General features: G+C 44.1%; 1 protein-coding gene and 2 long non-coding RNA genes across 9 annotated transcripts; 2 read left to right on the top strand and 1 right to left on the bottom strand.

Annotated features, from left to right (window-relative positions):
- The first annotated feature begins 23,182 nt into the window (after positions 1 to 23,182).
- LOC147346955 (uncharacterized) lies at positions 23,183 to 25,405 on the top strand. Its single transcript, XR_015152049.1, has 3 exons — positions 23,183 to 23,310; positions 23,789 to 23,864; positions 25,142 to 25,405. It is a non-coding gene; the product is annotated as an uncharacterized LOC147346955 (long non-coding RNA).
- On the bottom strand, positions 25,063 to 70,304 carry LOC147346954 (uncharacterized). 6 transcript variants are annotated; one of them, XR_015152044.1, is made up of 5 exons: positions 69,636 to 70,304; positions 67,992 to 68,031; positions 64,529 to 64,583; positions 26,608 to 26,776; positions 25,063 to 25,435 (listed from the first exon to the last, which is right to left on the bottom strand). It is a non-coding gene; the product is annotated as an uncharacterized LOC147346954 (long non-coding RNA). The 6 variants fall into 6 exon arrangements; XR_015152048.1 differs by lacking the exon at positions 64,529 to 64,583 and adding an exon at positions 49,337 to 49,529 and having other exon boundaries at positions 69,636 to 70,227; XR_015152047.1 differs by lacking the exon at positions 64,529 to 64,583 and having other exon boundaries at positions 69,636 to 70,227.
- Positions 70,305 to 70,422: 118 nt separating this feature from the next.
- MCM3 (minichromosome maintenance complex component 3) lies at positions 70,423 to 87,861 on the top strand. Of its 2 annotated transcripts, XM_086369055.1 has the most exons (17): positions 70,423 to 70,588; positions 71,607 to 71,719; positions 72,114 to 72,322; positions 73,079 to 73,209; positions 76,303 to 76,541; positions 77,228 to 77,336; positions 78,026 to 78,179; positions 78,524 to 78,655; positions 79,266 to 79,474; positions 81,652 to 81,826; positions 82,156 to 82,282; positions 83,160 to 83,310; positions 83,931 to 84,071; positions 84,951 to 85,054; positions 85,464 to 85,549; positions 85,931 to 86,000; positions 87,123 to 87,861. In XM_086369055.1, the coding sequence occupies exons 1-17, from the start codon at positions 70,511 to 70,513 to the stop codon at positions 87,319 to 87,321; spliced, it is 2,427 nt and encodes an 808-aa protein (XP_086225181.1). In that variant the 5' UTR covers positions 70,423 to 70,510; the 3' UTR covers positions 87,322 to 87,861. The 2 variants fall into 2 exon arrangements, with proteins under 2 accessions (XP_086225181.1, XP_086225182.1); XM_086369056.1 differs by lacking the exon at positions 71,607 to 71,719.
- The last annotated feature ends 13,452 nt before the right edge of the window (positions 87,862 to 101,313 follow it).

The raw sequence follows: 101,313 nt of genomic DNA, 5'->3' as shown, positions 1-101,313 counted from the left end.
AGTCATTATCATTATCTGGACAAAAAAAATAGAGACTCATCAGATCCTGGGAAGATGACCTGCACTAGTGTTACTTTAAGAGATTCCTTTAATTCACTTCATGACTCTGTTGAGACAGGCAGGTCCGACTCCTGTCTGTTGAAACCTGGCACTTTTCCATTATATACCCTATGAAACCACCTAGATGTAGAATCTAAAAAAAATACAAAGTATTTGCAAAACAGAAACAGACTCACAGGCATAGAAAACAGACTTGTTCTGGATAGGTGTATGGGATTAAGGGATTCAAACTACTATGTGTAAAAATAGATAAGTAATAAAGATATGCTGTATAGCACAGGAAATTATAGCCATTATCTTATAATAACTTATAATGGAATAAATTCTGCAAAGATACTTAATCACTATGCTGTATGCCTGAAACAAATGTAATATTGTAAATCAACTGTACTTCAATTTAAAGAATTGAGATCAAACTAAAAAGATATAATAAAACTTGCTTTCCTAAATATACATAACATTAAATTTAAAACATTTTAATTGTGGTAAAATATGCATAATATCCCTGGAGGAGGGACTGGAAACCCACTCCAGTATTCTTGCCTGGAGAATTCCAAAGGCAGAGGAACCTAGAGGGCTACAGTCCATAGGGTTGCAGAGTCAGACAGGACTGAATCAGTGTAACACCTCATGCATAATATAAAATTGACCACCTTAATCATTTTCTAAAATGTACAGTTCATTACTGTTAAATACTTTCATATCTTTCATGCTTTTTAAAACTACTTGGGGGACTTCTCTGGTGGTCCAGTGGTTAAGAATCCACCTTGCAATGCGGGGGCCATGGGTTCAATACTTGGTTGGGGAAATAAGAATCCGTATGCCATGGAGCAACTAAGCCCACCAGCCACAGCTACTGAAGGCCCTGTACTCTGGAGTCTGCATACTCTGGAGGCCGAGCACCACAACTGGAGTCCATGCACTACAAGGAAAATCCCACACAGCCAGATAAATAAAATACATAAATACTGAAAAGCTACTTGTATCTCATACTGGCTCCTTTCATTTCCTACTCTGAAATGCTGTCTCACTTCGGTTTGGGCAGTTACAAGTGACACTTTTGTAACTCTGGAAAAAAGAATGACCTTCTTATTTTTGAATCATTGTAAGAGGCTCTTGGATCTTTCATAAAAGGGTTGACATAAAATTCATATTTTAAGCCAAGAAAAACTTTAAGCATAAAACTTTTTCTCTGCCCTTTGGCCTCCTCCCTCCCCTCTACCATTCTTTGTGCAATGGCATTCTGCATTAGCCAGACTGCCCAGTGGCAGAAATACCTGCTCAAACATAAACATCAATTGTTCTTTGGATGCCAACCACATAAGTCCTCAGAAGATAACATTCCTTTATCAGTCCTTCAGGGGTCACCATGATCTACCACTCACCTCGTACCTGCAGACATCTTTGGTGAACTTTGAGTATGATAACAACATATCATTTCCCTTAAAGATAGTGATGGATGCAAAACAGACTGGTTAGCGATCTGGGGAGATACCGGGCCACGCCTACTGGAAGCTCTTCACTTAAATACTTATCTATGACCTTATCAATACTACTAACTATATTACTTGTATTCTGCCTATTGGGGAGCCTGGCAGGCTACAGTCCATGTGGTCACAAAAAGTTGGACACGACTGAGCGACTTAGCACAGCACACTGTACAAGATGATTGTTTCTTGCATTACTAGATGTGTAATGATGATTAGCTGACGTGAAACAACTGATCACAGATACAGTTTTATAAGATCAATGATTATAATAATGTAACTCTAGATGTAGGGAGGGGCTTCCCATGGGGCACTTATTGTAAAGAACAGGAGACATAAGAGATGTGTGTTCCATCCCTGGGTTAGGAGGATCCCCTGAAGAAGGGCATGGCAACCCACTCCAGTATTCTTGCCTAGAGAATCCCATGGAGAGAGGAGCCTAGTGGGTTATAGTCCATAAGGTCACACAGAGTTGGACACGAGTGAAGTGACTTCACTCTTTGTGACCCCGTAGACTCTGTAGCCCACCAGGCTCCTCTGTCCATGAGATTCTCCATGCAAGAATACTGGAGTGTGTTGCCATTCCCTTCTCCAGGGGATCTTTTTGACCTAGGGACTGAACTCATGTTTCTTATGTCTACTGCATTGTTAGATGGGTTCTTTACCACTAGTGCCACCCAGCAAGGCCCAATCTCTCTTCTAGATAAATATTAATAGTTCCTGACTGAAGAGTTACCAATGGCAAACTGAAAAAAATGATAAAGTGACCACGCCAGAAAACTTCATATTATTAATAAAATGATATGAATTGCTAAATCCCAGCAATATTTGATGTGTACACATGTTTATTTTAACATTTGTTCTGAAATGAGACTTGAATGTATGTAATTGGATTGTATATAATTGGATCATGATAATTGAATGGCAAATTAACCTGTGGATATTAAAATATGAAGACTTTTCTCACTCTTCAGCAGAAATTTGTAACTAAGGGGACTTCCCTGGTGGTCCAGTTGCTAAGACTCTGTGCTTCCAATGCAGGGGGCTCAGGTTCGATCCCTGGTCAGGGAACTAGGTCCCACATGCCTCAACTAAAGATTCCTGCATGCCACAACTAAGACCCGGTGCAGCCAAATAAATAAATATTTAAAAAAGAAAGAAAGAAAGTTGTATCTAAGAAGGCTCAGAGTAAATGGCCCAGATGGTTCTCCTCTTCAAAGGTCCTGAAAATTGTGTTTCTTCCATTCACTTTGCTCCTAATTCTTAATCATTTTATCCTGGGATGGGAGGCCGGGAGGGGGATGGGAAAGTCAGAACAATTGAACTTCAAAGACTGATGTCAGAAATTTTGAAAAGTAAATGTTTTCCAGTCTATCCAACTCTGATTCAATCCAGACTGGGTTTTAAAGGAAGATTTTGGAGGGAAGTTTCTCAGAATTTATGGCTAGAAAAGGAAAGTCATGTGAACTTACCCAGGATGGAAAACTGATGTTGAACCTTTGGACTTTGCTACTCCCTCGTTGGTGTGTTGCTAAGGAAGGTATTAATACACACCCTCTCATAGCTCATTTCAGTCAATCATCTATCATCTAAATTAGGCTGATGAGCAAAGCCATGCAGTATCCTCTGTTGAACAGCTGAGACTCAGAGTCCCGTGCCATGGCAGAGTGTTCAGTCCATAACATTTTAGCCGATTTCTGTCTAGAGGACTTATCCTGGCTCTCAGTTCCTTCAAATAGGATGAAAGGTGAAAAGGGCAATCTTGGACAAGCAGGATAACAATTGCATTATTCATACTTGATTCTGGCTTGGTTTCAGAGTTTTAATGATTTAATAGAGAAAAAAAAAGTCAATACATCAATTGACCAGTTTAATTCAGCTGGTGTTTACTGAATCTCTTTTTACAGCTTAGCGGGAAGCTAGAGGGAAGAAGGGGCCTGTCCAGATGAGACTGGTATGGGGCAGATAATTTGGAATCTTCTCCATATTTATGCCTCTTTGAAAGAGCTCAGGGACCTGGGTGTTGGGCCAGGTTTAAAGCTTTCAGTTCGGTTGAGGGTGACTTTTGGTCTAATGAGACATAGCATCTTTTTATTTTTTTGAGACATAGCATCTTGAGCTGACTTCTTATTTTGTTACCTCATTTTGTAATTCCCTATCTACTTCCTTAGCACCTCCACTGGACTGTAAGTTTCTAGAGAACAAGGTTTATGGACATGCTGCTGCTGCTGCTGCTGCTAAGTTGCTTCAGTCGTGTCTGACTCTGTGTGACCCCATAGACGGCAGCCCACCAGGCTCCCCCATCCCTGGGATTCTCCAGGCAAGAACACTGGAGTGGGTTGCCATTTCCTTCTCCAATTATGGACATGCTATTAATTGCCAAACTCATGTTACCTAACAAATAGTACAGGCTCAAAAAATACTGCTGAATAAATGAGCTAACATGCATGCTATGTCGCTTCAGTCATGTCTGACTCTGGACTCCATGAACTGTAACCCACCAGACTTCTCTGTCCATGGGATTCTCCAGGCAAGAATACTGGAATGGGTTGCATTTCCCGACCCAGGAATGGAATCCATGTCTCTTATGTCTCCTGCATTGGCAGGTGGGTTCTTTACCACTAGAGTCACCTGGGAAGCCATATAACATGGAAGGAAGGAAGTAAAGTCGCTCAGCTGTGTCCGACTCTTTGTGACCCCATGGACTGTAGCCTACCAGGCTCCTCCCATGGGATTTTCCAGGCAAGAGTACTGGAGTGGGTTTCCATTTCCTTCTCCAGAGGATCTTCCCCAACCAGGGATCAAACCCGGGTCTCCCACATTGTAGGCAGATGCTTTACCATCTGAGCATATCTGGAATTCAGTCCATGATCATTTACTCCAGAACCCTTAGAGGATGCTAAATGTAGAAATGAACTAGAAGGGCAAGCACCCCAGGCCTGAAAAAAATGTTCCTATCTAGGAGAGAGGAAGAAAGAAGGACAAAGGATGAACGGAGTTAATTCTGAATCCTTGGTAGGATGTGCTACAGAAAAGAGAGCTCTTTTTTTTAAGTGTTGAATGGAACTGAAGTAAAGTGAGATGTAGGCATGTAGCCTTTGGAAGGAACATCCAGAAGAATTCCAATTAAAGCAAAAATCTCCTCCTTCATCGGCCTCCCGACTAAGTTGAATTTCTCTCATTACCCTTCCCACCAGCCTGGAATCCTTCAGCTCTGAGGACAACAGGGAGGAACCCGAAAGCCACTCAGGTGCAGGACCCAACTTCATCAGGCCTGTCTCTCCTGACAGTGTTTACTCCTGAGAGACTACAAGAATTATGGAGTCTTGCTAATGCCAACCAAAATTTCTAGCAGGAAGTTTACAAGGCAAGTAGTCCATGGGTAAGATATAATGATTGAGGGAGGCCTGACCAAATTAACTAGGGTCCATGCATGAGACAGGAGACCCAGGTTCGACTCCTGGGTCCGGAAGATCCCATGGAGAAGGAACTGGTAACCCAGTATTCTCTCCTGGAAAATCCCTTGGACAGAGGAGCCTGGCGGGCTACACATCATGGGGTCACAGACAGTTGGACACAACTGAGCGACTAAACAGCAACAAAAACCCTCATAATGATTTTTCTGAATGGTGATTTTGCCAGAAAATTTAATTTTCCTTTTCACAGTTCTCAATATTTTTCAAAAATAGCCTTAATAAAATAAATACACAAATGAATGGCTGTTGCCCATTATTCTGGACCTAAGTATAATTCTCATGGGCTATAATTTATAGTAGATTATTACAGGGTGGAAATATAATAAAGTTAATTATAGCAATTGTAGGGTGCTTTGTGGGCACTGTGCTTCTGAACAACAAACAAGAATCCTTATTCTCTTTTTAAAATAGACGTTACAAGAGGTAACCTGCTCAAGGCAGTCATAAACCGTGTTAGCATCACTCCCTCATCAGTGGAACCACAGGAACAGGCAGCAGGGAGGTCAGTCTCTTCGAGCTCAGATTCCAGGAACCTGAGGTTCTTGCGGGGAACACGAGTGCAATGGGCAATGTGTCCCTTCTCTTCACAGCCACTAACGGGCAGGACTGTCTCTCCTGACCAGCTCCTTTGGATCCCTTCCTCCTGCACTCCCGTTTAATAGTGCATTCAACAGCTCTTGTCCCACCATTAAATCAGGGCTGGAGGACAATGGTGCCAACTGATTCAGTTTTACTGAGATGGAATCCAGTAAACTTTGCAGCGAGATGAGGCTTGGTTGTTTTAAGTCTTTCTCTCCCACCATTCTCCTTCTCTTCTCTTTAGACAAATCCAATTAGCCCAACCCTTCTACGTTTCCGAGAAGGGGCCAGCAAATTGTTTAGGTGAGAAGGGAAGCACCTTATCAGGATGCCCTAAGGATACTGAATAAGATTTAGTCTGGGTCAAAGGGATGCATGGCAATTTTTCAATATGCAGCATTCTATTCTTAATTCCTTCAGCTATTCAGAAATGATTTATTGAAAATGACCTGGGCGCTAAGCACTTTGGTAAGACCTGAAGATAAAGAGATGAGCATGACACAGCCGTCACCTCCATCTATCGGTGAGGACACGCTTAAACCACTAATTGCCCTCCAGCATTACAAAGGCTGTAGGAGAGGCGCCCTGAATATTATAGAAAAAGCAGAAGACAGACACCTAGCCCCCAGTCACCTAATTTTTTGTGTTAAGAGGGTCAGTAAAAGCTCCAAGGTGAGCCATGAAGTATGAGGTTGAATAAACTGATAAGACGGGAGAGAAGCATTCCAGCCTTAGGGTACAGCAGGTGGGAGAGCACAGAGGCTCAACAGCCCGACTGTGGAGGGAATGGCAATGGCTAGTGTGTAGGCACACATGGGTGCAACCCCTGCTCACACTCCTCAGTGGAAGGATTCGATGGTACCGTGATCATTCGTGTGCTGGTACCAAAACACCCAAGTAGTTTTTTATTGTTTGTAGCTATCAGCAAGGGGTTCCAAGTGACGCTAGTGGTAAAGAACCCACTTGCCAATAAGAGACATGGCTTTGATCCCTGGGTTGGGAAGACCTCCTGGAGAACATGGCAACCCACTCCAGTATTCTTGCCTGGAGGATCCCATGGACAGAGAAGCTTGGTGGGTTATCGTCCGTAGGGTCGCAAAGGGTTGGACATGACTGAACTGACTTAGCATGCACGCACAGCTATCAGCACATATGGGATATAAAAGAAAGTAAAAGCAGTTCTTTGTTTTGGGCATGTTCCAACTTGTATAAAACCCTCACAGGAAGAGATGTTGGGGGGCAGCTCTTCTTACCCAACCAGTTCCTCTAACTCACATCACAAGACTCCATGTCAGCATGCCCAGAGGCAACATGGTCCACACCCAGAGGAAGCAGGGGCGGGGAGCCATCTCTCCTCTCTGGTACTTTCTGTCTCTTTTCTGCCTCATTTCTTTGGTCCATTTAAGCTCTTTTGTTCCCTCCTCTCTCTGCTTTGCCCAGGGTCCCTCTTCTTCTTGCACAGAAGCTTAGGGAGGCTGTCAGTCCCTCAGTTCCATCCGCTTCTGCTGCTGGACTGAATGAGGGCTTCAGTCAAGTGGGTGGCAGACAGAGGCCATGAATGGGTCAAATTCTGAAAGATCTTCAGAACTTTAATGTGGCCTTAGTTCAGCTACCTGGCAACAAAGCACTGGTGAATTTTTAAATGAAGTCTGTCAATGAGTCTGCCTTGGGAAGCATGCTCAACTTGGTGTTGAGTAGACTATGGAGATGGGGAGAAACTGGAGAAAGAAAACCCATCCTCTGAGCACATGGGAGAAGCCATGGTGGTGAGATTGAAGAGGTAAGCAGGGGTCACTTTATGAAGGACATGTTATGTCCTGGCAAGGAATTTGAACTACACAATGATTCTCCATCCGAGTTAGGAAGAGGACCAACTCCCATCATCAGTCACTGCAGCCCTTCTTCTGGTGGGAGCATATTATAGCCTTCAGGTTTGTTGAACACTATAGGAGACAAAATAGTATAAACAAGGAAATTGCACGAGGAGGTGTTTTGTTTTTGAATGGTCTTTCTAGCAGCAGGGTGGGAGAAGGATTTGAGACTAGCAAGGCTGGTGGCATGAGAAATTGGGACAAGGAGACCAGTTAGGAAGCAACCGAGGTCATGTAGACAGGCTTGAAGGAAGACAAGAGTACTTTGAATGAGGAGCAAACACTGGCTTTGAGAGGTATTTAGGAGGCAAAATCAATAGCATTTGGTGCATAATAACAGGTGGGAGTTGGCTCCCTCTATCCCCCAGGCCACTGTTCTCATCTCACTGTGTCTGAATGATTGATCTATCTTCCATGGTCCTCCACAAGGGCTGGAACCATATGTGTCTCGTTCCCAGCAGCATGTCCAGCACAAGCCTGTGCCTGATATGTGACAGGTCCTTAAAGATGATTTGCTGAATGGATGAACAAATGATTGAATGATATAAAGAATGACTCACACATGGATGCCTTACATGACTGAATGGTCAGTGAACCCATCACCTGAAGGAGGAAATACAAGAAGGAGAAAGTTAGGGTCCAACATTGCAATTTTATTTTCATTACGTTGGGTTTGAGGTACCTATGGGGAATCTCCAGGAAGGTTTCAGCTGCAGGGGAGTCCTAGGCTGGTGTAACAGATTAGGGAACTGTCAGTGAATAAACGAAATATTCACACCGAAGTATAGAAGGAAAGAAGAGAAAGATACTTTTTCTAAACAGAAGGCTGATTTTTTTTTAATGTGTTTTTGCTATAGTTTTTGTTTTGTTGAGATATAATTCACCCATTTGAAGTGAATTTGAAGTATAGTTATGCTTTTTTGTATACTCACAAGGTTGTGCAATAGTCACAACTAACTCCAGAACATTTTTCTCATCCTCAAAAGAAATCCTGTACGTTTTAGGAGTTCCTCCCCATTCCCTCTTCCCTCTAGCCCCAGGCAACCACCAATTCTCTTTCGGTTTCTATGGGTTTTCCTACTGTGGTTATTTCATATAAGTGGAATCATACAATATGTGACTTTGTGTCTGGCTTTTTTCACTCAGCATAATGTTTTCAAGGTTCATCCAACATATTGTGGCGTGTGTCAGTACCTCATTCCAGAGGCTGGTGTTTAAGCTTGAGCAAAGTTTCTTGCAGTCCCATCCTTGACTTAGAAAAAGCTCTTGGACCTTTTGAATACATCCTTCAACGTCCACTGATTGGTCCCTTCATTAATCCACAGAATTTAGAAATTCTTTACATTGAGAGGAGATATAGAAAGTATTCTCAGCCACACCCTGTCAGTGTCCCTGACTCTCCCGTCCATAGGGAGCTCTTCTACCCCTGACTCACAGCACACGCTATAATCAGTGCCTGGTTCTGTAAATTCTTCCTGTCTCACTCAAATCAGAGTGAAAGCTCCTGGAGGCAGAGGGCAGGGAGTGTTCTGTGCTGTATTTTCCTTTTATTGGTTGCAGCATTTAGCACACAGTTGTGCTGATAAAAAGCAAAATGGCACTTAACTAATCCCTCTAATTGCTAAAAAAAAAAAGTTTCCAGGAACACTCTGCTTTTAACATGGGCTTTGGCTATTTTTTCATAGACTCTGGACAGACCACTCTTAGATTAAAAGCCCAATTCATGGTTATTTTCCATCTGCTGGGAACTGGTCCTCTTCTTTCCCCATTCCAGACTAGACTGGTCCAGCTGCACTGGTTGTTTAGGGCTGGTGTCCATTCTCAGTGACTGAAGCCCATCTCACACCAGTTGTTAAGTATTCTCAACACCGTTCCTGCACTACCACCCGCATTGACAGTAAGAGGCCCCCAGCAGCTACTTTTTTTTTTTTTCCAATATGACAAAACCATCCCGGTCACAGGTAGATGGTCAGGAAAAGGAATCTGACCCAAGCTTTGCCAGTTAGACTCCTTTCAAGAGGAATTTGGATCTGGTTCCTCTTGAGTCTGTGTGATATTTAGAACAACAACAAAAGGTAAATTTAGGAGCATATAGACTGGAAAACCAGAAAAAGACAGTCTGAACAGATGAAAGATAAAACAAACTAGTGAGGGAGTCCTGCAGAGAAGAGCCCACAAGAGAAGGATCTAGAGTCTTGTGGCCATACAAGCCCCTGGTTCTAATTCATTCTTGCAGGCTGTTTGCATCTTTGCCCTTGGGTTCCCTTAAATGCCTGTGTATCTTTATGTGTTGATTTAATTTACTGAGGTACTATTATTCTTGTTTGAGGGTGGGGAAACCAGAAAGGAGAAGCACTTGTGTTTTATTATTTATTCTCTCCCCCCACCCCCTCTATCCCACCAACTCCCACCCTTTCAGGCAGGCCTGTGATCAGCTGGCGTGTACCTTTGCGCCTCTAGCAGCTGTTAGATATTTTTAATATCATCTTTGCTTTTCAAACCCACATTCCTGCACCTACACACACCCTATCCTTCAGTTCCTGCAAGCACAATGGGATGGAGGATTCGAACCAGGTTTCTGTTTGAATCAAAGAAAATTTACTAAGGTTCCCTCTGTTACACACTGGTATTTTGATAACTCTCTCTCTTTAGCTTTTGCTAGCTCATGCGAATTTCTGTTCAGTTCGGTTCAGTCGCTCAGTTGGGTCCGACTCTTCGTGACCCCGTGGACAGCAGCACGCCAGGCTTCCCTGTCCATCACCAACTCCCGGAACTTACTCAAACTCATGTCCATGGAGTCGGTGATGCCATCCAGCCATCTCATCCTCTGTCGTCCCCTTCTCTTGTCTTCACTTTTGTAAGATCTCCGAGAAATAACAGTCATGAATTTCTGTTATTGGTCACAAAAAGACTTCTAAATTGAAAATGATTTTAATACAGACATCAGGAATAAAATTGGAAGAGACTAGGAATCACTCCATGATTTGACGGTTAAGAATACTCAGGTCCAGAAAGCTAAAGAAACGTGAGTGATATCACACAAGTGTGTCTGAGTAGAGGCGGTGGCCTCATTTTCCCTTCAGTTGTCTTTTGTTTTAGCATTCTCTCTCCTTCTCGATCTCACACCTGTGGTTTCAGGCAAATATGAAAGACACATTATTTAATGATGAAAGAAATATTAATTAATGCTTATACTACTTACCCTAATAAATATCACTCATAGAGAGATATAACTGCATTTTAGGGGGTGCACAGCCACTTTGAATCTACCTGTCGAATTGCTAGGAAATTTGACATTCCTGGTGGCTCAGACGGTAAAGCGTCTGTCTACAATGCGGGAGACCCGGTTCAATCCCTGGGTTGGGAAGATCGCCTGGAGAAGGAAATGGTAATCCACTCCAGGACTATTGCCTGGAAAATCCCATGGACAGAGGAGCCTGGTAGGCTACACCCCATGGGGTCGCAAAGAGTTGGACATGACTGAGCGACTTTTCTTCTCTCTTGAGTCTTGCTGACAAGCAAGAATTGACGCACACTGTGGAAAGGTGGTTTAATACTATAACGATCAAATCAAGGCAACATTGAACTGGTTCTAAGAGGTTTTCCTTGCCGACTGCCAAGCCCTCTCAGCCTCCGTGCCTGGTAACTCCATGCCCAGCAACTGTCTTTTCATATGATTTCCACTTCCACATTCTGCAGCCTCTGTCTTAGTCTAAGCTCATCAGAGGAAAGTGAGGAAACCTAGAATATCTCGCGTCATCTATCACTGGCTGTGACACAGTTCTTTGATTGGTTAAGACCCAGCCAGGCTGCAGACAGCATATGAAATACCAGACACAGTATAATGTTTGAGATCTAGCCAGGTGCTCCGAGCATGCCAAGGTGAAACACAATTACAGCCTGTAGACACTTCCCACGTCTGCCAGGAGTACCTCTCACCTAAGGGCATATCTAAAATAGCAAGCTGGATGGACTCAGGAGGTTTAGTTGACCCCCTCAAGGTAAAGATCCTGTATTTTGACCGCACTTGGGTTACAACATTTAGTGCAACTGTAAGTACATCATTTACATCTTCGGTTTCAGTTTGTTTATTCAAATGACACCATTAACTTGCTTCTGAGTCCCTGTTCTTCAGAATCTCATAGCCTTGTCTACACTATGTATTTTGTTAAATACTTTTTCATTTGTCACCAAAAGAATTCTATTTAGCTTAGGCTATAAATTGTCCACCCTAGGCTATAAATTTCTTAAAAGCAAATACTATCAAATTTTTGTACACTGTCAAAAAATAAAAGCATTTAAAAGTCAAGTATCTTGAGTAGACTATTTCCTGCTATTTTTTTTTTTTTGCCATGTGGCACAGCTTATAGGATCTTAGTTCCCCAATCAGGGATCAAACCCTGGCCCTAGGCAATGAAAATGCTGAGTCCCAATTACTGAACCACCAGGGAATTCCCTAGCACTACTTCTTAATGATACCTCAATTCAATTTAGCAACAATATATCAACTCCCTTCTGTATTGGTGATGATTTCTACTACCATCTTTTCCTTCAGAAGCTCAGCCTCCCTCAAATGGCAGTGCTGACCATCACATTCCTTCCCTTTTCCTGGCCTGTGGGTCAGGAATGGATCCAGACTGGCCAATCAGAGTTTCCTAACCCCTTGGCAGCAGGGATGAATCTATAATCCAAAATGGACCAATGGGTGTTGTCTCTGGGACTAGCAAGAATCACTAATAAAGAGACACACTTTTTTTCTGCATCATCTGCTTATCAAGGACCATGTAAACCGAATGCTGTCATTGGGATAATCACCACCATTTTGAAAGACTTTGCCTGAGAGTGATGCAACTTAAAGAAAATCTGCTGGACTTAGCTCTGGAAAAACTTCTATTAGTACAGGACAAAGTCAGGATCCCTTTTATTTTCCTCTCTTCTGACCTGAATGCATGTGTTATGGTTGGAGCTGAAGCAGCCACCTTGAGGGAAAGACAGAGAGCATCATAACGACATCAGTCTTCTCATCTTCAAGCCACCCAAACAGTATCTAGCAACTACCTTACTGTAATCAGGGGTTGGAAAACTACAGCTCTCATGCCAACTTTGTGTTCCTATGCCTTCGAGGCACCAAGAACTGTGTGAAGACCAAGCCAGGGCATCCTTCTAGGCCCTTGCTCCCCCATCTGCCCTCCTCATGACATGGAACATCTCGAATCCCCTATACCTACAAAGACTGTAGCTCAAGGCGGTGAAGCAATCTCATTTCTCACTTTTGTGACAAAAGGAACATTTTTACTACAACCAGCACTTTTCAAAAGAATGAATGGAATATAAAAGAAAAGATAATGTATTATACACAGTAATGGTAAGTATTATTTTGTAAAACTTATCTTTAGTTATATGCATGTATATACATATATTATATATAGCATTAGAATGTAATAAATACACATATATATTGACTTAGATTATATATACTATATAATTATAAATTATATTATACATATAATGCATATTTTATAATATATAATGAATATACTATATATCAGTGTATATATACAAACATATTAGTATATATAATATAACACATGGTTATACATTATATGATATATCTTTATATATCATATAATGTATAACCATGTGTTATGTATAATATGTGCATTTTAAACATTTTGAGTGTATATATAAACATACATATAACTAAAACAAATGTTTTACAAAACAGTTTTTACCCTTACTATGTGTAATACACTATATTCTCTTCTTTTTATATATTCTACACTTTATGTAGAGCTGGTAGTATTATATATTATAATATTTCTTACTATGGGTGATGATAAAAAGTGAAGGGTTTAAGAAACTGTAATGGTGAAAAGCTGGCTGGGGGCTAGACTGTGCATGTCAGTCTGAGGAATCCTGGCTTAAAGCTGCCTTCTATGTGGCACCCTGGGGACTTTTCAGGAAGGAGATGGTGTAACCAGATACATGGAAACAAGAGTTTGAGGGGGAGACAGACCCCTTGGTGGGCAGTGAATTCCGAAGGTACCAGAAGGCAGAAAAGAGAGTGTAGAAGTTGAGGTTCTTTCTGTGAAGGTGACAGAAATTCAACTCAGAGAAGCTGAGTCTGTTTATTGCTGGCACAGCTAAGAAGAACATGAGGGCATCTCAGAGAATTAAATGTTATAAGCTGCAGGAAAGCGGAGCTTTGGTGACTCCTTGTGTGGGGACTCCTTGCTGTTAAGCCTCTCCTTCTCTCTCTGAGCTTGACCTCGTTCTTCCCTGCACAGAGGCCCTCGGAATGTGGTGGTGAAGACAGCTCCCAAGCAGGCTGGATTCATTTCCCTCTCCAGCTTAGCAAGCCTACAGGACTTTGTCCAGAATCAGGTCATCAATCCGAGTAAATGACTCTGAGATGCTCTGCTTTGGTTGCCTGCCCATTCCTTGTACTGAACCTATTACATGATTTTAGTTAGAAAGCTTTGGGCTGGGAGCTGTAGAATATCCATTTTTAGGTGGCTTAACTATTGAGGATAATATAATATTTTACTTACATGAAATTCTGAGGTAGGTTACCTTTGATTAAGTGATTATGATTAGTGAGTCTATGATGTCAGGGTCCCAGGTGAGCTTCTCTGCTGTTCTTTGAGTTTCTAAGAATCATCTCCTCATATAACAAGCTCCAGGGCAGGAAGAAGCAAGTCCTTGACTTGAATCTATATTTAGGATGAAGAGAGCTTCCAGAAGTGCCCTCTTCAGTTTCATCAGTTAGGATTGTGTCATTGATGCACGTTCAGTTAATCATTGCTGAGGCAAATGGAATAAACAAGACCGGCTTAGACCAATCGACCCTCAAAGGGTTGGAGAGGGACCTCAAAACCTAAAACACAGTCAGTGTTCTGACAGAAAGAATATAGGGGGAAATGGCTGATAAGCAACCAATGTATCTGCCATACTACAGAGAATGGGATACTGTATTAGTTTTCTAGGGCTGCACAAAAATTTACCTCCAGGACTTTCATGGTGGTCCAGTGGTTAAGACTCCACCTGCCAGGGCAGGGGACGTGGGTTCAGTCTCTGGTCTGGGAGGATTCCACATGCCTAGGGGCAACCAAGCCCAGGCACTGCAACTGCCTACAGCCTGTCCTCTACAACAGTAGAAGTCACCTCAACGAGAAGCCTGCGTACCGCAACTAAAGAGTAGCCCCTGCTTGCTGCACTAGAGAAAGCCTAAGTGCAGCAATGAAGACTCATTGCAGCCCTAAATAAATAAATAAGATAAAAAATTTACCACCAACGTAGTGGCTTAAAATAAGACACATGTCTTATCTTGCAGTTTCTATAGGTCAAGAGTTTGGGCAAAACATCATCACTGGGTTCTTTGGAAATGTTTAGTCGAGGGGTCAGACAGCACTAGGTTCTCATCTACAGGTTAAACTTGTGCAAGGTCTGCTTTTAAGCTCACTTAGGGTGAATGAGTGGCAAAATTTACTTCTTGCTATTGTGGGACTAAGGTCCCTGCTTTCTAGCTGGCCACTGGCTGGAGGCTGCCCTCAGCTCCTAAAGGCCACCCACAGTTCCCTGTGAAGTGGGCTTCCCCAAGATGCCACTTAGTCATCAAGCCAGCCACAAGAATCTCTAGAGCAAGTCTTACAGCAAGGCAAGTCTTACATAACATAATGAATACACAGGAGTGACAGCCCATAAATTTTGTCATAGTCTATTGGCTAGAAACAAGTCACAGGTTCCACCCACACTCAAAGAGAGGGGGCCACCCAGGGGCATGAGCACAAAGAAGTGGGGACCATGAGAGGTTACCTTAGCATCTGTTTACCATAGACATGATGAGTAGCCAGACCTGGGTCATATGCCCACTCAGTTACCAGAAGAAGGGGGATGGGAAAGCTTTCTGGGCTCTTTCAGTTCACATGAATATGAAAGAGATTCTGAAAATGGAATTGCTGAGATTTGGCAACCATTGAGTATGGCACAATGTTGCAGGAAATGGAAGAGAGACAAGTGACTCAGGACTTGAGAGCCAGTGACTGGAAAGAGGATGGTGCTATGACTGAATCTGGGGACTCAGAACAAGAGAGAAGGAAGATAAAGAGATTCACCTGGAGTTCCCATAGGATGTCCACATGGAATTGTGTATCTGAAGCTCAGGACAGATGTCTGAGACTCAGATTTCAATATCATATACCTAGAAGACAAGGACATGTACATATATGGGAATGGATGGGTCACAAACCAGGTTGGTGACAAGGTTCACACACTTCTGTGCTAAAAGCCTTTCATATTTCCATTCACACTCCTTATGCTTGCAAAGTCTTTTGTGGTTTAGTTTGTTTCTCTCTCTACACTTTTGATAGACTCTCTCCCTAGAACTCTACTGTACTCACTGCTGCTGCTGCTGCTAAGTCACTCAGTTGTGTCTGACTCTTCGCGACCTCGTGGACTGCAGCCTACCAGGCTCCTCTGCCCATGGGATTTTCCAGGCAAGGGTACTGGAGTGGGTTGCCATTGCCTTCTCCAACTGTACTCTCTACAAGTCTCCAAAATACTCGGTGCTATTTTCTTTGAGCCTTTGCTTACTATTTTCCATTACAAGAAACATTCTTCACCCCTCCCCACCATCACTGCCTGGCTATGTATCCTTTGAGTCTCCATGTAGATTATACCCCCCTGAAAAGCCTTCCACAATTCCCTGAGACAATTTACATGTTCCTTCTTTGTGCTTCCATAGCATGCTACACAACTCTGTTCTGGGGTACTAATGGCCTATTCTGTCATTTTCTATTTACTTGTCTCTTACTAGCTTACAGGCTTCTGGAAGGTAGAGATAGGTAGACAAGCTCACAATTGTCTCCAGTAATTAGCACGATCCTTAGCACAAAGAAAATGCTTGATTAAGTATTTGTGGAATGAATGGGGAATGAATGTTAACAGATTTCCTTCTCAGTTAAAATCCCTTTGCTTATATAAGTATCAGAAAACTCAGTACAAAAAGGGATTAATGTATAAGCAGAAGGGGACTTGATGACTCATGTAAGTGAGAAAGTCCAGAAGTTATGTTGCTTTGGGTGTGATTTGCTACAGAGGCCCAAATGATGCCACCAGGATACAGGTTTTCTTTCCCCATCCTTTGGCTCTGTTTCTCTGGCTATGGGGCTTCCCAGGTGGTGCTACTGGTAAAGAGGATCAGGCTGCCAATGCAGGAGATACAAGAGATGTGGGTTTGATACCTAGGTTGGGAAGATCCCCTGGAGGAGGAAATGGCAACCCACTCCAATATTCTTGCCTGGAGAATCCCTTGGACTGAGGAGCCTGGTGGGCTACAGTCCATAGGGTTGCAAAGAGTTGGATATGACTGAAGTGACTTAGTACATATGCTTCTGGTTTTAGCTCCATTGATTGGCTAGGTCTCCTGCTTGGAGCAGGATGACTGCATTTGCATCTGGTCTTAAATCTTCACACTTTCAAGCTCAGTGAGAAAAAAAGGCCCCACTCCCAGAAGCCGCAGTTGATCTCATGCATCCTCAGTGATGCTGTGGAGTCTCTAGCCCATTCTTGAACCAATCACTGTTTGCCCAAGAAGATGCTAGACTCTGATTGACCAGGCTTGGGTCAATGACCATGCCTAGATCTGCTCCATTAAAACCACTCAGACAAGGGTAGGGGATATACGAGCTTGCAGAGGGAGGAGGTTGGGAAGGGAGAGTCTCTCTGATCTTGTCCTGGAGTTTTGGTGAGGGGACCCTCCCCCAAAACTAATTTCCATTAAGTAATGCCTGCAATTCAGGAGGAGAGGAAGGTTAAAGATCCTGCAAAGAAATTTTAAGTAAGAAAGATAGGAAGAAAACTAAAAAGATTGTATAGGGTCATCAAAGGAAAATAGTCTAATATTTGTTTAGCATCTACCATGTGACAGAAACCTTTCATACAATATCTCATTTAATCCTCACAATAACCCAGATACATAGACGTTTCAAATTCCCAGTCAACAGAGTCTCAGGATAAACTGATCCCACAAGAAGCTTAGGATAAGTGAATACTAAGGTGGGGATTGGACATTCGGAAATAGGAAGTCCCAGCTGATGTTTCTGATGGTTATTTCTAAAGAGCTGGAAAGACCACAGGGAATGAGTAATGAATAGGTGGCTTTTCCCCAAGGGAGTTTCATGGTGAAAAGAAGGATAAAGGTGGCACCCGTATATTCCTGTTTAAATGTGTCTCCCTGACCACAAAATGGGCTCCTTGAAAGGCAAGGACCTTATCTGTTTCCTTTGCCTCCAGCCCAGGAGAGGTCCTTGCCACAGTGTCCATCACCATGTATTGGTTAAGTTAATGAGTAAATGAATGATCAAAGGGAAAAAAACTGTATCCCAGGAGGAAAGGAAGACAGGGAAAGAAATATCGATGTAGGTTAGTTTGAAACATGTTTCTGTGGCAAGTATAATGAGGTTGAGAAGGAAAGAGAAAGTTGATGAATGACGTAAAACTCCCTGTGAAGCTCAAACCCCAAGTAGAATAAGGCTCAGATAAAGATTTCCATTTTCTTCCCTCAAGGCAAGAAGGAGGGCTATGATTTTCAGAAAGTCTGGAGTTGGAGAAGAGGAAAACCAAATTCATTTGTATCTACTGCCCTCAGTGAAATAGTAAAGATGCCTACTTCTCTGGGCTTCCCAGGTGGCACCAGTGGTGAAGAACCCACCTGCCAATGCAGGAGACGTAAGAGATGGGAGTTCGATCCCTGAGTCGGGAAGATCCCCCGGAGGAGGAGTGGTAAAAGAATCTGCCTGCCAATGCCGGAGATGCAGCAGATGAGGGTTCGATCCCTGGGTCAGGAAGATTCCCCTAGAGTGAGATCTTGGAAATGGATCCAAGGATCCAAGGAAATGGCAACCCACTCCAGTATTCTTGCCTGGAGAATCCCATGGACAGAGGAGCCTGGAGTCCACCAGGCACCAGTCCATAGGGTCGCAAAGACTTGGACAGGACTGAAGTGACTTTGCACTCAAGCAGCTTACTTCTCTAACTCTGTTCAAGGTACTTTAAAGCAGCCCTAATATGTTAATTCATGTCTCACCCCCACAGTGCCAGGCATAGACTAGATGCTAAAACAAATGTATCAGGACCCTGAGACTTCCCTGGTGGTCCAGTGGTTAAGAATCCACCTTGTAATGCAGGTGACACAGGTTGGATCCCTGGTCAGGGAACTAAGACTCCACATTCTGTGGAGTAACTAAGCCCCCATGCCACAACTAGAGAGTCTGTGCGCCACGACAAAAAGATTCCACGTGACGTGATGGAGATCCTGAGTGCTGCAACTAAGACCGGCGTGTGTGAGTGTATGTGTATATGTGTGTGCACGTGCATGCGTGTCCTCAGTTGTGTCTGACTCTTTGCAGCCCCGTGGACTGTAGCTCACCAGGCTCCTCTGTTCATGCAATTCTCCAGGCAAGAATCCTGGAGTGGGTTGCCATTTCCCTGGATCCTTGGATCCATTTCCAAGGTCTCACTCTAGGGGAATCTTCCTGACTCAGGGATCGAACCCTCATCTGCTGCATCTCCGGCATTGGCAGGCAGATTCTTTTACCACTACTGCCACCTGAGAAGCCCCAACTAAGATCTCATGCGGTCAAATAAATAAAATTATTTTTAAAACAATAAAACAAATGTATCAATTTAGTGAGTTGAGTAGAATAAAATCAAATTTTCTTTTACAAAAATTTGAGCAGAGCCTGCAGAAAGCACAGCCACAATACAATGCTGATTTGCTGGCTTGTAGGGACTTTGTAGATGGAAAAGAGGGAGGCAGGCAGTACAATGTGTACATGTTATCTGCTCTCCAGAATGTCTTTGCTGGGCAAATAGCTCCTTATCATTTTTTTTTAAATACAAGCTTACACTCCGTTTCTTCAGAACACCTGGGCTTTGGCCATGATTATGAGGTTTAGCACTTGTAATCACAGGTCTGTCTTGGGAAATTATAGGATGTGAAGTCTCAGAGGTTGGCACTCAGGAGGGATTTACTAAGCCTCTTCTGGAACAATCCCAGGACGGTCCCTCTTAACAGACCAACTCAGCCATCATTGTCACCTATTCAGCAGGTGGCAGAACTGGTCACGTTGCCTCTGCTCACATGGCCGTCCCCTAAAGACCCCCAACACCAGCCTAGTGAGTAAAGCCTAGGGCTGTCAGGTGCCTCCAGCTGCAGGGGGGCAGCTTCACCTTGAACTTTAAATGTTTAACACAGCTTTAAATGTTTTACTCCACAGAATGAGGTGACTGGGAAGATGGATGATTGCTGATTAGAGGAATGATGAATGAAGAAATAAAATAATCCACAGTGAAAAACTCACTCCCCTGGCTGTGGTTAGTCTCTAATAGGTACAAGGATAATGTAAATGGATGGAGTGGGGGTGGGATATGGGGTGGAGTCCCTTTGGCCATGTGTGGGCACCTTTGTGGATGTGTTCTCGGGAGGAGGAACAAGGAAAGGAGACTGGAGAAAGTGAAGTTTACCCTTTGTGGTTGTGGATGGTCAAGAGCAGGCTGGGCTGGGCAGGGAAGCAGGAAGGCTTTTGCCCATCTCCAGGGATTTCTGCTCTCCCTGCTTGTACAAGCAGGTGCTTTATTTCCACGTAAGCTATTTTGGATTCTTGCTTTGCAGAGTTGGTATGTCCCTTCTGCAGAGGCCAGAAAACAGCAGGGAAGGGAGGGAAGTCTGGCACTGAAACCAGTCAGAATGAAGTTCTTGATGAATGAATCTTTTACCTAATTTCAAGCAAATATATCTGCTCCCTTTACCTTTCCTTACCCAGCTCTACCAGGCAGGATTCCTATCTGTACTAACAGATATACGTTTATCAACTGCCCCATTATGGTGGAAGGTCTATTATCACAACAGGGGCCATTCCTCGGAAAAACTGTACAATGACTGAAGTCCATCTCAGCTCCTCCATCTCCCAGCCCTCCCCTCCCCACCGACTCCATAGCACAGTCTATAACAGTTGTCCAGGACCTCATCAATTTCTGTTTGAAGAGGTGACCTTTCTCATGGTCTAGGTTCATTCTAATAATAGACCTTATACTTCACCTTCCTGTACATTATCTCATTTGGCAGCAGCCCTGTGAGGAAGGCAGTCATGGTCATTATTTCCCAAAAGGTATTTCTGACAACTTATGAAATGAACTCTCATTTACTCTCTACTTCTTGCTTGCCTGACCCTGTGCCAAATGCCTTACATACTTTGATTAATCATCATGTCCACTCTCAGAGGTTGACAATATTATCCCTGTTTTACAGAGGAGAAAGCCAGGTGTAAGCAACTTGCCAAAGGCCATGGAGCCAACTACTGGCAAAACCAAGATTCAGGCCTGGGTCTGGTCAAGTCTGAGTACTGTGTTTTTATCTCCTATGCCTTTCTGCCTATGAAGCAGGCAGGCTAGATATTAGTACAGGGGCTTCCCTGGTAGCTCAGCTGGTAAAGAATCCACCTGCAATGTGGGAGACCTGGGTTCGATCCTTGGGTTGGAAAGATCCCCTGAAGAAGGGAACAGCTACCCACTCCAGTATTCTGTCTTGGAGCATTCCATGGACTGTATAGTCCATGGGGTCACAAAGAGTTGGACACAGCTGAGTGACTTTCACCTTTAAGGCATATTTTCCTCTTTCAAAAATGGAACTTCTGAGACCTGTTTTACAGAACCCAGTAGAGCTGGAGCTAGAACCCTTTCAAATAAGTGACACCAGAAGACCTATCAGATTGTGCACAAGAAAGACCCCCACCTACGGACAAGTTCCCTTCCAAGAGCGCTTTCCTAAGTCCGATTCGTTCACAAGTCCACCAGTTAGTCTAGGTAACCAACTAAGACAATCAGCCACAGTACTGTACTGTAATAGGTTTAACTACTTTTCACACAATACATAAAAAAATAACAAAAAAAAATAAAGAAAACACTTCAAATCTTACAGTACCTTGAAAAGTACAGTAGTCCAGTACAACAGCTGGCACACACGGGTTGGCATTGAGTGAGCGGGAAAGAAGAGTTACTGATTGGAGGAGGAAGAGGAGGTGGGAGATGGTAGAGCTGAAGGATGATCAGCAATAGGAGAGGGAGGGCAAGTGGCAATTTCATTCACACATGACCTCGAAGAAAAGCACCTTCACATCTTTGAAAGTTCACAGTTTGAAGGTTCATACGTAGGGGACTCACTGTAGTAATACTTGACTATAACACCTCCCTCTTACTTCATAAGTTGAGTCCAAATAAAATGGAAGAATTTCCAAAATCTCGGAAGCTGGCTGCCTCCCCTGCTATGTTCCACAGAAACTGCTCCTCTCAAGATCACCTGTGACCACCTGGCTGTGTTATTTCTACTTTACATTTGTAGCTGTCTTGACCTCTGTGCAGCATCTAACTGCTGACCACTTATCAAAACTCCCCCCTCCCTTGATTCGGGGGCAGCAGTCTATCCTGGTTTTAGTGCTCTCTCTCTGGACTTTTGTTCTAAGTCTCTTTCAAAGGCTCAGGTTTCTGTGACCATCTCTGTGACGGTTTGTTAATAGTTGCAAAGGGCAGAACCCACCCTGGCTAGTTTAAGTGGAAAGGGATCATTACAAGGTATTCATCAGCTTATAGAATCCATGCGTGACTAAAGACCCGAAGCTGAATTACCTGGAACATAGATGCCCTTAGGCATCTATGCCGAGTTGCCACAGGAACCGCTGCTCCCACCGCCATAAGGAAGTGCCTGCGGAACCAGGAGACTGCTCGGACGGCCGCCCACCTGAGACCTAGGGCTGTACCCTCAGCACCAGCCAAAGGGATGCCTCCACCCTGCCTGCGCCCCACTCATTCCGCTCGGAAGCTGGCGTCTCATGTGAGGGTGTCTAATTGGCAGAAACCTAAATCACATCCTTGGAAACCCTAGCTGCCAGGAGTCTGGGGAATGACGTCTTTATCTTTCCAACTTTGCTGTACAGGAAGGCACGCTAAAAGGAGATCCAAATAGACATTGAGTCACATAGTCCCTTACATTTCGGGGTTCTTCAGACTTCTGTTCTCATCCTTTTCTTTTCTGGTGCTGAGACTTGTCAGCTCATGGCGTCAACCACCATCTGGGTTATCTTTAACCCTGAACTCCAGGCCTGAATGTCTAGCTGGCTACCAGACAGCTCTGCTTCCTCTGAAGTCAGCAGCCTCCTTCTGTGTTTTTCACATCAACAAGTGGCACCACCACCTATCCAGTAATCCAAGCCAGAAACTGGGGCCTTCCCTCTGTCTCTCATCTGCCTTGAGCAAACAGTTTTGGGGGGTAGGTAGTTGGTCTGTGAAATGGTTCTTGGGGGTAGGCAGTTGGTCTGTGTTTTCTAGTCTTTCTTCAGTTAGGTGGGGCCATGTGACTGCATCCTGGTCAATGTGGTCTGAACACAGGTGGTGTGAACAAAGTCCAGGTGAAACCCATGGACACCTTTCACACCATATCTGCCAACTGAATGGAGAGACCTTTAGAAACCTGGAGGAGGGCAGAGTCATACATTTAAGCAGACTGGGTCCCTGAATGACTTGGTGGAACTCTGCAACTCCCAGAATTGATCTGTGTAGGGGGATCAATTGAACTGATGAGGGGGACATGGAGTCATGAAAGCATGCAGTTCAGATCTCTTGCTGTGGGGAACAAGATGTACTACAGCCCAGCCCTGCCCCACTGGATCTAGCACACTGTTTGAGCCAAGGCTGTGCTTCCCACGGGCTCCTCTCTGCCAAAGGCTGAGGCTGGGGGGTACAAACTCAGACCCACTCCTGCATGACCTGGGATTCCTCCAGCAGGTGACTTTGACTCATGGATCCTCCACCGGCCTGGCTGAACCTTTCTTGGGACTGCACTGAAGTTCAGAATGCTTCCTACCCATCCTCCTTCCCTCTCCTTTGTGGGTGTCAGAGCTGTGCTGCAGTCTGAAAGCTCTCCTTGCCTCCTCTATTGTTGTTTTTCAGTTACGCAGTCGTATCCAACTCTTTGTGGCCCCATGGACTATAGCACACCAGGCTTCCCTGTCCTTCACTATCTCCCAGAATTTCAATCTCATGCCCACTGAGTTGGTGATGCCATCCAACCATCTCATCCTCTGTCTTCCCCTTCTCTTCCTGCTCTCCATCTTTCCCAGCATCAGGGTCTTTTCCAATGAATTGGCTCTTTATAACAGGTGGCCAAAGGATTGGAGCTTCAGCTTCAGCATCAGCCTTTCCAATGAATATTCAGGGTTGATTTCCTTTAGGATTGACTAGTTTGATCATTTATCCTTCACAGGAATTCTCCCCAATAAATCTTCTGCATGTCTAATTTTATCCTGGCATCTGTTCTCAGAAGATCCAACCTAACACAGGTGAGAAATAAAAACTTTATTATATGATAGGGATTGGGAGGGCAGGTTATGTGACGGTAAGTTAGCTTACTCTAATGTAATCATCGAGGTTTGAATATTTTTAAAAGGTATTCGCTTTCCTCTTTGCAACTGCCTTAGTTTAGGCCTCCTGAGCCAACTGTTCCTATTAGTGAGTAAGTCTTCTCTACCTAGTCTTGGTAACCAACCCGGAGTCCACATTCAAATCACCTTCACAGTGATCTTTTTCCTATTAACCACCACTTTCTTGTTTGTTCGCTTATTTGTTTTCTCTTTTTTGCTCTGCTTTGTTTGTTGTTTTATAATTAATTTATTGTTTACCTTATATTTTTACTTACATCTTTTTAGTTTTTTGTTTGTGTTTTTGTTTAACCACTGCTTTTAAAACACCTATACAATGCTCTGATACATGTTCTTCCAATTATCACAACAATCTTGCAAGGAAATTATTATTAGTTCTAATTTATATAAAGGGAACAAAGATTTAGAGAGGTTAAGTGTCTTGTCTGATAGTATATCTCTGGTAACTAACAGAACTGGGACTTGAACCCAAATCTATCTGTTACCAAAATTTGTCTTTTTCTTACCACCCAAGCAGGGCTTGGATTTAAATTTTTTTTTCCTGTTGTAATATACATTCACAGGCATTACCTATTTCCTTGAGTTAACCTCAATTCTGATGCAAATTTGCTGGAAAGTAAAAGCAAATAAGAAGTGAAGTGAAGTGAAGTAGCTCAATCCTGTCTGACTCTTTGTGACCCCATGGAGTGTAGCCTACTACGCTCCTCCATCCATGGGATTTTCCAGGCAAGAGTACTGGCATGGGTTACCATTTCCTTGGCTAATCTGGGAAGGGGCATTATATTCATTAAAGCATATTATAAATTATGTAAGTAAATAAAATATCCATTTAAGGATATTGATGCTCTAGGCATGTTTTCTTCATTAACGTTTTCTCTCCATTTTAAACACATAATCACTGAAAAAACTAAAAAGTGGGAAAACTATAAAATGATAAACAATCACAATTTTGAATCTTAATTGGTATTAGAGGTTACATTGGGTGCTAAACTGAAACACTGATAAGCTGGGGTGTGAGAAGTGCATGCTATGCCCAAGGCTCTGATGATAACTCCATTCAAAAGAACATTTAAAAGCAAGCAGCTCAGAATGCTAAGTGTAAAGGTACAATCAAGTATCTATTTTAATGTATTAAAAGCAAGACATTTATGATTTCAACTCATCATCACTATTTTCAGGGTTTAAAAGCATTTGATAGAGAAGTGATCTCCATGCACGGACACGAGTACCGCCAAGACTCCGCTAAGCCACATGCAAAGCTGATGACATCATGCCCTGGTAAATAGCTTTCAGAGGTGCCACATCTCACTGGGCTTAAGGAGTAAATTCCTGAGACCAGCACTGCAGGCCCTCTGTGAACCTCGCTTCACTTCTTGAGACAGTCTCTGTAGCCACGCTCCACTCGGACTCAAACAAGCTCTCCGGAGCACAGTGCTTCCTCCTGCCTCTGGGTTTTGCAAATGCTGTCCCTCCTGGAAGAAATAAATGTCTTAACTCTAAGAAATTCCCAAGATACAGTTCATGTGCCTCCTTGTCCAAAAAGCTCTTTTGGAAACCACTCTCAGATCAGATCAGATCAGATCAGTCGGTCAGTCGTGTCTGACTCTTTGCGACCCCATGAATCGCAGCACGCCAGGCCTCCCTGTCCATCACCAACTCCCGGAGTTCACTCAGACTCACGTCCATTGAGTCAGTGATGCCATCCAGCCATCTCATCCTCTGTCGTCCCCTTCTCCTCCTGCCCCCAATCCCTCCCAGCATTAGGGTCTTTTCCAATGAGTCAACTCTTCGCATGAGGTGGCCAAAGTACTGGAGTTTCAGCTTTAGCATCAGTCCTTCCAAAGAAATCCCAGGGCTGATCTCTTTCAGAATGGACTTGTTGGATCTCCTTGCAGTCCAAGGGACTCTCAAGAGTCTTCTCCAACACCACAGTTCAAAAGCATCAATTCTTTGGCGCTCAGCCTTCTTCACTCTCAGCCGTACCCAATTCCCAGACTGTATTTGGTGCCCTCCCCACTGACCCCTCCCCACACCCCTTCCTCTCCTGCTCCTCCATGATCCTTGTCACAGCACCCAGTTGTAATTGTCTCTTTTAAATATTGATTCTACCCATTAACTGCTTTTATTCTTGAAACTGGATGTTGATTTTACGTAAAGGTATTATTCCAAAATAGAAAGTGCTTAGCAAACAAATGTTTGTTAAACGAATGAGTGACTAACAGAGGAAGGAAGAAAGGAATAAAAAAGTTGATTTCTCTGGTGCACAGTTCATATATGCTTTAGGTAACTTGTAAGGACTTCATTTGAAATATCCAAAAACAACAGATCTTGTATCTTGTGGTAGGCATCTAAGGTATTTTAGTTTAGTTATAATTTGCGGACTTCAGAATTTTAGGAACGGAGAGTTCGGCTAAGAAGTAATTAAGAGGTTATTAACTGGGTTTATTCGGCAGTCCTGAACTCACCGAAATGTGAAAAACGGTGTTTGTATGTATATACATGAGGCAATAATTCACATTTTCAGGCAAGACAAGAAAAACTTTAAACATAAAATTTTCTCTGTTCTTTAGTCTCTTCCCTCCCCTCTCCTATACATCATGCATCTACATTCTGCATTAATCAGAGTTCCCAATGACAGAAATACCTCTTCAGACATAAACATCAGTTGCTCTTCTTTGAACACCAGCCCACATAATTCCTCAGAAGATAACATTCCTTTGTTCATTCTTAAGGGGTCACCATGATCCATCACTCAGCGTGTATCTGCTCCGACATCTTTAGTAAAGTTTACTTATGACAACAACATATCATTTCTGTTAAAGATAACGACAGAGATAAAACAGACTGGTCAGCAACCTGGGGAGAATCTGGCCCACAGTTAATGGAAGCTCTTCACTTTAAATACTTTGTTAAATACTTGTTTATAACCTTGTTAATGGTACCAGCTATCTTACTTGTATTCTGCCTATTGTACAAAATTGTTTCTTGCATGACCAAATGTGTGACTGAGCCCCCAGTAAAATGAATGATGATTAGGTGACTTGACATGATTGGCCAAATATACAGTCTATAAGATCAATGACTATAATAGTGTAACTAACTCTAGATTTGGGAAGAAACAACAAGAGGGAACCATTTCCTGGACCATAACAGAATGTAAGGCAGGGCATCTAGAGACTTCTGGCTACTGTTCACAGGTCCCAGTCCAGTAAATGCCACATTAAGTGGCCTATCAAAGGAGTCCTTGCCTGACCTGGCAGTGAGCACCCCTAGTGCCATGGGACAAAATGGTCACAAAATGCCTCCCAAACATTGGTTGAAATTAAGCCAAAAGGGAAGGGACTGTAAAAACAAAATATGTTGCCCACTATCATTTCTACAAGGATCAAGTCATTAGCCACTGCAGTCACTGACCTATATAATACACCCCAAAAGGAATTCATTCAAAGGGTAAAGATCAAGAAGAGGCATTTTGTGCTGCAGGAAAACAGACAGAACCAACCCTCAGGTTGTTAGATATTTTCACGAAAAAATTTTGTGAATCCAGTTTCTTGCATCTTCCCAGACTTAGAGGAGCACTAAAACCATTAAGATACCTATTCCTCAAAAATAGCAGTAACTCTACCAAGGTGTATGCCTGATTGCACGTACTCTCTTTTCCAAAATTATGTAACTGGCCTCCACCTTAACCTCTTTGGATCCATTCTCAGAGCTAAGAGACTTGTCTCCTGGTTGTAATCCTCAAATTGGCTCTAATAAAAATTTTCATTTCTTTTTTAGGTTGACTATTCATGAGTTTTTTCATCAACATTATCTGTTTATATATCACTTTTCCCATTATCTGCTTTGATTCTTGAAGTTGGAGATTAATTTTATATAAATGTTTTACTCCAAAATAGTAAGTACTCAGCAAACAAATGTTTGTTAAATGAATGAATAAGAAACAGAGGAAGGAAGGAATGAATTAAAATGTTGGCTTCTCTGGTACATAATTTATATATACTTTATGAAATTTACAAAGATGTTTCATTTGCCAATCCACAAAAGAAAATAGAGTTTGTACCTTGTCGAGGGCATCTAGGTGTAGTTAGCTAAAATTTGGCAGTTGCAATTTTATGAATTGAGAACTTGACAAAGAAAGTAATTAAGTGGTTATTAATTGGGACTTAGGCTTCCCTGGTAGCTCAGTTGCTGAAGAATCCACCTGTAATGCAGAGGACCCAGGTTCGATCCCTGGGTTGGGAAGATCCCTTGGAGAAGGGAATGGCAACCCACTCCAGTATTCTCGCCTGGGAAATCCCATGGACAGAGGAGTCTGCCAGGCTACAGTCCATGGGATCGCAAGAGTTGGACACCACTGAAGTGACTGAGCACTAGCACAATTTGGGCTTATTCAGGTGTCCATGAACTCAGTGAAATTATATGAAAAACTGTGTTTGTGTGTATATGCACAGTATGCACTTCATATTCGTGTGTTCTAATCAGGCAGGTTGACAAGCATTCTTTGAAAGGACGAGTGGAACAGCCAAGTCTATACCAGACAAAACATGGTGGAAACACTTTGATGGACAGTGAAACTAAGAAAGGGATAGGAAGTCCTAAGAATAATGAAACGACTGCTCTAAAGAAGTTGTCGATTCATATATTTTAATTATTTTTGGGTTATTCTCTTATGGTGAAGTGTGTCATGTCAAATACAGAGTTAAAAAACACAACACATTTGCTGATTCAAGGGTTACAGGGTCTCAATTTACAGCTCCCCTCCCTGGTTAATGAGTTTGCTTGCCTTTTGCATGCTGTTGAGAGTAATGAGGACGGGAGAAGGGAAAAGTACAGAGAAAGGCTTAATTGATTTGCATACATAGAACTGATTTGCATATATACTTGTGAAAGAAAGCACTAAGTCCACAGGTAGAGGAAAGGTCTCTGGAGTTTGCCTGCAGTAGAAAAGAGAGATCTGTTAACAATGCCTTGGATGAACGAAACGTAGGATGAGCTGATGAAATAAAAACTCACATTTTAAGGCAAGACAAGAAAATTTTGAACAGAAACTTTTTCTCTGCCCTTTGGCCTCCTCCCTCCTGCCTACTGTCCATTGTGCATCTGCATTAGCCAGACTACCCAGTGGCAGTAATACCAGCTCAAACATAAATATCAATTGTTCTTCTAACACCAGCCATAACTCCTCACAAGATAACATTCTTTTGTCTGTCCTTAAGGGATCACCATGATTCACTGCTCGCCTCATACCTGCAGAGATCTTTAGTGAACTTATAACAACATACCATTTCCCTTAAAGATGGTGATGGATGCAAAACAGACTGGTTAGACAACCCTGGGAGATACTGGGCCACACCTACTGGAAGCTCGTCACTTAAATATTTACTTATGACTTTATTAATAACATAGCTACTAGTTATATTACTATTATTCTGCCTATTGTACAAGATTATTGTTTCCTGCATTAACAGATGTGTGACTGAGCCTCCAATAAAATTAATGATGATTGGTGTGGTGTTAGTCACTCAGTCATGTCCAACTCTTTGCAATTCCACGGACTGTAGCCTGCCACGCTCCTCTGTCCATGGGATTCTTCAGGCAAGAATACTGGAATGGACTGCCATTCCCTTCTCCAGAGGATCCTTCTGACCCAGGAATCGAACCCGGATCTCTTGCATTGCAGGTAGATTCTTTACCATTTGAGCTACAGGGAAGACCCAATGATTCAGATCAGATCAGATCAGATCAGTCGCTCAGTCATGTCCGACTCTTTGTGACCCCATGAATCGCAGCACGCCAGGCCTCCCTGTCCATCACCAACTCCCGGAGTTCACTCAGACTCACGTCCATCGAGTCAGTGATGCCATCCAGCCATCTCATCCTCTGTCGTCCCCTTCTCCTCCTGCCCCCAATCCCTCCCAGCATCAGAGTCTTTTCCAATGAGTCAACTCTTCGCGTGAGGTGCCCTAAGTACTGGAGTTTCAGCTTTAGCATCATTTCTTCCAAAGAAATCCCAGGGCTGATCTCCTTCAGAATGGACTGGTTGGATCTCCTTGCAGTCCAAGGGACTCTCAAGAGTCTTCTCCAACACCACACTTCAAAAGCATCAATTGAAAGACTGACCAAATATATAGTTCTATGAGATCAATGATTGTCATAGTGTAATTCTAGGAATGGGAAGAGATGACATGAGGGAACCACTTCCTAGAACCATAATGGAATGTAAGGCAGGTGATCCAGAGGTTTTGGCTACTGTTAGCAGGGCCTAGTCAGTAATAGCACATTGAGTGGTCCATCAACCAAATCCTCACCTGACCACCTGGAAGTGAGCATCCCTAATGAGTAGACAAAATGGTCATGAAATGCCTCCCAAACACTGAAATTAAGAGGTACACCCCAAAAGGGATTCAAGATGAGGTATTTTGTGCTACAGGAAAACTGAGAACCGGCTCTCAGGTTGTTAGGTATTTTCAGGGAAAAAATTTTATGAATCCAGTTTCCTGTTCTTCCCTGACTTAGAGAAGCACTAAAACCATTAACTAAGATACTTATTCCTCAAATGGGCTTCCCTGTTGGCTCAGACAGAAAAGAATATGCCTGCGATGCAGGAGACCCAGGTTTGATCTCTGGGTGAGGAAGATCCCCTGGAGAAGGGAATGGCAACCCACGCCAGTTGCCTGGGAAATCCCATGGACAGAGGATCCTGTCGGGCTACAGTCCATGCGGTCGCAAAAAGTCAGACGTGACTGAGCGACTGTCACTATCATTCCTTGAAAACGGCAGTAACTCTACCAAGGTATATGCTTGATTGCACACACCCCCTTCTCCAAAATCACACCTAGACTGGCCTCCCCTTACCTCTTTGGAATGGTTCTCAGAATTCTCTGACAGACTGTCTCCTAGTTGTAATCCTCAAATTGGCTCAAATAAATGTTTCCCTTTCTTAGGTTGATTATGAATTAATTTTTTTTTTTTGGTGGAGAGAGCTGTTGAAATAGGACTTTTAGGAACTATAATTTTTTAAGGAAGTGTGGTAACACGTCCTTGCATGTTTTCACCAGACTTCAGGAAAGACATAAATCAGTTTTCAAAGTCTAGGGCATCAGATTTGTGTTTCTTTTTTAGTGTGGGTGCCACTTCTGCTTCTGCAAGCAGAACTTCTCAGGCCTCCATGTTTTTGTTCGGGTCACACGGGTTTGCCTGCTTGTCTGGCTATGGAGCAGACTGGCATCCACACCCAACACACCCGTTTTGGGTCTGGGTTGGGTAGGTTGGGGACAGGTGAGTCATGCCAGGCTAACTAACCCCCTATCGAAGTTTCACTGACCAAGCCACTCCTGAGTTTCTATTTATTTTGTGGGAGGTCTGGACCATTCTTCAGGTGGGGGAAACTTCCTCAGGACAAACCATGGAGTCTCTGGACAAAAGGATGTCATCATTTTTCTCTTGAGTATTTTTTTTTAATGACTTTTGATTTTTTCTTTAAAAACTAAAAGACAATTATAGCAACTTCAAAAATGTGGCGGTGGACATTGTGGTGTTATGCCTCCTCCTCCAGCTGCTTGGAGAGGGAGGGTGGGTAACTGGCAGATCCCACTGAAGTCCCCCTCCCTCTGATCACCCTCTGCTGAAGTAAGCAGCTTCATCCAAATAGATGTCGTCTTCCGAGGGACAGCCCATATCCAAAGCCTGGCCAATGTCTTGGATTTGAGGACAGCTCTGTCAGGACCCACACGGAATCTGCACAGGCCTCTACAGTGACAGCCTCACAGTCAGACTTTCTTCTCTGTTCAATCCTGCCTCTTCACACCCCTACAGATGTTGCTCCAAGGGCATCCTCCAATAAGCCTCCAGCATGCTGATCTCCACTGCAGAGTCTGCCTCCCAGGGAAACTTGGCTTGTGGTGATAAGAGTGGGTGCAAGAAAGCAGATGCTAAAGCTGGGTCACCCACCAGCTGGCTAGAAATAAGGAGCCCATGGTGGGTGGCTGGCGGAGCGTGGATAAAGCCAGGCATGCAGCAGTATTAGGAGTGGTGATGTTTTCTGGGAGGGCATGCCTTTGGAAGGGCATGCTTTGGCTGAGGTGATGGAACCAGTGTTTGAGAAGCAGGAGCAAGTTAATAATTATAAGGGTAATGGTATCAAACGGCTGTTCCTGGGGGCAATGGAAGTTCAGGAGAAAGACAAGCAAAGGCTGAGGGTAATGAATGAGTAATTAAAGGCTAAACAGAAAAATCAGAGGGCCTCCTTGGCAGAGTACAGTGGAACGGGTGCATATCCCATAGCTGGAGGGTAGATGAAGCTGAAACTCAGGTTCAAGATTTAAGCATAAAAGTAATAGGCTCCAGAAAAAGTTGAATTCCCCTTGGCAAGTCTGCTACACCTAAATTCAAGCTACAACTGGGACAGCCTGAGGCCTGGAAACAAGGGATGTGGATCTTTGCAGTGCAATGAAAGTCCTCATTCTGGAGGTCTCTGCCTTGCAGGACAACATGTGTCCCCAACAGGTTCGGCCACTTTTGCCTTACTGACACTAGACCCATCATAACCCATTATAGCCAATAACATAACCCAGTAAGTCAAAACAAGAACCATCAGGGATACAGTTGGGTCTGCTAAGGAGAAAAGAGTCTGTTCCTTGAAGGAGCTGTGGATCCTGGCTGATTTGTACCAGCAGATCAACGGGAGGTCAATGGGAAGCAGAATATAAAGTTGTTATTTAATATGGGAACATTCTTTCTTTCTTTTTTACCCTTGGATGCCCTGCACAGTCGGTGGGAACTTAGTTCCCCAACTAGGGATTGAACCTGGCCCTCGGCAGTGAAAGTACAGAGTCCTAACCACTGGGCCATCAGGGAACTCCCCAGCCGATAGGACTGTTAGAACCCCCCAGAACATACCACTCAGATGTTTCCTTGGCACTTAGAAAAGTGATGCCCACAATCAATGAGCAATAAATGCTGGACTTCTTTTTTAGGCAGTGGAAAAAGGAACCAAATGTCTCATAGAAGGGGGTATGCTGCTGCTAAGTCGCTTCAGTCGTGTTCGACTCTGTGCGACCCCATAGATGGCGGCCCACCAGGCTCCCCAATCCCTGGGATTCTCCAGGCAAGAACACTGGAGTGGGTTGCCTTTTCCTTCTCCAATGCATGAAAGTGAAAAGTGAAAGTGAAGTCGCTCAGTCGTGTCCGACTCTTAGTGACCCCATGGACTGCAGCCTACCAGGCTCCTCCATCCATGGGATTTTCCAGGCAAGAGTACTGGAGTGCCATTTCCTTCTCCAGAAGTGGGTATACTTGAGTGGATTTATTAGATGAGGCGGGAAATTGAACCAGGTTTACCATGTGAGGGCCAAAAGGACATTTACCAAAGTAGCAAGGCAGGATATGGTAAGAAGGATATAAAATTCACTGAGAAACGCACTGGGGACTCTCCTTTATGGTCCAAAGCTCATGGTGAGAGATGTCATTATAGAACTGAGCTCCTTGATGGGAATGATAATAGTCTGAAATATAAGAGGTCATGAGAGTGCCTTAACCATGAGAAATAAAGTACATTCAGCTGTTGCAGTGAGGCAAAGCTGGAGAGGCAGCAAGAAGGGCCTGACCTACAGAAAGCTGTTGTTGTTCAGGCCCTCAGTCACGTCTGACTCTTGGCTACCTCCATGGACTGCAGCACACCAGGCTTCTTGGTCTTTCACCTTCTCCCAGAGTTTGCCCAAACTCATGTCCATTGAGTCAGTGATGTTATCCAACCATCTCATCCTCTGTTATCCCCTTCTCCTCCTGCCTTCAGACTTTCCAGCATCAGGGTCTTTTCCAGTGAGGCCATCAGGTGGCCAAAGTATGGAGCTTCAGCTTCAGCATCAGTCCTTCCAATGGATACTCAGGGTTGATTTCCTTTAGGATTGACTTGTTTGATCTTCTTGCTGTCCAACGAACTCTCAAGAGTCTTCTCCATCATCACAGTTCAGAAGCATCAATTCTTCGGCATTCAGCCTTCTTTATGGTCCAACTCTCATATCCACACATGGCTACTGGAAAAACCATAGCTTTGACTATATGGACCTTTGCCCACACAGAAAGCTGTGGAGACGGTTAATAGAACAGATCATTCTTATGGGCACGATAAATGGGTAACAACAAAAGCATTCTGTTCAATCTATCCAACCAAAATAATCAAGGATGAATGATCAAGAGGCTAAGGGCAGCTTCCCCAGTACAAACTCATGATCCCTCCCTCATGCAGTTTCTGTATCTGAGTCAGTTTTCACTCCCAGAACTCTTAACTAAACCACAGAAGATATCTCACATTAAGGAGACAAAATGACTCAGTCAGTTGATATCAGCCAGCCTCTTTGTTGTGCCTCAGCTGTTGGCACAACAAAGAAGCCACAGTTGGAGGGATGGAAGGCAGGTATGGGCTCAACAAGCCCAGCTCCCACTCAGCAAGCCTGCTCTAGCTGCAGCTGCTACCAAAGACCAGCACTATGTCCCTGGTACAGCACCACCTCTTGAAGAAGACCCAGATTAGCTTCACTAAACTCCTACTCTGGAAGGGGCAACAATTCATCTTGGTTGGAATCAATAAATAGTCCATGGGGTGGATTTGGAGGTTGGGGTTAGCAGGTATAAGCTATTATATATAGAATGGATAAACAACAACATCCTACTGTGTAGCACAGGGAACTGTATTCAATATCCTGTGATAAACCATAATTGAAAATAATATAAAAAAGAATATATATATATATATGTATAACTGAATCACTTTGCTGTACAGTAGAAATTAATACATTATAAATCAACTATACTTCAGTGTAAATAGAAAAAAAATTTTTAATGCATACATTCCAGCTCTGAGTTTGTCTTTCCTATTTATAGGATCTGCTGCCCTGAAACAAATAGACTGCTAGGTATTTCTCTAGCAAAGATGTGTTGATTCAGATCAGCAGAGAATTGTAGTTTGGGGTCTGTTTGGCAAGCCACATGCAAGTCCCAAAACAGCAAGGGAAGTAGACCCCTTCTATAGAGGGGGAAAGGAAGTCAGGAGGACTGTAATTTTTTTTCTTTAAAGAAGAGTCTGAGGCTTTTCATTGGCTGAGTCCTTACTGGGGAAAAGGCCTCTGTGTTCTTCCTGTTGCTGCTACTGCTAAGTCACTTCAGTCGTGTCCGACTCTGTGCGACCCCATAGACGGCAGCCCACCAGGCTCCCCCGTCCCTGGGATTCTCCAGGCAAGAACACTGGAGTGGGTTGCCATTTCCTTCTCCAATGCATGAAAGTGAAAAGTGAAAGTGAAGTCGCTCAGTTGTGTCTGACTCTTAGCAACTCCATGGAATGCAGCCTACTGGGCTCCTCCATCCATGGGATTTTCCAGGCAAGAGTACTGGAGTGGGATGCCATTGCCTTCTCCCTTCTTCCTGTTGGGCTCTGCTATTGTAGCAGGGCATGAGAGCTCCCCCTTCTGGTCTCCCAACTCCACTGAGGTTCTTTAATAATTTGGGGGGCTTCCCTGGTGGCTCAGTTGGTAAAGAATCTGCCTGCAATGCAGGAGATCTGGGTTCGATCTCTGGGTTAGGAAGATCCCCTGGAGAAGTCATGGCAACCCACTCCAGTATTCTTGCTTGGAGAATCCCCATGGACAGAGGAGCCTGGTGTGCTGCAGTACATGGGGTCGCAAAGAGTCGGACATGACTGAGTGACTAAGCATACACACAATAATTTTTTACAGGCCTCAGCACCATTTTTCAAGGGCTTACAAAGTGTTTGATCTACTAAAAGGAGATCCTGCAAAAGATCACATTTGAGTAAGGGACATACTTTGTAGCAAACAAAGTGTGGTAGTGGGTATCTGACCCTGGGGTCATAGCCCTATTCTGAACTGCACCACACAGAACAATGTAATAGTTGTCATAGAACTGAGAGGCTGGCTGGGAGGCGTAGGTACCTTGGAGTATATTCCCTAAATCCACCATCATTCTATGGTGTGGTGTCCCTGACAGAATACATGTGTCTAAGAACCAAGGCCCTGCCTTCCCACACACCCAGAGTCACTGGGAGAATTCTTTTCTCCTGTTCCTGAAACTCTGGGCTCTGAGGGCTTACAGATCTTGGCTCCCAGGAAGAGGATGTTCCACCAGGGTGCACAGCAGGAATCCTATTCAAGTTTTGTCGAATGCCCAGTCCCTTCAGCTTCCTCATACCAAGAAATGAGCAAACTTGGAAAGAAGTCACCTGCTCAAACAGGTAAAGAATCATCCTGAGGTAGGCCTGTTTTCCGTAACTGCGGAAAAACCCAAATGAACTTTTTGGCCAACCCAATACATTGGCGGGGGCGGGGATGGGAGATTGTATTTGACCGCAGATAATCTACTTGGTACTCCCTTGCAGCAGCCTTAGCCTGAGAAGGGCAAAGTGACCAGGAGCTCAAACTCCTAAGGCCTAAGAGTCCTGGTCATCCTGCTTAGGAAAGCCACCTAGACCAGCAAAAGTGCTCGCTAAGGGGGCGGGGACACCAACGTGGACAGTATTGATAGAAGATGGAGACAAATGACTTCTGAGTGGGTCTCAAGACCAGCTGCAGCAGTGGAGACTCTAGTTTTTCCCATTAACCTTTCTCTTAGACGTTTCCCTTGAGGAAAGATGCCCACCAACTTGAAAAGAGCTGCCTCCCCCAAAGCCACTGCAACTTCCAGGAAAGTTCCTCCTGGAATTCCACTCCGCCTCAGTCCAACTCCCCCTCAGGTGCTGATCCCAAGAGATCAAGAGGTAAAAAAACCTCTTACATTCAAATTTCCCTCTCTCTCTCTTTCATATATATATATATATATATATATATATATTTGTTATTGTTTGTTATCTTTGAGTATATGTACTTTTGTGTTTCTTATTTTTTAACTAAACATTATGTCATAAAGCACTCTTTTCACATACTATTACAGATTATTCCTAATTACAATTTTAATGTCAGTATAACATTCCCTTCATTTGCTGTAGCATAATTTTTTTTTTTTTTGGCCACGTCACAGGGCCTGTGGGATCTTACTGCCCTGTCCAGGGATCAAACTTGTACCCTCTGCAGGGGAAGTGCAGAATTTTTTTTTTTTTTTGCTATTAAAAGCTTTATTGTTTCCATTTGGTCCAAGGCTTGGGAGAAGGCTCCAGGGTGTTAAAAATTTGCCTAGTGGCTGCAGAGAGGGGCTTCAGGCAGAAGCCCTGACATTAGTGGGGCTCCTCAAAGCCCACTGGGCTCCAGAGGCTCCGAGTTGTGCTTGAGGGTGAGCCTTTTGAAGAGATATTCACCCAGCCCAGCCTGGGGACTAGCCAGCTTTCAAGGTTGATCAGGTGGTCCCCCATCTTCTTGATGAATTTTACCTCCTCATCTAGGAAATGCTTCTCCAGGAAGTCACAGAAGTGGGGGGTCTCCTCAGGCAGAACCCAGGCCGTGTAGATCCAAAAGGGCCTGGTACAGGTTTCTCTCCAGGAGAAGGGCGGCTTCCATAGCATCCTGGGTTTTACTCCACTCATCTTGAGATGGTTTCTGCATGTTCAGGAAGAGGGCCCTGCTGCCATGCTGGTTTTGCATTTTCAAGAGGCGATCATGCTCCCCCTTGGCCAATTCGAGGAAAAAGTGGCCCCTACCCTCCAGAGCCACATCGTTGAGGTTGAAAGAGAAGCCCAGAGATGGGTAGGTGTAGGAGGCCAGCAGATGCATAGAGATGGTGGCCTGCATCTCAGTGAAATAATTCTGACAAATCTGGGAGCCCATGGTTGATTGGTAATAAGAAGTTTAGCTTAAAAAAAAATGGTGTTGGCTGGACCCGGTGATCACAGACAGCTGAGTGGCTGATTCTGAAAGTTGCTACCGGGAAAAAGGTTGGAGGGTGGTTGGAAGCTGGAGCAAGGGGTGACCCTGGATCTGTTTGCTGGGACCTTGGACTGAATGCACTGTTGAAAGTGTGGAGTCTTAACCACTGGACTTCCAGGGAAGTCTCTGTAGCATAATTTTTTAAAGCCATCTTGTATTGCTAGGCACTTAGATTTATTTATATTATATAGTACATCTTCCATAAAATCAGTATCTTCCTTCAGATGGTTATCTTCTTCAATTGATTTAAATCCTATGTACTCAAGTGATCCAGTGGGAGGGTGTGAACCATATCTTGGGGGCCTGTGGTATCTGTTAGCAAACTGCTTTCTCCAAAATGATAGCAATCTAGCTTGCTGCATCAAGGAGGATTTCAGCATAATCCTCCCATCATTCAAATTGATCAGTATAGACTTTGTTGGTAGTATCATAAATGTAAAACAGTGCCTCATTATCATATTACTTTGTTCTTGGTATCTTTTTGGAAAATCATAACTGAGGTTAAATTTATTGTTATTTGAATTTCCTCTTGTGTATTAATGTTCCTGGGATTATTGACATTTTTCTAAATTGGAAGGCACACTCTCACCTCTGTCACCAAATTAGTGAATGGGTTTCTGATGAGTAAAATTCAAGTAGAAGCAAAGTCCTAATCTATTGCAAAGTGCACTGGACTTGGAGTCAGTGGATGCTGCTTTGAGTTCTGAGTCAGTTACGACTTGTGTTATGTTGAGAATGTTTTAGACCACCAATAAAATGGAGAGACCCCAAAGTAGGCCAGGCCCTATTTTGATTCTCCCCCACCCCCAGCTTTTTTTGCAAAGAAGGTTGGAAATGACAGAAAACAAAAATAGGAAATATTCAGAAGTATTTCAGTTCCTTGTTTTGCTCTACAAAATGCTATATCATGCAATATTCAGGGGACTTGCCTGGTGGTTCAGTGGTTAAGATTCCATGCTCCCAATGCAGGGGGCGTGGGTTCAGTGCTTGGTCAGGGAACTAAGATCCTACATGCCCCACAGGGCAGGCAAAAAAAAAAAAAGTAACACCCAGAAGTATCCACCTTATTCTGCCCTCCACCTGAAGGTAGAATCCTCCATTGTCTACATTGTTCAGGGCACTGGGACTGGCCAACACAGTAATATCAATTTAAGCAGATGGTGTTTGGTGATAGAGGGGTTGGTGGGCATCTGAAGTGGAAATTTTGTTGGCAAAACAGAGAACCAGGCCAAGATGAGAAGGAGCTGTCACCTAAAAACGTTATTTTATGTTTCATGGTCTCAAAAATTTAAGACAAATAGGGCTGTTTGACAAATTGACATTAATGCCAGTTGACATTAACAGACATTTTGCAAATGATAGTTATTTTAGTCTATTTAGGATTAAATTATTAATTTTTCTTTAATTTTTCAACAAACATTATTGAAGCACTAAGCTAAGTGCTAGAAATATAAAAAGGAATAAAACAGTTCCAGCCCTCAAGGAAGATCATAACTTAACAATGGAGACCACCACTTAAAAGATTATAACTACAGGTAATTCCCTGGCAGTCCAGTGGTTAGGACTCAGCACTTTCACTGCAGCAGTCCTGGGTCCAATCCCTGGTCAGGGAACTAAGATCCCACAAGCTGAGCAATGTGGCCAAAAAGAGTAACTACTACAATAGGGCTTCCCACGTGACACAGTGGTAAAGAATCCACCTGCCAAGAGACACAGGTTCGATTTCTGGGTGGGAAAGATCCCCTGGAGTAGGAAATGGCAATCCACTCCAGTACTCTTGCTGAAAAATTCCACAGATAGAGGAGCCTGGCAGTCTACAGTCCATGGGTTGCAAAGAGCTGGACATGACTGAGTGACTGAGCACACACACACTACAAGACAGTGTAATAACCACAGCCATCAAAATATACTTGATGACTTTCTTCTCTTGTTTTGAGTTATATATTTTAGAGTTCTAGTGTTCTAAAATATCTTGTACTTTTAAATATTAATCAAAGAAATTTGAGGCTGAAAACTCAGAAAAGAGGCCAAGATACCATGATCTGAAAGGGTGGGAGATAAATAGAGGCCCCTAAGATAGTGGTCATTTGGTTTTAATAATTTCATTCCAGTTGATCCTTGAACAGTGTGGGTACCTTACTCTCCTGCAGTCAAAAATCTGCATATAATTTATAGCTGATTCTCTACATTCATGGATTCAATCAACGTCGGATTGTGTAGGCCTGTAGCATTTACTAATGAGAAAAAAAATCCATGTATATATGGATGCACACATGGGTTCAAACTCATGTTGTTCAAAGGCCAACTGTGTTCTGTGATGTTCCAGTAAGAACACAGAGACTTCCCAGCGAGCAATGCTAATAGTTACACTCCAAGGGCATTGCCATGGGACTAACAGGTAAGAGAGAGAGGTGTGAAAAGAATTGGAGGGCATTGAGAGACTGCAGTCCTTGTTAGTAAAAATGCTAAGAAGGAAAGAAAAGCCGGGATCCCACAAGAAAGGAGCAAAGCAAGGCATGGTGGCTCCATCACAGACTGGATTCTAATTCCAGGCTCTCTCTTTCTCTATTTATGTGTTTGTCCTTGAAGAAGTTGCACAGCCTTTCAGATCTTCAGGTTCCTCATTTGTAAAACAGAGATGTAGCAGAGCCCTCTGCACAGAATTCTCATGAGGATAAAAGGATAGAAAGCATCTAAGTGCTTGGCCCAATCCCAGGCACATAGTGTCTGCTCAATAAGAGCTGGGAGTTTGTGTTACCATTGTTTTTCTCTCTTATCTTACAAGTAGCAAGATGGTGCAACAGGGAACGTTGGTGGGGCGTTTCCTCTTTCACTGCAGCAAATAACAGTGAAACCACACTTTCAGGTTGTATTGATAGTCCTCGAAGATGGCCTGAGAAAATGTCAAGTTAGACCCCAAGGGTGTCCCAGACAAAGGTGTCCAAAGACCATCTATTATTATTTCTCACCCTATCTCTCTAACCTGCAGCCAGCAGAAGTGAAGGCATCTTGGTGACTTACAGCAACCATCTGTAGAGCGGACAAAGGTGCTTTCTGTTCTGGTGGGAGGAAGAAATAATGAGCTGTTTTGTATTGCAACCCTCAAAGTCAGAATGTCAGGACTGGCTGCTTGCCCTGAGTCTGAATGACCGCCAATAACCCATTTTAATGGATTTAATCCATTAAATTTAACCCCTCTCAAATTTTTAAAAGTGGCTTCAAAATGATTGTGAGAGTTTGGGGGGCAACTTTGAGCCTTAAATATGCACAAATAAATTAGGTGGCTATTTAACATCGGGCTTGTTAGTCTGTATTTGCAATACAACTGATAGGATATATGCATTATTTACAGTGCCCTGTAGATTCAATTTTGTAAGATTTATGAGATGGTACATGTGTTTGTACTTGAGTTAAATTAGAAATAGTGGTTGTCATCTATCATGTAAACTTAATTTAAACCTCAAGGCCATGCTTTCCCATTTTTATAGCCAAGGGTGTCTTTATCCTTCAAGATCATGCTTGGGTCACCAAATTGCATCCTGGCTTAACCAGTACATTTTCACTAGGTATCCACATGAATCTAAACATCATCATGGATGTCTGTTCCACAATGTGGTTTTTATACTCCAGAAAATTCTATGACCTTCCCAATATTAAAAAGAAAAAAAAAATCCTGTTTGTGCTTAACTTAGTCAGAATTGACTTCTGTTGCTTACTGCAGAGAATCCTGACTGGTACATACTTTTCATTGATCATTTTTCATGTAAAATGTGAGGAGTGTTAATTAAACATTACTAACCCTAAATAGAGTATTAAAGTGTTAAGTAGTGAAAGTGTTAGTAGTCGCTCAGTCATGTGTGACTTTTTGGGACCCCCATGGATTGTAGCCCACCAGGCTCTTCTTCTGTCCATGAAATTCTCCAGGCAAGAATACTAGAGTGGATTGCCATTTCCTTCTCCACGGGGGGTCTTCCCAACCCAGAGATCGAACCCGGGTCTCCCGCATTGCAGGCAGATTCTTTACCATCTGAACCATGAGGGAGGCCCCAAAATATTAAGTAGGTAGTCCAATTATCTTTCTTGCAAATAATTACCACAAAAATTACTGCACATTTAAAAATGAAATTAGGCCACTTTTCATCGTTCTTCTATTTTCTTTCAAAGAAATCTATTGTCATAACCCAACTTCAGTGGACAATGGGAAGGGCAGGAGGCTGGGAGCTGAGAGATGGACAGGCTGAAATGCAAGCCCTTGAATGAGGTCAGGTTTGGAAAAGGAAGGTAAGAATGCAGCAAGTGTCTGAGTTTGTTTGGACAGTGTCAGAACAAAATACACAGACTGAGACTTAACAGACTGAGACTTAATCAACAGACATTTATTTCTCACATTCTAAAGACGAGGAACTCCAAGATCAAGGTGTTAGCAAAGGTAGGCTTCATTCTGAGGCAGGCCTCCTTTCTTGACTTTTGACTTGTAGGTGACCACCATCTTGCTGAGTGCTCACAGAACCTTGTGTGCATGGGATGGGGGCAAGGATGAGGGAGGTGGGGAGGGCTCTTTTGTGTCTTTCCTTTTTCTTTTTCTTATAATGATTTTTAAAAAATATTTATTTTATTTATTTGGCTGAATTGAGTCTTGGTTGTGGCATTTCTGATCTTTTTTTGTGGCATCCAGAATCTTTAGTTGCAGTATGCGGGATCTAATTCCCTGACCCAGGCTCCCTGCATTGGGAGTTTGGAATCTTAGCCGCTGGACCACCAGGGAAGTCTTCTTATAAGGGCACTAATCCTACTGTGAGGGCCCCACTCTCATGACTTCATCTAATCCTAAATACTTCCTGAAGGCCCATCCTCAAATACTATCATATTGGAGGTTAAAGCTTCAACATACAAATTTTGGGACGGCATCATTCAGTCCATAGCAAAAGTTATACAGAAAAGGGGGACGAGACTTGAAAAAAATAAACACATTTTTTAAAGTAGTGAAATAGTGTAGAAAAGAGCAAGGACTTCAGATTCAGACAGAATTGGGCTGAATCCCATTTACTAACTGTGTGACCTTGGACAAGTTACTTAACGTCTCTAAGCCTCATTTTTCACAGCTGTAAAATGAAGATAAGTGGGCATTCATTACAGAATTGTAGTAAGAATTAATGAGCTAGAGGTTTAAAGTACCTGGACCAAAGAAGAGGGCTTTTCCAAGTTTTGACAGAGCATAGCAGGTACAGGTATGTTGCTCAGGTACAGAAGTTGTGATGGTAATGGGTGATGGAGTTTAATGCTGAAATCTGCTGTTTCATGAACACTGGTCTCATTAAGTGGGAGGGAGGACTGGACAAGTTCTCCAGGACCTTCCAGTTCTGAAGTCCCATGCATTCACATGTATTCACACATTGATGAGGAAGCAGATATATTCATCTCATCTGTTTTGTTGTTACTATCAATTTGTGCTCAGCACTCTTACAAATACCATCTCATTTATTTTTCACTATTATCTTACCACCTAACAATAATGGTAGCTACTACTGGTCCTATTGGTTCTATTTTGCAGATGGGCAAACTGAAGCTCAGAGAATTGGATCAATTAGCCCAAGATCATATTTCTAGAAAATCATGGGATGTGGATTTGCATTCAGGACCTCCTGGCTTCCGCCTCAGAACACCTTACCTGCTCTAACTTTCATGATGTTGGATACACATCATACAAATATCAGTAGGAAGATACCAAAGCACAAACTGTGTGTGATACTATTAGAGAAGGCATACTTGCCTTTAAATGAGCTATGTCTCCAAGCCTGGACCTACTCCAGCTGGGATACCAATAGAATTTGTATATGAGAAGGTCATTGGCAGGCTTCCAGGGACTATGGAGCCAGGGATGGGTGCCAGAGGACTGTCGATGGGCACACACTGTTCCAATTTGGGAAAGGGGGAAGAAAGTTGATTCTTCCAATGGTAGGAGCCAGTCCTGGGCAAAGTTCTTGAAGGTCATTTCGTGAACATCAAAAAGGGGAAGGAAATCATTAGTAGGTGCTAGCATGTTTTCCCTGAGAAGACATTATTCCAGATGACTCTCAGTGGGGTTTTTTTTTAAGTAGGGTAAAAGACTTGTATGTTTTTTATTTAGACAATGTCTTTTGCTTATTATAATGAGCATTTATGGATTCAAAGCAAGTTGGAATTTTTTTCAAATTAATAAAGAATTTAAAATTTCCTTGTTTTCAGGAAAAAATATAATTTTTTGGTTGTTTACTTAAAATAATTGAGATAATTGTAGATTTACATGCCATTGTAAGAAATAAAACAGAGAGCTCTTCTGTACACTATCCAGTTTATCCCAGTGGTTATAGTTTACAAAACTACAGTACTATTTTACAATCAAATGATACAACCTGCTGATCTTATTCTGATTTCCCCAGTTTTACTTGTACTCATCTGTATGTGTGTATTAAATTCTATACAATTTCATCACCTTATGCAATATTGCTCATCTACCATCGCAGTCTACCAGACCATTACCTGCCTCCCGAGAAATCTGTATGCAGGTCAAGAAGCAATAGTCAGAACTGGACAGGGAACAACAGACTAGTTTCAAATCAGGAAAGGAGTATGTCAAGGCTGTATATTGTCACCCTGCTGTTTTAACTTATATACCAAGGACATCATGCGAAATGTGAGGCTGGATGAAGCACAAGCTGCAATCAAGACTGCCGGGAGAAATATCAATAATATGCAGATGACACCACCCTTATGGTGGTGTCAAAGAGGAACTAAAGAAAGCAAAGAAGAACTAAAGAGCCTCTTGATGAAAATGAAAGAGGAGAGGGAAAGAGTTGGCTTAAAACTCAACATTAAGAAAACTAAGGTCATGGCATCCGGTCCCATCAATTCATGGCAAATAGATAGGGAAACAATGGAAACAGTGAGAGACTTTATTTTCCTGGGCTCCAAAATCACTGCAGATGGTGACTGCGGCCATGAAATTAAAAGACTCTTGCTCCTTGGAAGAAAAGCTATGCCCAACCTAGAAAGCATATTAAAAAGCAGAGACATTACTTTGCAAACAAAGGTCTGTCTAGTCAAAGCTATGGTTTTTCCAGTAGTCATGTATGGATGTGAGAGTTGGACCATAAAGCAAGCTGAGCACTGAATAATTGATGCTTTTGAACTATGGTGTTGGAGAAGACTCTTGAGAGTCCCCTGGACTGCAAGGAGATCAAACCAGTCAATCCTAAAGGAAATCAGTCCTGAATAGTCATTGGAAGGACTGATGTTGAAGTTGAAGCTCCAATACTTTGGCCACCTGATGCAAAGAACTGACTCATTGGAAAAGACCCTGATGCTAGGAAAGATTGAAGGCAGGAGGAAAAGGGGACGATAGAGGATGAGATGGCTTGATGGCATCACTGACTGGATGGACACAAGTTTGAGCAAGTTCTGGGAGTTGGTGATGGATAGGGAAGCCTGGTGTGCTGTAGTATATGGGGTCACAAAGAGCTGGACACGACTGAGTGACTGAACTGAACTGAACCATACACAAGGAGCAGTGAGGTTAGGTTCCTGATTTGGAATCAGTCTGTTGTTACATGTCCAGTTCTGACTGCTTCTTGACCTGCATACAGATTTCTCCGGAGGCAGGTAAAATGGTCTGGTATTCCCATCTCTTGAAGAATTTTCCACAGTTCGTTGTGATCCACACAGTCAAAGGCTTTAGCATAGTCAATGAAGCAGATGTTTTCCTGGAATTCTCTTGCTTTTTCTATGATCCAATGGATCTTGGCAATTTGATATCTGCTTCCTCTGCCTTTTCTAAATCTAGCTTGAACATCTGGAAGTTCTCAGTTCACATACTGAGAAGCCTAGCTTGGACAGTTTTGAGCATGAGCATTACTTTGCTAGCATGTGAGATGAGTAAAATTGTGCAGTAGTTTGAACATTCTTTGGCATTGCCTTTCTTTGGGATTAGAATAAAAACTGACCTTTTCCAGTCTTGTGGCCACTGCAAAGTTTTCCAAATTTGCTGGCATATTGAGTGCAGCACTTTCACAGCATTGTCTTTTAGGATTTGAAATAGCTCAGCTGGAATTCTATCACTTCCACTAGCTTGGTTCGTAGTGATGCTTCCTAAAGTCCATTTGACTTTGTCTGGCTCTAGGTGAGTGATCACACCATCATGGTTATCTGGGTCATGAAGATCTTTTTTGCATAGTTCTTCTGTATATTCTTGCCACCTCTTCTTAGTATCTTTTACTTCTGTTAGGTCCATACCATCCCTGTCCTTTATTGTGCCCATTTTTGCATGAAATGTTACCTTGGCATCTCTAATTTTCTTGAAGAAATCTCTAGTCTTTTCCATTCTACTCTCTTCCTCTATTTCTTTGCATTGATCACTTAGGAACACTTTCTTATCCTTGCTATTCTTTGGAACTCTGAATTTACCTGGGTATATCTTTCCTTTTCTCCTTTGCTTTTCACCTCTCTTCTTTTCATAGATATTTGTAAGGCTCCTCAGACAACCATTTTGCCCTTTTGCATTGCTTTTTCTTGGGGATGGTTTTGATCATGGCCTTCTGTACAATGTTACAGACTTCCATCCACAGTTCTTCAGGCACTCTGTCTATCAGATCTAATCCCTTAAAACTATTTGTCACTTCCACTGTATCATCATAAGGGATTTGATTTAGGTCATACCTGAATGGTCTAGTGGTTTTTCCCACTTTCTTCAATTTAAGTCTGAATTTTGTAATAAAGAGATCATGATCTGAGCCACAGTCAGCTCTCAGTGTAGTTTTTGCTGACTGTAGAGAGCTTCTCCGTCTTTGGCTGTAAAGAATATAATCAATCTGATTTGGGTATTGACCATCTATGATGTCTATGCGTAGCGTAGTCATCTCTCACATTGTTGGAAGAGGGTGTTTGCTATGACCAGTGCATTCTCTTGGGCACCTACCGACCTAGGGAGTTCATCTTTTGTGTATGGTAAATATTCAATAAAGAGAACTGTTATTATTTTCAACAAACAATTAAGTCATGGGACTAGAAGAGGGAAAGAATGAAGCACAGGATACCAATGTTAATAATAACCATATCCTATCATAGGTCTTCTAATAGTCTTTCATCAACTCCTTTTTATTTATGTTGATGAAGTAAAATTTGTTTGTCATCTATGACCATATTCATTTCCTTTTCTCTTCAGTTTCCTTTGGTTTTATATCAACTGATGGCTTCAACTTGACTTCCTAAAATATTTTCTCAAGACTTGGGAGAGGCAGGGCAAGGCTCCAAAGAGTCCCTGGGAGGTATGAGAGTAGGCTAAGTACAGAAGATGAGGGTCAGCCTTCTAGGGAGGAGTGCTCCCAGGGGGCAGAGAGCTAGGGCAGGGGCCCACACTCAAATTCCCACAGGGACTGGACAGGAAGCAACATGTGCATCTGGCGTGGTAAAGACAGCAATGTAATGTATCTAATAACTGTCTTCTGCTAAAATGTGAGGAAATAAAGGTCCAGGGTTGATGGAAAGAATGAATCTTTTTCCCCCAAAAACTGGAAATCCAGATTTTATAACAAGTCTCCTAATATTTTAGTATTAGCAATTAACTTTTTAAAATTAAAAGAACCTAAGACCACAGACAGGTCTGACACAGGAGGGAAGGGGGCAGGGCACAACACAGCCATTGAGGATATGACATAAACTGGTTAGAACCAAATAGACTGTTTAGGCCCAAGATGGCAGCAAGATTTGACTTTTAGTAGACTTTGAGCTTCAGTATACACTCATTGTAATTATCAGCATATGCTAACTGACATGCCCACAGGTGCCACGACAGTTCTGAGGCTGACCATAAAAGGTCCCAACTGGGTGGTGGCTCAATTTCTAGAAACCTCCACCTCTTTACCCCAAGATAGTTGGAATAATCCTCCCACTCTTTAGCCTGTGAAATTATCCAGCTCATAAAAACTAACTACCTCATATTTTGGGGACCATTCTCACTTTCTGAGACAGACCTCATTCTGCCTATGGACTGTGTATCTATGCTTTCACTTTTCTATGGCTCCGCTCTTGAATTCCTTCCTACCCAAAGCTAAAGACCCTCACTTGCTAGCCTATTCCATAACTCTCCTGAGACTTGGGACATGACCATCCTCTAGAGCCCCATTTTCCTGCAACCTCTTTACAAAGGCTATTAAAAATCTACTTCTTACCTATCACTTTGCTGAATTGCTTCTGGCCCAGACAAAAAGAACCTGAGCTTCACTAAGTCCTAAGACAGACTGTGTGGTTTCAGTTAGAAGACTGTGGGTTTGAGTTCCATCTGAAGTGTGCAGTTTCAGGTTGAGCCCACTAGACCAAGAGCCTGGCCTCAGAATGCTCAGTGTTTCAGATGCAAACAGCCCCCCAGTCGCCTACACTGTACTCTGGAAGCTACACATCTGGTTGTAGCTGCAACAGAACTAGAAGCACGCTGACAAAGCCTGAGCAATTTCACTGTCAAGGGTGGAACTTAAGTGTAAATTTCTCTAGGTTCCTTAGCAGCCAACGTCTTGCACCAAGAATTATCACTTCTGTATTTTGTTTTGTAGTTGCTCAGGAAAACCTTTACTGCAAACAGAGGAAGTGGGAAGCCAGAACATGTAGGTTTTGTTTTGTTTGGGGCTCTGTTTGTTCTTTCACTGGAGTACTTTTTTCTTTCTTCTTTCCCTTTTCTCTTTTTCATTCTAGCTTTCCCTTGGTGAGCGCCAAGTTCCCAAACTGCAGAATCCAACTCAGACGGTCCTGGACGGGGACACCCTCGCCCTGGGTCTGTCTCTGAGGACCTACTTTCCTTTGCTTTCAGCCAAGAATCTGACTGGAATAAGCCCAATAAACTCCCTCACTTCAAGAGTGAATAGCAGCCAGATCAGCGGCCCAGGGATTCCTTCTCCCCACTCCGCCCCGAGGTCTGAGAAGGTACTCAAGGTCACCCGTTCCTTCATGAGGAAGGTTTTGCAGTTCTTTAACTCTTTAACATCACAGTCGGCTTCCCGTCCCTGGAACTGCAGGCCCTCAGTGGGTGGCAGAGAGACCCCCGGGTGGCTGGGGAGGGAGAGAGGACCCCTCCTACTGACGCAGGGTAAATGCGGCAAAAGAAGACGACGGGCGACTTCAGATAAATGGCGGAAGGGGATTCCTCTGACCCTTTTTGAAACTTTCCCATAAACTGGAATTTTTTTTTAAAAAGGTACTTTAAAAAAGTGACTAAGTTCTGTCTGGAGGAAGCTAGGAGGAGGAAAGGAAGAACGTAAAGAGGGAGAGCAGCGAGTCTAAGAGGAAGTCGGAGACAACGTTGGGGGCAGGAGAAGCGAGGGGCGGGGCGGAGACGAGGGCGGGGCGAGAGAGGGGGCGGGGCGGTGGGCGGTCGGGACTGCAAGGTGGGTGCGGGCTGCGAGTGCACAGTTCGTGGAGCACGGGCTTCCAATGCTCTGGGGAAGAGGGGGCTATGGGCGGGGCGGGGACGACGGTTCTCACCTGCCTCTGCTTGGAGCCTGAAGTTCAAGTTCGGGGAACAGAAGCCCCTCTCGACGTGAACCAGGAAGGCGGGAAAGCGAGGCTTTCGGTCTTCGTCGGTGGCTTCTGCACTTCAAAGACCTAGCGCAGGTTTTCATGTTTAACAGAACACCTTTTCCTTCAGAGACTGCGGGTGGCGCGGGTTGGGGGGCGGCTTGGAGGGAGAGAAACTTGTAAGAACGGAGCGATTTGAGCAATTAGTAAAGGGGACCTGGGGGCCAGCTTCTGTGAGAGAAGCTTTGAACCTGAATGGGAACATAAAGTTCTTAAACCTTCCTCATGCATTTTTTTTTCCCCAGCTGTGGGGCGGGGCCAGGTAGAAACCTTAATTTTCCTCCCTTTTCACCAACGAATTAATAGAAAGCGGCTTATTAGCAGCAGAAGCAGTTGTTTCTTATGTAGCGATGGGATGGGAGAAAAATCAGCAGGAAACTCCTCTTCATCTCCATCCATCTCTCTGCATTCGGCCCAGTGAGATCAGTTTAGGACTGCTCGGAGGAACTTTAAATGATTTGTGAGAAGCCCTAAGATGGTAATGAGTTAGTAGTAACTAAGGAGGAAGCCCAGACTTGTGAAGATCTTAGGAGGAGTTATTGCTGAAGACAGGTCACGAATAGGTCTTACATCAAAGGAAATCATAAGGTCAAGAAAGCAGAAGAGAAACTTACATTTCCTCTAGTTCAGTGGGGGTTGGCTACATTGCTATTTCCAAGTGAAAGATGATAAAAGTTTAGTGAGATAATTTCCCAGACAGGTGGGCGGGGAATATGCTATTGCAATGAAACTGCAGTCAGCCCTAAGATTGTGACAGTGACTAATAAACTCTACCCCAGATAGGGTTTTAGGAAATACGTTTAATTACTTCATAAAAGGAATAAGCTTAATCTTTAAAGGCTTAAGTGTCAGAATATTCAGTCCTGTCCAAGTCAAAAATCAGCCATCAATAACAAGCAGACCTTCCAATTATAAACAACTTTAGAAGAGGATGACCACTGTATATTCCTACTCCAAGATGCTGGTCCAATAACCAACATGAAATTTGGTTGGTTTCTGTATCTATGGTGGTTATTTCACTTTATGCTCTGTGCCTATTACAATCCCTAGAACATAGTAAGGCTCAATAAGTATTTGTGGAATGAACTGTTGACTTCATGTTTACCCCATTATATTTATTAAACTACCTTGGAGACAAACCCTGAGATAGAGCGTTTCAGCCATCTTCTCAGCTGACATTCTGTGGGATCTGGTCTTTTAAAATAACCTGAGGATGTTAGTGGGCTTCCCGGGTGGCTCAGTGGGTAAAGAATCCCCCTGCAATGCAGAAGATGCCATTTCTATCCCTGGGTCTAGAAGATTCCCTGGAGTAGGAAATGGCAACCCACTCCAGTATTTTTACCTGGAGAATTCCATGGACAGAGGAGCCTGATGGGCTATAGTCCATAGGGTTGCAAAGAGTTGGACACAACTGAAGTGACTGAGCACACACGCATAAGGATGTTAGTGCATCAAGGGACTTTAGGGTTAGGTGAGTTAACCTATTTGTTCTACAAGAAACACTTGAAAAACAGAGGGGTGGTAACTTTTCTAAGGTCACACAGCCAATAGAGCTAGGATACAAATGCATTATCTCTGACTTCTAATTCTGTCTAGGATGAACGCTAGCTCTTAGAGGAGGAGTAACCTAAAGGACACATAATATTATTGAAGTGGATTTTCATTAGGAGGAAAAGCATCAGGAAAGGCACTGCAGTGGCATGAGCAGAAGTCCTCTGCAGCTTCTTAGTTCAAGCTCTAGGCAGTTCATAGGGTTTTCCACATGAGTTGGCAATGCCAGAACTCTCATGTTAAAGTATATTCTTCCTTGTGGTTTTCATCCTGAAAATGTTAAGGAATAACTTAACTTAATAACTTCACAGGATCTCCTGTGAAGCAGATCCTCCTTCATAATAATAAAGTCAAAATCCAGAGTTAAGATTTTAACTAAAAGCCAGAAATCTGAGATTGAAAATGATCTTGTCTTTTTTGTCCCCCCAAAATACTATCTCTTCATGTGTTTCTTTGTGGGGGAACTGCATGATCAGGACAAGTAAAATCTGTGAAGTAGTTTGGTTTTTCAAGGCACTCTTTGATTTTAGCGCATGGGAGGGGACTTTCCACTGAATTTCACTAATATGTTAGCTTGGAGAAGAGAGTCAGAAGGCCTGGAGAAATTAAAAGTCCTTTAGCAGAAGTCATCTGTGAAGAAAAGAAGACAATCTCAAATCTCCACTAAGAACCTAGTCTTATTTGTGCTGGGCCATTCTATCGCAAGAGTCAGACAGGACTTCGTGACTAAATCACCACCATTTTGTCCTGGCTACTGTACTGCTGAGTCTGTAAGAAAATGGGCAGAGGATGCTGATGTGTGGTTTACACAGATATAATGACATTCACACCCTTAACTGGTTCATAATGGCAGGGCTGATATTCATCAGCTAACTCAACCTTGAGCTTCCCGGTGGGTGCCCACACCTACCTGGGGGAGAAACATTTCACTGACCATCATGAGGAAAAGCATACACACCCACACATCACTCTGGCCAGCTCAGCTCAGTGGTGCCCACAAGCCGCCAGGCATGCTCTGTGGATCCAGCTGGGGAAGCGCTGCATGGCTGCTATGCTGTGGCTGGGAGTGGGGAGGCTGAGCAGTGGCTGCCCTGGCCCAGGCCATGCAGGTCCAATTGAACCAAGCCATCCTCCATCTGTGGTCATTCACACTATGCTTATAGAGACACTTTGTCCCCCCGACCTTGGAAGACGAGCCCCCAGGACCAGGGTGCTCCCCACGCTGCTTCGTATTTGGCAGATCCTCTGAGTGTGTAGACTAAGCCCCCACAGATGGAGGCAAGCCTTCCGGATGTCTCAGGAGACATTTTATTATATCTGCAAAAAGCTGGTCTGCATCTTCAAAGGGAGGCCACCCACTTGAAACTGCTTCTCTCTGTGCCTCAGAAAGCAGCTGTTAGACCATATTGGCTGGCCTCCCTGGTGCCTCTGACCTTGAGTGTTGATCTAGAGCTGGGCATGCCTTTCGAGACATTGGAGATGCCATCTGTGCTATCTTTCAGGACGTCCAGAAAAGGCAGCCTGACCTACAGGAGGTCGTGGAAAGGTCCCAGTGTGAGTTAGGACTACTGGAGGCATACGTAGAAAACTATCTTAACAGCTGTCAGTGCCTTTCATGTCCTGCTGGTCTCGACCTTTATTTCAGCCAAGTGTTTGTCAGTTGCCCTGGATCCAGCCATAATTCACATGTGTTGGAAGCAAGTCAGCTTTGCCATAGGGGAGATGCAGGCACTCTCTTACCCGCTGTCCAGAAAGAAATAGAGGGGTGTCACAGGGCTTGTCCCAGTGGGTGATGGAATATACCCTCTGTTTCAGTGGTGTACAGCTCAGTACCACCAACCTGTCACCCCTGAGGAGCTGCGTTTCAACAGGTGATCTGGGCTGTCTGGGGCACTGTGGAGCAGGCCTTCAGGCAGCTAACAGGCTAGCAGCAGCGTAGCCACTGGGAAGCGGAGTGTATCGGTGAGGTGGTCACTGGCTGTTGCTGGCTCCATAATCTGCATTGTTGTTGTTCAGTCGCTCAGCTGTGTTCAACTCTTTGTGACCCCATGGACTGCAGCATACCAGGCTTTCCTGTCCTTCACCATCTTCCAGAGCTTGCTCAAAGTCATGTCCATTGAACTGGTGATGCCATCCAACCATCTCATCCTCTGTTGTCCTCTTCTCATCCTGCCTTCTCTTTTCCAGCATCAGGGTCTTTTCCAAAGGTGGCCAAAGTATTGGAGCTTCAGCATCAGTCCTTCCAATGAATATTCAGGGTTGTTTGAGGAGAGGTCTAATGCCCAGAGTTGGACCACAGCCTCCACCCTCACTATGGCACACAGCAGAATCGCAAAGGATGAGGCACAAAAGCTGCTGAGGTTCCAAGTGCATCAAGCCAACAGCCGGTACCTGGCATTTCAGGCCGGGCCAACCCGAGGTGATACCTATCCATCCTGCTTTTTCATTTGACTTTCCCCTTCAGGTCCTTTTCCTTCTTTCCACATTAACCCTCCTTTTTTCCATTCCTGAGAATAAAGTACTGTTGCTGATGTTTGTATTAATAAGGCTCCAAGGTGTTGTATCTTCTTATAAAGTGCCAAGAGAGGGCATGCACGCAGGTCATCCCCAGCCGTAGGGGAACAAATTGTCTTCATTGTCAAAGGAGCCTATAAACAATTGGTTATAGGTGCGTGGCTGCTTTATAGCCCAAGCAGTTGATAGTGGCTGACATACACATCTGTTGATTCTACTTTAAATTTCTTGAGTCTCACTTTGACCACTCATAAAGGCATGAACATTTATCTACCTCCCTTTACACCAGCACACACACAAATGTGCCCTTCTCTTCACCAACTCTGTTCAAATAATACTCTCTATTAGTTTCCTACTGTCTCTGTATCAGTGCCAGGTGGCACTATTGGTAAAGAACACATCTGCCAATGCAGGAGACATGAGACATGGGTTTGATCCCTGGGTCAGGAAGATCCCCTAGAGGGCATGGCAACCCATTCCAGTGTCCTTGCGTGGAGAAACCTATGGACAGAGGAGCTTAGCAGGCTACGGTCCACAGGGTTGAAAAAAGGCAAACACGACTGAAGTGACTTAGCATGCAAACATGCAAAGCACATATATTGTAACAAATTGCCACAACTTAGCAACGTAACATAAGTGGGACTTGCAGAAGGCACAGGGGTGACACAGTGTGGTCCTTTGGGAGAACTGCAGTTAGTTCTGCAGGGTGGGGTGAGAGGGGGAAATGTGGGGCTGCAGAGGATCCAAGGAGCTTGAACATTTTCCTAAGAGCCAAAGAGAAGCACTGATGGAAATTACCCAGAGAGGTGACATGATCACTTTGGCCTTTAAAAAAAGATAACCCTTTGGGAGTAAAGAGGGATGAACTGGATTGGGGAGGAGAGGGAACTGGGGACAGGAGGACCAGCTAGGAGGTGAGCAGGAGTTATACGGGAAGGGTGGAGAGTGAACTGTACAGTTGTGTGTGTGTGGTAGTTAATTAGAATAGGCTAATCAATTGGACTACACAAGAACTTCTTCCTTGTTAAGCACCCGCCTTTTTCCAGTTGTGATTGGCCATTGTAGGACTGCAGCCCAGTAGCTCATTGGATGATGGGACTGTTCGTTCTCCAGGTTGAGTTAACCAGAGGGATTCCTGAAAGAGGTAGTTTCTGCCTTGACCCTTACAGTTTTCAGAAGGCGAGAACATTTCCTTGGTCTCTCTCAGTCCTCCTTCCAGCCTACCCTCACCCACCTAGCTGAGGCTACAACTGTCAGAGGCAAACGGTGGGCTGGAGTCATGCAGAGCTGGACAGGAGCCTTGGTTTCCCCATCTTTCGAAGCGGAGCCAGATAACCCCTAGACCTAGCTGCAATCTGATTTAGCTGTGTTTACCTTGTGTCCTGCCCCTTTTTCAGTTTTCTCTCCTTCCCGCAGTGTCCTAGACGTGAAAAAACTCACTGGTGAACGTGTTGTATGTGGAGGCGGGTGGGGGCTGTGCGGACAACTTCAGGGTGAAAACTACACCACAATGAGAAAGCTCTACTAGTTTAAAAAGTGTAATTTAATAAAAGTTTCTGTTACTCTTTTTCCCTCCTTTAAGGTTTATGGGTGGGGGGGGGGTGGTGGTGGGGTAATAGGTGGTTTTTAATGTTAATGATGAAAACAAAGCACAGGAGGAAGACTTTATTTTGCTCAGGGGACACAGTTGCAATGGGACAGGAGTTTATTTGCTAATTTGGAGGTGAGACTGAGAAGGCAATGGCAACCCACTCCAGTACTCTTGCCTGGAAAATCCCATGGACGGAGGAGCCTGGTAGGCCGCAGTCCACGGGGTCACTAAGAGTCAGACACAACTGAGCGTCTTCACTTTGGAGGTGAGAAAGAAGAACGAGCCTTGTCCTGAGCTGTTTCAGCCTTGAGGCAGGAGGAAGGCTGGTCCTGGGGCCCCAAGGACCCTAAGCAGCTGGAATCAGTGACTATGGAGGAGTGGCACTCAGTCCTTGGATCAGGAGGGTTAAAGCATAGTCCAGGCTCATGTTTCACTTGCGCCTGCACTCTGCCAAGAGAAAACTTCTGGGGAGAGAGCTGAGGGGGTATGTTAAGGTAAGCTTTGGGTGGATCCTAAACTTGGACAAGTTCTGAACTGGGGAAGCCCATCTCCTAGGACCCCAAGGTCCTGGAATTTCTTCAGGTCTCAACTTGTCTCTCTGTAACATGAGCAAGCCTGACTGAGACCAGGGTGTTTTAGGATCACTCAGCTTCTCGTGTGAAAATGTCACTGTGCTCACGCACTGTAGACCCAGCAGCATTCTCTGGGGTATCGGTCAAGTTTGGCTGCTGATCAGAGTCAGTCCTAATTCCTGGGTGGAGCTGGGTGGCAGTGGAAGGGGAGAGGAAGGGGCCCTGCTTCTCCTGTTCCTGCCATTCTCAACCTTCTGGAACCACAGAAGGAGGTCTGATCATGGCCTCAGTGAGGCCGGGCTAAGGGGGGGAAGTTGAACAATAGAACAGAGGTTGAGAAAGTCAAATGCACAGAGAGAGAGAAGTCTTTCCCACAGATTCAGCATCATTTGGTGAAAGCATCACAGGTAACCGTCTTCCCTTCAGAGAGTTTGAAAATATCTATTAACACACCTCCCCCTGAGGATGAGAGTTGGAGGTGATCATTATGAGTTATCTGTGTATTTACTCCCTACTGTATGAGTGCGTGCTCAGTCGTGTCTGATTCTTTGAGACCCATGGACTGTAGTCCACCAGGTTCCTCTATTCATGGGATTTCGCAGGCAAGAATACTGGAGTGGGTTTCCATTTCCTTCTCCAGGGGATATTCCCAATATAGGGATTGAACCCATGTCTCCTGCATTGGAAGGTGGATTATTTTTTTTACCACTGTACCACCTGGGAAGCCCCCTACTCTCTACTGCTGCTGCTGCTGCTAAGTCACTTCAGTCGTGTCCGACTCGGTGCGACCCCATAGACGGCAGCCCACCAGGCTCCCCTGTCCCTGGGATTCTCCAGGCGAGAACACTGGAGTGGGTCTACTCTCTACTATATGACCCTAAATAAGACACCAAGGATGCTTTGAGACCCTAAGGCCCAAAATGGGCAGTATGTATGCTTACAAAGACTAAAACCATTTGTACACATAACACCTAGCATAATACCACACAAGAATGTTCCAATGTCAGGTCAGGCAGTTAGTTCTCACCCTCAGCCCATACTGTCCTAGAGAATGGCTCTGCCTCCTAGAGACTGGTATAGGTGTCTTGGACCAGGACTGCCATGTGGGAACTGTACTGGTCTCGGTGGCCCAGCAGCTGATTCCCAGGCCACTCTGCTGACCAGGCGCCTGTTCTCTACTGTATCAGAGGCAATCATGGCAGCAACAGTCAGGTGGCACCTGACACTGTGGCTCTGGGCTGGAGCTGGTGCACTTGCTCACTTGTGCTGTAGGGGGCACTGTAGACACCTTGGAAGGCGCTGGGGCTTATGGGAGGGTCAGGGTGGAGCTAAATCTAGCTTAACCTAGGCCAGCTTAACACAAAAGGCCCTGCACTCTGTTACTACCTGTATTTCAGAGAGAGGCTGGAATGGCAGTAGGTGAAGGACGATGTTATTGAGAAAAGGACTCCCAAAGCCCCACTGCTGCAGAATTTTTGTGGCTGCTGCCTTTGGGGTTCCTTTAGCAGCTGAAGATAATTAGGGATGTGCCTGGTACAACAGATGACGCTGTGGAGGGTCCAAGATAGTAGAGCTTCCTAATGTCTGAGGCCCTTAGGCTGGACCCCTGCTTCATTCCAGCTGGAGCCTGTGCAGGGAGGGACAGAAACAGAGAGCTGGTCTCCCGGCTTTCATCCATCCAGGCTGACCTAGACCTGCCCAGGACCCAACAAGGAGTTCCCTGACCACCACAGCCACCCCAATCTGTCAACAGGGAGAGGTAAATATGGACCTATTGTCTTGTCCCCTCTTGAAGCAAACAGCAGGCTTCCTCCAAATGAGCCACTGCTCTGCCCTTGTGTGTCTGCTTCACTGTTTTGTGCAGGGGGCTTCACTCGGCCCCCTGCTTACTTGCCGCCACTTCAACAGGGCCCCTGCACTGCTTATTGCTAAAGGCCAGCAGATCTTTCAGGCTGGCTGGCCAGTGAGGAAGCCAGCTCAAGGCAGGGCCAGTCACCCTCCATCATACCATGTACCAAACATCTTTGTTGGAAAATCCCTGCAATGGAAACCAAACAGAACGGATCGGTTCACACAGCACGGCTGACAGAAATATCTTGCTGGGCCAGACTGCTGTCTCTGTTAAGATACCACCCACAGCTGTAAGCACCAGCTGACTCCTCTTGAAAAGAGAAGACTGTTAACAAAGACCAGGGCTGGCTTTGGAAGGCCAAGGCTGGGTGTGAGAAGGCTGATGGGGGCTCCACACTTCGGCTGGGGACACAGGGTAGGAAGGGCATGAACACTAGGTGTCAGTAACTGTCATGTCCCTCTCCACTACCCTCCTGACCATGGCTCCCTGCTGCAGCTCTCACAAGGTAAGACAAGGCAGATTAAGATTCTGTGCTGCTTCTGGGGCCCCCCAGAAACTTCAAATTTCCAGACACTGCCTCCAGTCTGTCTCCCTTGTCTTCCTGACAAAGCACCCTGAGGGACCTCCGCAAGCTGGTTTGAGTGTCCTAGCTTAGAGTTGGACAGAGAAAAGACTTCAAGGTTTAAAATTCTAAATGTCTCAAAGAGGACCCATGAAGGTAGTGAAGCAAGTGAGAAAGGCTTGGAGGGCTTCAATGAGAGGCCAGGAGAGCATTCATATAAAAGGGACTGTACATATCTTTGGCTACCTGATTTTTTCACGTGGCAGTCTCCTGATTAAACTTCTACATTCCAGTATAATAACCAATTCACTCCTTATTTATTTTATAATAGTTTTTATGCTATTTACTCAGCTTTTCTTTGATTTTTCCCCCACCTCTTTTACTGTCTTCTATGCATCAATAGTGTTTTGTTTCTCTTTTCCCTTTATTGCTTTGGCAGTGATAAATTTTTTTTAGTCTTTATCCTTAAATTAAAAAAAGATGTATTTATTTATACAGCTGCACTGGGTCTTAGCTGCAGCACATGAACTTCTTAGTCACAGCATGTGGGATCTAGTTTCCCCATCAGGTACCGAACCTGGAAGCATGGAGTCCTAGCCAGTGGACTACCAGGGACGCCCCTGTCCTTAAATTTTTAACATGTGTGTATGTGCAAGTTGTTCAGTCATGGCCAATTCTTTGTGACCCCAGGGACTATACAGTCCATGGAATTCTCCAGGCCAGAACACTGGAAAGGGTAGCCGTTCCCTTCTCCAGGGGATCTTCCAAACCCAGGGATTGATCCCAGGTCTCCCACAATGCAGGCAGATTCTTTACCAGCTCAGCCACCAGGGAAGCCCTAAAAAGTTTTAACATAAACTTTTAACGTAACTGCCTTCAAAACGTCATTCTCCTTCCAAATGAATAAAGACTTTAAAACATTTATTTTGCCATGTTACTATTACTTGAAGTTGTGCTATTTAAGACAGTAACCACAAGTCACATGTGGCTACTCAGGTTTACACTAATTAATGTTAAATAAATTCATTTCCTTGGTTGCACAGCCACATTTTAAGCACTCAGTAGCCACAAGTGGCTAACAGCTACTATACTGAACTGAGGAGATACAGAATACTATCATTGTGGAAGGTACTATTGGACAACGCTAGTTATTTCCATCTAGTTTTTACCTTCCTCCAAATTAGTCATTATTATCAGTATTGCTTTTTAGAGTCAATACTTCTTTAGATTTACTTTTATGTTTACCAGTTTATTTGCTCACCAATGTTTTTGCACTCCATTCCTTACTTTCATAATCGATTTCTTTCTTTCTGAAATGTATCCTTTGGGAGCTGGCTGTGGGCAGAACTGTGTCCTTCCAAAATTCATAAATTGTCCAAGCCAGGCTTCATCAATACATGAACTGTGAACTTCCAGATGTTCAAGCTGGTTTTAGAAAAGGCAGAGGAACCAGAGATCAAATTGCCAACATCCGCTGGATCAACGAAAAAACAAGAGTTCCAGAAAAACATCTATTTCTGCTTTATTGACTATGCCAAAGCCTTTGACTGTGTGGATCACAATAAACTGTGAAAAATTCTGAAAGAGATGGGAATACCAGACCACCTGACCTACCTCTTGAGAAACCTGTATGCAGGTCAGGAAGCAACAGTTAGAACTGGACATGGAACAACAGACTGGTTGTCCGTTGTCACCCTGCGTATTTAACTTATATGCAGAGTACATCATGAGAAACGCTGGGCTAGAAGAAGCGCAAGCTGGAATCAAGGTTGCAGGGACAAAAATCAATAACCTCAGATATGCAGATGACACCACCCTTATGGCAGAAAGTGAAGAAGAACTAAAGAGCCTCTTAATGAAAGTGAAAAAGGAGAGTGAAAAAGTTGGCTTAAGCTCAACATTCTAAGATCATGGCATCTGGTCCCATCACTTCATGGCAAACAGATGGGGAAGTAGTGGCTGACTTTACTTTTCTGGGCTCCAAAATCACTGCAGATGGTGATTGCAGCCATGAAATTAAAAGATGCTTGCTCCTTGGAAGGAAAGTTATGACCAACCTAGACAGCATATTAAAAAGCAGAGACATTACTTTGTCAACAAAGGTCCGTCTAGTCAAGGCTATGGTTTTTCCAGTGGTCATGTATGGATTGAGAGTTGGACTTAAAGAAAGCTGAGCGCTGAAGAATTGATGCTTTTGAACTGTGGTGTTGGAGAAGACTCATGAGAGTCCCTTGGACTGCAAGGAGTCCATCCTAAAGGAGATCAGTCCTGGGTGTTCATCGGAAGGACTGATGCTGAAGCTGAAACTCCAATACTTTGGCCACCTGATGTGAAGAGCTGACTCATTTGAAAAGACCTTGATGCTGGGAAAGATTGAGGGCAGGAGGAGAAGGGGACAATGGCATCACCGACTCAATGGACATGGGTTTGGGTGTACTCCGGGAGTTGATGATGGACAGGGATGCCTGGCGTGCTGCGGTTCATGGGGTTGCAAACAGTTGGACACGACTCAGTGACTGAATTGAACTGAACTGAGGCCCTAACCCACAACTGGACTGTATTTGGAGAAGTGTCCTTAGGAGATAATTATGGTTAGATGAGATCATAAGGGTGAGGCCCTAATCCACTAGGACTGGTTACCTTACTACAAGTGTAAGAGAGCTTTTTCGTTCTCTGCACATGCTCAAAGGAAGGGCTATGTGAGGACTCCATAGGAAGGTGGACATGTGCAAGCCAGGAAAAGAGCTCTCATCAGAAACCAAACCCTTCCAGATCTTGATCTGGGACTTCCAGACTCCAGACCTGTTGTTTAAGTCATCCAGCCTATGGTATTTTGTTATGGCAGAAGGCAATGGCACCCCACTCCAGTACTCTTGCCTGGAAAACCCCATGGACAGAGGAGCCTGGTAGGCTGCAGTCCATGGGGTCGCTAAGAGTCGGACACGACTGAGTGACTTCACTTTCACTTTTCTCTTTTCATGCACTGGAGAGGGAAATGGCAACCCACTCCAGTATTCTTGCCTGGAGAATCCCAGGGACGACGGAGCCTGGTGGGCTGCCGTCTATGGGGTCGCACAGAGTCGGACACGACTGAAGCGACTTAGCATAGCATAGCATAGCATAGAGACAAATACAGAGTCCATTCAACAAAGGTCCAGAGTGTTACTCTGAAAATATTTTACATCTTTAACAATAGTTTAACGAGGTATAGAATTATAGGTTGTTAGGTTTTTTGTGGGTTTTTTTGACCTTTAAACTATTATTCCATCGCTTCTGGCCTTTGATATTACATTGAGAAATCTGTTACCATTCAGGATGTTCCTCTTTTTTTGGGGATTGCTTTTAATAGTTTCCCCATATTTCTGGGCTTCATTACAGTGGGTCTAAGTGAAGGTTTAATATTCCTTGCCTAGGAGTCATTGTGATTCTTTAGTCTGAGGATTCTAGGATACTTGTCTTTGATCAATGTTGGAAAATTTTCAGCTATTATTTCCTTTGTTTTTCTCCATCTAAAATTCCCGCTGGATATATTTTGAACCTTTTCATTCTATCATTTAATTCTTTTAATTTCTCTTTAGTTTTCATTTTCCCCACTCTGCTGCATTATGGCAATTTTCTCAGCTCCATCTTCTAGTTTACAAATGGTTCTATTCTGCTTTTGACTAGTCTTAATTTATTCTTTCAATAACTATTTTTCAACTGTAAAAGTTTGATTTGCTCAAACCTACCCTTCCTTCAGGGTCTTGTTGTCTCCTGAATATTTCTTTACCTTAAAAAAAATCTGGTTTAAATATATTGATTTCAGAATCAAATTGGACTTCAGTTGTCTAGATTATAAAATGAGGCTTTAGACTAAATGGCTTCTAAGGTGACTTCCAGTTCTGCAATTCTGATATTCATTTATTTTTAAAAAACATTGTTGGCACACTTTGCATTTACATTAATGAAGGCGGCACTGGAACATGGCCGTGAATAAAGGATAATTATTTTAAAAGCCACCTTCCCCAGACCTCTAGGGCTCTGAGCCAACACCTTCCATTTTCTCATATCCCCTTCCTGTATTAGCACAGAGAGAAACAGGTGGTTAACCAGAGGAACGCAGGCCAGGAAAAATATCCATCTGGGTTTGGTTTCGGATCCGAGATATTTCTGGAGGCTCATCAAAGAATCCAGTGAAAGGCTGGGGAAAGAGGTGAACACTAAACTTCTCTGCTTCTCAGAGATTTTTGTTTTGAACGTTGTAGCACTTAACATATAAAATTAAAGAGTTAAAGGTTTTTCTACACTCTTAAAAAAAAAAACAAAACAGAATAGCGCAGGGCTGGAAGAACAATAACAGAGGCTTATATTAATTTTTATCTAAAGATTCCTACAATTGAGCTAGAAGAATGTAGTAAGGTCCTAGAAGTGAACTGTGGGTATGAGCTGGAGGGTGGGGCATAGAGGAGGTGATCTAAGTATATCTCTGTAAAGGACAGATGAGTGATCAGTACAACCATTTTTAAAGCTTGTATACCAAGGTGCTTCACAAATATATCTTTCAAAATCTGCTCCTATGTTGTCAAATGTTTAGTGAATAGAGGATAGGAAGAGATTCAATCTTTCTAAACCCTGGCCTCTGATCTATCAAACTGTAAATGCTATGGACTAGAACTGTAGGTTTTTAGACAAATGGCATGGTACCAACTAAAATAAATATTCAGCTTACTTCAAAGACCACTGGCTCTTCCTCCCCATCATGGACGAGCTGACCACGGAGTCCCCACTATGTGGACAAGCTGACCACACACATAGTGCTTCTTTGATTTATTTTCTTTGCTTACATTTTTAGAATAAACTTGTCTGAGGCATAATTTATACATACTTCACTTTATGGAAGTATAGTTTACATATACCTTGTTTTAAAATTCAACAAAATATAAATTTCCTTCCTTTTCCATACTGTCTGAGATAAAGTTGTGAAACTAATGCTAGAGTTGTATTCCTCTCCCAACTATTGGTGTTTTAAGAGACTTGCTTGTCTCTTAAGTTTCTTTTTCTGTGTCTTAGCTGCAAAATAACTATTGATTCTAACTAAAGATCATTTACCAACTACATGCTTTTTGTAAGTCCCTGAGGCACTGTGTGTGAGAATGTATTTATTCTACATATAGGTAATTTTTATCTCCCTCTCCCCCTCATTCTCACTTCATCCGAACAGCTTTTAGATCTGTCCATTTTTTACTCTGGAATATCTCACTCTCATCCTCTTCTTTCTGTCCCTTCTTTGAATACCTTTTCCAGGTCTCCTTTCTTTTTATCTGATTAAAATAATCCATTTCGCACATGATCTGTCTACGTTAGTCTTCCTGATGCACAAATTTAATACTGTCTCTCTTCTGCTCGAAAGCTATCTATGGCTCCCTCTTGCCTACTAACTGAAGCAGTCTCCTTTCCCTGCTGGTCAGTGTCCTCTACAGCCAGGCTGGATGCACCTGATTGCTTCCAGTTCTAACCTGCCCCCACCTGTCCCACTGACCCTTCATTCCATGCACCTCAGCCTCTCCCAGTCAACGCTGCCTTTACATTTTGCTTAGAATGTCACTGCTGTCACACCTCCCTAGAGGAACTACTGCCCACCTTTTGATCCTCAAATCAAATACTACCCTCTTTCTTTTGCTTCCCCTCATCATACCTGTGCAAATTTGGATCTGCAGCTTGTACTGTTAGGTGCCTCAAAAACATATGCATAAAAATCTGCCTCTTTTAATGCATATGGCACCCCACACCATGCTAGAACACATGTGCCTTTTCTCACGGTTATTTATGTTGTGCCTTATTTTAGATACTGGATAGTACACGTTTCATCTCACCTTTGTATCCCCCTAAATATCTTGCATATAATAAAATACCAGTAGTATTATTTACAGTATGAATAAATACCAGCATCTCAAAGCTGAATTCATCTCAAAGCTGAATAAAGACAGGTATTTTAAATATTTTGCAACTTCAAAATAATGATGTATGGTTTACTTGAAAGATAGAATAAAAACTGATTATAAATTATATATAATTTACTGTCTCATACATAGCTTACATGCAATTGATTAAATGAATGAATAAGCAAATGTTACAAGACACATACAGATGCTACTCCAACTTTTTTTAAATTGAAGTATAATTGACCTATAAGGTTGTGTGATGCTACTCCATCTTAAACTATCCATCATGTCCAGAGAAAGGTCCCTCTATACCTTTGACAGTAAAATGGATAAGCAAAACTATAATATACTAATGTAAAAATACAATATACTGTGTTTTTAATGCAAGTATTTTAAAATATAAAATACCTGTTTGCTTAATATTTAAGTAAATTCTATTGAATTTTATGAGTTAGATTTTGTATTTGGATCTTAACATACTCATTTGTTCTTAAATGCTATTTGATAAAGTCATATAGACTGGGGCCAAATCCTACCTCTGTTCTTTACTGGTATGGGATTCTGGGATCTTTTATGCTGTAGTCTTCTCACCTGTAAAATGAGGATTAAAAATAACCATATCACAGGACTTCTCTGGTGGTCTCGTGGCTAAGACTTCTCACTCCCAATGCAGGGGGCCTGGGTTCCACCCCTGATCAGGGAGCTAGACCCCACATGCAGTAAACTAAGAGTTCCTATGCTGCACCTAAAGATTCTGCATGCTGCAACTAAGTTTTGCAACTAAGACCCAATGCAGACAAATAAATAAGTATTTTTTAAAAACCGTGTAACAAGGCATTGAAAAGATTAAATGAGATTACACAATACTTAGCAGAGTGTCTGGCTTAAAGCACATGTTCAGTGAATGGTTGCTTTTATTTCAAGCTAAGTCTTGGTTGCAGTCATGTACAACTCTTTGCAACCCCATGGACTATACAGACTGTCAGGCTCCTTTGTCCATGGGATTTCCCAGGCAAGAATATTGGAGTAGGTTACCATTTCCTTCTCCAAGGGATTGTCCTGACCCAGGGATTGAACCTACATCTCCTGTGCCTCCCACACTGCACAGCAAATAGGCCTATAGGCTATTTCAGGAGATCATTAGACAGCACAGGCTAAGGCTTAGCCTGCACTGTCTAATATGGTAGCCACTAGCTACATGGGGTGATTGAGCACTTGAGATGTAGTTAGGCTGAACTGGGTTGTGGGGAAGTATAAAAATTACAGCCGATTTTAAAAACTTATTATAAATAAAATGCAAAATACCTCATTAATATTTTTTAAACATTGATTACATGTTCCCTGGCGTCTCAGCGGTAAAGAATCCACCTGCAGTGCAGGAGCTGCAGTAGACATGGGTTCAATCCCTGGGGTGGGAAGATCCCCTGGAAAAGGGAATGGCAACCTACTCCAGTATTCTTGCCTGAGAATCCCATGGACAGAGGAGCCTGGTGGGCTACAGTCCATGGTCACAAAGAACTGGATATGACTGAAGCAACTGAGCACACATATAGGTTAAAATGCTATTTTAGATATATTGTGTTAAATAACATATTGTCAAATTAACCTCACTTGTTTCTTTTTTCTGTTAGTATTCAAAATTTTTTTTCCTTTTTAAAAAGCTTTTATGTTGGAGTACAGCTGATTAACAATGTTGTGTTAGTTTCAAGTGTACAGCAAAGCGATTCAGTTATACACATACATGTTTCTTTTTACTTTTTAAAATGGAGGTACTAGAATATTTTTACATATGTGTGTTCCATTCTATTTCTGTTGGGCAGTGCTGACCTAAAGTCTCTGGTCAAGAACAAAAATATATAGATGCTAAACTAATATTTGATTGGTTGATTGATACAGCTAAATCTCTTCATCATGTCATTGCATTGGCAGTTAAAAGCATAAAGGACTATTTTTTTAATGCACATAAATCTAGATACAATTTACAGAGTAGGGTTATTAATAGCAAATTTCATAGATTAGGGTTATTAATAGCAAATTTCATATACTATATTCACTCAAGTTTTTTGTAATTTGTCTCTGGAAGTCTTTAAGGAACGAAGTAAAATTCTTCAAACACGGCTTCTGTGAAATCTGTGCAATTAAGAATGGGGATGACCCTTTATTTGTCACTTTTACCTCAATAAAGCTGAAAAAAAAACCCAAAGCTGAAAAAAAACCCCAAAAGAATGATTACTTTTCGGGGACTAAGAAACCTGGCTACTGAAATTAACCTTGGCAAATGACAATGAACCACAAATGTTGGCAGGTCAACTACGCTGTCAAATCTAATGGGCAAATTAGCATCACTGAAGCTCTCTGGCTCCTGGATTTTTCTGCTCTTTGTAGCGCATCTAATTTGAAGGACTGCAGGAAGCAAAAGATGGAGCAGAGGCTGTGCAGCCCTCCTGTCTTTATAAGACACTCTGGCTAACTCCAAGGACCTTGTGATCTTCTTCCATAATGTTCTTTAAGCATGCAGTAAATGCCTCTGATGCTTTCAACACTGGCAGAGCCTGAGCCAAACAATACCTCCTTTAGCCAATTTGCAGCAAAGAAGGTCTCACTCAAAGAAGTGTCTGGACGGGTTCCAGACAATATTCAGACCATTCTTTGAACTAGATACTACTTCTAATTTTGAAGGAAAGAAAACCGAGGTACAGAGTGGTTAAGTTGGCTACCACAGTCACATAGTAGAGCAGCCCAAACGATAAATGAGTCTGCTTGTCTTGGTGCTCTTGCTGTTGCTTAGTGACTAAGTCATGTCTGACTCTTTGGCAACCCCCACTCTATAGCCTGCCAGGCTCCTCTGTCCGTGGATTTCCCAGGCAAGAATATTGAAGTGGGTTGCCATTTCTGTCTCCAAGGAATCTTTCTGACCCAGGGATTGAACCTGCGTCTCCTTCTTGGTAGGCAGATTCTTTACCACTTTAGCCCAGGGAAGCCCCCTCTTGACCCTAGACTCCAGCATTGGGAGAAGGCTCTGATTCAGAAGAGAACAGATCTGCTTCATCAGGGAAGGTCTGGACTCCTAGATTTTTCTTTAAGCTGCTCTACACCTAGAGGTATAGAGTTTTTGACCTCCAAAATTTTGTGGTCTTTGAGGTAATGCCAAAAAACTGTAATGGATTCTAGCACTTTTCCTGAGTGCCTAAAGCTAGGGTTTTGTGTGTTCCAAATATTTCTTTTATTTTTACTTATTTTAAAAATTGAAGTATAATTGACTTACAATATTAAGTTCAAGGGTACAACACAGTGATCTATTTTATAAATTACAAAATGATCCCCAGGATAAGTCTAGTTACCATTTGTCACCATACGAAGTTATTACAGTATTACTGACTATATTCCCTGTGCTGTTAAAACTAGTTATTAATCATGAGTGTTGTTTAAAAAGTTCTACAACTTATAATATTGTTCATTAGTTTGAACAAAGATATATATCATTTAGTATATTTATTATGGGTTTGTTTTGTGCCTACGGGTACCTTTCGTTCCTAGAGGACAAGGGAAAATTTAAGTATTACCTATACTTTGCAATCTGTTTTTACTGGCTTCCTGCATACTTTTGCTCTACAAGGAGCCCCCTAGTGTTTCTTCAGCTTAGGAGACTGGTTTAGGTCTACTAAGGGCTAGGGTGGAGAGAAAAAAGATGCAGAGAGAAAGCAAGAATCTGAGCAAAAATGGAAACCACAGATGCCGGGCTTCATCAGGTGACACCTGTTTTCTCATTACTGGTAAGTAGAGGAGGGCCACTGGCTCTGCTGGACTCTATATGACATCATACAAATGCCCCTAACGTTTTTTTTTTTAAGCAACAACGTGATTGACTATCTCTTCTGAACAGTTTGGAGAAGCAGAGCATGACGAAGGAAATACACTTTCTCAGCTCAAAGATCTCACTCCTTAATGAAAGGAAGATAATACATACTAAATATCTGAATGTCACCGACAAGGACTTACTGTAGAGCACAGGGAACTCTGCGCAGTATTCTGTAATAACCTAAATGGGAAAGCAACAGAAACACATATATGTATAACTGAATCATTTTGTAGTACATCTAAAACTAACATAACATTGTTAATCAACTATACTCCAATATAAAATGAAAACTTAAAAAACATCTGAATGTCTTTCACAGCTGACAATGACATTAAAGTAAATCCAGGCTTTATCCAAAACCATGGCAGGACGGTTCTATGTACAGAATTCCACAACTCTGAATGAAATTGTTGGGAATTCCCTCGTGGTTCAGTGCTTAGGACTGCACGATTTCACTGCTGGGGGCCTGGGTTCAATCTCTGGTCAAGGGACTAAGATCCTACAAGTCCCACAGTAAGGCCAAAAAAAAAAAAAAACAAAGGAAAGGTAAGATTTGGTTTACATATTTCTACTCTTTTGAGTAGAACATTGCAAATAACTTAATTTTTTTAACTTATTTGAACTAAGCTTTCTGGTTCTTTTAGTGTTAATTTCAAGTTGATTTCAGAGCAGAGGTCATTGTCAGCATCACCTTCAATATAGTCATAAACTGATAGTTAAGATCAAGTGATAAAGGCATTCTCAAGTTAATAATAATTAGCTCTTACTACATACTTGCAAACAGAATCCTCAGCTAGAATTCCTTCCTTTTTTTTTTCCCTTTATAAACAAAAGCAGGTAGCCAGATGACAGCCATTTTCCTTTGACTAAGGATCAACGTATCTGCCTGCTACTGCTACTGCTAAGTCACTTAAGTCGTGTCCGACTCTGTGTGACCCCATAGACGGCAGCCCACCAGGCTCTCCCGCTCCTGGGATCCTCCAGGCAAGAACATTGGAGTGGGTTGCCATTTCCTTCTCCAATGCATGAAAGTGAAAAGTGAAAGTGAAGTCGTTCAGTCGCGTCCGACTCTTTTCGACCCCATGGACTGCAGCCCACCAGGCTCCTCCATCCATGAGATTTTCCAGGCAAGAGTACTGGAGTGGGGTGCCATTGCCTTCTCCGATCTGCCCGCTGCTGCTGCTGCTGCTGCTAAGTCGCTTCAGTCGTGTCCGACTCTGCGCGACCCCATAGACGGCAGCCCACCAGGCTCCCCCTTCCCTGGGATTCTCCAGGCAAGAACACTGGAGTGGGTTGCCTTAATACACACATACAACTAGATGGCATATACATTTTGCTTGGGCAGATTATATTTAAGTGTACAGTGAGTCCTGGAGACTTTCAAACATAATTTAATAATTATTGGTCGAAATTTCAGATATAGTTACCAAATGTCTAGTCCTGTTCATTAAATTAAAAACACATGCAGGGGGGCTGCTCCTTACTGTGCACTGAGTGGTTACAGGGGTGTATACATAATAAAAATTCATTGAGCTGTACATGTAAGATTTGTGCATTTTATTGTAATTTACAAATTACACCTCAAAAATGGAACTAAATATATAAACAAATATGCAATTGGTCTTTTAATTATTTATAATTTCAAATTTGCTGTATTTTAACTACGAGTAGATACTTAAGAGGCTTGAAACACCTTTTTTGTTCTCCTAATTATCTTGCAATAAACTAAGCTTTTTAAAAAGAACTTGTGACCTTCTAATAAGGGGAGAAAGCCTTTAACTTACCCGCTTGCAAGTAGGATGCTGTAGTAATTACGTCCACAATTTCGTGTAACATATATAAGATCATCTCGGAGGGCAGCGGGAAGTGGGGGTGAGACTGGGTAACATTCCGACAATTTTTCTCTCATTTCTCCCTCCTCTGCGGCTTGATATTTTTATGAGGTACTTCAGGCCCCGGTATTCAGTTAGCAAACGAGTCACTGAACTACAAGAACCTCTCCAAAGATGTTATAATTCTATTTTCCCCTCAGATTCTCGAAATTCACTTCTCCCCGTGGATACCACTAGAGACTGGTTGACTGAAAAACATATCCATGCACAACTGATTTGAATATATTTTTTAAACGACTTGCCTTTATGTTTTTATCGCCCTGCGTTCTAAACCTCTGTTCTCTGACGTCTAAGCTACTTTCAGTCCAACAACGGGGCTGAGTTTCTTCACTCTTCAGCAGGGCAGGTAACCACAACTTGAGAAAAAAACCACGAACGTTTGTAAGATTACAGGGGAAAGGGCGACGACTACAACTCCCAGAATGCAGCTCCTGGGTCTCGCGGGCTCTCCAATGACCGGGTTTCGCGAGCATCCTCTCGTCCAATTGGTCCGCTTTTCCGTCAGTAAGGGCAGAGAGGGGAGGGCGCCGGATGGAACATTTCCCGCCACCGCGAGACGCCGCGCGGAAAACCCGGAAAAGAAGCAGCTCTCGATTGGATGCTCGCTGTTGTAGCGTAAGAAAATCAGCCAATCGGAATGTACATACGCTCCACGATACCCCGCCCCCTCCTTGAGGTTACTTTTCTTGGCGGGAAAAGTTGGGAAGTTTTCGCGCCGAGGATTATCAGCCAAAGGCCCTCCGCGCAGAGATTCCCAGGCGGCGAGCATGGCGGGGACCGTGGTCCTGGACGATGTGGAGCTGCGAGAGGCGCAGAGAGACTACCTGGACTTCCTGGACGACGAGGTGAGAGAGGCGCCGAGTCACGAAATTAGGGCTGTCGGAGACTTAGGGGCCGCGCAGGAGCCGAGGAAGGCCGCGGAGACACTAGGGGCTAAGGGAGACCGCGGGGCTCCAGGCTGCGGCGGAGGGGCGGCTGCTCGGGACCTTCCGCCTCGATCTGGTAGCTTTCTTGGCGACAGAGTCAGTGGTTAAGAGCAATTCTGTAATTTTTCTCTCGAGTGCAAATGGTGGCTAGGTCTCGCGAAAGTCAACAGGTTTTCTCCAAGTGCAAACCAAGTGTAAAGCCCACGTTGACCTTTTAGAGATAGTTCCCTACTCTATTAATTTGGGGGAAGAGTGGGGAAAGGACCGCGGGAAAACGGTAGTGACCCGCCGCGTTATAGGCCCCCAGGCTGGAGAAAAGGACTTTCTAATTTGGCCGCATTCTTTTTCCATACCTGATGGGAAGCGGAGAAAGAGGGTTGGTGCGCAAATAAAGGGGATTTTATAGGCAGTTTAGGATTGACAGCCATGGAATATTGCTAAAGCATCTTGGATTGATAGTGCTGTGTTTGTAAATATAACTAAGGCTCGTAAGTTCCTTATATGAGAACTCCTTTTCTGTTATACAGATGATAGGGAAATAAAATATTTTAATTAAATACAAGATTCTGCAAACGGAAAGATACTTTGATATATTAAAAGTACCTTTAATTTACATTTTGACAAGGTTTTTACTTGTCTTTTTAGACTTCTTATGAGCTCGTTTTAATTCCCCATTAAAAGTTCAGAAGTGATGCACACAGAAGAGCTGTTGGTGATAATAGGAATAATAACCGTGAGGAAGTCGTTATAATTTATACACTGGCAGTTTAGGGTGTATTTGGAATCCGAAGCTAATGAGTGAAAATGTGGGTGAAATGGGGGCCCAGGTCTGCCACAGAGATTGATATATTTATCTTGCTGTGAGAGCTGCCTCTGTTTAAAAACATCCAGTTTTTTAATTTGTGAGCTGCTGTAGCATGTGGTGGTTATTTTGCAGGAAGACCAGGGAATTTATCAGAGCAAAGTTCGGGAGCTGATTAGTGACAACCAGTACCGGTTGATCGTCAACGTGAATGACCTTCGTAGGAAGAACGAGAAGAGGGCCAACCGGTGAGTTTCCAAGAGCGCATCCCTAGTTCTGAGTGAGAATGGCTCCTCTCTCTTCCCAGGTTGGAGCAAGCTTCCCAGGGGAGGACATGGATGAAATATTTTGACCAGGAAGCCCTTAGTACATCACCCTCACCTGCCTCTATGTTTTTTACTTCTTCTCAAAGTAGATGGTGGGCATTTTCCTCTCCTTCTATGTTCACTGAGTATCATTTCCCCATCACTGAGTTACAACTGGCCTGCAGCTCTGATGTATTTTACTGGGCCTTGTAGAATGGCAGGAGAACGCAGAATCTAGATTTTCACTCCTAAGCTTTGATCAAATAAGAATGTCCACTTCTGTTTTGTGGGTCAAGTTTTTTGAATTCTGTGATCTCTGCCTGATGATTCTCTGCAGCCTCCTGAGCAATGCCTTTGAGGAGCTGGTTGCCTTCCAGCGGGCCTTGAAGGATTTCGTGGCCTCCATTGATGCTACATATGCCAAGCAGTACGAGGAGTTCTACATAGGCTTGGAGGGCAGCTTCGGCTCCAAACACGTCTCTCCTCGGACCCTTACCTCCTGCTTCCTGAGCTGTGTCGTCTGTGTGGAGGGCATTGTTACTAAATGTAAGTGGGCTACAGTTGGAGCCCCACGGAATGGAGGTGGGGTGGGCTTGGGGGTATGGAAGGCAGGAGAGGTGGAATAGAATTGGGGAACTTGCTGCTGCTGCCGCTACTGCTGCTAAGTCGATTCAGTCGTGTCCGACTCTGTGCGACCCCATAGACAGCCTCCCAAAAGGCTCCCTCGTCCCTGGGATTCTCCAGGCAAGAACACTGGAGTGGTTTGCCATTTCCTTCTCCAGTGTGTGAAAGTGAAGTCGCTCAGTCGTGTCCAACTCTTAGCGACCTCATGGACTGCAGCCCACCAGGCTCCTCCATCTGTGGGATTTTCTGGGCAAGAGTACTGGAGTGGGGTGCCATTGCTTTCTCCGAGCTTTGGGAGCTTATGGCTTCAAAAAGGTGGAGCACTGAAATTACCAGGTGAAACTTGAAGGAACTCAAGTGTTGCACAATTACTGGGGGAGCTTTGAGTGACCACCTGTGCCAGCGGAATGGTGAATCTGCTGAGAATGGAGGAGTCTTGGCTCCTGGCAGTCTCCTCATTCTGACGCTGCATTTCTCCTGCTGCTTGGTCGGGATCAGCGGTACTTTAAGGTTTTACGTGGATATGGTATTATTCTATGTGTAAATATAAAAATGAATTGATGACAGTTAGTATTGGGAGAGCCTGACTAGTTGGAAGAACATAATTTGGAGTCCTCGTGGACTTGCCTGGGTCAGGTCCCCTTCTCGTTGCTCAGTCGGGTGACTTTCTATTCCTAGGCTCTCTAGTTCGTCCCAAAGTCGTCCGCAGTGTCCACTATTGTCCTGCTACCAAGAAGACCATAGAGCGACGTTATTCTGATCTCACCAGCCTGGTGGCCTTTCCTTCCAGCTCTGTCTATCCCACCAAGGTGAGGGGAATGAATTAGTCGGACCTCTTCAGAGGTGGGGTTCAAAGTTGTTTTTTAATGTAAGTAATTAGGTAATATCTAAAGTCTTCCTCTAGATGTAAATAGGGTGAAAAGTAAGGATTAATTTGAAGGAAGATTGCTAGCCATAGTTTAATATGAAAAGTCCACCATTTTTCTTTTAAGGAAAATATTCTCTTAGGAAATTTGGGAAATTAGGGAAGAGTTGAAGGAAGGAAAAAGGTCACCTAATGTACATTTATCTTTTAGCAAAGTTAAAGTATCATGATTTCATAATCTGCATAGAGTAATATGGAAAAATACTTAATGCAGTCATGTTACTCTGAAATCTTTGCAAATATTTAACTCTGGGTTTGAGAGAAGGTTGGCGTAGAGCATGATTTTAGTCTTGGTGTTCAGATTGATTTGACGAGAATGGTGTAAGGCCTTCTTACTTAATGAGACAAAAGAAGATGATTAATACTGATGTCTTTATTGCCAGTATATGCACAACAGTAAGCAAAGAACTATAAATATACAATGTAATTAACAGTAGAAAACAAAATTGATACACGTGAGGGAGGGGGATATAAAGAAATTATTTTCCTGCTGTTAGAACAAAAAGGTAAAAGCCAATGCTAATCATCCAATCAGTACTCTTGTCTTAAATTCTTTACCTCCATTTCTAGCTTTTCAGTTAAACAAAGAATGTACAGATAACTGTAACAGTAGCAAATTGCTTCCCAGTAGCCGTTTCCCTTTCTAGTCAAATTCATTTTATGTTAGAATTGGAAAAAAAAAAAGTCAAGATGAGAAATCATTAATATCCCAGTTCCAAATTATCTTGCATCTCACTAAAATGGGTAATTTTGAAAAGTTCCCGCCATCCAGTGTTAATTTAGAACGACAGTATCCAGAGGATTGTCACGCACTGAGGAGAACACAGATATAAAGAAGACTCGGTCCTTGTCTTCAGTTTTATCACCTGCTGAGGGAATCAACATATAAGCAAGGTTTTCAGTTCAGTTCAGTTCAGTCGCTCAGTCGTGGCCGACTCTTTGCGACCCCATGAATCACAGCACGCCAGGCCTCCCTGTCCATCACCAACTCCCGGAATTCACTCAGACTCACGTCCATCGAGTTGGTGATGCCATCCAGCCATCTCATCCTCTGTCGTCCCCTTCTCCTCCTACCCCCAATCCCTCCCAGCATCAGAGTCTTTTCCAATGAGTCACTTCTTCGTGTGAGGTGGCCAAAGTAGTGGAGTTTCAGCTTTAGCATCATTCCTTCCAAAGAAATGCCAGGGCTGATCTCCTTCAGAATGGACTGATTGGATTTCCTTGCAGTCCAAGGGACTCTCAAGAGTCTTCTCCAACACCACAGTTCAAAAGCATCAATTCTTCAGCGCTCAGCTTTCTTCACAGTCCAACTCTCACATCCATACATGACCACAGGAAAAACCATAGCCTTGACTAGACAGACCTTTGTTGGCAAAGTAATGTCTCTGCTTTTGAATATGCTATCTAGGTTGGTCACAACTTTGCTTCCAAGGAGTAAGTGTCGTTTAATTTCATGGCTGCAGTCACTATCTGTGGTGATTTTGGAGCCTCCAAAAATAAAGTCTGACACTGTTTCCACTGTTTCCCCATTAGTTTCTTAGAATTGTAACTGAGTTGTACTTGAGAGCTGTTCAGCCTGTTTCCAGGTGAAATGTGAAGGTCAGAGAGGTGGAATGACTTGCTTATATTCCAGTAACTGATGGCCCCAAGGACTAGGACCCTGTCTTTTTACTCTCAGGCCACTTGGATTTTCTGAGGCACCCAGCTTTCTTTTTCATTAGGATCCCTACTTTCTATAATTTATTCTCCTGGAATTAATTGGGGGGGGGGGGTACTCTCCTGATTGCTGTGGCCAAACTTCTTAGCCCAGGACCTGAAATACACCAGACGAGGTGTTCTGGAGACCGTCTAGCATGGTTCTTAAGAGCATGGTCTTTGGTGATCACCGTGGGGGAACTCTAACCTCTCCCAGCTTCAGTTTCCTTACTTGTAAAATGTGAAAAAGGCCTGCTTTGGGAACTTGAGTTGTGGTGATGATCCCACGAGATAATTTGGTGAAGTTACACCACAGTGCCTTGCACATAGTAGGCAGTCTGTTAAACGATAGCTGTTGTGTTTTTAGAAAATTTAAATGGCAAGGAAGTAAAACTTTAAAATGTTTTTTATTCAAGTTTAATATACAGAACCCTGGAGAAGGTAATGGCAGCCCACTCCAGTATCCGTGTCTGGAAAATCCCGTGGACAGAGGAGTCTCGTGGTCTACAGTCCAGGGGGTCACAAAGGGTCGGGCATGACTGAGCATAGCACGCACCACACACAATGAACAGAAAAGCTTACATTGAGTGTACAGCTCAGGGAAATTTCACAAGATGAATATACCATAAAATCAACCATCCAAATCAGGAAGCAGCACCTTACTAGCATTCAGAAGAAGTCCCTCTTGAGGCCACTCTGCCCTCGAGATCCTGACATCTACAGCAGTTACGAGTAGTTTTCTGATTTTATATTTAAAACGCTTGTCTGTGTCGGGCTTCTTTTGTTCAGTGTATGTTTTTGAGATTCACCCATGTGTATAGGTGCACTCCATACATTCATTGCTGCGTCGTGTTCACTTGTATGGATGTGACACACTTATTTAACCATCCTGCTGATGGCATTTGGATTTTTCCTAGTTTGGGGTATTATGAGTAGTGCTGCTATGAACATTGTAATATGTGGCTTTGGGTGAACATTTGTGTTGGGTATTAACCTAGGAGTGGAAATACCAAGTCCTAGCACAGAGGAAGTGACAATCTTATACGTACGTGTTAATATAACCACGGTCCCTTATGGCTGTATGTAGATCATCCCTTCCATTTGATGGTTTGTTACTAGGACAGGATTGTGAAGAACTGGAGAAGGTACTTGGGGCTTTATGTTCCTAGATGCTAGTCTTGTGAGGGTATCTCTGAATTATATTTGTTTCTTATAACAAAACGAGTGTGTGGCGTTTCTAAGATAGGGCTGAGGTGACCACTGCTCCATGTGCCTTTTCCAGGATGAGGAAAACAATCCCCTTGAGACAGAATACGGCCTTTCTGTCTACAAGGACCACCAGATCATCACCATCCAGGAAATGCCGGAGAAGGCCCCCGCCGGCCAGCTTCCCCGTTCCGTGGACGTCACCCTGGATGACGACTTGGTGGACAGAGTGAAGCCTGGTGACCGGGTGCAGGTGGTGGGGACCTACCGCTGCCTTCCTGGGAAGAAGGGAGGCTACACCTCAGGCACCTTCAGGTACATGGTCCGTCCTGAGGTGTCTGGAATACCGCTGGCAGGGTGCATTCTGGTAGCAGTCTTTCCCGTTTGCCATCGTCCTGAGAGTTACATTAGATGGACAGAACACTGCCTGCCTGCAAGATGAACTGTCTTTTGCTAAAGAGTTGAAATTACTGGTCTCATGGTTACAGCCTCCTGGCTTGCCTGGGGGTTTCTCGCATATTTCCACCTCCCTCCAGTACACTCATTTCTGTAGGTCAGCAGGGGCTGGATTCACAAGGTGAGGCGCCATGAGCATACTTGTGTCATGCGTGCCAAGTCGCTCCAGTCATGTCCAACTGTCTGCGACCCTTTGGACTGTAGCCCCCCAGGCTCGTCTGTCCATGGGATTCTTCAGGCAAGAATACTGGAGTGGGTTGCCATTTCCTTCTCCGGGGGATCTTCCCAATGCAGGGATTGAACCCCCGTCTCTCGTGTCTCCTGCATTAGCAGGCAGGTTTTTTACCACTAGTGTAGCTGAAGAGAATCAGTGATTGAATTCAGAACAGCTTTTCTTTTCTTTTTTTCTTCCTTACCCCTTCTTTCCTCCCACCTCTCCCTCCCCTCTACTTCCTTTCTTTCCTGATTTGCCATTCTAGGTTAGGAGCCTAAGAAGGTCTTGTAAGAGGTCTGAAAAGAGCCTCATGCTTTCCTCTCTGTCCCAGGACTGTCCTGATTGCCTGTAACGTGAAACAGATGAGCAAGGACGTTCAGCCTTCCTTCTCCGCTGAGGACATAGCCAAGATCAAGAAGTTCAGTAAAACCCGTTCCAAGGTCTGGACCAGTCCTCTGGGCATCTGAGGGTGGGGATAGATTTATTAGGGTCTTTTTTGGGCATGGCCATCTTTGTCCGGGATCAGGAGGAGGGTCAAGGTTTTTTCTCTGAAGTATTTGGTGCCAGTTTCTAGTTTTGAGTTAGTAAGCAAAAGGGTGTTTTTCTTTAATATTTCTGTTGTGCTCCCTGTTAAGTGAACCTAATATAAATATTATTAGAATAGTAGTTACAATATTAGTGTACAAAGTCTATATGGGATGTATCAGTGATACATTGATTGTTATTTAAATTTGAAATGTGTTATTTTTGTTTTAGTTCTTATTTTTCTTTAAAAAATTTCTGTCTTTAAAGACAGAATGCCCATATTTAGAACTGAACAGAATATGTGTATGTGTGACAAAGGTTACTGCTAAAGTGCAGTACACATTAAACCCAAAACGTTTTGGGCCTGGAAACGCTTTTTGTTTTCCTTAAAAATTAAAGCTCCAAGCAGGAGTTGGAATCCAGGCTTTCTCTGTGTCTGTCCTGATAATGTTGCGATCAGTGTGAAAGTCTTGGAGAAGAAGCTTTTACAATTAGAAACAGCATGTTTCTTCAAGCATCTTCTGTGGCCTGAAGTATGAAGCCAGCTCATCCAACCCCAGGGTGTTTCTTCAGGCTTTTCACTGCATGGTTGTCCCTCCTCTAGGATATCTTTGACCAGCTGGCCCGGTCGCTGGCGCCCAGCATCCACGGGCACGACTATGTCAAGAAAGCGATCCTCTGCTTGCTGTTGGGCGGGGTGGAGCGAGACCTCGAGAACGGCAGCCACATCCGTGGGGACATCAATATCCTCCTCATAGGTATGGTGTGGGGACTTGTGTGGCTGCCTGGTCTTCCCCTGTGGGGTGTGGTTGCGGAAGTCTGGCATCTGTTAATGTGTGTGTCTGTACCTAGCTGTGTTTCAGTTCCTTTAAAGGGCAGAAGTCTCAAATGAATTTTTAAAGTTATGTCTTTATTATTTCTGGGTTCTCTGATTTTTTAATGTCTATTCTTCCAGGAATGGTAAAGGAAAAATTGAAAGAAAAACACGAACAACCCGTTACTATATATTTCTGTTGTGTCAAGATCTGTGCTAGAAAAGCAGCATTGGCTGGGGGCGGGGGTTGGGGGTTCCGAGAGTCACCGCTGCCCTGTCCCACTACAGGAGACCCGTCGGTCGCCAAGTCCCAGCTGCTGCGGTATGTACTATGCACGGCACCGCGGGCCATCCCCACCACCGGCCGGGGCTCCTCCGGTGTGGGTCTCACAGCCGCTGTCACCACAGACCAGGAGACAGGTAAGGGTGGAAGGGTCCTTGGCAGAGGTCTGGCGGTGAGATGAGCATAGATGCTTTGAGCTTGCTCTGGGCCCTGGCTGGTGTTGGGAAGATACACCTGAGAGGTTAGAGTAGGCCTGCCTGGAGGGGACTGAGTATCTGGCAACAGTGAATGAATGATGTAAATGGTTTGGGTGGCCCTCTAGTGACAAGAATGTCTCCTGGAAGGCTGTCAGAGAGAGTTCTGAAGGAGAAAGCTGACATTTGAAGAGAGAGAAAAATGAAGATTGTTACTACTTTATGCATTAGAGGAAAGGTTTTGAAGGCCAGTGAAAAGAGAACAGAGATCTAGTTGGGAAATGGCTTGAAGAAGGTGAGGCTCAAAGAGGAAATCTGTGAAGGAAGGCCGTTGGAGGCTGGCTGCTTAGGTATCAAAGTGGGACAAGTAATACTGTCCAGATCGGAGCTTAAATAGATGACCCCAGGGTCTGCTCCGAGTCTTAGAAGCTGACACCTCTTCACTGCGTTCTCCCGCTTATGTGATGGCGCAGGATGCTTAGAAGTAGATTGACATCTCCCCCCGTCCCCCACAACCTGGATGGTAGTGTGTTTTTCCCTCCCCACCTCCCAGGTGAGCGCCGTCTGGAGGCGGGGGCCATGGTCCTGGCTGACCGAGGCGTGGTCTGCATCGATGAGTTTGACAAGATGTCTGACATGGACCGCACGGCCATTCACGAGGTGATGGAGCAGGGCCGAGTCACCATCGCCAAGGCCGGCATCCACGCCCGCCTCAACGCCCGCTGCAGTGTTTTGGCAGCTGCCAACCCCGTCTACGGCAGGGTGAGTGGAGTCGGGCACTCACCTGCTGTCCTCACCTTCATTTGGTTTTGCTGAATAACTGGGCTGTGGAGTTTATTCCAGGTGACCCAGACCACAGACTACAGTAAGTTCGTCATCTTGCTACTGCCATTGGTTTAGGACAGTGGTTCCTCACCCATTCATCCACATCAGAATCCCCTGGAAAGTTATTTAAAACACATTTTTAAAAATACAAGGAGGAAAACCAAAGTGACCTGCAGCATCACAACGCAGGTAACTGATTGACATTGAAATGAGAGTACTGTACGCAGGTGGTGGAAGGGTTTATGAACAGAGCAGAGAGATATAATAAGGAGATTAATAGCCCGCCTTCTCTCTCCTGTTCGTTTCCCAAGAGAAAACCAGTGACAGCTCTTGAGTGCTTCAGAAAACCAAAACTTTTTAAAGCCTGTGCCAGTAAATACATTATCTCCTTGTTAAGAATTTATCTATTTGTCTTTGTTTCTTGGTATGACTATGATGTGCTTAGGTGTAATCTTTTATATTTATGCAGCTTGGGGTTTGCTTAGTTTAGGGGGGGTTGATTTTTTTTTTTTTTAAGCAGCTGTCTACTATTCCATTGTATGGATGTACGATAATTTGTTTAGCGAGTCTCCACGTGCTAGACATTTGGTGTGTTCCCTTTTTCCTGCCTGCTGTTATGACTGAAGCTGCAGTGAATACCCCTTAATGTTCATCGTTTTAAACATTTAGGGATGAATACTTGGCAATGGGATTACTGGATTAACAGGTACATGCATTTTATGGTAGAGATTGCCAACTTGCCCCCTTTAAAGACTGTACCATCGTTATACTGTTAACTAATATTTACAGATGCTTTACATTTACTATCTCCTTTCATTCACTAACTGTGTGAGGGAGGAAGGTATTATCTTCATTTTACAGATGAGAAAATGAAAGCATAAAAGGTTAAGTAACTTGGTTGAGTCACAAACCAGAAAATGACAGAGAGGGTTTGAAGCCAGAGCCCGTGCTGTGCGCTGACAGTTTATGATGCCACAGTGCATGAAAACACCAGTTTTGGTAGCGTATTTAAACATACAGGTGCTCAGTCCCCAGCCCAGAGTCTCTGAATCCAGATCTCTGGATTGGGGCTCCTGGGGGCTATGGTTTAGGAAGGTGCTATAGGTTGGTTCTAATGGATTAGTGTGGGTTGAGAAGCATACGATTTTTAGATGAATGATAACATGTGATATGTCATTCTGAAGGATTTATTTGGCAAATGTAGGGAGAAAATGGAGAAGGCAATGGCACCCCACTCCAGTATTGCCTGGAAAATCCCATGGGCGGAGGACCCTGGTAGGCTGCAGTCCATGGGGTCACGAAGAGTCGGATACGACTGAGCGACTTCACTTTCACTTTTCACTTTCATGCATTGGAGAAGGAAATGGCAGCCCACTCCAGTGTTCCTGCCTGGAGAATCCCAGGGACAGGGAGCCTGCTGGGTTGCCGTCTATGGAGTCGCACAGAGTTGGACACGACTGAAGTGACTTAGCAGCAGCAGGGAGAAAATGGCAGGTCCTGAAATGTGAACGCGATCAGAATCGTTAATGTTACCTGCGAGATTGTCAGGCCTCTGACTGGGGAGCCATCGGCTGGTAGGCCTAGAGTTGAAGGATAAGAGTATGGGCGTTCTTGAATCCCAGGAAAACCTCCCTGGGTCCTTAAGATACTGTGGCTTATAGATTATCATCCATTTTTGTTGAGATTTTATCCAGTACCTTCTGAGTAAGGAGGCCCAAGGTTTCAGGTGTTTCTGGCTTAGCTAGCTCATCATATCTTCATCACAGGTAGAAAGAGGGACTCATCTTCCAGAGCTGATCTACCTGAGAGTGAGAGCAGAATGAAGCTTGAGAAGGAGGAGGCTGGCTCTTAGACCCACACTCGCCCTGTTAAGAGGCACTGGAGCTGGGAGGTTGGGGCTCTGGTCACAGAGCGTAGTTCAGGGAAGGGCTGCACACAGAGGAGATGAATTCCGTTTTTTAGAAGCTTTGAAATGCTTTACTTCTTCACGGCTTGTTCGGTTTGTGTTCGAGGGTCTAGTCTTCTGTTCTCTCCCATGGCTGATCTGGCATTCTTGTTCTTTCTTGTGATCGATGTTGTCTCCCTGCTCCTTTTCTCCGGTGTTCCCCCTACAGTATGATCAGTACAAGACCCCCATGGAGAACATCGGGCTGCAGGACTCGCTGCTGTCCCGATTTGACCTTCTCTTCATCATGCTGGACCAGATGGATCCCGAGCAGGACCGGGAGATCTCAGACCATGTCCTCCGAATGCACCGCTACAGGGCACCTGGAGAGCAGGATGGTGACGGTGAGGCGGGGGGATGGACCAATGAGGGGCGCCCAGACACAGGCCTCGCCCAGCCAGGCCCAGCCCGGGGTGGTGGGCGTGGCAGCATCTGGGATGTGGAAGGCACCCCCGCCTCCCTGGTTCCTACGGTGTGTCTCTTGTCCATTTTGGGGTCTGAGAGCACCTCTGAGCATCTCCTGTGGACCAAGTGGCCTCCTTGTTTGTGGGGCCCACGTGTCTGCTTCCTTCTGGGTCCATCCTTTGTGAGTCTTGCCTGTCTTCAGAAGAAGCGATTTTTCTCTGGATTCAGCTCTTTCTTACTCTCCCTTCTCCTGACTTGGGCTTCTCAGCTATGCCTCTTGGCAGTGCTGTGGATATCCTGGCCACAGACGATCCCAACTTCAGCCCTGATGACCAGCAGGACACCCAGATCTACGAGAAGCATGACAACCTTCTGCACGGGATGAAGAAGAAGAAGTAAGCATTCTCCACACCTCCTCCTTGAGGGAACCTGACATCTGTGTCACGTTAGAGCTGCCCGGCCAAGGTCATGCTTGGAGTCATCATCATGGGGATCTGTTTTCTTTTCTGGATTCGCAGAATTTTACATGGTCACTTGCCTTGTGAATGTTTGTGGGTGATCAAGCCTAGGTTCTGGTCTTTTCCTAAAATGGAAGGCTTTGACGACCCGCCTGACCTGTGATGGGTGTGTCTTGTTACCCATATATGTGAACGGCCCTTTGCGTGCACGTTGAAGGGGTGGTAGATCACAAACACTGGAAAGTCTGCAGTAGGTTTGGATAAAGGAGACTTGTGCTCAAGCACTCAGAGCCTGACAGCTGTGCTGTGCTCAGTCGCTTCAGTTGTGTCCCACTCTTTGTGACCCTGTGGTCTATAGCCCACCAGGCTCCTCTGTCCATAAATTCTCCAGGCAAGAATACTGGCGTGGGTAGCCATGGCGTTCCTCTATATTTGGCTGTGGTGCAGTAGGAAACACTGTGTACTCTTGAAACATACTGGTTTAAGAATGTAGAATTTGGAGTCAGAAAATGAAATTTGAGTCCACTTAAAATTCTCTGAGCCATACTTCTCCCACTGATAAAGTAGGACAGATAACACCTAAACTACCTACGTCACAAGTAATTCCTAAGTAATACTATAGAATTAAATAAAAACCCGTGACAGAGTTTTGTACATGTCCTGTATAAAAGGGGTTTGTGACACTGGGTTCCAGGCCATGTCTGCCCTGTCACGTGACCCCGACTTCCCCGAGGAGGGGCAAGGCCACGACCCCAGGCAGGTGCCCAGGCTAGGGCAGGGGAGTGACATTCACCGTGTGTGTGTGTGGGTCCAGGGAGAAGATGGTGAGTGCGGCGTTCATGCGGAAGTACATCCACGTGGCCAAAATCATCAAGCCGGTGCTGACACAGGAGTCGGCCGCCTACATCGCGGAGGAGTACTCACGCCTGCGCAGTCAGGACAGCATGAGCTCGGACACCGCCAGGGTGAGCCCGCCGCGGGGACGGACGGTGACCCGGAGAGTGGGGACCGGAGCCCCTCAGGATGAGGCTGGGGAGGGAGTGCCCGCTCGCCAGGAGTACTGGAGTCATTTTAGTGTCGTGATTCCTTCCCTTTTGCTCTCTGGCCTGAAGGGCTTCCTATTACACCATTGCTTGTCATCTGGGCCTCAGTGGGTTCACCCACCTTTAGAAAGAGTGTCCTCAGATAACCTCTCTCATAACCACCGCCCCCTGACTTGTGGGTGTGACTCTGGACAAAGTATGTGAAGCTCTTCGAGTCCCCTTTTGCTCATCTCTAAAGCTGTTCCAGGTTGTTAATGGCTGACACTGAACATAAAAGCGGGGTCCTGGCGTGTGGCAGGCCCTGTGGAAAGGGTCTTCCCCACTGGCCTCCCTCCGGCCAGGAGACACCTGGTTGAATTCTTCCCTGGTCAACTCGTCTCCCCTCCCTCAACCCTCTGTCATGTTTTCCCGGTTACTTTTCTTTTGGAATTATATGTAGTTTTTTTGGCTAGGTGGCTTGGACTTCCCTCCCCGTGCAGGTGGGTTTGACGGGCACGCTGCGGGGTTTCTGGAGGATGGTTCCCCCTGTTCTCTCCCCGCAGACGTCTCCAGTGACAGCCCGGACCCTGGAAACCCTGATTCGCTTGGCCACAGCCCACGCCAAGGCCCGCATGAGTAAGACTGTGGACCTGCAGGATGCAGAGGAGGCTGTGGAGCTCGTCCAGTATGCTTACTTCAAGAAGGTGAGTGTCCAGGTGCTGTGCCTGCAGCTCCTCTGAGTGGGTCGTCTGTGCTCGGGCCTCCCAGCCATGCATGGCTGACCCTGGCATCTGGAACATTGGCAGAGAGCAGTGGCGTTTCCAGTGCCCTCCCTCTCCAGTGGTTCTCAGCCATGTGAGAACCAGCACGTGAGAACCAGCTGGAAGGCTTTAAAATACTGAAGTCAGAGCCCTTGGAGGCCTCAAAGATTCTGGTTTCATTGATGAGCAGCACCTCAGCTGACGGCTCCTCTGTCTGCTCCTTCTTTTGCCTCTTGAAGAAGCAAGTGTTTCCAGAGTCTCAGCCTTCCTCTTGGCAGCTTCTTCAGGTGTCCTTCACACCTGCTGCTCCTCCCAGAAGTTCCCGCATGTCTGCTGCTGTGACACAGTGTGTGTCTGTCTTGTTACACAGTGGGCCTGGAGGCCTCGACTCCCTTCTCCACCTTGTCCTCCTCACCCACCAGTCAGATGGATTGTAGCCCTTGGGGGTTCAACTGTGGGTCTGATGAGATTTTCTTGACAATCTCTTTGCTCATGTGGGAGTTGTCTTAAACACCTAATCTACAAAGAAATGGCTTGTTCTTCCACTTAAGCATTATGGGATAGACTTGTTCTCATTCACTTCTGTATTCAGTGGACACTCCTGGAGTGCATGCTCTGAGAGGGATGTGGCACACGGCTCCCAGCAGTTTTAAAGATGGGTCACAGCCGACCCCCTGACCCCAGTCCTAGGCTCAGGGATGAGCAAGGCCAGGGCATCAGACCCAGGGGGCTCTCTGCTGCTGCTGGTGGTCGGGCAGGTGGAGCTGTTCAGTCCCTAGCATCCATGATCCTCCCGCCCACCCACACGTGGTTTGGTCCTAGGTTCTCGAGAAGGAGAAGAAACGTAAGAAGCGAAGTGAGGATGAATCGGATGTGGAAGATGAAGTGGAGAAGAGCCAGGAGGACCAGGAGCAGAAGACGAAGAGGTTGGATGGGACGCAGAGGAAGGAGATGAAAGGCTCTGGTGTCGGGGGCGGCGGGGGGAGGAGGGGCAAGGCTGCAGGAGGGGTTGCCCAGACCAACGCTGCAAAGGGTTGGAGGGTGGAGGTGACTTGGACAGAGAGCGTTACAGCCCTCTTTGTCCTTTTGTGAGGATTTGGGCCTCTTTCCTGCTAGAGAAGCTCTGGGAGACTGCTGGGTTCACATTTCAGAAGTCTTTCCTCCGGATTCTCATTTGAGGCCTGAGACTGAATTTCTGAGGGTGGGCGACAGGGAGAGAGCCTTGGGAAGCAGGGCCTGCTTGTGCTGTAGTCCATGGACCTTTGGTCTCTGAGAAAAGGCAGCGGTTTGTACAGGCCTGGGCCCAGCATTCCATTTGGACTACTGGTGTTTTAGGAGGAGGATCTGTCCCTCGGACGCCAAGGAGGGGGACTCCTATGACCCCTATGACTTCACCAGCACGGAGGAGGAAATGCCTCAGGGTGAGCAAGCAGCCTCCACTGGTAAAAGGGTCTGGGTTGCCCGGCTCTTTAATGCTCTGTGTTACGCATTTGCGTGTGGGTTCCCACCCGGCTCCCTGCTTGGAACCCTGTGTCCAAGAATCGAGGAAACTCAGAACTTTGGAAATAAGCTTTGCCCCCTCGTCTGCCTCCTCGGTGCACCATGCTCTTTGCCAAGCCTGGCGCGAGTGTCCCAGATAGCATGGGCTCTGGAGCTCCTGCCTGACCGGAGCCTTTCTTGAAGCTGCTTTGGCTGGCCCCATGTGAGCCCCAGGGTTGCAGGCTCAGGGTGGAGAGGGGCCTCTGGGGTCGTGGACATGGCTTCACCTTGTCCTCTGCTCTCTGTAACCTTTTCCCCTCAAGTGCACACTCCAAAGGCAACAGACTCACAGGAGACCAAGGAGTCCCAGAAGGTGGAGTTGAGTGAATCCAGGTGAGTAGGGAAGGACCTCTTCCCTGGAGGTAGGAAACAAGCTGTTATCAGCAGAGCTCAAAACTAGAGGCCCAAGGGTTTCTAGAATGTTTTCTATTCTGATGACAATTTCAAGCTTGAAATAAGTTATGAAAATTGTGTAAAGAACTCATACATTTTTAGAATCCCCGGTTGTTTAGGTTTTACCATTTGCTTCATAAATAATTCTCTGTGAGAATTTAAAACCTGATCCCTTGTGCCATTAGGAAGAGGAGTCTTAGAGCAAGGATAGAATTTGTGTCTCACTGAAGCCTTGGAGTCTTCTCAGTAGGTTGTGTAGGTATACTTAAAAAATATGTATGTTTTTTCTTCTCACTGGATGGTTGTCATTTGTTTTGAGATAATCAGTTTTTACCAGTAGAGGTTCAGAAACAGTTTTATCTAAAAACTTTTTGTTTACTGGATACCAAAGGAGCTCCATGGCTAAGGTTTGCTTTTTTATTTTAATACCTTAACATACACAGTGTCTTCACTGAAAAAAGTTGAAACACATTATAAAGTATTTAGGTAGAAACATTAAGATCAAGCGTAAGTCCAGTCTCCAGGACAGCGAATGAACTGTATCTGAAAGCACTCTCTGAATCTTGGAGGTCTGTCTTCAGTGACTGCAGGATTCCCATAGTACGAACGTGTGTGTTCTTGTGTTTTCTGATGAGGGATGTCTGGCTTTCCTAAGACTGCTCTTCACAGTAAAACACAATCTTAACGTATGTCATTGCAGCGATGAGGATGGAGCTTTGGGGTTAGTTTCTAGGAATGGATTCCCAGAGTCAGAGGAGATGCACCTCAGAATTATAGCACATGTGGCTAACTTGGCTTGCAAAGATGTCATCCCACTTTGCGTTTCTGCCAACAGTGTACAGATGCCAGTTTTCCCTCATCCTCAGTGGCCTTTGGTTTTTAAAATGCTATTATTTCTCTACGGGCAGGAAGCTCTGTAACACAACCGCTTAGCTCTGAGGGAGAAGCTTGGGTGCGGAGTGGCCATCAGAGGCAGTCTGTAGGGGACACTGAGGCTCACGGGCTCTGACGTTGTTGTGGCGGCTTCCTCCTCCTTCACCCTCTCTCTCCCGTCCTGGGCAGGTTGAAGGCCTTCAAGGCGGCCCTCTTAGAGGTGTTCCGGGAAGCTCATGCACAATCGGTTGGCATGAATCGCCTCACGGAATCCGTCAACCGAGACAACGAAGAGCCCTTCTCCTCTGCGGAGATCCAGGCTGCGCTGAGCAGGATGCAGGACGACAACCAGGTCATGGTCTCCGAGGGCATCGTCTTCCTCATCTGAGGGCCCTCGTCTTTGGACTGTGGGATCCGGCCAAGAAAGTTCCTTCCGGTTTCCTCTTCGCCCTCCCCCCAGCCCAGCCTTTGCCTTCATTCCCTGAATGTCAGTGTTGAACTGAAGTGGAGGACAGATGACAAGCAGAGTCAAGACTTGGTGGAAGCCTGAGGACGGGTCAGGAAAACTGCCGTGGGGTCAAGAGAAGGTGGACGGGACCAAGGCGATGCGTCTTCACTGCACAAGACTAAACCACAAGGGTCCTTCCCCATCCCCACTGCCCGTCCCAAACAAGCCACACCATTCTTCACTGTAGACGGCACAACTTCTGAGTATGTTAGGGGGTCACAGCTGGTTTCTGTTCATGTGTTGGCTTCCACCCCCCAGCACTTTGGTCTAGAACAGACTCTGGTGGTTCTGTGCTGATGGAGAGAGAGACTGAGGCAAGTCCTCAGACCTAGAAAGCTTGCTTTGCGGTAGCACCAGTTAAGACTCATATGGAATTTTGACCCAAAAGACATTAAATAAACACTCATTTTTTGTACTCTCCACGTGGCCTTAATACTGTGTGATTTTTTTTGGACACATTTCATTGTATTTTCTGCCAGCGTTCCACCCGGTGCGATGGGCTGCCTGCGTTTGCACCGTGTCACCAATAGGTGGCAGCAGGCCGCCGTGCTCTCTGGGGATTAGGCCTTCGCGGGGCTGATTTCTTCCCCAAGGACATCAGCATTTATGTTAAAACTGCAAACCAAACCTTGCCAATTCAGAATAGCTTAGTGGCCACAGAAGGCCAGTGTGTGAACGTCCAGGAGAGTTGACCCTTTGCATGGCTTTGCTGAACAGGAATCAAAGCCCCTTCATGCAAAAATAATAACCCAGTATGTCAGACCCTCAAAATCGGTGAATTCTTGCCCATTAAGAGATCCCCTTACATGTAGGATTTTTGTGAAGCCTCCTAACTCCTGATGTCCAGCCCTTGGTGTCTGTTTGCCAGAAGTCAGTGGAGGCTCCAGGGCAAGACTTCTATCCTCTGTATGGTTTTGGTAGCTTCTGAGGAACTTTTGAGGTTATTTAAAAAGAAAAAAAAAAATTGTGACTCGATGGGGGGCCTGGGTTGCATGGATTGGAGGCTGCCCCCGAGAAGAGGTGGTGTGGGTTCCTAGCTGTGAGATCTGGGAGCTGCTTCCTTCTCCTTGTTGCTGAGGGGGCCTGTCACCCTGAGGCCATGAAGCAGTAGTGGGGAGTTCAGTTTTATCTTCATGTTTTTTTCACAGATGTGAAATATCAAATTCTGTTGGCAGAGCCCCAGGGAGTACAATCCAGGGAGTGAGCAGTGATACCAGAGGAGGACTTGGATGGAACTGCATACTGGCAGCAAGTCTCGTATTGTGCGGGTTGAAAATAGAGGACTTGATGCTCTGGAGGCCTCGAGGTTGGGGATACACATACATGTCTAATGTGTCAGTGAAGAGTTGAAAACTACAAAATATATGCAAATGAGAGCTGAAGGAACTGAGGGGCCAAGAGAGTCAGGACAGGGTGGGAGCTTTTGATGTGGTGTTATAGGAAGAAGAGCTAAGGTCTCCTCAGGGGAGCATTTATTAGAAGGCCGAATGCTATGTCAATGGGACTTTCGTCCTCTCTCCTTCACACCTGATGAAACAGGCACGCACGGGGTGGGAGAGTAATCAGGTGAATGAGGTGATTCGGCAACAGCTGTAATACCACATTTAGCCATAAGAACAGAAGGTAGAAGAGTATCAGCTGTCAAAATAGATGTTACCCGTATTAAAATAACCTGACTCTTAGGTACTCAGTGAATCTCCACGTTGAGTTTCTAAAAATGTGTGTGTGTTGTTTCCCAACTTGTAGCAACAGAAGAGCATTTAAAGGAAATAATTGCTGAGCATTTAAAGGAAATAATTCTTACTTCTTGCTCAGAGACCCCCTCTTCCTGCTACAAGGACCTGAACGAGGCTGCTGGGCAGAGGGGATCTGGTGTGTGAGTCAGCGTCGTCTGAGGGTGTTGCTGTGGCCACAGATGGCAGAGGTGGCCCAAATACCAGGGGAAAAAACACTTCTTTCCAAAAGAGAAGTTTGTTTCCATTTATGTGTGCCATCTAAAAGAGGTCAAATACTTTGGGGGTCTTTGAGAAATCAGTTACCTCTTGAAAGATTTTATGTTACCTTACTCCTGAACCCTCCTAGATAAACAACATGTCAGGGTGAGAGGAGAGCTGTCAAAACAGACAGTTGGTCAATGTGGATGGAATCCAGTCCTCTGCCACTTACCAAAGAACTTCAAGTGTTGAGCTGCTAATTCATCTGTAAAATGGGGCTAACTTCTGCCTTTGCGGGGTGCACCTCACCTTTGTGAGGTGACTGAGGGCAGCTGTTAGGTGCTAGCCAGCAGGGAAATACTCCATGGTTCTGCCCTTATCACTGTAGATTCCAAATTTCAGTAAAACAAAGTGAGTCATTTTGATGTGTGAAAAAGACTCACTATCCTTGGATTGAAATCATTGAAAACGATTTCCCCATGTGGAGTCCCAGAGCTCTGTCCTCTTTCCTGCCTTTCCAGGCCTTTCCTTTCTTTAAAAAAAATTTTTTTTTGTTTGTTTTGATGTGGACCATTTAAAAAATCTTTTTTGAATTTGTTATAGTATTGCTTCTATTTTTATGTTTTGGTTTTTTGGCCAGGAGGCATGTGAGATCCTAGCTCCCTGACCTGGTAGCAAACCCGCACCCCCTACCTTGGAAGATGATGTTTTAACCACTGGGCCCCCAGGGAGGTCCTTCCAAGCTTTCCTTGATGGTTCCTGACCTCCAGTCCAAATAGCTCTGACCCAGGTCCATCTCACAGGGAGGACCCCTGCCTTGGTGTATGACAATGGGCTCTTGGCTGTCTCCCAGGGACAAAGCCTGCTCAAGGTGGGCAGTGTCACCTCGGGCCTCACAAGAGCCCTGCAAGGTGGGATCATCAGGACAACATGGATGAGGAAGGAAAGGAGGGGAAACACTCCCTGAAACCAAGAATCCATAGGTTGTACCCTTCTCATTTTCCCTGAGTTTTCAACCCACCCATTGCCCTAATGACTCCAGACTTTTCCTGGGGTGAGGTTTCCCCAGAGGCTGTGGTTGGTGGAATCAGGCAGGTGCTGGGGGTGCCCTGTGGGTCAGCTCCCCGGCTGCTCCATCCTCATACCAACTAAGTCCTTCCCTCCCCGAGTGTCCCCCTTCCCTCCCCAGGAGCCAGGTGCCACCACTTCCACTCAACGGGAGGGGATTTGAAAGGTGGGGCATCGTGCCCTGGTTCTGGATGGGCAGGTAATCTCCCCCGAGAGCCTAAAGCTGGCAGAGGAAGTGAGACACACACCCCCCGCCCCCCACTGGGCAGCAGGGACCCTGAGCTTGAGTTCCTTTCCGGCAGTAAGTGGCTGAGTTCATGTGCCAGGCTGGCTGAGCCACTTCCTTACAGGGAAGTGCTTGGTTTCTTGATCTGGAAGAGGGGGTGGTTGAAGTAGGTGATGATCTCTGAGGTCCCTTCCAGTAATGCATGAGACACCGGGGTCACTTCTACCCAGAAAACACATTAGCCCTGGTACCACTTGGAGGCAGGTCAGAATGAGTCTACCATCCTGTTAAACACATTTTTTAAGGTTAGTGATATTTGTGCTTCTCAATTTTGTGACTGGAACTCCAGGATATTTCCCACTGTCTCAGGGAATTGTATTCAATTCCTAGAAAAAAAATTAGAATAAAATTAATTTTTATTTAACTTCACTTTAATTGGTTTTAATAAGTTCTTTTTCTTTTTTTTCCTGGTTTGCTGCCTCGGTGATGAATGCTGGTTTCTGCCTGGTTCTTTACTTACTAGAATGGACTCCTACCTCATTCTCTTCTGTTTTCCCTCAAGGGAGAGAATTAAGATTCTAAATTCTTTTCATATCATACCTTCAGTAACACTGGCAATTTAGAGTTATGTAATTGGTAAGTTCTTCCTATCATTACACATAACAAATGCAGAAAAGGCAACTGTCTACCACTTTACAATCTTTGAGAACCAGAGGTGATAAGTTGGTAGAGTGAGACATCTTAAGAGCTGTCATTGAAACCATCTGATTGCATGTTCATTTATCTTGGTATTCCAATAAATGTGTGTAAGATTATGTACAAAGGCTAAAAAGTATTTAGAATTAAAAAAAGATGAAAGACTGGCTTCATTTCCCATCTTCTTCAGAGAGCAGGCAGAATGTCTCAGATATGCTGACTTCAGGGCAGGCATGGCTTAGAAGATTCTGCTCATCCTGCAAGTCTGATCCTCTGACAACCCCTCACTCTCCACCAGGCCCTGGGAGCCTGGGCTTCACATGTTCTCCAGCCTGCATCTGGAAGAAGTTATTTTTCCTTCTCTTGACTCAGAATCATGAGCCCTGGGTTTGAATTTCTGCTCTGCTATTTAATAGCTGTGTGACTTTTGACTGGAGAAGGGAATGGCTACCCACACCAGTATTCTTCCCTGGAGAATTCCATGGACAGAGGAGGCTAGTGGTTTACAATCCGTGGGGTTGCAAAGAGTCAGACATGACTGCTTCCATGCACTCCAGTTCCTTGCAGTCTTAACCTGTGAAGTGGAGAGATTTATGGGTTTGTTGTGAGCTTCAAATACAGTGGTATATATGAAAAAAACTTTGTGAGCTGTATGGCTTTATCTACAATGTAAGGCTATTAATATTATAATCATTTTCCTCCCCCTGTAGCATTCTGTTAAAGAGAAAAACAGCCCTGGAAGAGCTGGAGAGAGAGATCCCTTCATTTGTAGGTGGAGACTACCAGGAAGCCTGGATCCAGGCAAGGCTCACTTGCTGGGTCCATCTGTAGGAAAACCATCCAACACCCTCGTTAGTCAGAGGGTTGAGACAGATTACTCCTGAAAGTCACAATGGAGGCAGAAAGCCAAGGTATAGAGTTGTCTCCCCTATCTTAATGGCTAATCTAACCTGGGTGCTAGGTGAAGGGGTGCTCAGGACACCTGTGGGTGTGAGAGGATCACAGGATAGGAAATCTGGCAATGAGGTCCCCTCTGGCTTCTTGGTTGGCATAAAACCTGCGTAATGCACATAGTCATGTGCAATTTACAGGCAGCTTCCTCTCCAGTTTAGGTAAGTGCTCAGGTCTGTGTGGCCAAGAACCTTCTCAAGAGTCATCGTTTTCCCTCCATGTCCCCACCATCTTCCTCTGATCTCCTGCTGGACGAATACAATGGAGCAGATCTGGGAGGAGCTCTGCCCACCGGAAGCACTTCCTCTCTGTTTCACCCCTTCCACTGTCCTTCCTGCCTCCCTCCGCTCTTCTCTCTCGATTTCCTTCTCCTCCACCCCCTTCTTCAAGCATCCTTCATCCCCTCGCCTCAGCAAAGATGAAGAACTGTCTCTCACAGGAAACCCGTTTCATCCTGTGGTTCTATAGCATTTCTAGGAACCCTAGGAGAACCTGAGAGTCATATGTCATTCTGAGTCAGTCCACACAGGAGTGAAAGTGACACATTTCTCCGAAGTGTGCTGGTTTCAGTGCCTTTCTCTGTGGTCCTCCCCAACCTCCATTTTTTTCTCTTCTTAATCTGTATTTTCATGGAAAACATGAAGTGATGGCACTTAGAATGATTCAAATTGCTTTTCAGAAAAAGAGGAAAAAACTGAAGGTACATTACTCCTCACCACCTACAGATATGCACACACTAAAACACTCACACATATGTGTGCACTCACACACACCTCTACTCCCAAGACTGAGACAGATCCCCAAATTGGAAGAGACCATGGAGATGGTCCAGTTCAAACAGAGCTCCCTGGTGCACCATTCCTCTCTGGAATGTCATTACAGATGTTTATCAAGCTTTAGTATGATCTTCTAGTGACTGATCCCTCTCCCTTCAAAAAATTTTCTAAATACTTGAAACCAATGTTGTGTGCCTGTAAGCTTTTTTTTTCCACCAAAATATCCCTCTCTAAGATTTTTTGAAATTTAATTATTTTTGGCTGCACTGAGTCTTCATTGCTTTGTGTGGGCTTTCTCTAGTTGTGGTGAGCAGGGTCTACTCTTCCTTGCCATGTGTGGGCTTCTCTTGTTGCAGAGCACAGACTCTAGGGCTCAGGCTTCAGTAGCTGCGGCGTGTGGGCTCACTAGTTGTGAAGCAGGGGCTTAGTTGCTCTGTAGCACCTGGAATCTTCCTGGACCAGGGATCGAACCTATGTTCTGTACCCTGCGTTAGCAGGTGGATTCTTATCCACTGCACCACCAGGGAAGTCCTCATTAAGACTTTTCATAAGTTACTGGTCTACTAGAAATTGAAAATAATGAAGGAGAGGAAAAACTTTGTCCTTTACCCTCTGGGATTCAGTACCTGGGGTCCTGCAAATTAAACTGACAAAAACAGATTACCAGAGAAAGGATTTATTATGTGTGTATACAGAGACTTTTGCAGAAAAGACGTGAGGTCTCAAACATGCAGTTAGACTCAGTGGCTTAGATACCATTTTAACAAAGTCATAAATGTAGAGAGATAACTAGACAAAGGAAGGAGGGAGTGTCGAATTTTTAGGGGAAGTAGATAGTGGGAAGGTAAGTGTATGGGGAAAGCTGAAGAACTGTACAAAAAAGATCTTCATGACCAAGATGATCATGATGGTGTGATCACTCACTTAGAGCCAGACATCCTGGAATGTGAAGTCAAGTGGGCCTTAGAAAGCATCACTACAAACAAAGCTAGTGGAGATGATGGAATTCCAGTTGAGCTATTTCAAATCCTGAAAGATGATGCTGTGAAAGAGCTGCACTCAGTATGCCAGCAAATTTGGAAAACTCAGCAGTGGCCACAGGACTGGAAAAGGTCAGTTTTCATTCCAATCCCAAAGAAAGGCAATGCCAAAGAATACTCAAACTACCAGACAATTGCACTCATCTCACACGCTAGTAAACTAATGCTCAAAATTCTCCAAGCCAGGCTTCAGCAATACGTGAACTGTGAACTTCCAGATGTTCAAGCTGGTTTTAGAAAATGCAGAGGAACCAGAGATCAAATTGCCAACATTCGCTGGATCATGAAAAAAGCAAGAGAGTTCCAGAAAAATATCTATTTCTGCTTTATTGACTATGCCAAAGCCTTTGACTGTGTAGATCACAATAAACTGTGAAAAATTCTGAAAGAGATGAGAATATCAGACCACATGACCTGCCTCTTGAGAAACCTATATGCAGGTCAGGAAGCAACAGTTAGAACTGGATATGGAACAACAGACTGGTTCCAAATAGGAAAAGGAGTATGTCAAGGCTGTATATTGTCACCCTGCTTATTTAACTTATATGCAGAGTACATCATGAGAAACGCTGGGCCGGAAGAAGCACAAGCTGGAATCAAGATTGCCGGGAGAAATATCAATAACCTCAGATATGCAGATGACACCACCCTTATGGCAGAAAGTGAAGAGGAACTAAAAAGCCTCTTGATGAAAGTGAAAGTGGACAGTGAAAAAGTTGGCTTAAAGCTCAACATTCAGAAAACGAAGATCATGGCCTCTGGTTCCATCACTTCATGGGAAATAGATGGGGAAACAGTGGAAACAGTGTCAGACTTTATTTTGGGGGGCTCCAAATCACTGCAGATGGTTATTGCAGCCATGAAATTAAAAGACACTTACTCCTTGGAAGGAAAGTTATGACCAACCTGGATAGCATATTGAAAATCAGAGACATTACTTTGCCAACAAGGGTCGGTCTAGTCAAGGCTATGGTTTTTCCAATGGTCATGTATGGATGTGAGAGTTGGACTGTGAAGAAAGCTGAGCACTGAAGAATTGATGCTTTTGATCTGTGGTGTTGGAGAAGACTCTTGAGAGTCCCTTGGACTGCAAGGAGATCCAACCAGTCCATTCTAAAGGAGATCGGTCCTGGGTGTTCTTTAGAAGGAATGACGCTAAAGCTGAAACTCCAGTACTTTGGCCACCTCATGCGAAGAGTTGACTCATTGGAAAAGACTCTGATGCTGGGAGGGATTGGGGGCAGAAGGAGAAGGGGATGACAGAGGATGAGATGTCTGGATGGCATCACTGACTCGATGGACGTGAGTCTGAGTGAACTCCGGGAGTGTGTGATGGACAGGGAGGCCCGGCATGCTGCGATTCATGGGGTGCAAAGAGTAGGCCACGACTGAGCGACTGAACTGAACTGAAGTGAATTAAAGATAAGGATAATTTAGCAGAGTTTGTTATGCCAACTGAAGTTGGTGTCTTTTCCATCCATAAGAGTTGTCCCCCTCTTTGTAATATGTGAATTTCCTTTACAAATAGAGATCTATGTTACCTTTACAAAGGGAAATTAATGCCTGGTTTTTAGACAGAAGGCTTCCCAGATGATGCAGTGGTAAAGAATACACCTGCCAATGCAGGAGATGCAAGAGACTCTGGTTTGATTTCTGGGTTGGGAAGATCCCCTGGAATAGGGAATGGCAATCCACTCCATATTCTTGTCTGGAAATTTTCCTGGGAAATTCCATGGACACAGGAGCCTGGTGGGCTACATACAGTCCATAGGGTCACACAGAGTCGAGCACGTTTAGACAGAAACGGGGAAAGGCAGAGAGTTTTTCCTGAGTCTGCTGTTTCTCAGTTTGCCTTCAGTTCAAATTAATCCTTATGCCAAAGTGGCATCTTTTGTGTGGCATATTCTAATCCTCCTCATTTAGTAAGAAACTGGGTGGAAGAAGTTCACTAGTATGGCCATCAAATTAAGTCAAGTGAGTAAGTATTCACTGAGCATCAGCCATGGCGAGTGTATTTGTTGGGATGTGGGTGTGCAGAAGTCATGGGTGTCTCTTCTAAAGAGTTTTAGATTCAGAGAGCAGATTAGGAACAAACACTTAAACTTTTCACTTTAAAAAGCCAAAGTACATAAAAATAGCCATTCAAGGGGACAGTAGAAAAGTTTTCTCCAGAACTTGCTGAATGAAATGCCACGAGAGCAAGCAGAGAGGCCAGAAGAGGGACAGATACAAGTGGGTTTTGCATCAGAGACGGATTTTGTGGAAGAGTTCAGGAGTTTGGGTGGAGCCTAAATCTTCTGGTGGCTCAGACAGTAGAGAATCTGCCTGCAGTGCGGGAGACTGGGGTTCCATCCCTGGGTTGGGAAGATCCCCTGACGAAGGCAGTACAGTATTCTTGCCTGGAGAATTCCATGGGCAGAGGAGCCTGACAGGCTACAGTCCATTATAGTCCATGGGGTGCAGAGAGTCAGACATGACTGAGCGATTAAATCAGCAGAACTGATATGATCTTCCCAGAAAAACGATCTGGTCTTCAGAGGAGAAGGGCTCAGAAATAGAAAACATTTTGTGGAGCAGAATCTGGAAAATGAGTTTCTTGCATGTGGATGGTTTGGGAAGGTGAGTTCCTTTAACAAACTAGGTTGGGACCATGCACCAGATTTAGGCCACTGTCTCAGGGGTTGGTCATCCCTACCTAGTGGCAAGAATGGGTGCAAGGGCATCTTTCTGGGGCAAGCTCCTCCATCCCCACTCACCACCCCAAAACTTTGTGGGTTGTCTGCATGGGGCTGGGGGAAAGTCCAGGAGCATACGTTGCTGATCCCCGGTTCCTGAACGACCCTGGTAGAAACAGCTGGGGAGAAATTATGGTGGGAGGAAGCCAGGAACATTTGACAGACACTCACTTGGGCTTTCCCCGAGCATGGCACTCCGGTAGTCAGTTGACTAATACCATTCACCTCAATGCAGGAAATTAGCTTGTTTTGCTGAGTAAGTGAAAGCCTGCACGAAACCCTGAGTTGCCTGCAGCTTGCCTATGAGTGGCTTGGTCAGGTCAACCCAAAGCAGCGGCTGCTGAGTTTTGACCTGAAAAGACCTCACTTTCCTGGTCTCTCCATCCCTAGCCTTGCCAAGAGACCCTCCAGAGCAGGAGATGAGGTGCACAGTTCTTAGCTTCAAGGGAGTGCAGCTCTGAGATTTAAGGCTCTGACCTTCTTATCCCAATCACTTCTCAAGGGTACTTGACTGAATTTCTCAGCTTTAGAAAATGGAATGTGTCCAGTGAGCCCTGCTGTGATTTCATAAGAAATTTCTTATGTCCTACACTTTCTTTAATATTCCTTAAAGCAGGTACACCACAGAATTTCATGTGAGGAGAATCACTTGGAAATTTTATAAAAAGGAAGAATCTGATTCAGTAGATTTGCCGTGAGGGCCCAAGATTCTGCATTTATTTTTTGCATATATTTTCAGGCTTTTTTCCGAGTATACATTAATATATATATACACAAATATATACATGCATGTATATAGTATACATCTACATCAAAGGAACGTCCTGCTTTATATCAAGAACTGTACCTTAATATTTTCAAAATTTGTTATGAAAAAGATATTTTTAGTTATTAAATTTTCTTGGAAAATAATTTCTAGTGGCTACATAGGTTTTATCATAAATACTTGCTAACAGGTACTTAACTATTACTCTATTGTTAGAAATCCAGTATATTTTCAATTTTCCCACACTGAATATTCTTGTATGTGGATCTTTGAGTACTTCTCTATTTCTTTAGAATAATTCCCAGGGGTAGGACATTTTTTAAGGTTTTTGCTGTACATTATCAAATACCCTACAAAAGTTGTACCAATACACTCCTGGCTAAAATACCTGAAAATGCCCCTTTTTACTATTCTCCTGTTAATATTTCACATTTAAAAATCTATGCCAATTTCATAGCCTAAATATGGAATTCTGTTCTAATTTACATTACTTTGTTTTTGAGGCTAACCTGTTTCTTCATATATTCATTATCTATTTTCTTCTAATTTAAACATTTTTACTTTTTCTTTTTTATATATATAATTGAGATATAATTGACCTGGTATATTAATTTCAGGTATAAAACAACGATTCCATCTTTGCACATATAGCTAAATGATCACCATACTAAGTCTGATTAACATCCATCAACTGAGATTCTGCCTTTTTAACAAGCTCCCAGGTTCTAGTTTTCTAGATGGGGGTTGGGGGGATTGTGCTTACTTTCTCATTCCAAATTCTTCTTCTTTTTAAAAATTTATTTTTTGGCTGCGCTGGGTCTTTGCTGTTGCATGTGGGATCTTAGTTTCCCAACCAGGGATCGAACCTGGGCCCCCTGCCTTGGAAGCACAGGAATCTCAGCCCCTGGACCACCAGGAAAGTACTTTTCATTCCAAATTCTTGTTGACCCATTTCTGCTGGCTCCTTTCCTGAGGCTGCCTTGTCTTTCTTTCTACATCACTTGGCTGCTGTGTGGACCTCATAGGACTGTTTTGCACATAAAGAATTTTATTCCAGGCATGGAAATCATGGAAGAGAATTAAGGTACAATGTAGACGTGGAAACAATTTGAATACTAGACTCAGGACTCTGTAAAGTTCCCTTGTTATGTCAGCTTCTGAAGTTTCTAACTGGCATCTCTCTCCATTTCTCTTCTCTGGGGTGATAACTCAAGTTCCTGTTAATTGTATATGTAACAATTTCCTTCTCTGTTTCACCCTCAAAGAATAGAACTTCCATCTCTGTGTTTACCCTGGAGAGAGATGGCTTTTTCTTTGCTCTTCCAAAAAGGCCCAAGGTGAGTTCTCTCCAAAACAGAAGTGCCATCTGGTCTAACAGAAAGTTCACAGCACTCCTGGATGGAGGAAACTGTAATGTTGATTTTCTTCTTTTTTGGATAGTATTTTTATTTTTCTTCTTCTTATCCGTGTCAAGTACTCAGCACAGTGACTGACACAGAATGAGCATTTAATAAATGGTGTTTCTGTTAACAAGGAGATAAAATTCTGGTGCAAATAGCTCCATGGTTCATAGAATAGATTCAGAATTGAGTGGTCCTGCATGCAATCTGGAACTTCTCTCCACTGACCTCAACTCTATTCCATCCAGGGTTCCTAAGTCTCCCCGCACCATATGTTACTTTTCTTCTTTTTAGCCTTTGCTTCCAATCCTCTCCCTTCGTTTCTGTCCCCTTTGAATTCTATCCCCTGTAATTCTTTCATAGGTTCTTCACCTTTTCATCAGAAGATCAGGAATTGTACTGATTTTTTAGGCAATAGACAGACACACACATCCCCACACCCATGGAGGTAAAGACAGGAAGAAGAAGGGAGAGAGAGGGAGAAGGAGAGGGAAAGGAAGAGTGAGAGGGAAAAAGGCTTCTGTGTTTAAGCCCCAAGTAATTCCTATGCCCACAGACATCAGCATATGAAGACCCTGGCACAGTATTTTCACCCGACAAATAATCACTGTAATGAATTCTGATTTTTAAACTGAAAGTAAAGCCGTTTTGTTCTTGAAAATCTTTTCACAGTGGAAATACATTGATCTTAAAAAAAAAAAAAAAAAAAAAAGAATTTGTTGCTATGGAATGTCATTTTTCAGAGGTTCTATTAAATATTGGGTTGGCCAAAAGAATTCGAGTTTCTCTGTAACATCTTATATCTTTGGCTAAACCAACACATAATGGGTTTGAATATTTGACTCAAACAAATAGGTAAACATGAATTGGATACAAAGAATGCTAAAACTAGAAATAATCTTTTGCATTGAAAGGGAGAAAAAACGATCAGGTGGAGTTTGTAGGGTCTCTGACTTTACAGTTATAAGAGTGATCCATGTTTTTTGTCCAATAGGGGATTGAGAAGTTGGTTTATGAAAGGGAATGGGACATGAACTTTCAAAATGATCTCCAGACTGAAAAGGCAAATAAAACCTATACTTAATTCATTTGAATGGACCAAGAGGAGGAAGAATTGTTGTGCTTGAGGAGAAGAGCTGCAACAAAACTTGAAGGTTAGGAATAAAAGCCATAATGCTTTGAGGCCATTCTGACCTAATATTTTTTTTTTTTTGTATTTCAATGTCTTTATTTTTTTTTTAATTTTATTTTATTTTTAAACTTTACATAATTGTATTAGTTTTGCCAAATATCAAAATGAATCCACCACATGTATACATGTGTTCCCCATCCTGAACCCTAATATTTTAACCCATATTCAGGGAGTCTAACTCTAACATAAATCAGTGCTTCAGGGAAATTAGAGAGAGTGTTTTAATATCATTTGGAAAAAAAAGAGTGGAGTTAAAGTAAATTATATGCTAATAGTTTTTGTTTGGTGAATAAGATAGTGAATGATATGATAATAAGATAGTGATAATTTATTTTTTGCATTTAATTCTTTATAAATATTCTTTAAACCTGTTATATAACAACATTAAGGAGTCAGAGCTCTGATGAAAAAGTGAAAATAAGCAGAAAAGCCTATAAAATTTACTATCTCTCTCAGTCAGTTTAGATTAGGATAAACCCTTCCATTTAGAGAGAGAAAGAATGGGAAATGTATGCAGTAGTTTTGATCTGTTACAACCTTGAAATCCTGCTTGGCTGACACTGTGGGGATCCCATGGCCAGAGCATGTGGAATGTTCTTTGATCATACCCCAATTCTGCTTTTCCAGCGGGGCTTACCTCCTCAATACTTTTTGAGGTCATTGCCTCCACCTCCTGCCTGGGAGGTTTTTTTCCCCCAATGGTCTCTTTGGCCACATCTGAAATAGTCATGGCAAGTGTAGCTCCCTTGGTGCCCTGTTCCGTCTTCTAGATGGTTACAGGACTGAGGTTTGGTTCATGATTAATTTTGAGAACTCAAAAATTTGCTGAACTTACTTAAGTCAGTTCTCTTTGTGGCTTAATTCCTAGAACATCTCTACTTCTTTGCTTTTTCATTCCTATAACTCTCCCTCTCTTGATTTAATGGTAGATTACTAGAACTCTACCCTTAGATCATTTTTTTCTGAGTCCTTTTACCTATGTTAAGAAATTTCCAAATGCTTCATTTTGATTCATGCCTGTAGGAAACTTATTTGGATGAAAGGTTTTACCAGGGACTCCTGTCTCAAAAGCTTTTCCAATTGTATCT

This window comes from Bos grunniens, chromosome 23 (assembly GCF_055505025.1).
Source record: "Bos grunniens cultivar Pamir isolate PY7600 chromosome 23, Bosgru_T2T1.0, whole genome shotgun sequence".
Classification (NCBI taxonomy): Eukaryota; Metazoa; Chordata; class Mammalia; order Artiodactyla; family Bovidae; genus Bos; species Bos grunniens.
This window is presented reverse-complemented; position numbering and strand designations above follow the sequence as displayed.

What these genes read in the sequence shown, in the direction of transcription:
- MCM3 (XM_086369055.1), top strand. Translation starts at nt 70,511, where the DNA reads ATGGCGGGGACCGTGGTCCTGGACGATGTGGAGCTGCGAGAGGCGCAG. An exon ending in TGGAGAGCAGGATGGTGACG is followed by an intron (nt 81,827 to 82,155) that starts GTGAGGCGGGGG and finishes TGGGCTTCTCAG; the next exon opens with CTATGCCTCTTGGCAGTGCT. An exon ending in CAGGAGCAGAAGACGAAGAG is followed by an intron (nt 85,055 to 85,463) that starts GTTGGATGGGAC and finishes CTGGTGTTTTAG; the next exon opens with GAGGAGGATCTGTCCCTCGG.